General features: G+C 38.5%; 3 protein-coding genes across 4 annotated transcripts; all 3 read right to left on the bottom strand.

Annotated features, from left to right (window-relative positions):
• Positions 1–6,087: 6,087 nt before the first annotated feature.
• On the bottom strand, positions 6,088–8,436 carry LOC128265739 (uncharacterized). Of its 2 annotated transcripts, none has more exons than XM_053001939.1 (2): positions 6,286–8,436; positions 6,088–6,206 (listed from the first exon to the last, which is right to left on the bottom strand). In XM_053001939.1, the coding sequence occupies exon 1, from the start codon at positions 7,986–7,988 to the stop codon at positions 7,191–7,193; it is 798 nt and encodes a 265-aa protein (XP_052857899.1). In that variant the 5' UTR covers positions 7,989–8,436; the 3' UTR covers positions 6,088–6,206; positions 6,286–7,190. Both variants share the same exon structure in this region, with proteins under 2 accessions (XP_052857899.1, XP_052857900.1).
• Positions 8,437–21,713: 13,277 nt separating this feature from the next.
• LOC128265740 (uncharacterized) lies at positions 21,714–23,642 on the bottom strand. Its single transcript, XM_053001941.1, has 3 exons — positions 23,574–23,642; positions 21,987–23,179; positions 21,714–21,899 (listed from the first exon to the last, which is right to left on the bottom strand). Exons 1-3 carry the CDS (start codon positions 23,590–23,592, stop codon positions 21,714–21,716), a joined length of 1,398 nt encoding a protein of 465 aa, XP_052857901.1. The 5' UTR covers positions 23,593–23,642.
• Positions 23,643–74,580: 50,938 nt separating this feature from the next.
• On the bottom strand, positions 74,581–136,625 carry LOC128265738 (poly [ADP-ribose] polymerase). The gene is made up of 2 exons (XM_053001938.1): positions 136,061–136,625; positions 74,581–75,992 (listed from the first exon to the last, which is right to left on the bottom strand). The coding sequence occupies exons 1-2, from the start codon at positions 136,528–136,530 to the stop codon at positions 74,702–74,704; spliced, it is 1,761 nt and encodes a 586-aa protein (XP_052857898.1). The 5' UTR covers positions 136,531–136,625; the 3' UTR covers positions 74,581–74,701.
• Positions 136,626–144,179: the final 7,554 nt, after the last annotated feature.

The raw sequence follows: 144,179 nt of genomic DNA, 5'->3' as shown, positions 1-144,179 counted from the left end.
AATATATGTTTAATAAATGTCTTCAGCTTAAAATAAAAGTGTTAAGACCTAAACAAAAACATTTATTTAGTAACGAAATTAAATTTCTAATATACTAACGCGATTAAGCCTTTCAAATGTGGAAGCGCTATAAAACAAAATCGTATTGGATACAGTTCAAATTAAAAATGCTAAGCGCGATCACTTTAAAAATAAATTTGAAAACTCTGCCTCCGCTAAACAAACTTGGAGGGAAAAGAATAACCTTGGAATAGGAAAATGTAAACAAATGAATGACCACTACTTTGATGTTGAGGTACTTTGCCGAGCATTTTCACAACTTGAAGTACCTGAGGCTAGATGCAATAATTACCTGACATATCAACCCTACTGTTATAATACACAGAAACAAAATAATAATGAGATATGATACTCATTCTGATGAAATTCATTATCGTTTTATGCATAATACATGACGTATCAGTTTGATATCATCGAAATATAAAAAAATACATTTCGACAATATAAATTTTACACAAAAACAGTAACAATATATTTAACATATTGTTATATTAAAATGTTGAATCGACTATGTTGTAAATTTCATATTTTAATATCAAAACTTTATTATTGTATATATGATATTAAAAAAAAAAAACAAATTGATATTATTTTGCGTATTTAATATTTTATTAAAAATGTATGTAGAAGCAGTAGCGAGACTGTGTGTGAGTGTCTATGCCGGCCGGAAAAATAATGCATAAGTGCCCAGTCGGAAGTTAGAAAACGCATTCCAATAAAAAAAGATTCTTTCATGCATGCTTTGCAAGTGAAAAAAAATGTAAGATGCTATAAAGAAGCATTGTTTATGCATTCTAAAGAGTTTTTGTGAAATTGTCCCTTCTACTATAATGCATAAAAAAGCCTTCTTTTGCAATGTAAACAAATAGCTGAAACCCGAACGCTGCGGATCGTCCGATATTTTTGAGTTCGTGTTTTTCACCGAAAACCTCGCTTACGAAAGAACGCAAAAAGAAGTCTTGTTTCGGAATGGACAAAAAAATGGGAAACCAATTTAATCTATTTTTCTTAATGAACAGCAGCGTAAATATATTCACTTTTTATCTTTAAAAAAAACGATTTGTTATGTTGGTGGTATATGACTTGTTAAACTTTTCCTAAAATTAATTCTGTAAAAAATATTAATATTTCATTTTATTAACAATAATATTTAATATATTTTATATTGTATTAGAAAATTATTAATTTGAACCAGTTTTTTATATATTTTAATTTTAGGTAATAATATATACACGATTACATGATTTCTTTTCAAAGCGTGATTTTGTTTTGAATTATTATTTTACATTGCCGGCGCTATAGTGTCCTCCGCCTCTGTACTCACAAGGAGTAACCGAACAAAACGGTACTCTAAAAAGTAAACGACAAGAAAAAAAGGGAAAATGCAAGAATGCGTGAGGTCTTTTTCGTTTCTTTTGCATTTCTCGCCACTTGCATTTTGATTTTCAATTGAAATAGCTGGTGCCTCTGTGATTTGTGAAATTAATAAATTCTTTGCGGTTTTTATTTTCAAGTAAGTATAGTCATGATATAAGCAAACTAAATAGGTGTTCCAATACTGTTAATAAAATAACACGAACCAAACAATGGATTAATTAAAACAATAAGTGATGTGTACCAAAAAAATATTAAATTTATAAACACTTATTAATAGTCTTAAAAACAGTGTACGGTCAAAACAAATGTAAACAAATTGTTCCTTAAACTGTGTGTTGCTGTTAATCAAACAAATAAAAAAAATTATTTTTTTGAGCGTACACTGCAATAAGACTTGAGTTTTAATTTAATTAATGCGTTTTCAATATTATTTTCGTTTAATTTCAGAAAAACTATTTCAAAACTAAAGGTAATTTATATATATTTCATAAATTTGTGAAAAATTAATTTAAATTTTGTGAACTCGTTTTGTTTATTTGTGTGCTCTCTTTTTTCTCTCTTCCTTTTACTTCTACCTAGGGTGGACTTACATCTACATACAAGTTGTGTTTTTTAGGGTGGACCTAAGAACACAAATTAAGTGAACAAAATGTAAGAAAAATAAACATAAATTTAAATAATTAGAAATTACATAATTAAAAAAATTAATAATTTAATTGAAAAAAGATATTTTAAAAAATAAACAAAACTAATATAATTTAAAATGAGATGAATGTCGCGGTCAAATATTTACCGTTTAACGAAAAAACAAAAGGAAGAGCTTCATCAATCGGCTGCTAGAGCTCTTACTTTTAATACAGAAAATTATTCTGGAAATGAATGCCCAAATTTATGTGAACCCGAATCGGATAAAAGTGCATCAAACTTTTAAAAATTTTTGAATTCGGAAAATCTAGATCTTCAGTAGGATATTAAGTCCAAGTTTGATAATGGAGCTTAATTATGAAGGTACTAGGGACAGGGAAGGTTTTGCGTCCTACATTCATTTAAATGAAACATTATTCGGTAAGTGTTTTACAAACTTACAATCATATTTTTAAAAAATTACATATTTCCATCTTATTATTATATTTTTGACTTGATGCACTTTTAAAAATTTTTGAATTCGGAAAATCTAGATCTTCAGTAGGATATTAAGTCCAAGTTTGATAATGGAGCTTAATTATGACGGTACCAGGGACAGGGAAGGTTTTGCGTCCTACATTCATTTAAATGAAACATTATTCGGTAAGTGTTTTACAAACTTACAATCATATTTTTAAAAAATTACATATTTCCATCTCATTATTATATTTTATATTATATTTTCTCATTATTTTATCTTTAGAGACACAAAGGAGGGACGGCTACCGCTTCACCGACCACATAAAAGACCTTTGACTGGTCTTCACTAGGGCTAAGAATAAAACTTGCAAGGTTTAAAGTATAGCAGAAAGGATTATTATTATTATTAATATCGGGGTGTTCAGTGTACCGCGACCTGTAAGATCTATTGTACCCCCATTCAGAGCCTACAGCTCAAATATCAACCCACTTCCTCGAATAAAGTCGAGGAGTTTAAGTGGGTTGATTCTTCCTAGGAGGTCAGGTGTAAGAGTTCTGGTTCCTAAGATTTTACATCTTATACTTGCAAATGCCGGACAGTCTGCGATGATATGTTTAGAGGTTTCGTCCTCTATGTCGCAGAATCTGCAAGTTCTACTGCTGGTTATTCCATCTTACCTAGGTGACTTTTCAGTCTACAGTGCCCGGTTAGTAATCCGGTAACGATCCTAAGTGAATTTTTCCCTAGTTGAATAAGTTCCTTGAACCTCTTCTTGTTGTAGTTATTTATTTGAGTTTTGGCTTTCCTTAGGCCTGGGGTATTTCTCCAGTGTTCTTGTCTCATGGCGCCTTCCTCTTTCCTAAGGTATTCTTTTATAGTGTGCCTCCCTATGCCACTGTAGGGCTCTGGGCCTATCAGGGGATGTTCGGCTCCTAGTTTTACCATTTTATCGGCAAGTTCATTTCCGGATATATCCTTATGTACCGGAATCCATCTGAGGGCCAGCCTGTTTCGGCTGCCCAGTATATTTAGCTTACTCTTCACCTCTAGGACTAGCTTCAAGGTGACTTTGTTACTATGTAAAGCAGTAATTGCTGCTCGGCTGTCCAAAAGGATCGATATGTCCTTTTCCTTGTATCCACGCTGTATGTTGAGCTCTGCACAACGTCCAATGGCACATACCTCAGCCTGGAATATGCTGGTGTATTGGCCAAGGGATTCGTGGTATTTTTTGCGAGGCCCTACCACTCCAAGGCCCGTGCCTTGTTGTGTTAGGGATCCATCTGTGTACCATGCAATGGTGTGTTTAGCCATCTGGTGCACTTCAGACAATGTGGTCCAATCTTTCTTATTGCCTAGGTGTGCTGTTCTGCTCGAAGATTAGTTCGGCTGTCATTTCATCCCTAGGGTGGAGTATTAGGGGCACCTCACCTAACAGATTAGTCGCATCCCTGTTGTTTAGAATGCAACCACTACATGTGCCCTCAGTGCTTATTCTCAGGAGTGTAGCTTTGCATTGGATTTCAATCACACAGTGGAGTGGTGTTAGCTCCATCAGAATTTCTAAGGCAGTTGTAGGACAGGTCCTCATTGCCCCTGTCATGCATACGCAGGCAAGTCTTTGTAGCTTTCCTAGCTGGTTTTGCATGCTGGTGAGCTTAGCTCGTTTGCCCCATGCAAGTGCTCCGTAAGTGAGGATTGGTCTGAGGCCTGGTTCCCCAGGATTTCCCAGCAATTTTCCGACAGGTATAGGGTGCTCTGTAACACTTTTCCAATGTCTTTTGGACATGGGAAGCGAAGTTCAGCTTACTATCCAAGGTGATTCCTAGATATTTAACCTCTCGGCTAGTTTCTATAGGAGTTCCTAGCAGTGAGATTTGTCTCATTCTCTGTAGTTTGTACTTCCTTGTGAAAGGAACGATGACTGTCTTAGCAGGATTTAAGTTGAGTCCAACCTCCCTGCACCAGTCTAGCGTTGTCTTTAGTCCGAGTTGGACTATGTCGCAGAGTGTCGCTTCAAATTTGCCTCTGGCGATTATCACGATGTCATCGGCGTATCCCTGATATTGGATTCCTTTTCCAGCAAGTTTGCTGAGAAGGTCATCTACAAGCATACTCCATAGCAAAGGGGACAGTACTCGTCCTTGCGGGCAGCCTCTGCTGGTTGCAATTGTCACTCTATCCGAACACAGTGTACAAGTTGCTTGGCTGGATTCAAGTAGGTTGCCAATCCATTTGCTCGTAGTAATGTCTATGTTCCTTCTGGACAGGGCAGCTCGAACTGCATCATGGGATGTGTTGTCGAAGGCTCCCTCTATGTCTAGAAAGGCACAGATAGCTATTTCTTTGCTGTCAATTGCCCCTTCTAGGGTGCGACATAGTTGATAAAGTGCAGTGTCTGTTGAACGGCCTGCTCTGTATGCATGCTGGGTGTTTTGCAGCGGACGGCCTCTGAGAGCTGTTCTTCTGATATTGTAGTCTACCAGTTTTTCCAGCGTTTTAAGACAAAACGAAGTTAAGCTGATAGGTCTGAAGGACTTTGGGCTGGTGATGTCTTTCTTCCCGATCTTGGGGATGAAGACCACCCTAGCGCTGCACCATGCACTTGGGATGTACCCAAGGGCTAGGCTGCTCACCATTAGTCTTCTTAGGCGGGTTAGGAATAGTTCCTGCCCCTGCTGTAAGAAAGCTGGAGAGATCATGTCTAATCTTTGGAAGTTTCCAATAGCCCATTTGAGTTTCTCGGGCGTAGCTATAGACTGGGCTGCTGCCCAGTCACTGGCTACTGTCCTAGGGGTTCTATGTTGATCACGCCTTATGTTTCCCGTAGTGGGAGTACTCCCCGGGAAATGCGTGTCAAATAGCAATTCTAATTTCTTCCGATCCGTGGAGGTAAAGGTGTTATTCCCTTTCCTCAGGGCTAAATTACTATCCGTTGCACTTTTAGCCATTGCTTTGTGCAGTCTCGCGCCCTCGTTGACGTTACTTATTGCCTCACAGATCTCTTTGTTGTAGAGCGTCAGGCTTTGCCTGTATAGTTCCCAGTTCCTATCAGTTTTTGGTTTGTTGAAGAGCTTCCGAGTGGTTACTCGTAGTCGTTCAAGACTAGCATTCCACCATGGTGCGTCTGTTTCCCGCTTCTGTCTGCCTAGGGACAACTGTGTTCAAAGGCATTCACTATTTTGTGGCCTAGGTTGTCTAATTCCAAGGGATGTCTAGGGTATCCTGACGCTTCGTTGACCTGAATTTGTCCCAGTTTGTTTTTCTGGGGTTTATTTTAGGGTTGCATCTTTTTGTGTTGAAGGCTACCTGTCCTGTGTCCTGTGGTCGGACATAGATTCTTCTGGTGATACATGCCAGTTCTTAATGTGGGGTTTAAATGAATTGGTTACTAGAGTTATGTCTAGCACCTCTTCCCGTACCCTAGTAACAAACGTCGACCTGGCGCCGACATTAAAGATCTCTAGTTTATTGTTTAAAATAAATTCTAGTAATTGCTCACCTCTGTTGTTGACATCCGTGCTGCCCCAGATCACATGATGTGCGTTGGCATTACATCCTATAATGAGGGGGATCTTGTTCGTCCGGCAGTGGTCCACGAGCCCAGGTATTCCTGGCGGTGAACAGGCCTCCTACTCGGCAAAGTAGGCGGAGGCCATGAACTCTGAAAAGATACAATAATTGATATCTTTCCTTATAACGATGCATGATCTGGGAGGTGATGCTCCTGGATCGCATATTACCATAGTGTCTTTCGTGTACAGGCCTTTTATGCCATTTTGCCACCATGGCTCCTGTACAAGGGCTAGCCCGAGGTGTTGGGAGGTGAACATCCTCGCCAAGACAGCAGATGCTGCTTTGGCCCGATGGATGTTTATCTGGGCTAGCCGAGTGCTGCTTGTTGCAGCCATCACTCCAAAGTTTGGTGCTCCGTGATGTCTGGTGAAGAGAGAGAGCAAGTCTCTCCACCACCGTCTATCACGGTAACCTCGGCTTCTCCGCAGCTGTCGTCCAGGAGGAGCTCCTGGGCCAGCTCTTGGGATGACATAGGGTGTCCATCCCCTTGGTCGTCCCCAATGTCCATGCTGGTGATGGATTGTCCATCCTGCTCCCCACTCTGCAACTTCGGCTCCTCATTCAGTGGTTCGAGGGTATCCTCGACAGCCTTACAGATGCCGTCATTGGGCGTCTCTTCCGGAGCTTTCTTAGTCTTTTTCAGACCGCTCACGGTGACGTGGCCAAACCGGAAGTTGAGCTTGTGGTCACGCTCCACTATCTCATCCCTTCCGGTCTGGTCCATCCCTACGACCAGGAGTGCACCAGCTCCGTCGTTCTTTCTGGAGATGACCTTCCAGGCGTCCGTCTCGACCCGGTTTTGGAAACCAATGAAGGCCAGTATCTCCTCATTGGTCCGGTCTGAGCTCCTCGGGCAGAACAACGTGGCGTTGTAAGCTGCCGGGATGTCTGCTCCCGTGCGGGTTTCTAGGGGTACTCCTTTCCACGTCCGCAGCTGAGGTACGGCAATCTTAAGCCAATCAGCTGAGCCTTCATCCAGGAAGTCGATAATCAGGTAACCCACCCTGAAGTGGATTCCCCTGAACACGACCGGACCGCTCCACGCTGTCGTGAGCATCTCGTCCATGACCGACTACTGGAGCCCGGATAAATCGTCTGCGGTCAGGCTGGCCGCCGGAAAACCCTTCCGGAGTATGGCCACCCTGATGAGCGTGGCTTTCTTGGCAGCCTCCGCGTATGTCGGACGGGGTCCGATGACCGGTGTTGCCGAGCTAGAGGGTCGTCCTCCAGCGGTTTTCGGCTTCTGGTTTTGGTGGGGCTGGAAAGGTATCTTCCTGGCCTGCACCTTTGCCTTTTCTGCCGCTGCTGCTGCTGTGCTAGGCCCCTCTTGCCCAGGGACCCGTGAGGACGTCTCACTAGCCCCTGTGCCGTGCCTAGACCTCTTGGGAGTGTCCGTTGGTGGTGTGCGGCTGGTGTTCAGCCGTTTGCCAGCCGGTGCTGCACCCAATTCCGGCTGCTCCCTCGGCTCCTTTGCCTTCTTCAAGGCCTCCTCCGGTGTCATGCCCTGCATGAGATACCTCAGGTACCACTTTACCTTTGACCCTGGCAGGCCACGCCTGTTGGGGTCGTCCAGTCCTCCGGGCTGTCCTAGGGCTGGAAGAGCGACCTGCTTCTTCAGCTGTCTGATAGAGGTTGGTCTATCAGACGCGAGAGGTGGGCGTGCTGGCAGGGTAGCTCCTGCTGGCACACCACGCTCCCTGGCTGGGAATGACTGCGGTGCAGGTCTTCTCGCCTGGGCTGCTGGTGAAGTCCTTGGCGGGTGCGCTGCCGCCTGGGGTCTGTCGCCGTCGAGGGATCTTTCCTCGAAGTGTCTTGCGACACCGGTTGCAGGGATATCCTGCGGGATTTTTATGCTTTTGTTCTTCTTCATGGGGTCCCACGAGTTGCGGAGAAGTATATAGTCCGCCCGGGCAGAGATCCGCCGTACCTGGGTAAGGCGTAGTTAGGACAGACGGTCGCCACTTGCCTGAACCCTCCGTTTGCGACTGGGCTATTTGTTAACTCGGGCCCCCAGTCAGGCTGACTATCGGCACGGGTCGAATGACACCTTAGTCCGGCACCGAGGTGAGATGTGGGGGATAGGATGGAGGTAGGTAGTTGTGAGGGAGGGGGTGTGTAAGGCTATGGTGTTAAGACGGCCAAACAAACGTCTTGTCGGTATACCTCCATCGGTATACCCGCTGTTTGTCCGGGGTTGCTTATTTGCTTGCGCTTATTCGCAACTAACCTTCCCAGAAGGTCGTTCGCTATCCGCAACCTGCGACCCGCCTGGTGGCCTCAGCTAAGCCTCCCTTCGAACCATCCCACTAGTTCTTGAGGACCAAGAAAGCAGAAAGGATAAGAGAAGAAAAAAACGACCCGGAGTAATTATAGTAATTTTAATTAATTACAATAAATTTTAAATTAAACGTTTATAAAAAAAAAATTTTATAAATAAAAATTGGAATTGAAAAAAGAAACGGTTCCCAATAGCTTTTTTGGGAACGATAATATTTGCATTCTTGGGTAAGACTATTAGAAGGCATGTTTTGGAATCATACTAAGTGTGTTCTTGGGGAAGGTATCAATAATCATTTTTTAGATTACGCAATGCTTGCTTTGGAAGCTATCCAGGAAGGTTCCCGAGGAACGTTTCTAGGTTCATTCTAACAGTGAGTTGTAGAATGTTTCCTTCGTAAAGTACAAATGGAAGGGAAAGCCGAGCGTTTCCGAAGTTGAAACTACCTTCCGATGGAACGTATTAAGATTCGTTCTTAGATCGGTTCTAAAAGAAGGCTTGCTTCTTGTCCCATCTCGAGGGAGGAAAGGAGGCTTTCAGGGATCTGGAATGCGTTTTTCGCATGCAAAGGAAGCGTAAAAGAACACATCCTGGAAGCGTGTTTTTTCCGACTGGGTGACCTTACATTTCAAAAACGTATGTGGCTGGGATAGAGACACACACATACAGTCAACTGTTTGCCGGCATAGATATTCACATCCACAACACAAAAGAATAATGAAATTTTATATGTTAAAACAATAACTTGTTTAACTAGTTAGTTACAATCATAACTTATCATCCCCTTATCACTTATTTATAAAGATTAAAAATCCCTACTCACATTTTCTTGCGCTCCACTAGTAAAACGCACTACCGATGTCTTTTCACATAAAAGTCAAATCACCGAAAAACAAGCAATGCGAAAGCCATGTAAGCGGGACAACACGTGTAGAGTTCGGGAGTTCGAATTTAGTAACTGTCCTGCTCCCTCTAACTTATTTGATTTTCGTCGCCATTTTGCAGTATTCTCTCTTGTTCGATTTGAGAGAACTTTCAAAAAGAGAGAAATTTAAGAAATACCATTATCCAACATCAAATTAACATTTTTCAATGGTTAAAATAGAAATCTTTTGTAAATATCAAACTGAACAGTCGTTATCAAATTGAACTTAACGATTATTATTTTGTGTGTAGCAAAAAATCATTGGAAACCAGATGCTTTGAGAGTCTGGTAATTAATAACATGCCTCTAAGATATGAGAAGTATGCAACAAATCAAAGTTTCACTTTTAGCAATACCTTGAGCTGGAGTAAAGTGCTAGTATCTAAAGTAATTCTAATCCCCACACTTTTTTATGGGGATAAGATTTTTGGTCATTGTGATACGAGAGATTTCAACATGTTAAAAGTAGCTTCAAATTCTAATTGACCACTTGAATAGATTATAAGACTCTTATTTATTTCCATAATATTGTAACTTCTCAGCCACCATCGTATCTCTTCGATAAGACCATCCCTGCAACATCCACAAGGACTCATAATTTTATATGCACAAGATTTAAATCGCTAGACAATTATAGCGATACAATAGCTATACGCCTCTGGAACAGCCTATTACATAACTTGAAAACTATTAGGTACGCAACTCAGTTTAAATGTAACATAAGGGAATATTTAAAATAAAACAAAATAAGTTTTAAATCAAAAACAAAATTATTAAATTAAGCAAATAAACAACTAAACATAATTAAAATGATTTATATCAGAAAGATTATTGCAACATATTAATATTAACAATAAACTATATATATATATATATATATATATAAATTATATCAATTTTGTTAGAATAAGATAGATCTTAAGTCAACAAACAAAATTTTAATATTTTCAACCCATTTTGACTAGTGAAATAAATATAAGCTTAATTAACCTTGTCGCACTAGGATAGTAAATAAATAAATATATGGGTTTTAAACTTAAATGACTGGTCGAGGCCTGTGACGTAATCACGCTCTACTCAACCACCGCTTCTTGAATAAAACGCGCAGATTCAAAACAAAATCAAATGCGCTCCTGCAAACAGCTGAGGTCCTTAACTATCGATGTTCAGCACGGCTAAAATTTAGTCCAGTTGACGAGCGTCTTGTTTAGTAAGAATTCGGACGAAATTGTAGATGCAAGACGACTGGCGCGGAGCTTACCGGCTGGTGATCGGTTCCATCTCTCCTTGTTGAAGCTGAACAGAATAGATAAAAAATTTGATTTGAGAGATTTGTTTTTTTGTTAGAACTTAATTATTTGTGTGAATTTGTTTAGCCTTGGGTAGTTATTGGTCATTAATTATTTTACCGTTAATATTTCTTTTTTATTTATTGATTATTGGCCACTTTATATATTTTTTATGATTTATATTTTGTTATTATGTATTATTAATATTTATTTACATATCTTTTGGTGGTCGTTATTTTTTATTACTCATTTATTATTACATATTTGGTTTTTAGTTTTATATCATTAAATTCGGTAAAATTTGAGTTTAAAAAATCAAAATTTAAAAGCGACAGTGCATGAAACATGATGCCCTGCTTCGAGCAAAGGGTTTTCCAGCGAGGACGACGAAAATGTGTGGTCCACTAATGGTGAGGGCGTAGCTGGGAAAGAGTCGATGTCGGTAGCTGGAGGACTGCCAAGGTCTCCGTTGAGTCGGGTCAAAGAGGAACTGGCAAAAGCGCCATAACCACAGGAACAACCAGCGGACCGCAGAAGACTGGACTTTGACAATTTGGGGTTGAGAGCGGATAATAGGAGCAGGATACGGTACCCAGAATCCCAGAGTGGAGCGCTGTAAGCCAAGCCAGAACGGCAGTTGGCTAAAACTATTAAAAAGGGCTTGAGAGCAGGGGTTGCACGATTTGTTTACGCAATGGAGTCCACCAGATGATGGGATGCTCATAGTTTCCAGGAGGGTGCAGAAGGCCCGTGAACTCTACAGGAGTCGACGAGCTGCTTGGCGAGAAGTAGTCGCAGCAGTTAAACGAGGAGGCACCCGTGAACCCAGACCTTTCGCTACCATTAAAATCCTAAGCCAGCATTTGACAGGTCTTTCAGACTTTGGAGCGAGTGTTAGTTTGCTCGGCAAAGGAGCAGGGAACTGGTCAAGTCGTTGGGTGTGCCAGTCCAGAAGCGCTTCTCTCTGGTACGCACTGCCGCTGGCGATGATCGATCAATAATTGGACGCGTAAAGGTTTCCGAGGAGTACAAAGGAAAGGTTGAGCAAATCACACGATTACCAAGTCGAAAAGGAAGCGGAAGAGGTACAGGCCACGCAGATGGAACATTACATCGACCAGGAAAACGACGACGAGGTGAAGGAACCCGAATCCTGGACGCTGTCGTCTGTGGAAAAAGACGAATAAGAACAAGTCAATTAACGCGGCTAAGCGACTGGTGAGACTGATGGATCGCGTTATTCCGGCGGAGATACGCACCCGATTTGCAGACCCACATCTAGTACCTGCGCATTGTAGGGGAGTGTCTGAAACAAGCAGGACTAACAATCGGTCGTGCGTGGAGGACTGCTGCGAATGGATCCAGGACGAGTCGCTGCCATCCGAAGGAACCCGGAGCCAAGATCTATGAAAGAGGTGAGAGCCTTTTTTGGAACCGGCGGCTGGTACCGGCGTTTCATAAAAAACTTCGCCACTTCGCAGCGCCGCTCACTGAGGCGCTAAAGAAAACTGGGAACACCAAGTTTGTTTTGAGCCCAGGGCTAAGCTCTCTGTGGAATACCTGAAAATGGCGTTGAAGACAGCACCAGTCCTGGTACACGCGGATTTTAAGAAGCCGTTCTTTATCCAGTGCGACGCATCCCAAGATAGAGTCGGTGCCGTGTGATTCCAGCGGAAGGACGAAGTCCAGGAGCAGCATTCAGAAAAGATGAACAGTCACCAGGTGAATTTCACCGTAAGTGAAAATTATTGTCTCTTGGCTCTGCTTGCAATCCGTAAGCTCCGCCCGTAGGTGGAAGGAATGAAGTTCACCTGCATCACGGATCACGCCAGCCTAAAATGGCTGATGTCAATGAAGGATCTGTTATGTCGGTTGACCAGGTGGTAGTTATTGCTGCAAGGGTTAAATTTTACCATCGAACACCGAAAAGGTAGCGATAACGTTGTAGCAAACACCCTTTCGCAATGCGTGGCGGAGCTATCTGTAAATCAACAGAACTGTTAGGCTTTGAGACCAAGACGTGGAAAACAACAAAAACAACTGAACAGATCTCAAGGTCGAAGGCGGACGCATTTTTAAGCGCTTAGGGAACCGAAATCTGATCGAAGAGGTCAAGAGAACCGAGTGGAAGCTTTGAATTCCGCAGAGTCTTACCCACAGCCTGATTGATCGTGGCCATACGGACCCAAAGGCAGCTCACAGCGGAATGTCTAAGTCTAGCGTTCTTCGACGCCAGTTCTATAGGCCAGGCATGACAATCCAGGAGCGCGTATTCGAAGAAGGGAAGAACCCGAGGTCGAAGAGTGGTCAGGCGTTCATCTGCGTTGTAGTAGATCATTTCTTCAAATATGTTTTCCTTAAGGCCATGCGAGACTTGACGGCGTCGAATGTGGTAAAATTTCTGGTGAATGAAGTGTTGTACAAGTTTGGAGTACCTAAAATTATTTATTTAGACAATGGGCGGCAGTTTACATCAAAAATGTTTGATAAAATGGTCGACTCACCTCAGAGCAAGGCCTCGGAGAGGGTCAATCGCAACATACTAGCAGCTATCCGCAGCTTCCTGGATGAGGATCACCGCGCGTGGGATGCAAATTTGCGGGAAATTGAGGTGGCAATCAGAAATTCTGTCCAACGGAGAAGCACCACTTTTTACGGAGTTTGGACATCACATGTTCCTGAATGGTGGGTGCTACAAGCTGGCTTGCAAGCAAACAGTCTTCGGACAAGCTTCGGGTGATTCACGATAAAGTGCAAAAGCAGCTGGAAGGCGAATAAGAGAGCAGTCTGGAACGCTTCAATGCCAAATTCTTTAGGAAGTTCCTGAAGGCCAGAGTAGTGAAAGCTGTCGGCAACAACGCATACTGGCTGGAGGACCTGCCACACCGCAGTCTCGGATTTTACCATGCCATAGACATCAGGTTGTGACCTGGAAAGAGGAACAACAAAGTACACAAGCTCAGAATCGGAAAGTAACAACTTCCCGTCAAAAGTGGACCCCACTGGCTCAGGGTTTTACTTCAGTATCCGCAAGATTTCGAAAGCGAACTTTAAAAAAAAAAATGGTTCTTTATTCGTTAGTTGTGCTAAGATAAGTTAAAGTGAGTAGTTTTTTATCGGTCTTAAACTTATAAATGAAGGGCCTCGGAAATTTAGGAGACTCGTGTCCAAAAGATATTTACCCGCCGGACCTAGACTGGTCGGGAAGACCACGTCGCCAGTAGCCTCAGCAGAAGCCAGACAGCGGCAATTGGCAGCAGCAGCTCTAGACTTCAACAGCGGCATCAACGCCAGCAGTCCGCAGTAGCAGTCAGTGACGGCCACATACGGTGATTCCCTCGTTGAGTCCGTTTCGGGAAGGAAGTCGTCATCCCTGGGGCCACCGACGCACTGCATCCGGCACCCAGTGGCCTAAGGCTGCAACTCGTTCGGACCATAAGAATCTGTGCCGACTATGGGGCCAACGACCACATTTTTTGGAAAAAACCCATTTTTTAAAAGTCGTTAAATATATATTTTTTTTAATCGCGATGGATAGAAATAATCCTAATCTTAAATGTTGCAAGCACAAAATTTTAACAGAGCGCATTACTGTTAAGCTATCAGCTGTCAAAGTCAGCTGTTTGTGCAACTTGAACCGAGCGCTGTTAAGTCGTAAATTTTTCTTTCAAATTTAACACTAAAAAAGAAGAAAAAAAAACCAATTCAAGTGCAATTTTTTTGCATGCAGTCCAACATTAGTGGTTTGTAACATGTGTTTGTAAACGTGAATTGTAGTTATGATATTGATTGTGACGTCCCTGTTATTTTGTATAAGTTATAACCCCAAAAAATATAAAAGCTTGTAGTGATTTGTTATTTTTAAAAAGAGCTACAAAGTGATTCAAGCACTTTCAAACTCTAAAACTTGTTACATGCTCTAGATTATTCAATTACTTTCTAATCTGTTAGTATAAAAGTGCACTTTTGCGCTCTTTTTCTGAAATTAAACTTTTTAGGTTCTAACCTCATATTTGCAAACTCCTAGTATTTAAACATATGGAAAGCAGAGGCGACAAAGAGTGCAAAGGAGATTGCCATCTTCAATTTTTTAAAGCGTTAATACGTTGTCCTTGTTCCAAGCAAGATGAGGCAATTTGGTTAAAAAAAGTCAAAGCCTTTGCTACAATGTAACACAGAAGGGGGCAAAGTGCAAAAGAAACTCAAATCTTTTCAGCCAAAGGCATTCTTCTTGGCTATGGAAACGAAGCGACAGAAATAGCATCCCTGCAGGCGGGCAATGCTAGACAACTAATTCAAGCTGCAAGTGCAGCTTTATTAAAACGAAATTATTCTTTCTTAATTTCAGAGTTTTTTAAACTTTTTTCAATACAATTACTGCGTTTGCTCTGAAAATAACTTCTCCCAAAAGAAAAAAACCTGTTATCTTCTGAATAAAAAAAAAAATTTTTTTGTTTAGTATTTAGCAAAAAAAAAAAAACCTAAAAAAAGGGCGTAACCTTGCCCATTTTTTTTATAAAACCTTGCTTTTCGAATCATAGACTAAATTTAAAAAACAAAACCCGTGAAAATTGCTTCGTTTTTAAGTTATTAATTAATGTCACAAAAAGTAGTCGTTTGCCCCATAGTGTGCTGGTTTCCGCCGTAAGCATGTTGTGAAACTCCCTGAATAGTTTCGATGATGGGCAAAAGACTGCTCAGGGGACTTTTCTTTGTTCCAAGTAAATGAGAATCAATACAGTTGATAGTTACTGATCTTCACCAATTGTTTATTGAATTTAAAACTGAAGTAAATTTGTGCAGTAAATTTTCAATTCGAGTTATAAGATAATCGCGACCAGCTCTCAAGGAAAAAGTTAGATAGAGAGGCTGCAGGCTAACATTTCCATGCGCCGCGAAACTGCACCGCATCATACAAAACGGACCATTCCGACATTCAACCAGAATAGGACGATCGTTGCATCAGACCAAAAGAACGTGGCAGTTGACGAGTAAATGATGCGTAGTTGTGATGAGATCCATTTGGCCAGAGTAACTGCAAGCTCTGCGCCTGAGAGCTCCATCGGCTTCGTTGGTGAGTGTGGACGTTGCCATCACACTGTTCTGCTCGTTAATAAGCACAGGCAGCATTGGCTGTCGACTCGACAGTGTCGAGGATCCATCGCAGAAGTCATGAATTTGTAAGGACATGTATTTGAATGCACTCAACGTCGGGTAAAGTTGTCACAAATTGAATCCAACGGTCTAAAAGAGGTTCTGTTATCGTCTCGTCCCATTGCAGCGGCGTCGAGCTTCCGCTCTCGCGTTGTACTTGAGCCTTCCGTAAGTCCTTCAAGATGGCCTTGGCTGTGGTGATGATCGGAGCGATAAAACCAAAGGGGTCATTAAGCAGGGCTCCTGTAGGTCGAACTCCAAAAATGTCCGATTAGATGAGTGAGGGGATGGGATTCCTTTTAAAAGTGTAGTGCTATTGGTCGACCATTTCCTCACCTTCAATCCTGCTGACTGAAGAGCAGCAATTGATTGAATATGTATCAACATATATCTCGATCTTGAGGACATTTTGATGAGGCGTTGAGTGCTTGATAGGTACCGGTGAGCATCGATTTTCCACGAGCCGCTTGTTGAGGAAAGATTCCAGATGCGAGAAAGGTGGAATTGTGGACAGAGTTTCCGAGGTTTTGCTGCCATGCTTGGTCCGTTGAAGGTGAACGATCTTCTGATCGGGATATGGAGTTGGGTCAACGCGGTGATGCATACCTCTGTGATGTTGAGCATATGCTTTAGATCTGCAACCTTCTCCTTCTAGTTGCGGCAGATAATACAGGCAGATCATGTGTTACATAAACTATAGTCGTGTATTGTTATATCGTTGGACAATAAGGATCCAGGCTATTGAGTAATTTATTCCAGTAAGGGTCATCTGATGAACATCCTCGTCTTGGCCTGACGGAATGGCTTGTTTCAGAAAATTGAATTTTTGTATGTCAGACAGCGCCATGTTATCATGGATAAGTTGGGTAAACGCATCGTAAAATGTTGCGGATTGTTGTTGGTGTTGTTGGATTGGCCAGCCACAAACTTGCCGCCATACGTTGGTACTGGCACTTTGGGTAACTGCAAGGGCGATTTGGCAAACACCATTGTGATCTGGCCGTTGGTGTTGTTTGGAGAAAGGTCTGCTGCATTTGGAATTCTGGTAGGGAATTATTCTTCGAATGCGCCTGCTACGGCACATGCATTAGTTGTGTAATCTTCATCGAACTGAAACGCCGCATTATTAGAAACTTAAAAATGCTCTTTAGGGCAATTAAGCCTGATAGAGAGTTTCTAACTGCCGCAAGCGTAATTGAAAATACGTGATTTTTTTACGCTCCGCGCTATCCTTCTTAAAATTCCGCTGAAGATTTTGTGTGGCACACTTTGCAAGGCTATGAACAATTGGAGCGAAAGCACCGTTCCTTGTTGTTGTTGTCCTCCTTGTGTTCGTCGTTCGGGGTTGATTTTGGACGACTTTTGCCAGGTGCTGGTTTAGGTTAAGATGGCACACTTCGCAAAGTTATGAACAATTGGAGCTCGATCAACCTATCAACTTTTGATTGTGTTTTGAATAAGATTCCTCAAATGGGCCACCAAAAATGTTGCGAAACTCCCTGGATAGTTTCGATGATGAGCAAAAGACTGCTCAGGGGACTTTTCCTTGTTCCAAGTAAATGAGAATCAAAACGGTTGATCGTGATCTTCTCCAATTGTTTATTATATATAAAACTGAGTTTAATTTGTGCAAAACAGTCTAGCTCTCAAGGCAGTTCAATAGGGATGAGTCGTGTTATAAGAAAAAAAAAGCGAGAGAGAGGCTGCTATTCTGCATTAAATAAATTGTAAAATCATTAGTTCATTAAGTCATCCAGTCTGTCTTTTGTTTAATGCTCACTGTGAAACATAATCTGGAACTATAAGCATAAGTCCGCACGGTCTTTAATCGGCAAATTAACTTTCTAACGAAGAGAGTAGTTCATGAGTAAGAATTACCCGAAATTAAATGTAATCAAACTGCCGAAATGTTTGTATGAGTTACCTTGGGCGGGGAGATGAGCCGGTCGTGTGCCTCCATAATTATCCTTGGGGCACCCAAGGAAGGGTGGGTGCAATGTGGCAGTTACACCAAAGACACAAATTTCGTCCAAAGTTAAATTTTGTAAATGTAAATAAACCCGCGTCCTTGTTTTGACTTGCACTGGTAATGGTAATTCTCAAGTTAGTGACGTGAGACGTCCGATGAATCGGAATCGATTGTTCGGACTGCTGGGCATGGGGGTACTCCGCTCTGGGACTAGCCAACACTATCCTCCGGAAAAAATTCAGTTCCGAAACGAATTCCTTACAATGCAACAGTTTCATGACATATTTAGGGAAATGATTAATGAATCTTCACTACCCACTACACAAAAAATATGGTATTTAAAACGAATATTACGGGAGAGGCCGAACGCTTAACTCGACACTTGTCTCTTACTTAAAAGAATTGTGTAACAGCACGGAACATGTTGCAAGAGCTTTCATTAACAAAAGAGTCGTATGTTACACATCGTGTATCAGTCAAAGAACGTGCCGAGAATGGTTCGTGAAATTCAAAAATGGTGATTATGACGCGGAAGACAAAGATCGGCCGGGTCCCGTGAAAAATTTTGAAGATGCAGCTTTGAAGACTCTGTTGGATGAAGATTCTTATCAGACACAACAAGAACTCGCGGATTCTTTGGGTGTGACTCAACAATCCATTTCCCTTCGCCTAAAAAGCTTGGGAATGATTCAAAAGCAGGGAACTTGGGTACCCTACGAGTTGCGGCCGAGGGACATTGAGAGGCGTCAAAAATTGCCAAAGGAATAAAAGCCTGTGTTTAAAAAACTGCAGTAAGTTTCATTTCATATGATATTGCTTCTGCTGCTGCTCCTTGCTGCTTTGCTGTTGCTTACAATTATGGGCGTAAGTCGAAGCTGCGGTAGGCATCGAGTTTCGGAAGTCGTCGGAAGTAGCAGTCGGGAAAGTTAATGTGTTCGACTGTTGGATGACTTAGCTTTTGTCGCTTTTGTTTTGTTTTAGCATAAACTGAAAGCAAAAGCAAAGCAGCAGGTAATGAAACGAAACACAGCGACTGTTGCGCTATCCGATTTTTGTCGCTTTTTGTTTTTTTTCATTTGCTTCGACTGCGACTTCTGCTTTTTCAAGAGCAGAAGCGTAAGTAACAGCTCATTTTAAAAGCAGCATTCAGTCAAAGCAGTGAAAAGCGAAAAATTTGCGACTTCTGCTACTTCGACAGCAGTTTTTTAAACACTGGAAGGAAAGATTATCAGCGTTAAATAATATTAAAATAAAAAGGGACATGTGGTTTTTATTTCTTCTTCTTTATACAATATCTTGGCAATGAAGTTGGATCGGCAAACGCATTTGCTGTATGAACAATCAATTCTGAATACGAGAGAATTCAATCAGTTAAAGAATTTTTACAATTTTTGGAACATAGGTTTCTTATATTAGAGGCCATTTTCACTGAGAACCCCAAGCAACCGACTACATGTGCAGCAGGGGCAGAGGCGCAATTCAATTGCTTCTTTTGTAAAAAACCATATCATAGCATTTTTAAATGTAATGAATTCTTAAAAAATTTCCAACTGAACGAACTGGTCTCAGAAAAATGAATTATGTATAAAATGTCTGAGTTCAAATCACACCACAAAAGAATGCACAAAAAAAATTGTTTTAAGTGCAACAAAAAACAGAAAAGTATACTGCATTTAAAAAAAATGTCGAATAATTCAGATACCATTACTGAGGCGTCATTTAGTGGAAAACAATCCAGCTAAATACTTTTAGCCACGGCTTAAAGAGCAATTCAAAATTTAGCGTTAAGAACCACCAGTTCGTGGCTTAAAATTAACGGCATAGGTGGAAAAGCTCACACACCAAATTCTCGAGTCAATGTTGAGATAATTGGCTGATCCTCAATTTTGAAAAACTTCTTATAGCTGAGCACTATTTTGATATAATGCAATCGGAAAATTTTTGTTTCAAAAAGGGACCGCCAAGAATACAAAATAACAAACTTGGTTGAATTATAGCTGGAAAGATTTGGATCAACAATCAACTTCATCAGTGGGATGACTGGGAACTTGACAATTTTCAACAAAATCAAAAAAGTTATTCGCCTTTTGAAAAAAAATGTGAATCCCACTTTCTTGAGAACATCCAGCGCCCTCGGGACTCATGATATATGGTCCAACTTCCTTTTTTGGAGCATACATCAGCGCTGGGGGAGAGTCGTGACATTGCCACACAATGGTTCTTATTAAAAGACAAACGGTTGCAGAAAGATCAAGCAATTAATCAAGTATACATGGAGTTCATGAAGGAATACGAATTATTCGGACATGTGAAGGAAGTTCCTCTGGTGAATTTCCAAAAGTTATTATTTTATTCCTCATCATTAAGTTTTAAAGCCAAATAGTCATACAACGAAATTACGGGTTGTATTTGTCGGATCAGCATCCTCTGGCAAGTCATTGAATGACTTATTGCACAAAGGCCCAATAGTGCAAAATACTTTAGATTACACAAATATGTGTTTATGGGTAACATTGAAAAAATGTACAGGCAAATTTGGATAAACCCGAAGGATCAGCACAATCAATTGATCATATTCTATCGACTGAAAATGGTCACGTATGGCATCAACTCCGTACCTTACTTAGTCACAAACTGTTTAGAATACTTGGCATCAAACTGCTTTACGACTAGGACGTCGTAATCCTAGTAGCCACAAAAATTATCCTTTATAGTCGTAGGGCTATTTATCCAGTATAGCACTATTTCCCAATCTACCCAGTAGTTTATTAAGAAACATACATGTAACAAACATATAACGTACCATCAAAGCAGAATGCCGCGGATGTGGCTTCAAGAGGAATATGTGGTTTCAAATTTGCCAGTTTCTATATGAGCCATCTTTAAATTGGCCAGCACCATTTACTGCTGCAAAATCAGAGCGGATCTTCAAAGTGGCAGAATCATCTTTATTATAAGTTAAAGAGGATCTGTTACTTTACCGCATAAATCATAGAAATTCTTTTCCGAAAATACTAAGGATAGTAGTATATGTTTGCGAGTGAAGGAAAGCCCACGAGTCAAGGTTGCAGCAATCCATTTAGAAGAGATGGAACGAGCTAGAAAAATAATTCTTTGCATTATGCAGGAAAACCATTTCAATACGGAATTTAAGAGTTTAAAAAACACTCTTGAAGTCGAAAGAAGCAGCAGTGTAAGCACTCTCACACCATTTTTAGACCAAGATAATCTCCACAGAGCACAGTGGATCCGCTTGTATGGAAGAGCGGCCAAAAATACTAATAATGGTCATAACGTGCTGAAATTTATAACAATAATTTAGCAAATTTGTCTAAACATATAGCAACAAAAATCGGACTTATCGATCGGCTATATCCTATAGCTCCCATAGGAACAATCGATACCGAATTATAAAAACATATTTGTTTAATCTAATTTATTACGATTTTGGTATGGAAGATATTTTTCGTAGTTATACATATTCTTAAAAAACTAAAATAAAAATCAACAAACAAAATATAAATGAAACAAAAATTATAAAGCATCGTCAAGTAATTCGTAGACAGATGTAAGCAAACTCGACCTATCTTTTTTAGGAAGTTGTCTCTGTCCTGTTAAAAATGGATCTGAACGCAATAATAAATAGTTCATGACATCTGTGTTTGTTAAAGTACGAGATACTTTCCGACTGTGTTGAAGTCTACATTTTTTTAGTTCCTTGTTATTGGACTCTGCTGCTTCCTCTGAAAGCTCTCCTATCGACACTAATGCATACTCTATTACAGCTGAACCATGAATTAAGACCTTATGGACGGTAGCCGGTAAATAGTACCATGGATATGCAGCTATAAGATATTTGGCTGTATCCAGCGCGTAATTTTCAAATTTCTCCACATTAATTTTGAATCCCGATGCCATGGCTTGCAATAATGTTGCACATCTGTGAATCAAAGATGCATCGATTCCTGTTATTTCGGAGCTCAAATCTGCATTACAAAAGAATTTCCTTGCGATATTTCCGTCGTTGAAGATCCTCTACCTCCATCTCTAGGTTTGTCCACTAGTATTCCCATTTTTTCGCGAAATTCCTCCTGAATGTGTTTCTTCCTGTTCAATACTTGCATCTTCTTTTCTTCATCGCGTACTTGCCACATTTTGACCTCTAGCTTATATGAAATATGTAAAAAATATTCAAAGAAGCGTATATAAGAATGTAGTGGAGATAAGCCAAATTCGTAAAATCTTGGGCGAACTTCTTTACTCAAACATTTTTGTATATTGTTCATTTCTGTTGGCTTTGCTCCACATATATAACACGTTGCCGAGGATGATTCGCTGATTGCGTTGCACACCTTTCCATCAACCATTGTAAGATGCAAGCTATGGGTAATAACAACTTTTTTATTAAAGACGCTTAATTCTTTTGGCTTTAATTGTTTAATTTTTGCGTCAAAATATTCTGCTTCGTCTTTCGACACTTTCGCGGTCTCTTTCTTAAATTGAAATCTTATTGGTCGACAGTAACGAGTCGATGATGGCCGGGGGTTTTTCCAAATTATTGTGTTATCTATTTGAGTAACCAGTTGGAGAGGTACATAGGATGTTACAAATAAGCTTCTGTCGTCCAAATCACCGTTTGAAAACTTTTGCTTATACTCGCTATGGCCTGTACTTCCATCGAAGCCCCATTTTCCAATTAAAGTTAAATTCGTAACTATATTTTCAGGCATAGTTTCAATGATGTTGTTTTGAAGCTCTATTATACTAGATGCCGTATTGTCTAGTAAGCTTTGTAGTTCGACTTCCGCACGAGATTCGTCTATATAAATACCATCAGGGTATCTTATTTTTTTGAGACTTAGTAATCTTTGGTAACTGGGAAAAAATTCAAAGGATATTTTGGTATTTACAAAGTTTCTTATCAGCAAATATTGGTGCTTCGTCATGAAGGTCTCCATTAAAAGCGAAATAACTTCCATGGGATCTGCCGGCAGGAAATTTTGATTTCGATCATCATTACGTAGAGAAGAAACAGCGGATTCATCTATTTTAATGAGCTGACCTACACGTCGTCGCTTTGTTCTCTCTGAAGCCTCCTCAAATTCAAGTTTAGGACGGCCCCGATGAGCACTTTCCTCTATTTGATTTGATTTGCAATAGGGGCGTTTTATTGAAATTGATTCTTTTGTATTAAGCCATCCAGATTGATATTTAATAACTGCAGATTTTGTCCGTTTGTAATTTTTCCAAAAAGTTACAATTGTTTTGCAGAGGTTCTCAATTTTATTGGATATTTCGCTCAACTCTGGAATAATGTAGCCGTTGTTTTCAATATCCGCTTGCACATCGGAAATCAATTTCCTCATTTTTTCGGCGTTGGTTCCATTACCTGTGCACCACATATTAAAAATATGCAGACGTGGAAAAACACATTTTTGCGATGCACCTATCAAAATCCAAAATCAAAATTTAAATAATAATTTACAAATTAATATTTTTGCAAAAACACAAACCACTAAAGACGAAGACAAAGCAACAGCGCAAAAGCGCAACAGCACAATAAGCAAAGACTCACCTTTAACTGCTTTAGTAATATTAGTAGAAAACACACATCGGCAAATTTCGGCAGCTAATTTTAAAATATTTAGTAACCTTAAATAAGACGATCACAAAAACATACAAACCAAGTTCTGGGTTTTCTTGGAACATAACTAAAAGTCTAACTAAACATAAAATATACTTTAAAAAAATACACAAAAAAGGGTTATTCGATGAAATTAGTTTTACGAAAAAACTTTTTAGGAAAGTTAATTATTAATATCTCAATTTAAAGTAAATACCTTCAATTTCATAATTCATGTTAAATTATTCAAATCGGAGCACTGCAGCGTACGTCTGATCACTTTAAAGGGCGAATTGAAAGAGAGAAATAACTACCAAAGCGCAGCTGCGTTGCCAAAATGAACACGTGTTCACGATTGCAAATCTATTTTTAGAAAGTACCGTTAGATTTCTAGTAAAATCCGGTATGCCAAAGAGAAGTTTGGACTTTTAAGAGACAATTTTGATACATTTTGCTTAAAAAATATGTCATAAAATTTTTTGATTTTTGGCCTCTGACGGAACCACTCTGCAGAGTTAGATTGACTGGAAGCAGCTGAACTGTCATTTAATGCTAAGCCCTAATATTACTTCCACAATCGCCCGAAGTATTGTTCTCAACTGTGTAAAGTGTACTTGAGCCATTATTATTGTATTATTGGAGCAAATAATGGGAAATCTACCACCATTAAGAGTAACGCAAGCAAGATTTTTAAACTCTTGCTTTAATTATTGTGGACCATTTAAGATTCGGGGAAAAAAAACCACAACCTGCATATACTGCAATATTTTGCTGTTTGCAACTAAAGCAGTCCACCTGTAATTAGTAAGTGATCTTACTAAAAGGGCATTTCTGGCACCACTTCGTCGTTTTATAAGTCGGCGAGGAAAATGTCAATTTGTTGGAGCAAGAAATAAGTTCTGGAGCTGGAAGATGCAATTTTTTTTGGAAAAGGCAAAACAATTTATTGTGGAAAGCAAGGGAGTCAATTTTAAGTTTACTTAGCACCGCATTTTGGAAGATTGTGGGAAACTGCTGTTAAATCAGCTATGTCGTAATAGTCGAGATTAAAGAAAACTCTCGAATTTTAGTTCCCATGCCGACTGATCCAAACGATTTGACAGCAATCGCTCCAGGTAATTTTCTAATTGAAGAGCCACTCACCACCCAGGCTGACAGCAAACCTTCTCAGCAACCACAGACATTGTGTCAACGATGACAAGCAGTATCAAAACTCAAGCAAGCCTTCTGGATGCAATGGTCAACTGACTACCTTCAACAACTGCAGCAGAAGCATAAACGGAGGAGATCTTCAGCGAACATTAACGAAGGAACGTTGGTTCTAATAAAAAAAATACAACACGCCAGTAGTGGCCAATGGTACGAATTGTCGAGGTATTCCACGGAAAAGACTATTTCTTCAGAGTAGTGGAAGTCAAAACGGCAAATGGAGTCTTCAAGCGGGAAATAGCTCCATTATTCGCAGAGTAAGAGCCGATATAAGCATCCAATATCAGAGAATACGGAGAACAAGATTCAGGGCTGTCGTCATATGCAATAACATTAAACGTAATGCTTCTTATTTTACCATTAACTGTCGCTCAGTCAATCAATGTAACAAAATTTGTTTTAAGGCCAAGAATATTTTATGAAAAAATTGGAAGTGTTCAGTTTGCTACAACGGATTGGTTTATAGTTGTTTATTACAAATTAAAGCCAAATTAGAATGATTTGAACACATTTTCAATGGAAATTGCTAAAAAATTGGTCATTTATGACAACAATTTCCACAACAAAAAACCATGTACAAGTACGAACCATCAATTCAAAATATGTTACTAGCAAGATCGCGTAAGCAAAGAAGCAATACTGGATATCGTTGGAAATATAGCAAGTAGTCTTTTTGGTGTATTGGCCAAGACAATAACAAAAGATAAAGGCAATGAAAAACATCTATTTAATTTATTAAAAAATCAGACGTCATTGATAGATTCAACAATTAATGTCATGAAAAGAGTTGAGATTTCCAGCTCAAAGCGATTTAAATTAATCGAAAACTAAATCTCCGACACAGAAAGTACCAAGAGTGTATTTAAACATGGTATAATACACTATCAACTCAACTTTCTATTCTGGCATCAAATCTTTAAAGAGTACAAAGAGAAATAATACATTTATCAACAGATATTCGCAATATTACGATTAGTTCAATGCTGATATCACCACGCCAACTAGAGGAGAAACTGGAACAAATACATAGTCACTTAAAACCTGGGCAGATGCTCCCAGTTTTGCTAGAAGAAACTATTGCAAAGGTTCACAACTCAGCCGTTATCAACAACATTAATGACTGTTGAACGTCCGTCCAACGATGGCTCGCAGCTGTATCAGCATTTATGGGTTAAAAAGATAAGGGTCGTTTATTGATATCGGCCTACCTAAACAACCACAGGTCTACGTATGCCTGTGTCCACATCATAAATGACCCATTATAAGTGAAAACCCACGATCGGTCACGTCTTCAAACCATCTGCATTCAGATTTTCAGGAATAGTTTTACCAAAGACATTTGTGTCCATATTACATTGTTTTGATAGGTTAAACCATTTAACTAATAATTGTAATCTAGAGTAGACCTAACTGTACTCAACAACATCAGTACGAAAAGAACTCTTGACGTAGTTTTAACGACTTAGCTTTTTTTTTGGTAGTTTTTAAATAATTTTTAGCAACTTTTTTTCAAATCTAGCAATTTTTGCTTCAGAGCAAAAATACACTCCAGTTACAAGGAAATCGTTCACCGTGGTGGAAGATTTCCCATGATTTGGGATATAAGGCGAGGCATGTAGTAAAAGCAGTGGATGCATTTTTGTACCACCTGTTGTAGAGTTTTGTGAATCGATGCTGTTTATGTAGAATGGCTTTATATTTGTCGTTATATGTAAGATCGGACAAAGCCAATATTTCCCTACTTTCATCATGATTAGGATTGCATTGCCTGTACGCATTTTGTCAAAAAAAGGTGTGAGTCGCCACCATTTTAAAGGCATTCCTTTCAGTAACAATTCGATCTCCTTGCTATATACCGTTTGCTAAAATTGTGATATTATTCGCCAAAAAGTCTGATTTAGCTCGTTCGATGGCACGTGTACTATATTTTGAACAGTTATTTGTCTGGCTGTAGGAACCCTGTTAAATACTCGAACAATAAATACTTTGTCATTTATTACGCAGAGTAGGAAAATAAAATGATGAGCGATTGATTACTTTTTCTAAAATGCTGGGTTTCAGGAAAGAGCTAGTTGTCTTGAGTAACATTGCATTTTGTTGAGACTCGATCGGCAATTGAAGGAGTGGGTTTACTGGGGTAGGCAGACAGATCCATTTGCTCTCCGACCATTTCAGGAATTCGGGACCAGTAAGCCCCATGTTGTCTTGCAGATGTCCCATGCTGCATCCGCTGGATACGATGTCTGCAGGATTTTTGCTTGTTGATACGTAACGCCATTCGTTCTATAACCAGTGAAGCTGCTTTGGCTATACGGCAGGCCAATCATTCACATAACAAAGGAAAAAGAAAGACCAAATAATAAAACGTTTTTATTTGTTGAGTTATAATTTCAAACTGTTTTATTTCATAAGGTTTCTCAGCTAGTAACATTAGTGTGATTTGTATTCTATTCTTATCTATGGCCTACGGAGAGACCGCATCTGTTTGCCCTGAGCGGGAGAGCTATGTTTTGAGCCACGCACAAGTCATTTCTGCAGTGTGGGGAAATATTTTAAGTGATAATATTTGGAGGATATAAGTGCTAACAACTGTTTCCTTGCATGGTTAAGGTAACAGATCGTAAATTATGGCTCTGGATCGATTGACAAAGTGAAATACATAGAGCTCATAAAATCGTATAGTCGGGATTATTATATTATTCTAATATCGCACGGAGTGGCTTGCTTATCCCTTACTTGGGAAAGCATTCTTAAGTGCGATAAGGGAGGTCACAACTGATATCACTTACAGTCAAAGATATTCTATGACCGCTCGCAGGAGGTCATTTTACATGTAATGTGTATATATATGTTGTTTTTTATATTAACACGTGTTCATGTTTGATCATTCTGCCTTTTATAGTTATGGCTTGCAATTGCCTGTTTATGCTACATTTGCGTATTGCATATAATTACAACTAGAATGATTAACAAACATAGAATTAAAGAAGTATGACCAGATATGTGATGCACATTTAATCCCTTCAATTCTGTATGCGTTTCATTTAAATGTGCTAATTCCCTTGATAGTCTATCAATTTCTGCACTATGGTTAATTGTGTGGCTCTCAAATGGGCTCCAAACTATTTTCCGTATATCCGTGATATCACCTATATACGCTGATGAGACCACATCTTGCCTCTCTGTTTAATATTATATTGTGCTTCTAAAATCTTATCGTCTGTGCGAGCTGCGCAATCCGACCTTAGAGTTAAATTCTTTTGTTTTTCAAATTGACTAATTACATTTTGAATTTTCGCATTAAATTCTTATTTTTGTTTTCATACGAATCTTAAAGAGCCAAGCGCATTTGCTTCTATTACAACCCAATACGAGTTAGAATCTAACATTCGCTTATACACATAATTAGTTTACTTTCCATCATTTAATGATATGAGTCAACCTCTAAACTGGAAAGTTCCTATTCTTTTTCCCGGTAAAACTAATTTTTCAGATAGATTTTCCTTGACTTTATATATTTCCTCTTTTAGTTGGCTTGGCTTAAGAATATTAGTGTTAAGCCGGCCATTATTTATATCAATTAGTATGCTAATTATACCTGCTTGTGTCTTTTCATAATCTTCTATAAAACTAGGCAACTGTTTTGTTACCATAAAAAAGTATATAGATTTCTTGTAAACATAGAAACTTTCTTGAAGTAAAGTCGTCACATTCTCTATTCGTTTGTTTGTATATTTGAAATTGCTATTAACTGTGATGAGCCCGCCGTGTAATCTTAACGGGGGGTTTACTGGGGTCGGGTTGCTGCTCCGTTCGTCTCCGCCGCACACGGGTTCCGGTGGAGACGTCCCCCGTTTCCCGACGTATTTCGACGGCAACAGTCTATGGTTAATACTCCTGGTCGTCCACAGTCCCAACAGAAATTTCGACGCGGGGCAGTTCCGTCGGAAATGTCCGTTCTCTCCCCAGCTGTTAGAAGCCCGCTTTACGTCCACTCGAGAGGTTCCTTGCCCGATCATCTGGTGGGTCACGTGTCTTGTCTGCGTTGTATTCTCCGGTTTCCGGAATGGGTTCGGCGATCGGCGAAGTTGTGGTTCCTTTTGGTTCCTGTCCATGGTTACTATTGTCTCACGTCAAGTCGACTGAAGTTGTTTGACACTCTTATATTCTGTGGCCATTTGGGTCAACTGTGTCAAATCGCGAATTCACTGCGTTTAATGTATAGCCGGTATTCTGGAGCCATGTTTTCGTATGATCGGTACAATTCTTCCTCTTCTCGATAGCCGGCTTGCTGCATCTTGATTTTGAGCTCGATCAGGTAAGTTTTGAATGGCACTCCTCTCGCTGCACGTGGGTTCCGTATCTCATCTTCCAACCGCTCGAATTATCGAGGAGGTAGGAAGAAATCGAGGTATCCCCTCCGGAAAGTTCTTTATGAGGCCGACTGAAGGTAGCTCGTGCGAAATTACCGTGCCGCTGGACCCTCTCAGCTTTTGGAAATAGCGCGGGGGTCGTCTTCTGGATTTATCCTGTACGTCGTAAACTTTTCCCCGAGCGCGACGATGAGAGTCTACGTATCCAAGCTCCCGTCGAACCGTAAATTCCACTTATGCATCTTCTCGGGGAGCAGATGTTGAGTGGAAGCAGATGTTGAGTGGGAGCCGTGCTGTGAGGGATTCCGTGAATTGTCCCGTCTCACCGTTCCTTCCTGGAGATTTGAGCTTGGGGCCCGGCTGCTATATTGCTTTTGCAACTGAGCCAGCTATTGAAGAGGTTGGCGAACGCCTTCCTGGTTTCTTCGACGGTACCGTCCGCTTTGAATCAACTCCAAGGCGAGAGAGCTGAGTTTATCTTTCGGCGAGCGTATATCCAGCGAACTCCTATACCTGGATTTTTAATAAAATCGGCTTCTTCTTAATCACCGTCGGATTCCTTGGGGTTACTTATAGTTTATTGTCGTCTTTGATTTAATTCCTGCGTTAACTTCCTTCTCAAGTCTTCTAAGTCCTTCCTGAGGCCGGATGTGAGAGGGTCGTTTTATCTTCGAATCGACTCTTCGGGTGACTCTTCCCGATTGCAGTGGGTCCTTTAGACACTTGGATGATTCTCTAGCTAATTTCGATTGTCCCTGCTCGGCCGGGGTACAGATCTCAGTCGGTCCAGAAGTCCTTTACAAGAAATTTGTAAATCACCGACTAGAGAGTTTTATTCAAAGAGTGAATGAGTAGTTTGGGGGTCACGCCGAAGGTTCTTACGGATGTCGTGAGAGAGAGGGCGATGACGGAGTTGATCACATCGTGTCCTGTTCTGCAGTTAAAAATCCAACGGGCTGTACCTTCGGGAGTGGCCGAGCCGGGAGGAAAACTTTGCGAGCGTCTAAGTCTCGTGTTAGAGGCCGTAAAATTCACCGGGCTGGACCTTCGGGCGAGGGTGATGTCACTGATCACTTCTGTGAGTTGGGGCGCACAAGCCATTTTCCGCGTGTCGGAGGCCAAAAATCCACCGGGCTGGACCTTCGGGCGAGGCCAAGCCGGGTAGAATTTGTCGGGAATGATGTCCACACGCAGGTCGCATGCACTACGAGAAGGAAAGGTAAGGTATTAGACCAGACGGGATGGGTGTCCACGTAAGGGTCACATGGACTGCGAGGAGAAAAGCTAGGGTATTAGCCCAGACGGGATGGGAGTCCACGTGAGGGTCGCAAATACTACGAGGAGGGAAGCTAGGGTATTAGACCAGACGGGATGAGTGTCCACGTGCGGTTCACATGCACTACGAGGAGGAAAGCTAAGGTATTAGACCAGACGGGATGGGTGTCCACGTAAGGGTCACATGGACTGCGAGGAGAAAAGCTAGGGTATTAGCCCAGACGGGATGGGTGTCCACGTGAGGGTCGCAAATACTACGAGAAAGGAAGCTAGGGTATTAGACCGGACGGGATGGGTGTACACGTGCGGTTCACATGCACTACGAGGAGTGAAGCTAGGATACTAGACCAGACGGGCCGGGTGTCCGCGTACAGGTCACAAATACTACGAGGAGGAAATCTAGGATACTAGCCCAGACGGACGGGTGTCCGCGTACAGGTCACATGCACTACGAGGAGAGAAGTTACTGATCGACTACGAATAAAAAATCACAAACGAGGGATTTCACTTCTTCTCATTATTTTTTTTTCTAGATTATTTATTTATCTAATACCCTCCTACGAGTCTGCTACATCGTCTTTACTTAACGGAGAGGAATATTATGTATACTAACCTCAAAACACTGGAGACACGTCCGTCCCGTCTTACCATTCCGACACAAGAGACCGCCAACTCGACTCGTGTATAACAACCTTCCCCACGCTCCCTTTTTCTCGCGTTCGGGATTTCTGTTATATTCTTACTTTCTAGTATTTTCTATTAACTTACTAAATATAGGCTAGCGTTTCCACTCGGGTTTTGAACTTAACTACGGCTTAATATTCGCTATCAACTTAATATTTATGATCCCATAATACGTCACTTACACCTATAACCTTACATACTACTAACTTAATATTTATTAATCATGATAAGTCCCTTACACTTACACATTGTATCGTACACTGTCTAGGTGTGTACGTTACACAGTGTACAGAAATAGACAAGAAAGAATGATAATGGTGGGTACAGAAACAAGAACAGATCTAAGGAAGCCCGGAAAAATTCCCCTATTTCACCTATGAGAACGGAGAGCTATATCGTCGAATTGGGACCAGAGCTGCGTGTACCTCAACACCACCGGAGACGAGTACTGGGAAAGTGTAACGACGCCCCAAAGGCAGGACACCTTGGCATAAGGAAAACAATCCTACGCATTGCTTCGAAGTATACTGGCCAGGGATGTATCGAGATGTCAAAAGGTACGTTCAAAATTGCCAAACCTGCCAAAAGTTCAAGGTCGACCAACAGAAGCCCGCGGACAGATGCTAACTCGTCGAACGGAAGAACCCTGTTCGACATAGTGTGCCGACTTTGTTGGACCCTTGCCAAAGTCAAAGGCAGGTTACACATTTCTGTTGGTGTTCTTCAACTCAAAAAGGCAACCACAGTGACCCTGGGGTCCCACCAACGTTCGTGTGTGAATATATGACTATATGTGAGAACTCGGATGTGAGTTACAGTATACGTCAAAACCATGACCGCGCAATTCATCGAAGGCGAAGAGTCAAGTTGGGACAACCTTCTACCAAAGATGACACTGGCAGTCAATTTTTAGCATTTCAGATACTACGAACTTCAGTCCCATTTTTCTGATGCAAGGTCGCGAACCAAGGATGCCCAAGGCGCTGTACGCAGGAACACCCCAGAAGACTTCACGATCAAGGCGACCAAGATGAAGGAAATATTCAAGATCGTCAAAGTCAATGCGGAGCGGGCGAGTGCCGTCCAGATGCGCCAGTATAACCTGAGAAGTCGCGAATGGGGCCCCACTTTGGGCTCACTCGTTTTGGTAAAACAGCACCAACTGTCCAGAGGAGTGGACGGCATCGCGGCGAAGTTGGTGCCAAATATGACGGCCCGTTCCGAGTACTAAAGTTTATATCGCTGAACATGGTACGAATCCAGAACACCGGGGAATGTAAGATTAAAATGGCCAATTTTGCGGAGTTAAGAGAATTCCGAGATGACGAGCCGGTCGGAGGTGAAGAAGTAGCGTAAGGTATGTAACGATCCTGTTTCGGGAGGCGGTATAGCTCGCCGTGTCCAGGGTTCCAGACAGAAATTTATTTCCTCTTTAGATCGATTTTTCTCCCTTTCCCCAAAGAATAACACAAATCGAACGCTACAGAGTATGGTTATATATAATAGTACGGTTGGTTAGGGCTACGTTTCTAATTATAATATATCGGCGCTCTGGGAGGGCCGAGTGTGGTATTGCATGCTGGGTTGTTGTCGACGATGCTGAAGGGCCGAGTGTAGGACTGCTAGCTGGGTGATACCAACGCTGCGGAAGGGCCGAGTGCTGGCACTACTTGGTGCTGGCGCTGCGGAAGGTCCTGTTGCGCACTGCTTGGTGCTGGCGACGCGGATTGGTCGATTGCCCACTGCTTGGTGTCGGCGATCCTAGACGAGGTCAAGGGGGATAAAAGTGGACAGCGGAGACGACGTTGGAACGGTACAGGGTGTTGGAAGAATCCGAGGAAGAGGAGGACGAAGACAGCGAGTGCACTACCAGCTTCATAAGAGAACGGGAGGGCTGTCACTGGGCGACAATACCTGGGGGATATCGGGTCACCCAAGTCCGACAGGTGACGATAGACATGATTCCACCACCAGGACAGGGGCCAGCGTTTCGGTACGATTCAAATTGCGGCAGAACCTTTGTGCCTCCCCTGGCTGAGCGACCTGCATGGAAGGAAATGGACACCAGCGAAAGCACCCAGGCGACCCGGACAACCACGCCTCCACCTCAGGAGAAAGTTAACGATGCCCTTCGAAGTGACGAGAGGAATCAGAGCCCGGTATACTCTGAAGAAGAGGTGCAAGACGGCGTCGAAGGATCCGGAACCACCCGATGCCAGCTTCTACAAAGTAGGTACCCTGAATCGTCCGGGGTCGTTGATGCACTATGGTTAGTACAAACAAGTGGCTAGTACGACACCAAGCAATGCTTGTTACGCGAACCCCTACGGGTTGTTCAAAACGAGAAAAGGAACGGACGGACAAGTTCAAAATACATACGAAGCAAAATACTACATACTAATTTCGTGCTAGGTAAGATAAGATTAGAGCTTTCAAAATTGGTAAAGAGTCGGTAGTAAGATGATGTGATAGAGTTTGTTATAGTCATAACATAGTACTCTAAAAGGCTCATGAATATTAGAGTCTGATCGACAATGGCTGGAATAGTAATTTTAGTAGGTACAGAAAACCCAGTAACTCGGGACTCCTCTCTTTTCTACGCTAAACTAAAGTTGGTAAACTAATTAGAAGAAGTGTACTAGGGTAAGATGGTAAGATAAGGTTTGCATCCCAATTAAGGCCTCGTAGATCATATAGTTAAAAGTTCTTTTGCACAGATTCTATCCTATATATTGGGGACTCCAAACTGGTGAGTAATACTCCAGAATTAGACGAACTAATGCAATGAACAAAGTTTTTGTGAGATATGGATCATAAAATTCCTTAGACCAGCATTTTATAAATCCACGCATTCTCCTGGCTTTATTCACCATGGATGGAATATGGTCAGAAAATTTAAGTTTTGGGTCCAAAAGGATGCCAAGGTCATCAATATGACTAATTCAAGTCAAGTCACAACCACCTAACGTACACGTAGCTTATTGTGGGTTGACCAGATACAATGTCATTACCTTGCATTTAGGGCTATTTAAGTGGAATAGAATTACAGAACATCATGTATGAAAAGCATTAAGGTCCGTTTGTAAATTTGAACGCAGGGCAGGTATAACTTGACGTCATCTGCGTACATAAGGACACGCGACTTTGTTTAAACTAAAAGCAGATCGTTAGTAAATAGTGTAAAAAGATGCGGGCCTAGGTTTCCCCTTTGTGGGACAGTAACTTGGATTATTTTAGAGACGGAGCTTTTAAAAAGGACTCGCTGGGTCCTACCATTTCGATAAAACAAAATCCATTTTAGAAGATCATTTGAAATCCCTAATAAGTCTAACTTCCGTACAAGATGAGAGTGATTTACAAAATCAAACGCTTTGTAAACAACGCCATTCTGAAGGTTATTTCTGGAGCCTTACGACGTGTTGGCACGAGGATATAATCGATTTATAGAGATGTTGCAAGTGGGGAAAAATAATGTTTTCGAAAAGCTTGGGGATAGCGGACAATTTGGAATACCTCTATAATGCTTGTATTCGTTTTATTTTCCTTTAATGAAGGGGAATAACAAATGACTCCTTCCAACTAGGTGAGAAGTCAGAAGTTTCAAGGGATAGGGTAATCAAATTATGTAGTGGTCTGCACAGGGTCTCTGCGCAGTATCTAAGCAGACAGCCTGAAACACCGTCAGGACCCGGTGCGTAAACTGGCTTTACCCTTTGCAGATTAACGAGAACAGAGTTTTCACTTAAATTCGGAAAAAAAATTAAGTTCGACTTTGTCATGGCATATGAATAAGATTGATGTGTACAGGACGAAGCTGAATATGTGGTTTGGAAACACTGCGCAAAGAGATCGCCAATTGCCCGATCAGTGTTTGCCGTGGAATTTTTAAACAATAGTGATGCTGGGTAAGAGGCGGATTAACGCTTAGAGTTAACAAAATTATAAAACTGTTTTGGATCTTGTGAAAACTGGATAAAATTTGATCGAACACTTAAATATCTGGAAAAGCCAGCTTGCGAACCACACGCTTTATTTTTATTATAAGGTCTGGACTTAACATATTTTAGACGTGTCAACTCCTTATTAAACCTTGGAGGCTTATTGTTGTTAAAAGGTTAGTGTAACGGAACACACTTTTGGAAGAAGGTGTTTATTGCAGAAAAAATTATAATTTGCCTCAGCCATGTTAGTGCATGAATAAAGTTCGGACCAGTCAAAGTTAGATATACAAATATTTAAGCGACCAAAGTTTGTCTTACGAAAGCAGTGGATTCGTTTAACAGCCTTTACAAAAATTCCTTTAAGTCTGTTCCTGCATCTATAGTCAGCTCTAATGCTGGGTGATAGGGATCTTCAGGTTGCGTAAGTGGCAACGTTCTTAAAACACAAACTCCTTCTGGATGTGACACAAAACACAAATCCAGTAAACGTCCTAAAGAATTTTGAATATGGTTTACTTGAGATAGCGCTATGTCAAGTAAGCCTTCAGTAAAGTCATGCTGCGCTAAAGGAAGTAAAAACATTTTTTTACCGCCTGCACACCTGTTTGTTGGACGTCCGTACACATTGGCTGCGTGCTTGACCTGTGGCATGCAAAACACTCAAATATACGGCGAAAGCCTTTTTTAGGCAACACCAAAAGCCCCTCACCTTCGTCAAACATGTTGGCAAACTCACTCCTAATCAATATTGTACCCACTACTCAAATGGAAAAGAGTATTTTGCATTATGAAAAGTGTGTAACAGGTAGGCACGGTATACGGCACGGTTGCCCAAACTTTGCTAAGCAAAATACCAATACCAATGCAATAAGACACAAATCATTGGTGCGAGAGTTTTTTTCATTTCAAGCCGTTACACGTTACAAATTTATTAAAACGAATAAAATTACAAAGAAAATTTTTCTGCGAAGAAGAAATTCATCGATGCGAGCTCGACCATTCTACCACCAACGAATATAAGAAGTGATTTCTGGCAGTGCAGAGTTTTAGGCAATTCAAAATCAAAATGCTACGATATTTTGTAGGTATGATCGTCGACAGAGGCAGCGGCACTTAAAGGCGTTCTGGTATCTAAAATTATTCTTGTTCCCCACGGTGGGGAGGCGGAAACAGATGTCACCAACTTAATTTTTGATTTTTATTTGTGTTGTTATTTCATTTTTGTTACTAGTGTTAAGAGAAACAATGAGTTTGATATAAAATAATGAGATCGAAAGGCCAAGGGTACGAGAGAGAAGATGCGAAGGAATTCGAGGCACTCAAGCGCGAGCATCGGAGTCGAGTAAAAATACGTGGGACATAAGAGAGGCCACTCGGTTCTAGTCGGTAAGCAAATGATACAGTCGATCAGAGTTTTTACTGGTGCAGTGAGGAACATAAAAAGATATAATAAAAACGAAGAATTTTGTGAAGTTATGTGAAAGAAACGAGAAGGACAAAAGAAGCCAACTGTGAATAAAAGACGAAATACTGAATAATAACTTTGATAGCGAGTGTGTTTTTTTCCTCGACCTTCGACCCGTCATAATCAATGAAAACCTATAACAAACGATAATGATCCTAACCCAAAAAATTTATCAAAACGTAACGGAACCGTAATCCCGACACGCAATTTCAATTAATATACCGGTCGTCAATCAGCTTATCGTAGATAGTAATCAAGCCCAGCTTTATCGTAGTTATAACAAAACTCCGGGCTCGCCCGAGTTGATTGCAATCAGTATTAAACCCAGGGTTCGCCCGGGTCTCACCGTAATTAGTAGTTAAACCCAGGGCTCGCACGAGTTTTTATCGTAGTTAATAGTAAAACCCGGGGCTCGCCCGAGTTTATCGTTACTAGTAATATAACCCAGGGGTCGCCCGAGTTACACCGTAGTTATTAATACACCCAGAGCCGACCGAGTAATTAGTAGTACAACCCAGGGACTCGCCCGAGTTTATTGTAATTAAACCATGCCTTGACCGAATTTTGTCGTATTTACTGATAAAGCCTCTAACCAACATAGATTTTTAACATAACGGGTTACCAGGTCCAGGGTCCTTCCAAGCTTGGTAACAGATCCGGGATCTGAACTCGTATTTTCCGGTTTGGTATTCCCTCCTTAGTCTAAAGAACTTGCCCAAAAACTCACTCAGTTAACCCACACCGTCCACTGTAAATTTATAAATATTTTGTTGAGGCCCTAGCCAACACCTGAACATATCTTGGCTGGAAAAGCATCCTTACAAACGCTATAGAATAATTCAGTGCCACTTTCCATATCCATGCAATTGTATAAGTTTGTCCAATCGGAAACAGTAGTTTAGCTTGTTAAAGTCGAATATACGGCAGCATTTCGTTTTAGTTTAACAAACTAAATGGGAATAGGTGTCAGGGCAGGGCAGGGAAATTGTAAATTAAAAAATAGATAAGGCATGTAAGGAAACGTTTACACTAACAAATTCCATTTTATTGGGGTAATCAGTCTGAATTATCTTCGATGTAAGCTCCAGTCTTAACAGCAATAAGTACCATCCCTCCCCTATGAGAAACGCGATCAGTGCTATAAGTGTTAAAGTTGTTTGGAAAAATCCGGTTTCAGTCAAGTTTCGGTGAACACTTAAATATGTTCATTAAAGGCAGAGGAGTCAGCGAACAGCCTAGGTAACTTTATATTAAGTTCCCTTACATTTTAATAGGCTAGAAATATAGAAGTGTCTAATTTTTTGGAACAGACTCTAAAATCGGAGGCCGATTATTATTGCTTTGTGTTTTAGGAACACAGTCTTTTATTATTAGTTCATAAACTTATATTATTTAGAACGTTAAAAGATTCTGGAGGAACACATATTTTAAAAGAGGAAATCTTACGGGCGTATGAAAATGTAAATTGTTCAACTGTATGGTTTGGATGTGGGTATTTTTCTTGAATAAACTCCATAAAATCATCAGATGCGGTTTCGGAGGTAAATCTAGATATAATAAATTGTTTCCTATGGGGAACAACAGAAAGATTGTTTTAGCACCCCCAACACCTTGAACACTTTAAACATTTTTACTCCGATTTTCTGATGAAGGTAATAATTCAGAGCACGCAGTACCATTAGGGACAGCTGGCTGTAAAGCTTTTGATCCACCGGGCTGCTCTACAACTTCACCAGTGTCAGGGGCTGATGAGCTAGGTACAGGTAAAGATGGAATTGGGGCATTTAAAGAAGCGCCCGTTCTAATGGGCTCGTTTTTTTTGCTTAGGTGACTCACTTCAACCCTACAGTGAATTGTTTTAATACTCAAAAAAGATTATTAAAACCTACGATTTAAAGATTCGACATTCAAAGAATAAAGAGCCACTGCTTATTACTAAATAACTGTCTGAGTCCCTAGGCCAGAAGGTAAAGAAGGGCAGTCACCCCTCCAACATAAACTTCCTAATTTATCTTTGGGAACTCTTCGGCCTGCCGGCCAGCAGCCAGCAGTGGACCTGTCGTCCATCCCCATCGAGTTATCTTCATCTGAGAGGGTCAAAGCGAGATGACAAGAGAAACCGCCGTTTAGCGACGGCAATTCGCTTATTCGCTTGACCTCAATATTCTATAAATTGGCGCACAGACGTAAAATACCCGTAAATATACAATCGGGGAACCATGTAAGTAAGCAACTCAGTCCTTATACTCCCCGGCATCTGCATGGGTTTAACTTCAAATAAACAAACCAAATAAATCGCTGCCGGAATATTTTTTGCAGCTCCGCTTCCATAATTTCGTGTTAATTAAAAAAAAAAACAAAAAAACAAAAATTAATTGACATACGCATTATTTGTTTGTCGATTTAAATTGTGGAATTTTATGTGATTCTGTGTGTTGTTTGCATTTTTAATTGCTAAAAATAAAAATATATCAGCCAAATAGATTTCTCAGTGCTGAATATCTCATACATTACGACAATAAATAAAATACAAAAATTAAATATCTCGAATTAAGCGCAAGGGCGCCGCTGGGAAATTAATTAATTGTGAATTTATTTAAATAATTTTATTGCCGAATGAACTGTCTCGCTAAATTATGGGAATTTAATTCAGCCCTATTGTGTCGTCGTAAATTTTGAGTATGCCTAAAATTCGTTGTATTACCTCGCAACAATTTATGGTTTTTTTGTTGCTTCCCCACTCCACGCCGGTAGTCGAACCCGACACCGCGAGTTTATTTTCCAATTCTATTTAGCTTCACTTCTTTGTATACCAAAGCGGCAGCTCAGCCGCCACTTTGTTTATATAGGGCTGCTTAGGCATGCATCTCTTTGTTGGTGGAGTTTAGCATAGCTATCCATGAGCTCCCCATTCCTAACTTATAGGGATATTATACAAGATAGCGACTCAGAGTCGGACAGTGAGAGGCTTCATATTGCTTCCAATACGAGCAGCCACTAGCGCCCATACAAATAATCGCAGAACAGCTCAATGCTGTCATTCAGGCTGCCATTAACAATGCATTAATAGAAAGAGCTGGCGAAGACCTGCGCAGGGAAAACGAATTGCGCAAAACTATAGAAAGTCTGGCCGGCCAATGCCGAAGCCCCTCAGATACAGATCTACGAGCCCGCAGATATTGCAGGCAACATAGAGTGCAACGAGCCGCTGTACGCGGTCAAGTGTCTGCCCCGAGCTCAGGGGGGCAAAAGAAACATATGTTTTGTAAGGAGTTGAATAACTCCCCACAAGTTAAAAAGCAAGCAGAGTAAGCGCATGCAAGCAGTGGCCTACCAGTAGTAGTAGTGCGGTAGTGCGGCGAGAGAGAGTGGTGCACTGAGCACCAGACAAGGACAAGGAGAGTCCGAGAGGGACAGCAATAGAAGAGAACGGCGAAGGGCCGTGGGCAGAAGGAAGTAACGGGACGGCACCGGACTTTGGATCCTGATATTGGTGCCGTGCGCAGAGGGCGAAAGGTCGAACGGTAAAATCATGGACTTTGGACCAGGAGGCAAGGAGACGCCGATAAGTAGCGGTAAACGGAGGCCTATAAAAACCGGCCGAGCGCAGGAAGCTGGATCAGTCGATTTCTACCAAGTCAACAAGTTACAGGCATCAAGTGCACCAGTAACCATTGAAACAACGTGAAGGAGCAAGTAAAGCCGTGCGGAGTCATCAAGGAAACAAGACCGCTACGTCGAGACGTTCGGGTCTAAGAGCTAAAGTCTCCGAATTGAGACACAGGTAGCTTAGGTCCTTACGGCATCACACGGCTAAGTCCAGGCGCTTTGTCACAGCTTCTGTCGCGATTTGAGCTTGGCATCCCACCCGGCAGACTTGAACAAATAGAGTCCTTCGACGAAGAACCGTGGGCTCAGAAGGAAAGTTGTCTAGAACTAGCTGCCTGCCTACAAGGACTGCATTGGCGAACTCCGGCGTATGCCTGATTGTCCTGCAGGAACTGTACAAGGTCCTGGTGCGACTAGCCCGGAAGGACGCGCGTTTGTTCAGCTGGTGTCTCGAAAGGCGTATGCGTTGAGAGCACAGCGGTCCACCGCTAGAGTCCCAGAACGGCAGCTTACCGAGGCGCCAACAAGGAGCAGAGCCGGTCGAGATACCTGGAGGCAGAACAAGGACAACGAGGACCCCAGGACGACGAACACCGAGCGTCGGGCGAGCAGCGTATACTTCGAATTCTTAAGCCTGCGGCAGAGAGGGTAGGGTGGAAGCGTTCGTCTAGAACCTGGCGTTTGACCCAGGGACTGCGTTGGCGGCTTCCGGCGTACGCCTGAGCCGTCAGGTAGAAACTGAGCCGACGTCCGGTGCGACCGGCCGGGACAGAACAAGGGACAGGAGGCTGCGGCTGCGAGTCTGGGAACGGTGACGCATCCCTAATCCCTGTAACCCCGCCGAGCCAAGGGCAGCAGAAGGCATCGCAAGCGAAACCGGCGAGGGAGACACCACTTCCGGCGAGGGAGACACCACTTCGCAGCCAGCACGATCCAGCGAGACGTTCAACGTGGGAAGGAGACGACGGCAGAACATAGTTCTACATTATCAATACACCACCCCGGGCGAATAAAAGATCACTGTATACTCCCAGTTTTTCTGTGCGTTTTCACTGGTCAACAGGGCGATCACGTATATATAAATTTGGTGGGACGAACACTTACATCTTCTGAGCTAGCCGCACGACATTCGTAGCGAGCAGATAACAAAGAAAATCAGTTCGTTACATCTGGCGCCCAACGTGATTGTCCTGACAGTAAAAAACAGCATTAAACAGAAATGGGGAAAAATTGGATTTATCTCCTCAAGAAAGAGGATTTCCCAAAGGTGGCAGCCAAGCTTGGCATCATCCTGGAGGGCAGGTCGGACGACATGCGAAAAGCCCAGGAATGGCGGAAATTTGGGCTGAGCTGGAGGAAATATACGACAAACCAGGCTAAAGCGGCAAGTCGCAAGTCCCAGACGCCGAACAGCTCATAGCTAGCCTGGGCTTGGAGAACATGAAGGAGGCAGGAAGATCCAGGGGCTCAAGTCAGGAAAGAAGACCAGAACAGCAAAGGCCTAGCGCACCAGACTATGCAAAAGTCGCAAAGCAAGTCAGGGAATGGCCGTTCAAGTTTGACGGCACGGAGAAACCACTGGAATTTCTGGAGCAAGTGGAATGTTCAGCAAACACATACGGTTTGAGCCTGAACCTCATTCCCGGAGCCATGCCAGAATTGCTGCAAGGCAAGGCCCTAAAGTGGGTTATATCAAACAATAAACACTGGAGGACATGGGGAGAGTTCAGCGACAGTCTTCAAACGTATTTCCTGCCAAGGGGTTTCTTCTCAAAGCTCGCAGATCAGGTCAAACAAAGGAAACAGGGCTTCAGAAAGTCGTTCAAGGACTATATGGTTGACATGCAGACCATGATGAGACCACTCGGCTACTCCCCAAAGGAAACACTCGAGCTGATAAAGGAAAACTGCACGCCTGATCTGAGGATTTCCCTGAGGACGTATAAGATAGACGATCTAGAGTCTCTAATGGTGCTGCTATGAAGAACTCGAGAAAAAGCGAGAAGCATTTATTCAAGAAAACAAATTCTCGCGAAGCAAAGCAACAGCACCACAACAAGTCACGTGTAGAAGGTGCGAAGAAGAAGGCGGACACCAAGCACCCATCGACGGACCAAGCCAATGGACTCCAAACACCTACAACCACCAGAGCACGTTATGGAGTTCACCGAATACCAATCAGAGACCACCCAGCGCAGCACCAAGAGCCCACAGGTCACAGACACACATCGTGAACCCACACGAAGCATGTATTCGGTGTGGCGGTCACGGACATTGGGCAAGAGGATGCCAAAACAGCGGCTGCTTTTCTGCTGGACTTGCGGCAAGGTGGGTGTTAGGAGTGTAGAGTGCTGCCAGAGATCGGGAAATGGCCCGCGATCCCAGCCGCAGAGAGGCGAGCAAGGGTCGCAAGGTGTTGTCTCTCCAAACTAACTGGAAAATTAATCGAAGAAGAGCAGCAGTTATCCGCAGCGGTAAAGATTGGTGGAACCTCACACAAAGCCACAATCGACACCGGAGCAACAGCGAGCTTTATAAGCGAGGAGATGGCGGATATACTGGCTGCTTATTGAAAGATTACAAGGACGAGAAGGCAAGTTAGGTTGGCAGATGGCAGGTGCAGCGGGATAAACACGCAGCTCGAGGTGGAGATCGAATTCGGCAACAAGCGATTGCCCATGAGCCTGCTCATCCTACCAGGAGTGGTAGACTCGCTGGAGCTAGGATGGAATTTCCTCACAGGAGTCGGCGCTGAAATAAGGTGTGCCGGACATACAGTGGTGATCCCAGAAAGAAGAAGGCACAACGGGTGGTTAGAGGAAAAATTGTCCGTGGCAGTGGTGCAAACCACCTCTGAGGAATGCGATGTTAAAAAATTCCTGGAGCAGGAGCTCGCGGAATTTCGAACAATGACTGGAACATCCAACATAGCCGAGCACCGAATCACCATGAAGGACGACAAACCAATCAAACAGAGATACTACCCGAAAAATCCAAAGGTTCAAGGGGAAATCAGTGCGAAAGTCGACGAGTTGCTGGAGAAGGGATGCATAGAAAACTCGAGAAGTCCGTACAGCTCCCCGATAGTCATGGTGAAGAAAAAGACAGGTCAGTGGAGGCTTTGTGTCGACTTTAGATAGATCAAATTAGATAAATTACATATTGGACCAGTTGAGGGAGGCGAGATACATAAGCAGTCAGGATTTGAAAGATGGAAACTGGCAAATTCCTCTGGAAGAAAGTAGCAGGCCATTCACGTGTAAAGTTGGTTGTATGTATATTAGACTTTATTTTATAAACACAAGAAAAGAGTGCACTGTAATGTTATAATTTATATTGGGCTTTATTATTCCGTCCGTTTAGATCGGGACTCATTTTTAGAATGCTCACTTACGACTAATGTTGGCTTGGCTTACAATTCATATATCTGTACGAACAGCGCCGCGGCCAACGCTTATGTATCTGAATATATATGTTAATGTATACGTAAGTGTATTTAGGCGGCGCAAGCAGCGGCCGCGCATGAGAGGGAGAGTGTTATGCTCACATGGTAACCGAATGGTCGGCCGCGCATGCAGACATGCCGACTCAGCATTTAGGATGTGCATGACATTGTTGTGTGGGTCGAATTGCTTTGCACTTGAAGTGCTGGGACTATTCGGACATAAACAAATGCTACTATGTTACAGTGATATAAGCGGTACAATGTGTACCCTCCTTTTGAAAAATAACGTAATTTATGAAGTTTTTTTGTTAATTATTGTGTTAAGTATATATATATATATATGTTTATAAAAATTAGTAAATTAGTAAAACCTTTTTTTTTTTTTTTGTTATTATAGTTATTTTTTTTGTTTAATATAGTAAATATTGGAAAACTTAGTGAAGTTGAAACTTTAAAAATTTATGCGAATATTTCCTATTATTTATTATAAAAATTTTGTGTATTTGTATTCCTATATTTTTATTATAGTAAAGTAACAAAAAAAATTTTTTTTTTTTGTTTTTTTTTTTTTTTTTGAAGAGAAAATTTTGATGTTATTTTATTTCTTTTTTTTTTATGAATGGCCATCCTACAAAATCTATTCTATAAAAATTTTTAATCTATCTTTATGAACTATCTGTGTTTTGTTTTTTGCATTTAAAATAGTTATATTATTATTGGATTCTATCTTCTTTACTATATATGGTCCTGAATATTTAAAGTCTAGCTTATGGCCAGTTTCATTTTTTAATAAAACCTGGTCTCCTATTTTTAATTCAAAGTCTAAGCTATTTTTGTCGTATCTATCTTTTTGTTTTGTTTATTAGTTTCTAGCATTATTCTGGCTCAGATCAGGTCAAACAAAGGAAACAGGGCTTCAGAAAGTCGTTCAAGGACTAAATGGTTAACATGCAGACCATGATGAGACCACTCGGCTACTCCCCAAAGGAAACACTCGAGCTGATAAAGGAAAACTGCACGCCTGATCTGAGGATTTCCCTGAGGACGTATAAGATAGACGATCTAGATTCTCTAATGGTGCTGCTATGAAGAACTCGAGAAAGAGCGAGAAGCATTTATTCAAGAAAACAAATTCTCGCGAAGCAAAGCAACAGCACCACAACAAGTCACGTGTAGAAGGTGCGAAGAAGAAGGCGGACACCAAGCACCCATCGACGGACCAAGCCAATGGACTCCAAACACCTACAACCACCAGAGCACGTTATGGAGTTCACCGAATACCAATCAGAGACCACCCAGCGCAGCACCAAGAGCCCACAGGTCACAGACACACATCGTGAACCCACACGAAGCATGTATTCGGTGTGGCGGTCACGGACATTGGGCAAGAGGATGCCAAAACAGCGGCTGCTTTCTGCTGGACTTGCGGCAAGGTGGGTGTTAGGAGTGTAGAGTGCTGCCAGAGATCGGGAAATGGCCCGCGATCCCAGCCGCAGAGAGGCGAGCAGGGGTCGCAAGGTGTTGTCTCTCCAAACTAACTGGAAAATTAATCGAAGAAGAGCAGCAGTTATCCGCAGCGGTAAAGATTGGTGGAACCTCACACAAAGCCACAATCGACACCGGAGCAACAGCGAGCTTTATAAGCGAGGAGATGGCGGATATACTGGCTGCTTATGGAAAGATTACAAGGACGAGAAGGCAAGTTAGGTTGGCAGATGGCAGGTGCAGCGGGATAAACACGCAGCTCGAGGTGGAGATCGAATTCGGCAACAAGCGATTGCCCATGAGCCTGCTCATCCTACCAGGAGTGGTAGACTCGCTGGAGCTAGGATGGAATTTCCTCACAGGAGTCGGCGCTGAAATAAGGTGTGCCGGACATACAGTGGTGATCCCAGAAAGAAGAAGGCACAACGGGTGGTTAGAGGAAAAATTGTCCGTGGCAGTGGTGCAAACCACCTCTGAGGAATGCGATGTTAAAAAATTCCTAGAGCAGGAGCTCGCGGAATTTCGAACAATGACTGGAACATCCAACATAGCCGAGCACCGAATCACCATGAAGGACGACAAACCAATCAAACAGAGATACTACCCGAAAAATCCAAAGGTTCAAGGGGAAATCAGTGCAAAAGTCGACGAGTTGCTGGAGAAGGGATGCATAGAAAACTCGAGAAGTCCGTACAGCTCCCCGATAGTCATGGTGAAGAAAAAGACAGGTCAGTGGAGGCTTTGTGTCGACTTTAGATAGATCAAATTAGATAAATTACATATTGGACCAGTTGAGGGAGGCGAGATACATAAGCAGTCAGGATTTGAAAGATGGAAACTGGCAAATTCCTCTGGAAGAAAGTAGCAGGCCATTCACGTGTAAAGTTGGTTGTATGTATATTAGACTTTATTTTATAAACACAAGAAAAGAGTGCACTGTAATGTTATAATTTATATTGGGCTTTATTATTCCGTCCGTTTAGATCGGGACTCATTTTTAGAATGCTCACTTACGACTAATGTTGGCTTGGCTTACAATTCATATATCTGTACGAACAGCGCCGCGGCCAACGCTTATGTATCTGAATATATATGTTAATGTATACGTAAGTGTATTTAGGCGGCGCAAGCAGCGGCCGCGCATGAGAGGGAGAGTGTTATGCTCACATGGTAACCGAATGGTCGGCCGCGCATGCAGACATGCCGACTCAGCATTTAGGATGTGCATGACATTGTTGTGTGGGTCGAATTGCTTTGCACTTGAAGTGCTGGGACTATTCGGACATAAACAAATGCTACTATGTTACAGTGATATAAGCGGTACAATGTGTACCCTCCTTTTGAAAAATAACGTAATTTATGAAGTTTTTTTGTTAATTATTGTGTTAAGTATATATATATATATATGTTTATAAAAATTAGTAAATTAGTAAAACCTTTTTTTTTTTTTTGTTATTATAGTTATTTTTTTTGTTTAATATAGTAAATATTGGAAAACTTAGTGAAGTTGAAACTTTAAAAATTTATGCGAATATTTCCTATTATTTATTATAAAAATTTTGTGTATTTGTATTCCTATATTTTTATTATAGTAAAGTAACAAAAAAAATTTTTTTTTTTTGTTTTTTTTTTTTTTTTGAAGAGAAAATTTTGATGTTATTTTATTTCTTTTTTTTTATGAATGGCCATCCTACAAAATCTATTCTATAAAAATTTTTAATCTATCTTTATGAACTATCTGTGTTTTGTTTTTTGCATTTAAAATAGTTATATTATTATTGGATTCTATCTTCTTTACTATATATGGTCCTGAATATTTAAAGTCTAGCTTATGGCCAGTTTCATTTTTTAATAAAACCTGGTCTCCTATTTTTAATTCAAAGTCTAAGCTATTTTTGTCGTATCTATCTTTTTGTTTTTGTTTATTAGTTTCTAGCATTATTCTGGCTCAGATCAGGTCAAACAAAGGAAACAGGGCTTCAGAAAGTCGTTCAAGGACTAAATGGTTAACATGCAGACCATGATGAGACCACTCGGCTACTCCCCAAAGGAAACACTCGAGCTGATAAAGGAAAACTGCACGCCTGATCTGAGGATTTCCCTGAGGACGTATAAGATAGACGATCTAGATTCTCTAATGGTGCTGCTATGAAGAACTCGAGAAAGAGCGAGAAGCATTTATTCAAGAAAACAAATTCTCGCGAAGCAAAGCAACAGCACCACAACAAGTCACGTGTAGAAGGTGCGAAGAAGAAGGCGGACACCAAGCACCCATCGACGGACCAAGCCAATGGACTCCAAACACCTACAACCACCAGAGCACGTTATGGAGTTCACCGAATACCAATCAGAGACCACCCAGCGCAGCACCAAGAGCCCACAGGTCACAGACACACATCGTGAACCCACACGAAGCATGTATTCGGTGTGGCGGTCACGGACATTGGGCAAGAGGATGCCAAAACAGCGGCTGCTTTTCTGCTGGACTTGCGGCAAGGTGGGTGTTAGGAGTGTAGAGTGCTGCCAGAGATCGGGAAATGGCCCGCGATCCCAGCCGCAGAGAGGCGAGCAGGGGTCGCAAGGTGTTGTCTCTCCAAACTAACTGGAAAATTAATCGAAGAAGAGCAGCAGTTATCCGCAGCGGTAAAGATTGGTGGAACCTCACACAAAGCCACAATCGACACCGGAGCAACAGCGAGCTTTATAAGCGAGGAGATGGCGGATATACTGGCTGCTTATGGAAAGATTACAAGGACGAGAAGGCAAGTTAGGTTGGCAGATGGCAGGTGCAGCGGGATAAACACGCAGCTCGAGGTGGAGATCGAATTCGGCAACAAGCGATTGCCCATGAGCCTGCTCATCCTACCAGGAGTGGTAGACTCGCTGGAGCTAGGATGGAATTTCCTCACAGGAGTCGGCGCTGAAATAAGGTGTGCCGGACATACAGTGGTGATCCCAGAAAGAAGAAGGCACAACGGGTGGTTAGAGGAAAAATTGTCCGTGGCAGTGGTGCAAACCACCTCTGAGGAATGCGATGTTAAAAAATTCCTAGAGCAGGAGCTCGCGGAATTTCGAACAATGACTGGAACATCCAACATAGCCGAGCACCGAATCACCATGAAGGACGACAAACCAATCAAACAGAGATACTACCCGAAAAATCCAAAGGTTCAAGGGGAAATCAGTGCAAAAGTCGACGAGTTGCTGGAGAAGGGATGCATAGAAAACTCGAGAAGTCCGTACAGCTCCCCGATAGTCATGGTGAAGAAAAAGACAGGTCAGTGGAGGCTTTGTGTCGACTTTAGATAGATCAAATTAGATAAATTACATATTGGACCAGTTGAGGGAGGCGAGATACATAAGCAGTCAGGATTTGAAAGATGGAAACTGGCAAATTCCTCTGGAAGAAAGTAGCAGGCCATTCACGTGTAAAGTTGGTTGTATGTATATTAGACTTTATTTTATAAACACAAGAAAAGAGTGCACTGTAATGTTATAATTTATATTGGGCTTTATTATTCCGTCCGTTTAGATCGGGACTCATTTTTAGAATGCTCACTTACGACTAATGTTGGCTTGGCTTACAATTCATATATCTGTACGAACAGCGCCGCGGCCAACGCTTATGTATCTGAATATATATGTTAATGTATACGTAAGTGTATTTAGGCGGCGCAAGCAGCGGCCGCGCATGAGAGGGAGAGTGTTATGCTCACATGGTAACCGAATGGTCGGCCGCGCATGCAGACATGCCGACTCAGCATTTAGGATGTGCATGACATTGTTGTGTGGGTCGAATTGCTTTGCACTTGAAGTGCTGGGACTATTCGGACATAAACAAATGCTACAATGTTACAGTGATATAAGCGGTACAATGTGTACCCTCCTTTTGAAAAATAACGTAATTTATGAAGTTTTTTTGTTAATTATTGTGTTAAGTATATATATATATATATGTTTATAAAAATTAGTAAATTAGTAAAACCTTTTTTTTTTTTTTGTTATTATAGTTATTTTTTTGTTTAATATAGTAAATATTGGAAAACTTAGTGAAGTTGAAACTTTAAAAATTTATGCGAATATTTCCTATTATTTATTATAAAAATTTTGTGTATTTGTATTCCTATATTTTTATTATAGTAAAGTAACAAAAAAAAATTTTTTGTTTTTTTTTTGTTTTTTTTTTTTTTTTTGTTTGAAGAGAAAATTTTGATGTTATTTTATTTCTTTTTTTTTATGAATGGCCATCCTACAAAATCTATTCTATAAAAATTTTTAATCTATCTTTATGAACTGTCTGTGTTTTGTTTTTTGCATTTAAAATAGTTATATTATTATTGGATTCTATCCTCTTTACTATATATGTAGGAATCAGGAATAAACCAGAAGAGCAAGAACAGAGAAACACACGGAGTGGACGTCAGTTCTGACAACACAGAGAGAGATCGCTAATGTATGCGTGCGTTTAACAGATCAAGAGAGAAAAACTCTAATAAAGTCAGTTGATGCCGAAATCTCACGCTAAGCAGTCCACAGAGACACACTCCACTTTGTAAACTCGTTAAAGTTTAAAACACCACACAACACTCAGTTTGTAATTAACTCAAATATATAATAATAAATAAAGCATTAAAATAATAAAACTACGTCGTCCTGGAAGTAATTCGCACTAACGGAACTCCCGGGGCCACAAATTTGGGGGCTCAACCGGGATATTTGGAACTATTACAAATCTAAGTCACTAAACTTAGTTGAGTGTTAAAAACCTAAGTCTCTAAACTTAGTCGTGTGGTAAAAAAGTGGAAAAAAACTCTGTGAATTGTCGTTGCAGACAGTTATAAACTAAAGCAAGTGTGCTGCGCAAAAAAAAAAAAAAAGAAAGACAACAAATTTGCAAAGCAGGGCAGCGTGAGTGAAAACGAGACAGCAAGTTTGCGCATCATTCGAGCAGTTGTGAAATTCGTTTTTGGCGCAACGAATGAAAGAGGCAAGAAACTGACAAAGAAGGCGATTGAACAGCGAGTACCATTCTGGAGGCAGCGTAAAGACTTTATGGTGAACGTCAACAAGCAAGAGGCAGGATCGTTGGCGGTGGTCATCTGGACAAAGTGGAAGGCGTGGAGCAGAAACAGTAGCAAGCGGATCGCAGAAGTTGTGCGTCAGGAGAAGGCGAAGACACGGGCGTCAGGAGGCTGGTCAAAGCGAAAGAAGGAAGAACATTCTGGAAAAGTGTTTGGAAGCGACGGGAAGAACATTCTGGAAGAGAAGTGGTGACGCCGAGAATATTCTAAATCAGTATTGGTGACGCCGAGAATATTTTAAATCAGTATTGGTGACACGGCGAGAAGACATATCTGGTGAGGCAGCGAGAAGAATCCAAAGCTGTATTGGTGACACGGCGAGAAGACATTTCTGGTGAGGCAACTGTACAAATCCAAAGCTGTATTGTTGGGCTGGTGAAAGAAAACGGTTGAAGAAATTTGGTGAGTGACAGAGATAAAATCGAGAGGCGAGACAAGTTTTTTGCAACTTGGCTGGCAGAAGGCGCTGTGCCAGAAAAGAGAAGTGGAGAGCAACACTGACCAATTTTGTTTTAAAGACCTCTTGTTGGTCTAGTTGGAGAGTAGGAAATAATTTGAAATTTAACAGATTGCGTGCCTGCAGTCGGACTGTTGTGTCAACAGCTTAAGTTAACATAGTGTTAAGTTTGACATTCATTTCACATTAACTTAGAGTAAAGTAAAGTACAGTTTACAGTTTGAAAGTCCAGTATATATATAAAAAACTTAACTTTGCCGTGCAGGCAGATTTGATAAACATTTTTGTATTTTATAAGCACTATATTTTATATCCTTATATTCTATAATTATATTTAAGTAAAAATGAACAAGCAAGAGATTTTGGCACTGCTTGTGGCAGAATTGCGCGCTAAGTTGTCAGAGCTAGGTCTTAGTACAACCGGAAGAAAAGGCGAATTGCAAAACAAACTACTTGCTCACTATGGTTTGCAAACTGATGAAAACGATGAAGTTGCGATTGAAGTGGATGATAATGAGGATGGATCTTTTACATCAGTGAATTCAGACAATTACCAGGCAGGTGCAGGTGCAGGAAATGGTGCGCCCAGGGAAAATCGAATTGTAAGCGAACAGAACAGTCGAATTGGAAATGCGAACACAGGTAGATCGTGGTTTACATTAAAGGATGTAGAGGGGAGTGTGTCACAGTTTTCGGGAACTGGTTCACCTGACATTAATCAGTGGATCGAGGAACTTGAAGAGTGTGCACTTACGGTTGAATGGAGTCAGTTGCAGGTGTTTATATATGCAAAACAATTACTCAGCGGAGCGGCTAAGCTTTACGTTCGTAGTCAGCGTAAAATTGGCGATTGGGGCTTACTGAAAGCTGCATTGCTAGAAGAATTTGGGGTTAAAGTTACATCGGCAGAGGTTCATCGTAGACTTGGCAAGCGACAACAAAAGAAAACCGAATCGTTACAAGAGTACCTGTACGCGTTAATGGAATTGGCGAAGCAAATTGATTTAGATGATGAAAGCTTGATCGAATACTTTGTCGACGGTATTCCAGACTCGAAAGGAAACAAGGCTTTACTTTATCAAGCCAAGAAGCTAAAGGAGCTGAAAGTTCAAATCGAGGCATATCAGAAAATGCGAGGATCGGTGAAGCACGTCAAGTATGACTCTCACTTTTATAAAGGTGAAAAGGAGACAGTGAAAGCAGTTGAGAAGGTTAGGAAATGTTTTAACTGTGGTGATGAGTCTCACATCAAGAAGGATTGTCCAAAGAGAGACAACAAGTGCTTTAGGTGCAACCAGCCAGGACATAGAGCAGCCCAGTGCAAGGTCGAGCTAGAAACTAAACAGGAAAAGGCAACTAATCTAGTGCAGATGGAAGGCAGGGTGAAGCCAACAAGCACGTTCACGTCTTCGGGATTGGAGTTGAAGCATGTTTCGTTTGGGAAAGTAACCTTCAAAGGATTAGTAGATACAGGAGCAGACTTGTGTTTATTGCGACGCAACGTTTTTATAAGGCTCGGAGTAGAAAACCTAACAGGAGGTGAAAAATGTTTGACAGGAATTGGGGAAAGCCAAATTGTGACTTTTGGAAGCCTGACAATACCAGTGCAGATTGATGGCATCAATCTCAACGTTGAGTTCCACATTATATCGGACGAAGACGTGGCATTTGATGCAATTTTAGGTAGAACTCTTCTAGATAGTGTCGATATGAAAGTGACAAAGGACGGAACCGAGTTGGTTCGAAGATCAGACAGTCGAGTCGGTAAAGGACAAAAGTTTGAAGTTCGTGAGAAAGAGAAAAACGGAAGTTCATGCTCAGAGCTGCTGAATGAATTTCAGAGTTTGTGTATGATGACCATGGAGCAGGCAGAAAGCAAGCTAGAGGTAGACGTTTTACATTTGCCGCACTCGCAGAGAGGTGTTGTGAAACGCATGATAGACGAATACAAACCAATTAGGAATGTTCATTGTCCAGTCGAGATGAAGATTTTATTAAGCGATGATTTGCCAGTTTTTCAGCATCCTCGACGTATCGCTTTTAGTGAACAAAAGGTAGTTGATGAGCAGGTTCAGGAGTGGCTTGAACAAAAGATAATCAAGCCCAGTACTTCAGAGTACGCTTCTCCGATCGTACTCGTGGCAAAAAAGAATGGCCAGAAGCGATTGTGTTGTGACTATCGCAAATTGAATGAGAAAATAGTGAGGGACAATTTTCCTATGATACAGATGGACAACGTGATTGAGAAGTTACAGGGAGCGACAATTTTTACGACACTGGATTTGACCAACGGTTATTTTCATGTTCCGGTAGAAGTAGGCTCCCAAAAGTATACCTCATTTGTTACACAGAACGGACAGTACGAGTTCTTGTATGTGCCGTTTGGCATTTCAAACTCGCCGGCAGTTTTTACGCGTTTTATAATGGCAGTTCTCAGGGAGCTCATCAAAAACGGTGACGCAGTGGTTTACATGGATGACATTATCATCCCAAGCAGTGATGTCGTAGAGGGAATACAAAAGCTGCAAAGAGTTCTTGAGGTCGCAGAACAGAACGGGCTGAAAATCAATTGGACCAAGTGTCAAATTTTGCAGAGCAGGGTAGATTTTCTAGGATATATCATCGAAAATGGTTCGATCACACCCAGCGATGAGAAAACACAGGCCGTAGCAAACTTTCCAGTGCCGTCTAATCAAAAAGCCATACATCGATTTCTTGGTTTGACATCATATTTTAGGAAGTTTGTGGATGGATACGCAGTAATAGCTAAGCCATTGTCAGATTTGCTGAGAAAGGATGTAAAGTTTGAGTTCAAGGAGTTACAGCAGGTAGCATTCGAGCAATTAAAGACAACGTTGACTAGCAAACCAGTTTTAAAACTGTACAATCCTAGATTGGCTACAGAAATACACACGGATGCGTCGAAGTTTGGTTTTGGGGCAGTTCTTCTACAAAAGGATCCAGAGGATGGACATTTACACCCTGTCCTGTACATGAGTAGAAAAACTAAGCCTTGTGAAGAAAAATATCACTCATACGAGTTGGAGGTCCTAGCAGTCATAGGAGCGTTGACAAAATGGCGAATTTATGTTTTGGGAACGAAGTTCAAAATCATCACGGATTGTAACGCGTTCGCCATGACGATGAAAAAGAAAGAAGTTCCGTTGCGAGTGGCTAGGTGGGCAATGTATCTGCAAGACTACGATTACGAGATAGAACATCGATCAGGTACAAGGCATGTAGACGCACTGAGTCGAGTAGCTTGTTTTGTGTTGACTGACAGTGTAATGCACAAGTTGAAGGAAGCTCAGGTGGCAGACGAGTGGACAAAGGTAATCAGGAATCAAAGGTAAGGAAAGGTAATTATTACATCGTCAATCAAATATTGTTTAAAAACCCAGACAGAGAGTTGATTGTAATTCCATCTCAAATGGAGACTGAGATTATACAGATTGCTCATAAGCAAGGTCATTTTTCGGCAAAGAAAACACAGGAGCTGGTGGAGAAATCCTATTTCATTCCAAAGTTGAGGGATAAAGTAGCTAAAGTTGTTGGCAGCTGTGTGGAGTGCATCTTGGTTAACGCAAAATCCGGAAAACAGGAAGGATATCTAAATCCTATCGATAAGGGGGACAAACCTTTAGTCACTTATCACATAGATCACGTAGGGCCGATGGAGATCACCAAGAAAAGATATAATCATATCTTAGTAGTTGTCGATGCATTTTCGAAATACGTTTGGTTGTATCCGACGCGTAGTACTGGAGTTGAGGAGGTGCTAAACTGTTTAGACAGGCAGGCCATAATATTTGGAAATCCCTTCAGGATCGTGTCAGATCGTGGTGCAGCTTTCACATCGCACTTATTCAAGGAATACTGCGAGAAAGAGAAGATCCAGCATTTATTGATCGCTACAGGTGTACCTCGAGGTAACGGGCAGGTTGAGAGAATGCATAAGATCGTGGTGCCAATGTTGTCAAAGATGAGCCTAGAAAATCCAGGAAATTGGTACAAACATGTGGGTAGAGTACAGCAGCTAATAAACAATATCGAGCCTAGGAGCACAAAGGTAACCCCGTTCAAGTTGCTAACAGGTGTGGACATGCGTGTAGTTGACATTGCAGAACTCAAAGAACAGGTGCAGCAGTCTTTGATAGAAGAGTTGGACGAAGAGCGTGAACAGATACGCAAACAAGCCAGGGAAAACATTCAAGCTTTACAGGAGGAGAACAGAAGAGCTTTTGATTCAAAAAGGAAAGAGGAAAAGCAATACAAAGTCAATGACTTAGTTGCGATTAAACGTACTCAGTATGGGGTGGGTTTAAAGTTGAAAGGAAAGTATCTTGGTCCCTATAAGGTCGTCAAAGTTCACAAGTATGGCAGGTATGATGTGGAGAAAGTGGGAGATAGCGAAGGACCTTTGAAAACTTCCACAGTATCTGAGTTTATGAAGGAGTTCGGGACGAACACCACGTCAGGAGGGCCGAATGTAGGAATCAGGAATAAACCAGAAGAGCAAGAACAGAGAAACACACGGAGTGGACGTCAGTTCTGATAACACAGAGAGAGATCGCTAATGTATGCGTGCGTTTAACAGATCAAGAGAGAAAAACTCTAATAAAGTCAGTTGATGCCGAAATCTCACGCTAAGCAGTCCACAGAGACACACTCCACTTTGTAACTCGTTAATGTATAAACACCACACAACACTCAGTTTGTAATTAACTCAAATATATAATAATAAATAAGCATTAAAATAATAAAACTACGTCGTCCTGGAAGTAATTCGCACTAACGGAACTCCCGGGGCCACATATATGGTCCTGAATATTTAAAGTCTAGCTTATGGCCAGTTTCATTTTTTAATTAAACCTGGTCTCCTATTTTTAATTCAAAGTCTAAGCTATTTTTGTCGTATCTATCTTTTTGTTTTTGTTTATTAGTTTCTAGCATTATTCTGGCTCAGATCAGGTCAAACAAAGGAAACAGGGTTTCAGAAAGTCGTTCAAGGACTATATGGTTAACATGCAGACCATGATGAGACCACTCGGCTACTCCCCAAAGGAAACACTCGAGCTGATAAAGGAAAACTGCACGCCTGATCTGAGGATTTCCCTGAGGACGTATAAGATAGACGATCTAGAGTCTCTAATGGTGCTGCTATGAAGAACTCGAGAAAGAGCGAGAAGCATTTATTCAAGAAAACAAATTCTCGCGAAGCAAAGCAACAGCACCACAACAATTCACGTGTAGAAGGTGCGAAGAAGAAGGCGGACACCAAGCACCCATCGACGGACCAAGCCAATGGACTCCAAACACCTACAACCACCAGAGCACGTTATGGAGTTCACCGAATACCAATCAGAGACCACAGACCGCAGAGAGGCGAGCAGGGGTCGCAAGGTGTTGTCTCTCCAAACTAACTGGAAAATTAATCGAAGAAGAGCAGCAGTTATCCGCAGCGGTAAAGATTGGTGGAACCTCACACAAAGCCACAATCGACACCGGAGCAACAGCGAGCTTTATAAGCGAGGAGATGGCGGATATACTGGCTGCTTATGGAAAGATTACAAGGACGAGAAGGCAAGTTAGGTTGGCAGATGGCAGGTGCAGCGGGATAAACACGCAGCTCGAGGTGGAGATCGAATTCGGCAACAAGCGATTGCCCATGAGCCTGCTCATCCTACCAGGAGTGGTAGACTCGCTGGAGCTAGGATGGAATTTCCTCACAGGAGTCGGCGCTGAAATAAGGTGTGCCGGACATACAGTGGTGATCCCAGAAAGAAGAAGGCACAACGGGTGGTTAGAGGAAATATTGTCCGTGGCAGTGGTGCAAACCACCTCTGAGGAATGCGATGTTAAAAAATTCCTAGAGCAGGAGCTCGCGGAATTTCGAACAATGACTGGAACATCCAACATAGCCGAGCACCGAATCACCATGAAGGACGACAAACCAATCAAACAGAGATACTACCCGAAAAATCCAAAGGTTCAAGGGGAAATCAGTGCGAAAGTCGACGAGTTGCTGGAGAAGGGATGCATAGAAAACTCGAGAAGTCCGTACAGCTCCCCGATAGTCATGGTGAAGAAAAAGACAGGTCAGTGGAGGCTTTGTGTCGACTTTAGATAGATCAAATTAGATAAATTACATATTGGACCAGTTGAGGGAGGCAAGATACATAAGCAGTCAGGATTTGAAAGATGGAAACTGGAAAATTCCTCTGGAAGAAAGTAGCAGGCCATTCACGTGTAAAGTTGGTTGTATGTATATTAGACTTTATTTTATAAACACAAGAAAAGAGTGCACTGTAATGTTATAATTTATATTGGGCTTTATTATTCCGTCCGTTTAGATCGGGACTCATTTTTAGAATGCTCACTTACGACTAATGTTGGCTTGGCTTACAATTCATATATCTGTACGAACAGCGCCGCGGCCAACGCTTATGTATCTGAATATATATGTTAATGTATACGTAAGTGTATTTAGGCGGCGCAAGCAGCGGCCGCGCATGAGCATTTCTAGCATTATTCTGGCTCTTTTATATGCCTGTTCTAATCTAAATTTAGATTCCTTAGCATAATCTTCTATATTATATAATGGTTCTATTCTATCTATGCTATTGAAATGTTTTGATAAGTTTGGAGTATGAACTCGTTAAGTGTTCTTTGGTTTCGCTCCACTGTTCCGACGGTCTGGTGATGGTGTGCAGTAGAATTTATGTTTTTGATATTTAAATTTTTACATAAATCCTTAATTATTGAATTTTTATATTCTGTTCCCATGTCCGTAATGAACGTCTTCATTGGACCGTACTTCAGAATAAAATCTTCGAATATAGCTTTTGCTATTGTTTTTGCACTTTTATTTTGAATTGGTATTGCTACAAGGTATTTTGTTAAATCGCAGATTAAAGTAACTGCGTATTCATTCCCTTGTTCAGACTTAGGTAGTGGACCGATCGTGTCCACGATTACCCTGTCGAAAGCTGTTTGTGGTGTTTCCGTAATTGTTAATGGGGTCTTCGTATGCGTGATTATTTTCGCTTTTTGACATTTTAGACATTTTCGTACGTACTCTGTAATGTATCGAGTCATTCCTTTCCAAAAGTAATGTCTTTTGACCTTGGCCAAGGTTTTAGAAATGCCAGTATGACCTCCTTGAATTGGTTCATCATGGTATGTAGACATAATTGCTTCTTTTTCTTTTTCAGAATTTATTAGGGTCACCGGGTTGAGTAGCGCTACTCTCAATGATTTTAATGTTTTATTGCCCATTTCCTTGAAATTATCTATTGAAACGTATTCAAAGATATTTTCCCACGGTGCCACTTTGAGTTGGCTGATTTGATGTATACCGGCTTGCTTCTCAAGCCTTTGGAAAAACTGACCTAAGTCAAGAACTCCATTGGTATATAAATCGCTAACATCATATCTTGCAGTAACTTTTTTCCATGTTTAAATAAACATAGCATATTTTTAGGTGCAAGGTCACTACTTTACGTACTTCGTCATTGTTTATGACTCCGTATACGTTGGGCTTTGAAGCTTTTTCTATAGATTGCCTAGGCAAGTCTATTTCTTTTTCTCCTGCGCAGGATTTCTGTCTACTTTGATTTCTTGTAGTGACTTTATGTATATTTCCGGTTATATTTTGTAGTTCTTTGATGGTTATTCTTGATAACGCATCAGCTACGTAATTGTCTTTTCCCTTTAAATATTCAACGGTGAAGTTGTATTCTTCTAATTCTAGCCTCATACGTGTCAGTTTGGCACTTGGGTTAGTCATTGAGAATAAGTATGTTAACGGTCTGTGATCGGTTTTGATAATGAAATGTTTGCCATAAATGTATGGTCGAAAATGTAATATTGCCCAATGTATTGCAGCTAGTTCCTGCTCGGTAGTACACTTATTACTTTCTCCCTTGGTAAAAGCTCTTGATGCATATGCAATGGGGAGTTGGAGTCCGTTATGGTTTTGAGTTAAAACCGCTCCACATGCTTGCTTACTTGCATCAGTAATTATACAAAATTCTTTACTAAAATCTGGATATTGTAGCAAAGTAGGTTCCATAAGTTTTGTTTTTAAATTTTCGAATGCGTTTTGGCATTCAGATGTCCATTCAAAAGGAACATTCTTTTTACATAACCGTGAATAATCGGCGAAATTTTTTATGAATCTTCTGTAGTAATTGCAGAATGCTACAAAACGTCTTGCGCTGTCTGCATCGTGTGGGACTGGATAATTCAGTATGACGTCATATTTGTTGTCATCTGGAAGTATTCCTTTATCTGTGCACTTATGACCTAGAAAAGTCACCTCATGCATAAAGAATGAACATTTTTGTGGATGTAACTTTAGGTTGTATTTCCTACATTTCTCAAAAACGTCTGTTAAGTTTTTAAGCATATGTTTTTCGGAGCAACCTATAACTATTAAGTCATCCATATAAAGGAATGCTTGTGAAGGTTCAAGTCCAGAGAATGCAATAGTCATCATTCTCTGAAATGAATTTGGCGCTATTTTTAAGCCAAAAGGTAATCGTGTGAATCGATACGAGCCATTGCTCGTTGAAAAGGAAGTTATGTCCCTTGAGCTTTTTTCAAGTTCTATTTGATGAAATCCTGACATTAAATCAAGACATGAAAAGTATTTTGCTCGACCTGGTTGGTCTAAAATATCATCAATTCTAGGGAGTGGAAATTTATCGGACAGTAATTTTTTATTAATCTGACGATAGTCAATTACTAATCACCACTTTTTTTCTTGGGAACCTGGAGCTGATTTTTTAGGGACAAGCAATAATGGGCTATTGTATTCCGATACTGAAGGTTCGACTATCCCGTCGGTGATTAATTTTCCGACTTGATTTTGAATTTCGTTCACCTGACCATGCGGGCTTCTATAGTTTTTATGTAAACGGGTTCATCATCTTTCAATCTCAGTTTTTGTTTGTAGAAATTATTTGTGCTATTTGGTTCGGATTCTAATCCGATATGTCATTATATTTTTACATAAATTTGTGAGTTGGAATTTGAATTGTGGGGGAAAATTTTCTGACAATTGGGATAATACAGACTTTTCTCTATTTTCTTTGTTTCCTTCGACTACTTCATAGTTCAACAGTGATTCATATTTTAAATTGTCTGCACTGACCACTTTATCTTCGTTTGTTGTATTCAGTAGTCTTATGAAGGCATTTTGTGTTGTAGCTATTGTACTTGCTATATAACTTCCCTGCTCAATTTCTTTAGTTGGAATTAATACACTGTCCTCTTTTGAATTTAATTTTATTTTTCTAATGACTTGTGATCTTGCTGGCAGAAGAATTGAGTTATTGCCAGAACTGTATTCTATTGGAACATAAATTGGAAATTTTAAATTGTTTGGTCTTATTATAAGCCAATCTTCAGATGGCTGAAAATCTAATTGACAGTTGTATTTTTAATAAAATCAATTCCCTAAAATGCCATCACAAGGGACGGCTAAGTGTAAGTCTACGATATGAAAATCGTGTGGAATTATGTACTTGGTAGTCTGTATTTCAATTGATGTTAAGCCTTTGGATTTAGTAATTTCTTGGCTTATTCCCCGTATATCTATTATGTTATTGTTTTGTACGTTTTGAAATATATCTGAATTTTCTTTTACTATAGAGATTTCGGCACCTGTGTCTACCAAAAAGACAAGTTCTTTTCCGGTAGCCACATGGGTGAATGAGGCGAATATATTCTGACTGAGATTAATAGTATGGACCGTTACTTTTTCTACTGTTGAACATTTAAAGGGGGTTCGGAGTTTCCCGACGTGTCATTGGCTACTCTTACATTGCTTGTATTGTTGTTATTGTAGCCTCCGCTCGAGTTGCCACGGCCCCTTGAGTTTCCTCTGTAGTTGCAGCGACGATTGTTTTGGTTGGTATTATTGTAGTAACCATAATTGTTACCACGACCACGAAAATTACCTCTATAACTTCCACGTCCGCGGTTTCCGCCGCGCTGTGTATAATTGTTGTAGTAGAGGACCGAATTTGGTTGTCCAGTTGCTACTGTGCAACTGTTTACGAATTTTGAAACTGCTTCGTTCATTGTGTTGAAGTTGCCGGCTTGTATGATAAGTTTTACCTTATCAATCGTGCAGTTTTTAGTCATTGCTTTTACTGCGTGCTGTGTGGAATAACTTCTTGCTAGTTCTAGTGTTAAACCGTCTGTTATGTATGCACTTTCTAAAGCCTTCGTCATCTGCTCAATTTCTGATGTGTATTGATTAGCTGTAGATTCATAAGCTTTGCTGACAATACCTCTATAGTTTCGCCTTTGACGTTGCTTTTTAACTTGGCAATCACTTCACCTACCGTTGTTTCGTTTCCAATTAGATTTCTTGCTACGCCCTTTAGTTTTGTCTTTATTATAGAGACAGCTAGGCTTTCGTGTTCGCCTTTTATTGACTCTATAATATGCAATGCATCAATGAAACTGGTTAAGTTTTCTGCTTTACCATCGAAAACTGGTATAAGCTTTGATGCAGTGTTAATGAAGTCGATATTTGTTTGCGCCATTTCGAAGTTATTGTTCTTAGTTATGTTTGCGCTTGAATCTGATTCTGAATCTGTTTTATTATCTGCGTTTGATAATAAAACGGCTGGGATAGTAAGATTATTTAAATCTTCTTCCTTAATTTCCGCGTTAAAATGTTCTTGTTCCGTTTGATCTAAACCAGTTGACTCTTCCAATGTTGATTCTTCATCGGTTTCAACTGTTATTGCGGTATTAAGAATGGTAGGTACAGAGATATCCAAATTGAATTTTTCTTTTATCAATATTAGGTTTTCTCTGAGTCTTTGCAAAAATTTTGATACCCTTGACCAATGGTCGTCATTTAATTTTCCCCGTTGCCCATGTATTAATATGCGCGCCTCGTTAAACAATTTATTACTATTTCTGCGTGTTTTTTATTGTGCTCCCTTGAATTGGTCTGTTTTGATTAAGGGATTTGTAGGATTTATCGAACTCTGTTTTTATTTTGTTCAATTTCGCATACAAATCGTTCCATTCCATGGCAATATTATCTATGTAATTTTACCATGAGGATCGTGGTTTCACCGAGTATAGAATGGTAATCCACGATCTCTTTTACTGAGACGTATGGCAAAGTATTTAGGATTAAACCTTTTATTTTTTTGTTGTAAGCAAACAAAAGGCTAAATTCCAAATTGTACTTTTCCATATAGTTATATTCGAATTCAGTGATTGTAATGAAGTTTTTATGACAATGGAGATTATGTAATGCACGCATTCTAAATTCTGGATCTTTAGTAATTATTTCCTCAAGACAGCTATCCAATTCTATCGTGTTAAATGCCATAATTTAAACAAAAAAAATTAAAAAAAAATATTAAATTGAACACTCTAATCTAAAAAAATTTTTTTTTTATATCTTATCTAGATTGTGTGCTCTACTTAAATACTTCTTCTTTAAACATTTATTGTGCAATTTGTATATTTTGGTAATAAAATTTGCACTCAAGATGACAATGATTATTATTAAGAGTAAATGTACCCAATATAGGTCAATATTGTTTGGTTCTACTTTATTAATAACGTTAGCAGTGGAGTCCACTGACTTAACGTCTACGATTCCCATTTTGGGTAGATGTACTTCCAATATATCGGTATTATTATAATTAATATGATATTCATCAGAGAATTTATCTATTCTATTGTTATTCATTCATATGAAGAGATGTTATATGAATATACGTAAATATTCCTGTCTAGCTTTTAAAGTCTGAGGAGCACTCAGCAAAATAACGTCATCAAACAAAAATGTAGGAATTTAGTTGTTCAAATCTGATTGATTAAATTATTGTCTTGTGGCATAATCGCATAAATTTCATTTTATTAATATTGAAAATTGGAAGAAAAAAAAAATTTTGTGTTAATATTCATATAACTGATTTACAATATTTTGCTCTATATAAACCAATATCAGTTATATGTTGTTAGTATATAGCCTAACAGTGGTTAGTGTTTTTCGAGCAGCGCTTTCGCGCATCGGCTCGGGTTGAGAAGTTTATAATTAAAGACAACTTAGGCATTGGCATAAATGCAGCCCTTGTTGCGTTACTTTGCTCGTTTACAAAGTATTCTGTCCAGTTCTTTGATATTTTGTTCATGTGTTTCCTTCTCCTGTGGGGTTGTTGCTATTTTCCTGTAGTCCTTCAATAATCGTCTCTGTTGCAGGAGTTTTACCCTTTTTTCACTCCTTTTTCTTTTGTGGATGGGTTTGCTGGACTCCTGTCGTGCCCTGTACTCAGCTATTGTGAGGGGGCGAGGTCCATCGTTGGGACACAATTCGAGGGCCTCTTGTAATGTTGGTGCGTCCCTTTGCTCAGCAGGAGCAGGTGCCTCCCACGACGGTGCAGAGGACGGACTGCCTTCCGCACTCATATGCTTCCTTCGTTGGTGTAGTCGGCGGTCTGCCTACCACACTTCAGTTTCCATCGTTGGTGCAGAAGGATTTGCCATTCCTTCCACACATGTCCTGGTCAATTTTTTCCGTTTCTTTTTTTTTTTTTGTGTTGATTTGTTTTTTGTTGTTTTTTTTTTTTTTTTTATTGTAGTCCGGGCTTTTTGGGCTCAGGCGGCGCCGGTGCTGGTCATCGCACAGGCTAATTACTGTTATATTTTTTTTTTAATTTGGCTAGAGATTTCGATTGACGATTTTCGAGGGCGGCTCTGGAGAACCTAATTTTGGACAGCCGAGGATTAGGGATCGGCTTGCATCGTCCACATTGGACGGCCACACTTGTTAAGCACTGGCTTTAATTAGCCAAACTCGCCGATTTACGCATTTTGGGCCAAAATAACGAAAATTACACAGCGCGCAAAGACAAAAATTAAACCGTCTCACCTTTCTACTCGCGCACATGTCACGTCGCCATGTAAAGTTATAAACACAAGAAAAGAGTGCACTGTAATGTTATAATTTATATTGGGCTTTATTATTCCGTCCGTTTAGATCGGGACTCATTTTTAGAATGCTCACTTAAGACTAATGTTGACTTGGCTTACAATTCATATATCTGTATGAGCAGCGCCGCGGCCAACGCTTATTTATCTGAATATATATGTTAATGACATGCCGACTCAGCATTTAGGATGTGCATGACATTGTTGTGTGGGTCGAATTGCTTTGCACTTGAAGTGCTGGGACTATTCGGACATAAACAAATGCTACAATGTTACAGTGATATAAGCGGTACAATGTGTACCCTATATATGAGCATACTACACACGGCATTCACAGTGCCAGGAAAGGGGCTTTTGGAAAGTAATGCCATTTGGCTTACACTCCGCCTCGGCGACTTTCCAGAGAGCACGCGTTTGCATACCAAGACAACATCATTGTGATCGGACGCACACTGGAAGAACACAGAAGGAACCTGAGAGAAGTTTTCCAACGCCTTAAACAGGCAAACCTCAGAATAAATCCCGAAAAATGTCACTTATTCAAAAGCGAACTGCTTTACCTGGGACACCGCGTTACGAACCAAGGAATCGGCACTGAGCTGGAACCACCCACAACCATCCGGGAACTGCGCCAATACTTGGGCGTAGCATCATGGTACAGGCGATTCGTGCCTGCCTTTGCGCGAATAGTGAAACCACTAAATGAACTATTGCGGAAAGGCACGAAATGAACATGGACTGCAGAGCACCAGCAAGCATTCGAGGAGGTGAAGGCAAGGCTAGATCGGCATCCCCAGATTTCGATCAAACATTCGTACTGCAGACGGACGCAAGCGATTATGCCATAGGGGCAGTCCTGACGCAGGAAACTGAAAGCGGCGAAAAGGTCATTTGATATTCAAGCCGGACCCTGAATGGCGCGGAAAAGAACTACTCAACCAGCGAAAAGGAATGCCTGGCAATAGTGTGGGCAATCCGGAAGCTCAAACCATACTTGGAAGGATATCACTTCAAAATGGTGACGGACCATATGGCGCTTAAATGGTTGAACAGCATCGAAAGTCCCTCAGGAAGAATAGCGAGGTGGGCCCTGGAGCTGCAACAGTATGATTTTGAAATATCATACAGTAAGGGGCAGCGTGACGTGGTCGCTGATGCACTCTCAAGACAGCCTCTGCCAGAAGCCTTTAGGCCAGCCAAGGAAGCTCCGGAGGACACGCAGGGAACATGCAGCTGGATCAAGGATATGTGTGAGAAGATTAACACACAGCCACAGAAGTTTCCGGACTACCTCATGGAGGGAGGCGCATTATACAGGCATATCCCGCACAGAGCAGGCAGCGAAGACGTGGCAGCATGGAAGCTCTGTGTTCCACGGGGGCTGAGGGAAACAGTCCTGAAGGAGAATCACGACTCACCAGCCGCTGGACACGTGGGAAGTCGGAAAACGATTGCAAGGCTGGCGGCTCGATATTACTGGCCAGGAATGCATAGGGACGCCCGAGCCCACGTACGGAAATGCGAGACATGCCTCAAATACAAGCCAAACCAGATGCAGGCAGCTGGGAAAATGCTGACGCAGATACCCGAAGAACCATGGGCAACTGTATGTGCAGACTTTGTCGGACCATTGCCCAGATCGAAGCATGGCAACCAGATGCTGCTGTTGGTGCCACTGCGAGCAGCAACGGCAGAAACACTTCAAAAGGCGTTCCGAAAAAGAGTCATCGAACGTGGTAATAACCGACAATGGAGTTCAGTTTGCCAGCCGCGCATTCAAAAAATTTCTCAACGAAATGGGCATTAAGCAACAATTCACAGCACCATATAAACCGCAGGAGAATCCAACGGAAAGAGCAAACCGAACAGTTAAAGCCATGATAGCGCAGTTTGCGGTACAGAACCAGGGGAATTGGGACGAGTAGTGGCCAGAGATTATGCTAGCGGTAAACTCAAGAACGTCGGAATCAACAGGGTACTAACCGTGTTTCCTGACGCAGGCTCGAGAGCTTCGACTGCCCAGCGCCCTGTACGTCAGGGAAACCATCGGCACAGGAAAGCAAACGGAAACAACTGAAGACAAGGCCAGTAGGATGAAGGAGATCTTCGAAATTGTGCGACGGAACATGGAGAAAGCTGATCAGGACCAAGCCATGCATTACAATCTACGAAGGAGGCAATGGAATCCAACAATAGGGGACACAGTCTGGGCGAAGGAGCACCATTTGTCAAAGGCAGCTGAGGGTTTCGCGGCAAAGCTAGCGCCGAGATATGACGGACCGTACACGGTAATAGACTTCGTCTCATCAGTCATTTGTAGAATCCGCCACAAGAATACACAAAAAGAACGAACCGTCCACGTCAGTGAGCTAAAGCAACAAACGCAAGAACTCGGTACAGACAAGCAAGGACAACACGAGCATGCAACGACAAAAAGTGCGGACTATAGCGTCGGGCATAGGCCAGAGTCTTTATAGACCGCAGGATAACACGAGCTTGCAACGACAAAAAGTACAAACCATATCGTCGGGCATAAGCCAGAGTCTATAGAGATCGCAGGATAACACGAGCATTCAACGACAAAAAGTACGGACTATATCGTCGGGCATAAGTACCAGAGTCTGTATAGAACGCAGGAAACAAGGAGGTACAGTGACCCAGACAACGAGACAAACAGATTCTGCGTCGGGCATGAAGCCAGAGTCATCCGTTAATACGCCGCGAAGAAAAAGGTGATACACAGGACAAGAAACCGAAAAGACCGCAGGCCAACAACAATCCGTAGCGTCGGCAGACTCTGTACGAATCGAGGAAGACCACGACCAGATCTTTGTTTCCCGAGGAAAGAGGGGAGACGGTACAGCTCGAGAGCTTTACCGTAGCATGCCAAGCCAGAAAAACACGAAAATAACGCACTCACATAAACGGCACAGTTAAATTAATTAGCATGCCAAGCCGGAAAACACGAAAATGACGCGCACACACATAAACGGCCACAATAAAAAAATAAAAAAAAAGGAAAATACACACACATAGAATGCACTACAGCTGACCCGGCAATCTGAAATGAGAGATATACATGAAAACCGGGGTCGCAGGGAAACAAACCACTTGCCAACTAAACGCAGAACGACGCAAGAAAGTGGTGAACCTAGCAGGGTCATTGACCCCGACCCCAAGGGCGGGAAAAGTCAACTCTGCAGTCCTGGGCCAAGCTTTGAAGGAAAGAGACAATAAGTAAACAAGAAATAGATAGGAAATTGCGCTTACCATATCATTGTGCGAAGTCACTATAAACAAGGGATGGGGGCACTTCGATTCATGGCGGCCGATTGGCACTAGACGATAGTGTCGATCGGTTGGCACAAAATACTGGAAATATCGGCATATGGAGTCACACTGTGGAACATCGATACATCGGTTGGCAACGCCACGTTGAGTCACGGAACCGATAACAACTGGAGACCGATCGATTTGGCGGAGAGTGACCATACAACGGAGAATCACACGGGAGAATATCAATAACACCGATAACGACTGGAGACCGATCGGCACGACGTAGAGAGAAAGTCATCGGGGGAAACGTCTGGGGCGGGAATTCGAAAGTCTACGGGGGAAACGTTTGGGCGGGAATTTAAAGTCTACGGGGGAAACGTCTGGGGCGGGAAATTCAAAATCTGGAAGGAGGATCGGCGCTGTGGAACTCAAGAAGGAGCTGTGAGCATCGTGGGAACCGTCTGGAGGAGCGAGTCGACTAAAAGACTACAAGCAAACGAGGACAAGTGCGAGGAGAAGAATGTGGAGTATACCAAGGCAGAGAGAACAGCGAGTCTCTTTTTCATTCCGAAGTAAGGGGAGAATGTGAGGAGTTGAATAACTCCCACAAGGTAGAAAGCAAACAGAGTAAGCGCATGCAAGCAGTGGCCTACCAGTTACCAGTTACGCGGCGAATTCGCCCGTAGTAACGGTAGTGCGGCGAGAGAGAGTGGTGCACTGAGCACCAGACAAGGACAAGGAGAGTCCGAGAGGGACAGCAATAGAAGAGAACGGCGAAGGGCCGTGGGCAGAAGAAAGTAACGGGACGGCACCGGACTTTGGAGCCTGATATTGGTGCCGTGCGCAGAGGGCGAAAGGTCGAACGGTAAAATAATGGACTTTGGACCAGGAGACAAGGAGACGCTACGTCGAGACGTTCGGGACTTAGAGCTAAAGTCTCCGAATTGAGACACAGGTAGCTGAGGTCCTTACGGCATCACACGGCTAAGTCCAGGCGCTTTGTCACAGCTTCTGTCGCGATTTGAGCTTGGCATCCCACCCGGCGTGTCCGGCAGAGTTGAACAAATAGAGTCCTTCGACAAAGAACCGTGGGCTCAGAAGGAAAGTTGTCTAGAACTAGCTGCCTGCCTACAAGGACTGCATTGGCAAACTCCGGCGTATGCCTGATCGTCCTGCAGGAACTGTACGAGGTCCTTGTGCGACTAGCCCGGAAGGACGCGCGTTTGTTCAGCTGCGGTCCACCGCTAGAGTCCCAGAACGGCAGCTTACCGAGTCGCCAACAAGGAGCGGAGCCTGCCTACAAGGGCTGCAGTGGCGAACTCCGGCGTATGCCTGATCGTCCTGCAGGAACTGTACAAGGTCCTGGTGCAACTAGCCCGGAAGGACGCGCGTTTTTTCAGCTGGTGTCTCGAAAGGCGTATGCGTTGAGAGCACAGCAGTCCACCGCTAGAGTCCCAGAACGGCAGCTTACCGAGGCGCCAACAAGGAGCAGAGCCGGTTGAGATACCTGGAGGCAGAACAAGGACAACGAGGACCCCAGGACGAAGAACAACGAGCGTCGGGCGAGCAGCGTATACTTCGAATTCTTAAGCCTGCGGCATAGAGGGTAGGGTGGAAGCGTTCGTCTAGAACCTGGCGTTTGACCCAGGGACTGCGTACGCCTGAACCGTCAGGTAGAAACTGAGCCGACGTCCGGTGCGACCGGCCGGGACAGAGCGAGGGACAGGAGGCTGCGGCTGCGAGAGGCGTACGCCTTGAGAGCACAGTGCCTGTTCACCCTAGTCTGGGAACGGTGACGCAACCCTAATCCCTGTAACCCCGCCGAGCCAAGGGCAGCAGAAGGCATTGCAAGCGAAACCGGCGAGGGAGACACCACCTCCGGCATCACTTCGCAGCCAGCACGATCCAGCGAGACGTTCAACGTGGGAAGGAGACGACGGCAGAACATAGTTCTACATTATCAATACACCACCCCGGCCGAGGGTCAAGTCGGCGAATAAAAGATCACTGTATACTCCCAGTCTTTCTGTGCGTTTTCACTGGTCAACAGGGCGGTCACGTATATATAAATTTGGTGGGAGCTAGCCGCACGACATTCGTAGCGAGCAGATAACAAAGAAAATCAGTTCGTTACAGTTTCCTGGCGGCAAGCGGTAAAAGCGGCATACCGCATGTTTTAGCTCGCGCCATTATCAGGCGGCTGTTATCATTAGGAGTAAAATAACGGGCCCTGCCGATACCATGCTGTCCTTGTTTGAAACTGAGTTGAATTTGCGATTATAAATCGGTTGGATTTCACTTACAGTGACAACCGACCGATGCATGCTATTGAGCAGGAGATGGGCACCCTTTGGAAGAGAAATCTCACCCTTCTGCAGTTTTACAATAAGGTTGAGAAAAAGCTCACCCTACTCACTATGTCATACGACGCTTAGACGGCAAAGGTCTAATGCGAAAAATACCGGAATGATGCCCTCCGAGTATTTATCTCGGGATTAAGACGCAATCTCACAGACGTCCTCTTCTCAGTAAAGCCGAGGGACATTCCATCAACACTTGTTTTGGCACAAGAGGTGGAATCGAACCGCAATAGGTTCTCATTCTCTGCTTCATTTGCGAAGAGCCAGGAAGATAGGGATAGGAAAAGCAAACAGGCTTCCGCGTATACTAATTCCCAGACAGGTGCTGGCTAAAATCCAAACTACACAAAGCAGCACTAAGTTCAAGTACACTTTGCTCCACGCAGTGATAGGCTTCGTCAAAGTACTCCCGAGCCCATGGATATCGACCCATCGTTGTCCAAGCCATCTCAGGCCCCGGCATATCAAAACAGGAAGCCGGCCGTTTCCGATCGATCGGGCCCGCACAAAACGCAGAGGGTTAACCACGTCACGCAGAGCGCAGGCGTAACCGACGAGAAGTACACCGCGCAGTCTCGAGCGCGGCTCAGGAAATCAATGACGACGCCATTCATGAATATGATTCGGACGTTATTAATTTTTTAGGGAAATTTCCCTGCTACCCGTCATCAGACGAAGAGTACGGGAATAGATATGAAGCATTTGGTAGATACGGGCGCGTCAATTTCATCCGTCCATACAAAGGATTGAAAGGCATCAGCCCAGTAGAATCGCCATTTACGATACATTCTATCCATGGCGTCATTACCATCACTAAGAAATGCTTTATTTCTCTATTCAACTTGAAGGCCACGTTCTTCATTTTAAAAGATTTGTCCTCCAAATGCCATCATCGGTCCTGACCAGTTAAGAAAAAAGTCAAAATTTTAATCGTGCCCCGATTGATTGCTCGGACTCACTACCTCTAGCTAGGGATGCCTTTATACAAATGCTCGGCGAAAGGAAAAAGCCTTCGCAAAATCCAAATGAGGCTCTACCTTACAACCCGTCGGTGGTAGCAACCATCAGAACTGTTAGTGAGGAGCCCATTTATGCCAAGCTTTACCCATACCCAATGGGAGCATCAAAAAAAATGGCATAATCCAAAAGTCTAAGACCTCAATAACCCAATATGGGTAGTAGACAAAAAAGGGCTCTGGTATTGGACTTTCGCAAATAGAACGAAAGGACAATACCTGATTGCTATCCTATGCCAAATATCTCTATGATACTAGGGAATTTAGGCAAAGCCAAGTACTTCCCAACGCTCGATATGAAGTCTGGCTACCACCAGATCACTCTGGTAGAGCGTGACCATGAAAAAACTTCCTTTTCCGTTAATGGAGGAAAGTACGAGTTTCGTCGTCTGCCATTCGGATTGATTGCTGCCAGCATCTTCCAAAGAACATTGACGACGTACTGCGGGAGCAGATTGGCAAATTTTGACATGTCTATGTTGATGATGTCATCGATTTCTCAGAAGACGGGTTCCTGGGAGCATGCTCGACACTAACATGAGGGCGTCAACGCAAAAATCGAGGTTTTAAAAAAAAAACGTTAGCTTTTTGGGCTTTATTTTCACTAACAACGATGCCACTACCAACCCAGAAAAATCAAGGCCATTCAGGAATTCCCGAACCCAAAAATATATTTGACATTAAATGGTTCCTTGGAATGGCCAGCTATTACCGATGCCTTATTTGAGATTTTGCTAGGTAGCTAGGCCCGTCTCCGACATTCTAAAAGGGGAGCATGGAAGTGTCAGTAGGCACAGATCCAAAAATATTCATTATTGCCCATTTTAGTGAGCAGCAACGACTTGCAGAGGATGTCATCCTCAGATACCCCGATTACAAAAAGGCATTCGATCTAACTGCCTAGGCATTAGGCATTGGCCCGGTACTTTCCCAAGAGGGAAGACCCATTACGATGAATCAAATGGTAGAAAGCTCGCATCGACGAGTCCGGCGCTAAAATGTTTTATAGGCCCGTCGGGGATGCTCCTTCCAGGCAGCAACTTAATGTTGTGAAGCAGGAGGAAGCTTTTTCGTGCGCGTCGGAAACCATTAAATTGCTTTCAGAAGCACGCTTTTCGTCTAAATGCAGCTTCTTGCTTTTTGGAAACAAGAGACGGCACAACATTGACTTCACATGCAAGGAGTCGCTGCTTGAGGTGCTAGCGGACACCATAGTCTCCAAAGGCGTAAACGCCATTCGTTGCGGTTTGCACACGCTAGCGATGATACAGGATGATTTGATCCGGCAGTTCCCAGCCACCACAAAAAATGTTGGCTTAAAATCGAAAAAGGCATCAGCGACACCGTAGAGTTGATCTTACTGGCCACGGCCAAATACAACAAGTCTATCCATTCGGTCATTGAAATAAGGCCAGCTGACGTGGTAGTCACACAATCGAGTGACACACAATGCGAAATACAGGATAGGATAAAACTTGCCCAAAATAAGCTGAGAAGCAGGGACGGAGTTGATCGCATCGTGTCCTGTTCCGGAGTTAAAAATCCAACGGGCTGGACCTTCGGGCGAGGCCGAGCCGGGAGGAAAACTTTGCTGGCGTCTAAGTCCCGTGTTAGAGGCGTAAAATTCGCCGGGCTGCACCTTCGGGCGAGGCCAAGCCAGGAAAACTATTTCGCGAGAGTGGGAACGATGGGTGATGTCACTGATCACTTCTGTGATTAAGGCGCACAAGCCGTTTTCCACGAGTTGGAGGCCAAAAATCCACCAGGCTGGACCTTCGGGCGAGGCCAAGCCGTGGAAAACTATTTCGCAAGAGTGGGAACGGTGGGTGATGTCATCACTTCTGTGATTGGGGCGCACAAGCCGTTTTCCGCGTGTCGGAGGCCAAAAATCCACCGGGCTGGACCTTCGGGCGAGGCCAAGCCGAATAGAATTTGTCGGGCGGAGGCATATTGAAGGGAAAAGGGTGGTGACACGATCGACCGGTCGGGAATGATGTCCACGCACATCTAGCTAGGGTAGAAGACCAGTCGGGACGGGTGTCCACATACAGGTCGCATACACTACGAGGGGGAAAGCTAGGGTATTAGCCCAGTGCTAATTGCACTCACTTATTGGCGTGTCGCCCAAGCCAGGAGATCGACGGCCTAACTAAGGGGGGTGATTGCCCAAATAGGGTAGGACGAGGGCGGCCTTAATCCTGAGGGAGAAGTAGCTAACTAAGTTAGCCGGGCGACGGCAATGCCCGATCGTCCGACAGCTCGCTCCGGCCAAATTGCTGACACAGCGTCTGGCTGGAAGCCCGGGCATAGCAAGCACTACCCATTAGAATGGCCGCTATGAGTTTCATTTATGTTAGCTTTAAGTTCAGTTGTGATTTGACATTCAAAGAATAAAGAGCCGACAATCTGTCGTCAAAACCTTATTACTGAATAACTGTCTGAGTCCCTAGGCCAGCAGGTGAAGAAGGGCAGTCACCCCTCCAACATAAACTTCTTAATTCATCTTTGGGAACGCTTCGGCTAGCCGCCCAGCATCCATCAGTGGACCTGTCGTCCACCCCCATCGAATTATCTTTAATTGCGAGGGACCACCCGAGAAGACAAGAAAAGCTTCCGTTTACCGACGGCAATTCGCTTATTTGCTTGACCTCATTACTCTATTAATTTGTACTTCAATTAGGAAGGACAAGAAAAGTAAATAATAATTTTGTTGTTAAGGATCGTCAAATTCTTTTGACCATCGCTTATTAAATCCAAGAACACTCATAGCCTTGTTAACAGTCAAGAAGAACTAAATCGTTTACAGAATATATTCGGTCCAGTAACATATTATGAAGAGAATAGCTTATAAATAAAGGCGTCCCCCTATAAAAAGTCATTACGCTACATATAAGGCAATTCAGATTTAAGAGGTTGACACCAATATCAGACTGTAAACCGAAAACCGATTGCAAATTATTATAGGACAAACAAAGTTTAACATCATCGGCATACATTAATACTCGTTAATATGTTAAGACAAAAGGAAGATCATTGATGGTACATTTTTTGCCTCATTCATTGACGGATTCATTGGTCCTTGGATTCAGAGACAACTATATGGATACTGCTTGACACTTGTTGTTTCCTTTAACTGGTCAAAAATATTTCGTATATATTGAAGCCCTGATTTTTCATTCCGTTATAACATCAACTCCAATCGACCCCGGTGGTATTTCATCGAATGGCATTTTTTTACGAAAATCCGGTTCATATATTTTACTATCGGGTATCGGTTCTGACAATTTTCTTCATTCATTGCTCATTGGAATCGTCATAGGTTGTCTTCCTCGCACTTACGTAATATCGATAGTTAAAACAAAAAATGAGCAATGAATGAGGCCAACAATGTAGTATCCTAACCCCACTAATAAAGTAAATAGCAATAAGTCCAAATGTCTACCCTGAGGCACTCCAGATGTTACGTTAATCATATTGGAACTGCGTTTTTAAAAATAACCCTCCGAGTTCTTACATTCAAAAAACTTGAAATCTAAGTTAAAAGATTATTCGAAAACCCGAGCTGATCTAATTTAAATAAAAGAAGAGAATGGTTAACAGAATCAAAAGCTGTTTATCTGTAAATATAACATCAGTCTGCATATTATTATTAAATCCTTTAGCTATAATAGATGTGAATTCAAAAATGATCGTGGTAGTAGACCTTCGACTTACAAAACCATGTTGATAAGGAGATATGAGTGAGGAACACAAATGTTACAAATGAGAAGTAATAATGCGATCAAATGCCTTAGGTATTGCAGACAATTTAGAAATACCTCTATTATTTTGTACATCTGACTTTCCTCCCTTTTTATGGAGCGGAATAATAAAATAATCTTTTCAGATAGTTGCAAAAACTGATCTTGAGGTAAACAATTGAAACAGTTTAAGAATCGGTTTATAAATAGTTGAGGCACAAAACTTAAGCACGCACCCTGGAAGCCCATATGGCATGGAGAGTATGTTGGTGTTGTTGTTTTTAATTCCTTTAGATGATAACTTTATATTATTACCGCGGAAAAAAATTCAATTTGACCTGTTTAAACTGTAAGGGTACTCTGAATTAAGACAAGAATCCTCACTATAAATCAGCTATTTTAGAGTCAGTAGACGCCTCAGTTTAACTAAATCGTACTAATGAAGGCAACGCAGACATTTATAAAAGTTATAAAATTGCTTTGGATTATTTGAAAATTCGGTTTTTCACCGGTTTAAATACATAGAACAGCATTGACTGTTAAGAACATTAAAATCCGATCGAGCAACCACATATTTCGAAGAATCAGTCCGTTTGTACTTTTTGTAAACACAACCGATCACAAGCGACGCTAAACGCACGCTAAATGCTCGAAACGTTCGTATTTTGGCGCACCTACCCGCAGAATTTGCGTTACTTTAAATATACAACATCAGTATTCCCAATTTTTTACAACTCAATTCCTATTAAGCCTGAAAATTTACAATTCAAAACCGACCGGAAGGCCTCAGTTTGAAAAAACAAACAATTGTAAAAATTAAATGACAAAAAAAACAATTATTTTGATTGAATTTTTAAATACTTTAATTCATGTAAGCACAAACCAGCGCCAATATATTTGTAAATATAAAAAGTAGATACATTTTTTGTTTCGATAGAAGATATACCTTAAACTTTTTTAGTACTTATACTTAAATTCCATTCTAAACAAATATTGCAAGTTAACTTGAGCAATATCATACACTATGTACTCATTGTATAATAACGATGATTGAAATTTCTCATTGGTGACTGCTTTCCCCAACGGTATTTCGACTCCATCATTTCTTACATAGCTCATCTTCGGGTCTGGCATTGTGCGACCATGACCAAAGCAACTGTGTTTGTCCTTTGGTAGTTTTGTAATATATTTTGCTGCAGTGCATTCCATCATGTCCCCCAAAGCAACTTCGGACAGAAGCATTAATCCAGTTGAGTTTTGTTGACTTGTGCAACAATAATTTGCTGATTTCGACACCATATCTGCAAAATAAATGCCTTTGCCAAACATATAGCCAGCTGAAGGTGCTTCTGGAGGAGCAATTTTCAATCCATGCGATAATATACCAATAAAATTGGTAAGCCGAGATCCGTGCCACAACAATTTTCTATTATGTAGCTTCTTAAAGGGTTTATAACGCCTTGCTTCCCCTTGGCGAGCAACTTTGAACACATCTACAACGTCAAGATCATAGCTGCTATGGGTAGAAGCATGAGTGTTTTTTACATACTTGCTTAGAATTGAGAATTCTTCACTACTTTTATCTAGTGGGACTAATTCCGTTTTTAATTGCATGTAATGTTTATCCAAAGGATTAATATTATCAGTTGCGTCTTCGGTTTTGATAAGCCTGTAGGCAACCTCGATCTCAGTTAATGAATCAAGCATTTGTCGCAAGTCTTCGATTTGTTTATGTGTTTCAATTAATGTTGGAGATTTAACTCCAAAGTTATGAGGAATCAATGTATAAAACCTGTTAGTAGCATCAATTAAATTTGCATTACTTGTTCCGGATTCTATTAATTTAAAAATTTCTGTTATAACACTATAAGCGGATTGAATCTGATTTACACTAAGCTTCCCCAACGGCATTTTATTCATATCAATTTGAAACTCTGTCAAAGTTCTATTCATAGATTCTACATCAAACATGAGCCTTATTAAATTTTGCAATGAAATTTCTAACTTAGACTCAACAGACCGACCGCTATGAGTTAACCACTTTGGGTCATCATCATACTGCATTTCTATTGGGTACATGCGACCGGTAATTTTAACAAATTGGTCTCGTTGTTCGAATTCATTTCCAGTTTTGTCAGCATATATTTCTTTAAACTTTTTTTTAGCAGAATCACTTGTGTTAAACTCCTCAACCTTAGAGCTTCCAATACTAGTTCCAATTCGGCCCCATGAACGAAAAATCCAATACCTGAAATTTGGAGTTTGTATAAGATTAATAAAATTATTAAAATCGTGTTTTGTTAATAATTAGTAAAATAGTTTCTTATGGTACAGTATATACTCAGAAAATTTGTAGACTAATTTGATTTTTAGGTAATGCATTACTTAAAAATACCAAAATGTGTCTTTTTTCTTACAATTTAGATAGACCAATTTTGAAGGCGATTGTTTCCTTAAGTTATAGTCTATTATAGAATTACCAATATATAGACAATTTTCATATTTTTTAGGCCATTTACATTTAAAGGCCATTGTTTTTATAAGACTATTCAGACCTTTAAATTCAAGACTATATTCAAGCATAAGGCATGGTGTATGATGTAAAAAAAAATGTTTTAAAACTTATTCTTGGGCCGCTACATCCTGCTTTTTGTTTTCGAAGTAGGCTAACTCTCGCGCGGAAGGCATGTGTTCGATTTTTAACATAGGACAAACAAAAAATGCAATTTTTTATCATAACTTTAGGTTACAAGTGAACTAAAATTGTAAGGCCATTAATGCTTCGGCGCCATTTTTTAGGTCACGTTTCCTAAAATTAGTTGTAATTTTAAGATAATAAGCTGTATTAAGCTGAAAATCATCATAGCTTTAATTTTTTTAACACATACGCATTTAATTTATGTTTTAAAATAATAAACAATTTTTGCTTCCATTATTGAAGTCTATAATAACCTTGCTTAATATACGAAGGCAGTACATGTGACGATGAGCACCGAGACGTGAACTACTATATAGCCGCAATATTCGAAATCGGGAAAGAATAATCCGATCTTAATAAATGATATATCAATCAAAAGGTATAACTTTTACAACAGTTTGTGCATACTAAGAGGTTTAGAGAGTCAATTGGTTTCGGAGAAATGGGGGTGAAAATGCGAACAAATTATGTCTACATTTGGAGCTATTGGGGCCGGTAGAGCATGAAGTCTTACTTTTATAGCATTAAATACGTGTCCAACGACACCAAAATTATATCGATCCGATACTCCGTTAAAAAGAAATTCAATCAACAAGATAAAAACAGCATTTTTGAAATGGGAGTTGCAATCCAATTCATATTTTCTTAGTTATCATTTAATGCTTATTTGAATGAGCAGAAATCTATGCAAGTCCAATTCGATTATGAAAAATTCGAAATGCAATTAACAGTTGTATCATATTATTAGTAATAATGTGTTCTTCGGTTTTTTAATATACAGCTCATGGAAACAACTCCTTGTCATGGTGCTGACCTATTTTAATAAAAACAAATGGGTTCTAGTCTTGTACAAATTAAAAACGAGAATTGAAGCGAAAGTTTAAATACACTTGCAGCTTTTTCAAAAATAAAATTCGATATATATTTGTATATGTATAAAAACTCTAGAACATGATTTTCGGCTCAACTTTTCGTTCTTTTTAAAACCCTGATTGTTCCCATTGGAGCTATATGATACATTCGTCCGACTTTTATCAAATTTAACAAGAAATAAAAAAAAAAACTCTGTAACTTTTTTTTATTTTTTTTTTTTTTGATTGTTTCAATGGAAGTTATTCGATATAGTCGACCAAACAGTCTAGTTCAGACTTTTATTATACAATTACAGAGGGTATTATAATTTCAGTAAATCTTCTGCAACGCAGTGAAGGAGACATTTCCGACCCTATAAAATATGTATAAGTTAAAAGATTAATTAGGATTTTGTTATAAAAAAACAAATCAAACTTCTCTTTATTGGGTTGGATTAAGAACTAATTTACTTAAGTTAAACAATTATTGATTATAGCTACGCGTCGCTCCATCGTTCTGACGTTCTTAGATATTATTGGTTGCTGCTCTTGGTTGCCGTTGCCTTTGGCCAAACTAAAGTGTAGTTCGCCGGTGCATTTTATTGTAAGCACTTAGTTGAGTTCGATCTACTTTGGAAATTGGCTGTTCTGCATTATCAAGATCGCTGACCACAAGGTGCAAGCTCAGCGCACTCGTGTAAGTTCGTTTGAACTTTATTGAGGGCATTGCTTTGCTGTTTGTTGTGCAATCAATGCTTACTCTTTTTTTTCTGTCTGGGTGTTTGTATTATTTTGGGTGTTAACTCTTCCCTCCTTAAACGCGACTTTCCTCGGTCGCAACGTAGTAGAGTACAGGTCCGGAACGTGTGGGTTTATGTTGCGTTTCTGGCACGGAAGCTGATGCACATTCCGTTGGCCTACGCTTTCGTAGGAGTTCCGTGATTGATCATATTATAAGTAGTAGTAGGATGATGGCGGATCCGTAGCTAACGGAAGATTCTATGGTTGCCTTGCTTCTTAATTTTTCCAGCGCTTTTGTCCTGTTAATGCTGACTTCCTTGACCATTTATAGTGAGAAACTTACTGTAACTTAGTCTTCTGGTTCGACTACGTTGATTTCCCTTGACTTGAAAGTGGTTTCGCCAATAGTTACAGTCGAATTACGGTATTATATTATGAAAGAGCCTTGCAGTTGTAGAAGTTTTCCAACTAGCGAGACTGGTGCCTGGTAGTATTTCTTTGAAATCCGGTATATGTTGATTGTTGATCGTCTTACATTCTGGTTCTCGAATGTTAAAGAGACCGTTTACGCAAGTATCATTGCTTAAATCTAACAAATTTTCTGAATTACAAATTGTCTTATCATTATAGGATTCACAAGGTTTAATTATTGCAAATTATTATCTGTTACATTCTAAAAAATGTTCACATTTAATATAATTGTAAATGTAAATAAGGTCGTTGCCAACTTGACTCGAGCAAATTCCAATAATTCTTCTATGTTTAAAAATAAGTTATTTTCCTTTTTAAAAAATTTGCTCCACTACTTTGGTTTCTGTGTTCGTAAGTACAAATGAATTTATTATGTTAGATTTAACCCATGTAATTGCGTATATTATGTGGGTTATTTCTTCTTTTATTATTTGAATTTTATACTTTAAAATATTCGCTTTCTGATTTACAATTTCTTCCGAGCTCTGGCTAACTTTCAACATTGCATTAGTAGCATTAGTAAGTTGGTTAATTTTTTGATTAATTAATCTGTTAATTACTGCTTGTCTATTGTTGTTTTCTAGCTGCTCATTTATCTTATCTTCTAAGATCTAATAGTATGCGTTTTAGTTCATAGGAAAGATATGGGTGTGATTAATGAGGTGAGTGAATGAAATGATTCTTCTAATTTCGCCAGAGTTTCTTCATAGCTTTGTAGGTTGAAGATGTGGATGATTTTAAATAATCCGTCTTGTTAAGCCGCTAATCCGGTTTCGAGTGAGATGATTTGTGAATTGGAATCACCAAGCGTGTTGGTAAAAATAATCCGTCTGTTTGTTTATTTTTAATTTTCTGTTTTATTTCTTCTCGTTTTTTTTTATGTCTTCTGCTGAACTGGAGATTGTGCTTCTAAAAAACATGTCTATGGGTCTTTCTTTTTCTTTTTTTTGAGATACCACATGATTTCGGATAGGGTTGAATGAAACCTTTCTATTTGTCCGTTACTTGTCGATGCGTACGGAGCAGTGGTGTGTACTGATATTTTGAGTTCATCTTCTAACATAAACTTTATTGCGAATTTCAAGAGAAAAATGTGTTATATATAAAAAACTGAATTCTGAGTAATCTAAAAAATAATAAGGACTCGAAATAAATAGAAATCGTTACTGGCTTTACTTATTAATTATTAATTGGTTCAAAATAGCTTTCTAACGATATACAGCACACACCCACAGCTTTAGAAGTTGTGGGGCGAGAAATCTAGCTTTTCTATCTGTTTTCCCGCTAAAAATGGCTGGTTTTTCCAAAAGTGTTAGAACAAAAGTTTTTTTTAACAAACAGACGGGAGAACCATAGTTCTAATTTTAAAAATGCAGTCTACAATGTAGACTCTATGTCTAATTTATAGAACATCTTTTGTAAATATCGGCTTGATTGGTGTCGTTAGACGCGTATTCAAATCCAAAATACAACCATGCTTTAAGTCAGACTTTTTACTTCACCGGCCCCTACAACTCCATTATGGCAGAACCAATTTTCAGTAGTACTTTCACCCCCATTTCTCCTGAACCAATTGACTTTCTAAAAGTCTTAGTATGCACAAACTCTTAGCAATATTTTTTGATAACTTTGCAACTTTTTAGGATCTGACTTTTTATACCCTTGCAGAAAGTGTTATAATTTCAATCAGAAGTTTGCAACGCAGTGAAGGAGACATTTCCGACCCTATAAAGTGTATATATTTTTGATCGGCATCACTAGGAAAGTCGATCCAGCCATGTCCGTCCGTTCTACGCTAACTAGTCTCTCAGTTTTAAAGCTGCATGAAACTTTCCCAAAAGTTGTTTTTCTATTTCAGGTAGTAAATAAGTCGGAACGAGCCGGATTGGACGACTGTAGCATATAGCTCCCATTAGAACAATCGGAAAAATAAATGAAAACAAGAAAGGAAGCCGAATATCATATACCCTTAAATTATATTAAATGTTTTTAATTGAAATTGATGATTCGTTCGGACGCAATTGGTTTCATTTACCATTTTAATTTTAATCGGTTTCCACGTTAATTATTTCTGAGTCCAAATAAGGTAATTAACCAGAAGAAAACGATCACTTAGCTTATTTGGACTCAGTAATAATTAGACGTGGAAACCAATTAAAATTAAAATGGTACAAGAAAACAATTACGTCCGGACGAATCATCAATTTCTACTCCAAACACCCAAAACAAATGATAATAAATACAGCTAGAAGCTGTATACCACGAAGAGCCGACTCAGGAGATTGTAGTATGCACATATATCGAGCACCCACTGTATTAAGAGTACTAAAAGGGAACACACTGTAACACTTTGTTGCAGTGTTTACATAATTCAAAGTCCCGGTCATAAACCCAAGTGGCCGAAATACGAACCGATCGCTATGCCTTGGCCCGCACATAGAAAGTGCAAGTGTCAGCATAACTGTATCACGAGCGGACTTCATGTATGTACGTATACTTGCGCGCTCCAGACTAAGTGGGCATAGCTATATATTTAAGAATACATAACCGTCTCTCCGCTGCCTCTGTTAGCAGCGCAGCTACGAGACTCATAGCTCTTAGCTTCTAAGTAAATTTGTAAAACAAGAGAAACTCCTGAGAGCTGGAAGCGCCAACTACAGCCGATAATGGTTTAAACTTTAATAATGGTATTTTTCTTGAATTGATTGAAATTGGAATTGGAAAAACAAGAATAAAAACAATAGAAGATAAAATCAATGTTGACAGACAACGATTTCCCAAAACACAAAATAAAAAGGAAGCAAACTTAGGCAAGCCGAAGTTCATATACCCTTGCAGCTATTTCAAAAACTAAATACTCTTGAAAACGTTAAAATTTTGAGTGTATGCTTAAAAACATTGAAGCTATTATGATTTGCAGCTTAATTTTGATAGTTCCTATGGCAGCTTACCGATTGTTCCTATGGGAGCTATATGCTATAGTCGTCCGATTTTGTTGAAATTTAAACCGTAATTCTGAAATATTTAACCATTACTATATCTCGAAGAACTAAAAAAAAATAAAAAAACACCAAAGTTATAATTTTTTTTTATTTATTTTTCCAATTGTTCCTATGGGAGCTATATGCTATAGTCGTCCGATTTTGATGAAATTTTAACCGTAATTCTGAAATATTTAATATCTCGAAGAACTAAAAAAAAAATAAAAAAACAGCAAAGTTATAATTTTTTTTATTATTTTTATGATTGTTCCTATGGGAGCTATAAGCTATAGTCGTCCGATTTAGATGAAATTTAAACCGTAATTCTAAAATATTTAACCATTATCTCGAAGAACTAAAAAAAAATTATAAAACACCAAAGTTATAATATTTTTTTATTTATTTTTCCGATTGTTCCAATGGGAGCCTATATGCTATAGTCGTCCGATCCGGCTCGTTCCGACTTATATACTACCTGCAATAGGAAGACAACTAGTTTGCGTAGAAACGGACGGACAGACGGGCGGACAGACGGACAGACGGACATGGCTAGATCGACTCTCCTAGTGATGCTGATCAAGAATATATATACTTTATAGGGTCGGGGATGTCTCCTTCACTGCGTTGCAAACTTCTGACTGAAATTATAATACCCTCTGCAAGGGTATAAAAATGTATGTCAATTACATACGTCCCGGCATTATCCGAAGAAAACAAAAGCATCGCACATAAACCGGACCACACATTAAAATCTATATACAACCGAACAAAATCAATGATAAATGAAATTAACAAAAATACGTGATATATAAAATACCGTGCAACGGCAACAACAACGAAATAGGCAACAAGATATATAGGAACAACAAATTCGAAACTAAAAACCAGACTAGCACAGCATAATTCGGACTTCAAAGCTAGACACCATACGAACGCGTAAAAAACAGCACTCATGTCCCAATGTACCAATAATCATTAATCATAAAAACACCTACAGACATTCGGATGAACTACAAAACGGACACTGACAATTGCGCTCATTTATATAGACATTTACTAGGAAAAGAAAAAGAAAAATTAGTTAAAAACTCACGTCACCGGACGCAGACGTGTAAATTAAATGTATGTTAAATGTAAATTGTTCTTGTTTTACTTTTATAGTTGTTGAAGACGGTTTGCCGAAGAGCATCCGAAATATATCGACAGAATAACCCAAAATTAAAACTGTGTTATTTTTTCAACATCCTGACCTCGAGCCGGCTAACAATCTATTTTCTTGAAAACATTAAAATTATGATTTACTTACGTATATGGTTAAAAACATTAAAGCTACGATGACTTGCAGCTTAATTATTCGATAGTTCCTATGGCAGCTATATGATATCGTGTTCCGATTTTAATAAAATTAAAAGCGTAATTCTGAACTTTCAAATTATTAATAAATCAAAAAAAAACTTAAAAAAAAAAATTGAAAAGTTACATTAAACATTTTTTTTTTTTTAATATTTGAATTGTTTTTATGGGAGCTATATGATATAGCCGTCCGATTTTGATGAAATTTAAACCGTAATTTTGAAATATTTGACCATTACTGTATGTCAAAGAAAACTAAAAAACAGCAAAGATATATATTTTTTATTTTTTCCTTCTGTTCCTAGGGGAGCTATATGCTATAGTCGTCCGATCCGGCTCGTTCCGACTTATATACTACCTGCAATAGGAAGACAACTAGTTTGCGTAGAAACGGACGGACAGACGGACAGTTACTAAAAATTGTCGAGCATTCAACTTAATAAATACACATTTTACTATTTTTTGAACACGCTCCTGCATATCTAATATCATTTCTTGTCGGCTGCTTCCTAATTGGCGTCGTGGTGTAGTGGTCAAAGTACACGTCTATGAGGCAGGACGGCGCCATATAATTTTTTTAATAATAGCATTTTTTTTATATTTACTTTTTTTATTTACTTTCTTTTTAATTTTGTTTGCCTTGCGATTTTTTGATTGTATTTATAATTTTTTTTGTTTTATTTATATACTTTATTGATCAGCTAACAAAAATAAAAACAATATAAAAATATATTAAATGCCCACCTGATTTCTTAGGACATATATAAAAATGTCTTCTAGAAAAAGTAAAAAAAAAAGTAAAACAAGAAAGGGAGCAAACTTCGGCAAGCCGAAGTTCATATACCCTTGCAGCTATTTGCAAAAATAAATATTCTTAAAACAAGAAAGGAAGCAAACTTCGGCAAGCCGAAGTTCATATACCCTTGCAGCTATTAAATATTCTTGAAGACATTAAAACTACGATTTACTTGCGTGTAAGTTTAAAAGCATTGAAGCTATGATGATTTGCAGCTCAATTATTTGAGTTCCTATGGCAGCTATATGATATCAATTTCCGATTTTAATAAAATTAAAAGCGTAATTCTGAGCTGTCAAAGAATTAAATAATCAAAAAATTTTCTAAAAAAAATACAAATTAAAAAGGTTAAATTTTTGTTTTAATATTTTTATTGTTCTCATGGTAGATAGCTTTATGTTATAGTCGTCCGAATTTGATGAAATTTAAACCGTAGTTCTAAAATATTTAACCATTACTATATGTCGAAGAATTAAAAAAATAAATTAGAACACAACAAAGTTATAATTTTTTAAAAAATTTTCTGATTGTTCCTATGGGAGCTATATGCTATACTAATCTGATCCGGCTCGTTACGACTCATATACAACCTGTAATAGAAAGACAACTTTTGGGAAAGTTTCATGCCGATAGCTTTACGAACAAATAGATAGACAGACAAATTAAGATCAAGAAAGCAAGAAAACTTCAACAAGCCAAAGTTGATACACCCTTGCAGCTTTTGCAAAAAAAAAACGATTTATTTTCGTATATGCTTAAAAACATTGGAGCTATAATGATTTTCAGCTCAATTTTTCGATCTTTTTTTTAAACCCATATTGTTTCCATGGGAGCTATACTTTCCCAAAAGTTGTCTTTCTATTGCAGGTAGTATATAAGTCGGAGCGAACGACTATAGCATATATAGCTCCCATAGGAACAATCATAAAAGTAAATAAAAAAAAATTATAACTTTGGTGTTTTTAAATTTTTCTATAAGTTCTTCGACATATAGTAATGGATAATATTTCAGAATTAGGATTTAAATTTTATCAAAATCGGACGACTATAGCATATAGCTCCCATAGGAACAATCGGAAAAATAAATGAAAAAAAAATTATAACTTTTCTGTTTTTTAATTTTTTTTTAGTTCTTCGAGATATAGTAATGGTTAAATATTTCAGAATTACGGTTTAAATTTCATCAAAATCGGACGACTATAGCATATAGCGCCCATAGGAACAATCATAAAAATAAATGAAAAAAAATTATAGCTTTTCTGTTTTTTAATTTTTTTTTAGTTCTTCGAGATATAGTAATGGATAAATATTTCAGAATTACGGTTTAAATTTCATCAAAATTGGACGACTATAGCATATAGCTCCCATAGGAACAATCATAAAAGTAAATAAAAAAAAATTATAACTTTGGTGTTTTTAAATTTTTCTATAAGTTTCTCGACATATAGTAATGGATAAATATTTCAGAACTACGGTTAAAATTTCATCAAAATAGGACGACTATATCATATAGCTCCAATAGAAATAATAAAATTATATAAAATAACTACCTAATAATGAGCTGCAAATCATAATTGCTTCAATGTTTTTAGACATATACGCAAGTAAATCATAATTTTAATGTTTTCAAAAATATTTAATTCTTGCAATAGCCTGCAAGGGTATATAAACTTCGGCTTGCCGAAGTTTGCTTCCTTTCTTGTTTTTTTTTTTTTGAGCTGAAAATCATTATAGCTCCAATGTTTTTAAGCATATACGAAAATAAATCGTTTTTTTTTTGCAAAAGCTGCAAGGGTGTATCAACTTTGGCTTGTTGAAGTTTTCTTGCTTTCTTGATCTTAATTTGTCTGTCTATCTATTTGTTCGTAAAGCTATCGGCATGAAACTTTCCCAAAAGTTGTCTTTCTATTACAGGTTGTATATGAGTCGTAACGAGCCGGATCAGATTAGTATAGCATATAGCTCCCATAGGAACAATCAGAAAATTTTTTAAAAAATTATAACTTTGTTGTGTTCTAATTTATTTTTTTAATTCTTCGACATATAGTAATGGTTAAATATTTTAGAACTACGGTTTAAATTTCATCAAATTCGGACGACTATAACATAAAGCTATCTACCATGAGAACAATAAAAATATTAAAACAAAAATTTAACTTTTTTAATTTGTATTTTTTTTTAGAAAATTTTTTGATTATTTAATTCTTTGACAGCTCAGAATTACGCTTTTAATTTTATTAAAATCGGAAATTGATATCATATAGCTGCCATAGGAACTCAAATAATTGAGCTGGAAATCATCATCATCATCTTCAATGCTTTTAAACATACACGCAAGTAAATCGTAATTTTAATGTCTTCAAGAATATTTAATAACTGCAAGGGTATATGAACTTCGGCTTGCCGAAGTTTGCTTCCTTTCTTGTTTTAAGAATATTTATTTTTGCAAATAGCTGCAAGGGTATATGAACTTCGGCTTGCCGAAGTTTGCTCCCTTTCTTGTTTTACTTTTTTTTTTACTTTTTCTAGAAGACATTTTTATATATGTCCTAAGAAATCAGGTGGGCATTTTAATATATTTTTATATTGTTTTTATTTTTGCTTTGTTAGCTGATCAATAAAGTATATAAATAAAACAAAAAAAATTATAAATACAATAAAAAAATCGCAAGGCAAACAAAATTAAAAAGAAAGTAAATAAAAAAAGTAAATATACAAAAAAATGCTATTATTAAAAAAATTATATGGCGCCGTCCTGCCTCATAGACGTGTACTTTGACCACTACACCACGACGCCAATTAGGAAGCAGCCGACAAGAAATGATATTAGATATGCAGGAGCGTGTTCAAAAAATAGTAAAATGTGTATTTATTAAGTTGAATGCTCGACAATTTTTAGTAACCAAATTTAATATCAGAAATTTTGTGAGAAGATGCGATCATCACTTTGTTTTACCTCGTTAAGAGGTGTTTTTGTTTGGTATTTGGTAAAATCGCGTTGTTCACTTCAAAGTGCTCAAAAAAGTATAAAATTCGAAAAATGTATCAGATCGAAAAATTCATACACTTATTTTTTTGATTTCTCCAAGGATTCACGCTCACCGGCTTGTTTTTCATTATTTTTCTTTAAAAATTTGTTCTTACATTCTTTAAAAGTTGTATAATAATATTTAATAAAATTAAAAAGAAATATATTTTAGATGTATCCGCAAAAAAAAACATAAAAATATGGGTTTTTTCGACTTCAAATCCCTAAATTTATATTTTCGAATTGTTTTGGACGATTGGGATAATGCACATCGACCCAATTTGGGAAATATATTTCTGTATCTTCGTCTTCCATAGGGTGTGTCTATCATTCTTATCACCGTATTTTTTCGGTACCGAATAGAGAAATTTGAAGTAATGGGTCAGCCGCTTCAAGCGCTAAAATCATCGGTTGCAAATGTTTTTTCTGCTTTAGTTTGTTGGTGTTTCCACACCAAGCTAGTCAAATTGGAGCATTGTAATCGTTTATCTGATTTTCCGATTCATTTCTTGGCAAATCATATAATCTAGTTTTCGTAAATTTTCGACGACCAAGAAAATGTTTTGCTACGCTATTCATAACCAAACGACTGCCCACTTTTCTTGGAAAGCCAAGTCTGAATACTTTTGAAGATTTTCCTTTCTTGCTTTTTTGCCGCATGCAGTAATTATTGTATTTACTAATGAAGCAGACAAATCGGTGAATCTTTTATCCATAAAAGTATGTGAAAACGTTGCAAGCTTCGTCATTGATACTCAAGTCGCCATGCATAATGATCTATTTCTCCAAGTGGCATTTCTTTTGATATTAGTAATTGTAACATTACTTTGAACTTTAAATTCATAAACATTGAAACACTAAGAGGATCTTCAGATACAAGACTATTTAACGTTCATAAATTTTTATTAAAGAAAATGGGGGAAAGTCTTCCAAACGATACTGGCTCGGACTTAGTGTTAAGAAAAATGTGGCAGGACCGTATTGATCAACCATACAATTAAAACATTTTTACGAATTTTTCAGAATTGTTCAGTATTATTAGTTGCCAAATTTATGTTTAACACATGAAATATTCCAGCAAGAACAATGTTGCATAACAGATTTTGACATTTTAAAAATTTTTTTGCGATGGCACCTCAGAATCGCTGCGATTCTAACCTGTCCCCGTCCTGTTTCCGAACGAATTTGATAGAAACAAAGCAAGGGTTTTCTTGGTACGAAAAATAATAATTATTTTCTTGGGACTTACTTTTAGCAAGCGCTTTTCGGTTTGTTTATATAGGGTTAGAAGTGTAAATTATCTAAGTTTCGTTTAAAAGTGTTTTTGTTCTTATTACCCCTTAATTTAATGTACTTACTGTACAAAGCGTGTTGTATTGGGACCTTTTTTATTGTCTTTGGCAACTTTGGTCCCGAACACAACTTGATTCACATGAGTTATTCAACACTTTTGTTGGTCAGTTTCCATCACCGTCTTTAAAATCAGTATTTTATTTTTGGCTACCAATGATTTTTTGTCTGATTATAGGCATTAAATGTGTGCACCAATAATGCACAAAGATTATGAATAGCAGCGGGCCAAATATTGATCAAAGATTTGCCTGGAAAACTTAGGCAAATCATAGGCATTTGTTAATAACAGTAGCGGCAGTCAGTTGATTATGTTAAAGGGAAATTCGCCAATGTTAACGAATTCACTTCCGAGAGAAAACTGGACATGCCTGATTGTCAACAGTGGCTGGGAATTTAGATTTCTGGGCTTCGACGTTAGCAGAGCTCTGTTGTCTTTCACGTGTTTCATATCCATATGAATGTGATAAATTTTGTTTGTTATTGCTTTAAAAAATATAAAAAAAAAGAGCGGAAAATTTGATTCTTTTATGAATAATTAACGGCAAATTCTTTGATATCAAGTTAGCAGAACACAAGGTCTGTAAAAAAAAAAACAAGAAAGGAAGCAAACTTCGGCAAGCCGAAGTTTATATACCCTTGCAGCTATTGCAAGAATTAAATATTTTTGAAAACATTAAAATTATGATTTACTTGCGTATATGTCTAAAAACATTGAAGCAATGATGATTTGCAGTTCATTATTAGGTAGTTATTTTATATAATTTTATTATTTCTATTGGAGCTATATGATATAGTCGTCCTATTTTGATGAAATTTTAACCGTAATTCTGAAATATTTATCCATTACTATATGTCGAAGAACTTATAGAAAAATGTAAAAACACCAAAGTTATAATTTTTTTTTATTTACTTTTATGATTGTTCCTATGGGAGCTATATGCTATAGTCGTCCAATTTTGATGAAATTTAAACCGTAATTCTGAAATATTTATCCATTACTATATCTCGAAGAACTAAAAAAAAATTAAAAAACAGAAAAGCTATAATTTTTTTTCATTTATTTTTATGATTGTTCCTATGGGCGCTATATGCTATAGTCGTCCGATTTTGATGAAATTTAAACCGTAATTCTGAAATATTTAACCATTACTATATCTCGAAGAACTAAAAAAAAAATAAAAAACAGAAAAGTTATAATTTTTTTCATTTATTTTTCCGATTGTTCCTATGGGAGCTATATGCTATAGTCGTCCGATTTTGATAAAATTTAAATCATAATTCTGAAATATTAAACCATTACTAAATGTCGAAGAACTAAAAAAAAATTAAAAAACAGCAAAGTTATAATTTTTTTTCATTTATTTTCCGATTGTTCCTATGGGAGCTATATATGCTATAGTCGTTCGCTCCGACTTATATACTACCTGCAATAGAAAGACAACTTTTGGGAAAGTATAGCTCCCATGGAAACAATATGGGTTTAAAAAAAAGATCGAAAAATTGAGCTGAAAATCATTATAGCTCCAATGTTTTTAAGCATATACGAAAATAAATCGTTTTTTTTTTGCAAAAGCTGCAAGGGTGTATCAACTTTGGCTTGTTGAAGTTTTCTTGCTTTCTTGATCTTAATTTGTCTGTCTATCTATTTGTTCGTAAAGCTATCGGCATGAAACTTTCCCAAAAGTTGTCTTTCTATTAGGGTTGTATATGAGTCGTAACGAGCCGGATCAGATTAGTATAGCATATAGCTCCCATAGGAACAATCAGAAAATTTTTTAAAAAATTATAACTTTGTTGTGTTCTAATTTATTTTTTTAATTCTTCGACATATAGTAATGGTTAAATATTTTAGAACTACGGTTTAAATTTCATCAAATTCGGACGACTATAACATAAAGCTATCTACCATGAGAACAATAAAAATATTAAAACAAAAATTTAACTTTTTTAATTTGTATTTTTTTTTAGAAAATTTTTTGATTATTTAATTCTTTGACAGCTCAGAATTACGCTTTTAATTTTATTAAAATCGGAAATTGATATCATATAGCTGCCATAGGAACTCAAATAATTGAGCTGGAAATCATCATCATCATCTTCAATGCTTTTAAACATACACGCAAGTAAATCGTAATTTTAATGTCTTCAAGAATATTTAATAACTGCAAGGGTATATGAACTTCGGCTTGCCGAAGTTTGCTTCCTTTCTTGTTTTAAGAATATTTATTTTTGCAAATAGCTGCAAGGGTATATGAACTTCGGCTTGCCGAAGTTTGCTCCCTTTCTTGTTTTACTTTTTTTTTTACTTTTTCTAGAAGACATTTTTATATATGTCCTAAGAAATCAGGTGGGCATTTTAGTATATTTTTATATTGTTTTTATTTTTGCTTTGTTAGCTGATTCAATAAAGTATATAAATAAAACAAAAAAATTATAAATACAATAAAAAAATCGCAAGGCAAACAAAATTAAAAAGAAAGTAAATAAAAAAAGTAAATATAAAAAAAAATGCTATTATTAAAAAAATTATATGGCGCCGTCCTGCCTCATAGACGTGTACTTTGACCACTACACCACGACGCCAATTAGGAAGCAGCCGACAAGAAATGATATTAGATATGCAGGAGCGTGTTCAAAAAATAGTAAAATGTGTATTTATTAAGTTGAATGCTCGACAATTTTTAGTAACCAAATTTAATATCAGAAATTTTGTGAGAAGATGCGATCATCACTTTGTTTTACCTCGTTAAGAGGTGTTTTTGTTTGGTATTTGGTAAAATCGCGTTGTTCACTTCAAAGTGCTCAAAAAAGTATAAAATTCGAAAAATGTATCAGATCGAAAAATTCATACACTTATTTTTTTGATTTCTCCAAGGATTCACGCTCACCGGCTTGTTTTTCATTATTTTTCTTTAAAAATTTGTTCTTACATTCTTTAAAAGTTGTATAATAATATTTAATAAAATTAAAAAGAAATATATTTTAGATGTATCCGCAAAAAAAAACATAAAAATATGGGTTTTTTCGACTTCAAATCCCTAAATTTATATTTTCGAATTGTTTTGGACGATTGGGATAATGCACATCGACCCAATTTGGGAAATATATTTCTGTATCTTCGTCTTCCATAGGGTGTGTCTATCATTCTTATCACCGTATTTTTTCGGTACCGAATAGAGAAATTTGAAGTAATGGGTCAGCCGCTTCAAGCGCTAAAATCATCGGTTGCAAATGTTTTTTCTGCTTTAGTTTGTTGGTGTTTCCACACCAAGCTAGTCAAATTGGAGCATTGTAATCGTTTATCTGATTTTCCGATTCATTTCTTGGCAAATCATATAATCTAGTTTTCGTAAATTTTCGACGACCAAGAAAATGTTTTGCTACGCTATTCATAACCAAACGACTGCCCACTTTTCTTGGAAAGCCAAGTCTGAATACTTTTGAAGATTTTCCTTTCTTGCTTTTTTGCCGCATGCAGTAATTATTGTATTTACTAATGAAGCAGACAAATCGGTGAATCTTTTATCCATAAAAGTATGTGAAAACGTTGCAAGCTTCGTCATTGATACTCAAGTCGCCATGCATAATGATCTATTTCTCCAAGTGGCATTTCTTTTGATATTAGTAATTGTAACATTACTTTGAACTTTAAATTCATAAACATTGAAACACTAAGAGGATCTTCAGATACAAGACTATTTAACGTTCATAAATTTTTATTAAAGAAAATGGGGGAAAGTCTTCCAAACGATACTGGCTCGGACTTAGTGTTAAGAAAAATGTGGCAGGACCGTATTGATCAACCATACAATTAAAACATTTTTACGAATTTTTCAGAATTGTTCAGTATTATTAGTTGCCAAATTTATGTTTAACACATGAAATATTCCAGCAAGAACAATGTTGCATAACAGATTTTGACATTTTAAAAATTTTTTTGCGATGGCACCTCAGAATCGCTGCGATTCTAACCTGTCCCCGTCCTGTTTCCGAACGAATTTGATAGAAACAAAGCAAGGGTTTTCTTGGTACGAAAAATAATAATTATTTTCTTGGGACTTACTTTTAGCAAGCGCTTTTCGGTTTGTTTTTATAGGGTTAGAAGTGTAAATTATCTAAGTTTCGTTTAAAAGTGTTTTTGTTCTTATTACCCCTTAATTTAATGTACTTACTGTACAAAGCGTGTTGTATTGGGACCTTTTTTATTGTCTTTGGCAACTTTGGTCCCGAACACAACTTGATTCACATGAGTTATTCAACACTTTTGTTGGTCAGTTTCCATCACCGTCTTTAAAATAAGTATTTTATTTTTGGCTACCAATGATTTTTTGTCTGATTATAGGCATTAAATGTGTGCACCAATAATGCACAAAGATTATGAATAGCAGCGGGCCAAATATTGATCAAAGATTTGCCTGGAAAACTTAGGCAAATCATAGGCATTTGTTAATAACAGTAGCGGCAGTCAGTTGATTATGTTAAAGGGAAATTCGCCAATGTTAACGAATTCACTTCCGAGAGAAAACTGGAACATGCCTGATTGTCAACAGTGGCTGGGAATTTAGATTTCTGGGCTTCGACGTTAGCAGAGCTCTGTTGTCTTTCACGTGTTTCATATCCATATGAATGTGATAAATTTTGTTTGTTATTGCTTTAAAAAATATAAAAAAAAAGAGCGGAAAATTTGATTCTTTTATGAATAATTAACGGCAAATTCTTTGATATCAAGTTAGCAGAACACAAGGTCTGTAAAAAAAAAAAACAAGAAAGGAAGCAAACTTCGGCAAGCCGAAGTTTATATACCCTTGCAGCTATTGCAAGAATTAAATATTTTTGAAAACATTAAAATTATGATTTACTTGCGTATATGTCTAAAAACATTGAAGCAATGATGATTTGCAGCTCATTATTAGGTAGTTATTTTATATAATTTTATTATTTCTATTGGAGCTATATGATATAGTCGTCCTATTTTGATGAAATTTTAACCGTAATTCTGAAATATTTATCCATTACTATATGTCGAGAAACTTATAGAAAAATTTAAAAACACCAAAGTTATAATTTTTTTTATTTACTTTTATGATTGTTCCTATGGGAGCTATATGCTATAGTCGTCCAATTTTGATGAAATTTAAACCGTAATTCTGAAATATTTATCCATTACTATATCTCGAAGAACTAAAAAAAAATTAAAAAACAGAAAAGCTATAATTTTTTTTCATTTATTTTTATGATTGTTCCTATGGGCGCTATATGCTATAGTCGTCCGATTTTGATGAAATTTAAACCGTAATTCTGAAATATTTAACCATTACTATATCTCGAAGAACTAAAAAAAAAATTAAAAAACAGAAAAGCTATAATATTTTTTCATTTATTTTTATGATTGTTCCTATGGGCGCTATATGCTATAGTCGTCCGATTTTGATGAAATTTAAATCATAATTCTGAAATATTAAACCATTACTAAATGTCGAAGAACTAAAAAAAAATTAAAAAACAGCAAAGTTATAATTTTTTTTCATTTATTTTTCCGATTGTTCCTATGGGAGCTATATATGCTATAGTCGTTCGCTCCGACTTATATACTACCTGCAATAGAAAGACAACTTTTGGGAAAGTATAGCTCCCATGGAAACAATATGGGTTTAAAAAAAAGATCGAAAAATTGAGCTGAAAATCATTATAGCTCCAATGTTTTTAAGCATATACGAAAATAAATCGTTTTTTTTTTGCAAAAGCTGCAAGGGTGTATCAACTTTGGCTTGTTGAAGTTTTCTTGCTTTCTTGATCTTAATTTGTCTGTCTATCTATTTGTTCGTAAAGCTATCGGCATGAAACTTTCCCAAAAGTTGTCTTTCTATTACAGGTTGTATATGAGTCGTAACGAGCCGGATCAGATTAGTATAGCATATAGCTCCCATAGGAACAATCAGAAAATTTTTTAAAAAATTATAACTTTGTTGTGTTCTAATTTATTTTTTTAATTCTTCGACATATAGTAATGGTTAAATATTTTAGAACTACGGTTTAAATTTCATCAAATTCGGACGACTATAACATAAAGCTATCTACCATGAGAACAATAAAAATATTAAAACAAAAATTTAACTTTTTTAATTTGTATTTTTTTTTAGAAAATTTTTTGATTATTTAATTCTTTGACAGCTCAGAATTACGCTTTTAATTTTATTAAAATCGGAAATTGATATCATATAGCTGCCATAGGAACTCAAATAATTGAGCTGCAAATCATCATCATCATCTTCAATGCTTTTAAACATACACGCAAGTAAATCGTAATTTTAATGTCTTCAAGAATATTTAATAACTGCAAGGGTATATGAACTTCGGCTTGCCGAAGTTAGCTTCCTTTCTTGTTTTAAGAATATTTATTTTTGCAAATAGCTGCAAGGGTATATGAACTTCGGCTTGCCGAAGTTTGCTCCCTTTCTTGTTTTACTTTTTTTTTTACTTTTTCTAGAAGACATTTTTATATATGTCCTAAGAAATCAGGTGGGCATTTTAATATATTTTTATATTGTTTTTATTTTTGCTTTGTTAGCTGATCAATAAAGTATATAAATAAAACAAAAAAAATTATAAATACAATAAAAAAATCGCAAGGCAAACAAAATTAAAAAGAAAGTAAATAAAAAAAGTAAATATACAAAAAAATGCTATTATTAAAAAAATTATATGGCGCCGTCCTGCCTCATAGACGTGTACTTTGACCACTACACCACGACGCCAATTAGGAAGCAGCCGACAAGAAATGATATTAGATATGCAGGAGCGTGTTCAAAAAATAGTAAAATGTGTATTTATTAAGTTGAATGCTCGACAATTTTTAGTAACCAAATTTAATATCAGAAATTTTGTGAGAAGATGCGATCATCACTTTGTTTTACCTCGTTAAGAGGTGTTTTTGTTTGGTATTTGGTAAAATCGCGTTGTTCACTTCAAAGTGCTCAAAAAAGTATAAAATTCGAAAAATGTATCAGATCGAAAAATTCATACACTTATTTTTTTGATTTCTCCAAGGATTCACGCTCACCGGCTTGTTTTTCATTATTTTTCTTTAAAAATTTGTTCTTACATTCTTTAAAAGTTGTATAATAATATTTAATAAAATTAAAAAGAAATATATTTTAGATGTATCCGCAAAAAAAAACATAAAAATATGGGTTTTTTCGACTTCAAATCCCTAAATTTATATTTTCGAATTGTTTTGGACGATTGGGATAATGCACATCGACCCAATTTGGGAAATATATTTCTGTATCTTCGTCTTCCATAGGGTGTGTCTATCATTCTTATCACCGTATTTTTTCGGTACCGAATAGAGAAATTTGAAGTAATGGGTCAGCCGCTTCAAGCGCTAAAATCATCGGTTGCAAATGTTTTTTCTGCTTTAGTTTGTTGGTGTTTTCACACCAAGCTAGTCAAATTGGAGCATTGTAATCGTTTATCTGATTTTCCGATTCATTTCTTGGCAAATCATATAATCTAGTTTTCGTAAATTTTCGACGACCAAGAAAATGTTTTGCTACGCTATTCATAACCAAACGACTGCCCACTTTTCTTGGAAAGCCAAGTCTGAATACTTTTGAAGATTTTCCTTTCTTGCTTTTTTGCCGCATGCAGTAATTATTGTATTTACTAATGAAGCAGACAAATCGGTGAATCTTTTATCCATAAAAGTATGTGAAAACGTTGCAAGCTTCGTCATTGATACTCAAGTCGCCATGCATAATGATCTATTTCTCCAAGTGGCATTTCTTTTGATATTAGTAATTGTAACATTACTTTGAACTTTAAATTCATAAACATTGAAACACTAAGAGGATCTTCAGATACAAGACTATTTAACGTTCATAAATTTTTATTAAAGAAAATGGGGGAAAGTCTTCCAAACGATACTGGCTCGGACTTAGTGTTAAGAAAAATGTGGCAGGACCGTATTGATCAACCATACAATTAAAACATTTTTACGAATTTTTCAGAATTGTTCAGTATTATTAGTTGCCAAATTTATGTTTAACACATGAAATATTCCAGCAAGAACAATGTTGCATAACAGATTTTGACATTTTAAAAATTTTTTTGCGATGGCACCTCAGAATCGCTGCGATTCTAACCTGTGCCCGTCCTGTTTCCGAACGAATTTGATAGAAACAAAGCAAGGGTTTTCTTGGTACGAAAAATAATAATTATTTTCTTGGGACTTACTTTTAGCAAGCGCTTTTCGGTTTGTTTTTATAGTGTTAGAAGTGTAAATTATCTAAGTTTCGTTTAAAAGTGTTTTTGTTCTTATTACCCCTTAATTTAATGTACTTACTGTACAAAGCGTGTTGTATTGGGACCTTTTTTATTGTCTTTGGCAACTTTGGTCCCGAACACAACTTGATTCACATGAGTTATTCAACACTTTTGTTGGTCAGTTTCCATCACCGTCTTTAAAATAAGTATTTTATTTTTGGCTACCAATGATTTTTTGTCTGATTATAGGCATTAAATGTGTGCACCAATAATGCACAAAGATTATGAATAGCAGCGGGCCAAATATTGATCAAAGATTTGCCTGGAAAACTTAGGCAAATCATAGGCATTTGTTAATAACAGTAGCGGCAGTCAGTTGATTATGTTAAAGGGAAATTCGCCAATGTTAACGAATTCACTTCCGAGAGAAAACTGGAACATGCCTGATTGTCAACAGTGGCTGGGAATTTAGATTTCTGGGCTTCGACGTTAGCAGAGCTCTGTTGTCTTTCACGTGTTTCATATCCATATGAATGTGATAAATTTTGTTTGTTATTGCTTTAAAAAATATAAAAAAAAAGAGCGGAAAATTTGATTCTTTTATGAATAATTAACGGCAAATTCTTTGATATCAAGTTAGCAGAACACAAGGTCTGTAAAAAAAAAAAACAAGAAAGGAAGCAAACTTCGGCAAGCCGAAGTTTATATACCCTTGCAGCTATTGCAAGAATTAAATATTTTTGAAAACATTAAAATTATGATTTACTTGCGTATATGTCTAAAAACATTGAAGCAATTATGATTTGCAGCTCATTATTAGGTAGTTATTTTATATAATTTTATTATTTCTATTGGAGCTATATGATATAGTCGTCCTATTTTGATGAAATTTTAACCGTAATTCTGAAATATTTATCCATTACTATATGTCGAGAAACTTATAGAAAAATTTAAAAACACCAAAGTTATAATTTTTTTTATTTACTTTTATGATTGTTCCTATGGGAGCTATATGCTATAGTCGTCCAATTTTGATGAAATTTAAACCGTAATTCTGAAATATTTATCCATTACTATATCTCGAAGAACTAAAAAAAAATTAAAAAACAGAAAAGCTATAATTTTTTTTCATTTATTTTTATGATTGTTCCTATGGGCGCTATATGCTATAGTCGTCCGATTTTGATGAAATTTAAACCGTAATTCTGAAATATTATATATATATTATTATAATATATATCTCGAAGAACTAAAAAAAAAATTAAAAAACAGAAAAGTTATAATTTTTTTTCATTTATTTTTCCGATTGTTCCTATGGGAGCTATATGCTATAGTCGTCCGATTTTGATAAAATTTAAATCATAATTCTGAAATATTAAACCATTACTAAATGTCGAAGAACTAAAAAAAAATTAAAAAACAGCAAAGTTATAATTTTTTTTCATTTATTTTTCCGATTGTTCCTATGGGAGCTATATATGCTATAGTCGTTCGCTCCGACTTATATACTACCTGCAATAGAAAGACAACTTTTGGGAAAGTTTCATAAAAACTGAGAGACTAGTTTGCATATAAACGGACGGACAGACGGACGGACAGACGGACATTGCTAGATCGACTCTACTAGTGATGCTGATCAAGAATATATGTACTTTATAGGGTCGGAAACGTCTCCTTCACTGCGTTGCAAACTTCTGACTGAAATTATAATACCCTCTGCAAGGGTATAATTAAAACCCAAGCGGCAAATTTGATTCTTTTACGAAAAATGTACGAATACTTAATAGCTAATTCCTGCAAAAAAAAATTATGAAAAATTTAATGTTTAGTTAGTGTACTGCTAGCTTGTTATCAAGTTAAATTTAATTATTTCACGAATAATTTACGAATAATTTGGAGGAATTCTCCAAAAGAAAATTTAGAAAAAGTTAAAGTTTTGAGTACTGCTAACTTGATATCAAGTTAGTTCTTTACATCAAGTTAGCAGAACACAAGGTCTGTTTTAAAATAGTAATTACTTATAATTAACTGCAAATTCCTGCAGACGAAAATATTCGAAAAGTTAAAATTTAGTTTTGTGTACTACTAACTTGATATCAAGTTGATAATTTTTTCTAGAAGACATTTTTAATTATGTCTTAAGAAATCAGGTGGGCATTTTAATATATTTTTATATTATTTTTATTTTCGCTTTGTTAGCTGATCATTAAAGTATATAAATAAAACAAAAAAAAAATATAAATACAAACAAAAAATCGCAAGGCTAACAAAATTATAATCATTTTACTGGCATATATCAATTCCTTTAATAAATTTATTTTATACCTAAAATAAATGTTGCGAAATTTCTTAGTTTCATATAAACAATATCATGCCACTTTTCATTTGGACGTTTTATTTCTATTTAAGTTTGATATTTTTTGCATTTTATTGAATTACACCAAAAGCTGGAACTGTTCAAGAATGAATTACATCAGTAGCCGTCACTAAAATTTGAATTTGAGAATTTATAGGGAGAACAATTCGATTATCAACATCTAATCGTAATTCGACTATCAACATCTAATAATCGGAATTCGACTGTTCGTTATTCATTTGTTGGAAATATATATAATTCAAATACAATATTATTAAAATCAGAATATTCATAACTTTAATATCATTATAAATGACCTTTTTAAAGTAACTTAAGGTTCATTAATTTAATTAATAATTATAACATACGATAAGAAGGTAAAGCAATAAATAATATATTTATTTAAATTTATTGTCCGTGTAAAATAATTATAACTAAAATGAATAATACGAGATCATTAAATAAAATTTATTGTTGCATTAAAGGAGAAGCCCTATCTTGTATACCTAAATTAGGTCACATAGACATTAATAATTTTCTAATTTTTTTTTTTTTTTTTTGTTTATACGTTTTATTTGTTTATTGAATCTTCTCTAGAAGAGGCTCACAATAAGTATTCAAATCTTAACCTATACTGTATTATAATTGTTAATTGGTTAATGGCCCTCAGTTAGGCGGGAGTTGTCGGTCGTTGCGCTGTAACCGAGAGTGGTTACTGAGCCGCCTGAGCTGCCTGGCTGTAGTGATAGCTTAGCTTGGTACTTCGAAACTTTACTATCAATTTCTTCTTTAACGGGTTTTATATATAGTTCCCTATGGATATTTGCGATGCCAATATACCAGGGGCCCAGTTATTGTTCGCAGTATCTTCGACTGTATTCGTTGGATGATTTCTATGTTGCTACTGCTTGCGTTTCCCCAGAGTTCAGACCCGTACATCCAGGTTGGCTTTAAACAAGAGTTGTAAATAAGTACTTTGAGTTCCAGTGGCAGGGGTGAGCAGGAATTGATGGGCCAGTGGAAACTGTTGGCCTTGAGTTTTAGGGCAATCGTCTTCGCTTCAATGTGCTTTGTTTTTTAAATCTGTTGCTGTTTTTGGACATTTTGAACGACTGGTTATAGCTGTGTCATCAGCAAAGGTGGAAAGAGTTGTCTGACTGCTTGTGGGAATGTCGGCCGTGTATAGGACATACAAGATCGGTCCGAGCACACTTTCTTGGGGTACTCCAGCTTTGATTTTGTGGTTGGCGGAGAAGAAATTTTTGCATCTTCAAGGTAAGATTCAAGTAATTTGTGGGTGTTTTGTGGTAGGACAGTCTTGATTTAATGATCCAGACCGTAATTCCAAACGCGATCGAAGGATCGCTCTGTCGTTTTGGAGGTGTGTTCTGAGGTGGCACAAAAGCAGTTTTTTAAATAGCTTTGATAGGCACGGAAGGAGGCTAATGGGCCTGTAGGACAAAGGTTGGGATTTGTCTTTGCCTGGTTTTGGTATCATTGTAATAACAGACGTTTTTAATTGTGTGGGAAAATAACCCCAGTTAAGAATTGAGTTGAATATGGTGGTTATGCTTTTGACTGCGCATAGAGGCAATTCAATTATCATTTTAGACGAAATTAAATCGTGGCCAAGGGCTTTTTTTTGAATTCATCTGTTCTGCAATGGCTTTATGATTGTGCTTGTTTCAAGAATTATTGTGGAGGAAGCCTCCGCTGGTGAGATGTTTGGTAAAGTGAATTGGTTTGTCGGCGAGGTGAGGTTGGAAGACATTTTTGAAGTAAGAGGCGAATATGTTGTCATTTTCCTCGTCACTACGGGCCCTCCCACCTGTTGGTGATCGAATTGGAAAATCGGGTTCTATTGGTGGATGAATATTTGGGTGCGCTATCCAGAGTGGATATTTGTTGCTGGTGGGCGAAAGTTGCGCTATATAGGCACGTTGAGTCTGATTCTTTTCAGTTAGTAAAGCTAAAGACAACTTCCGACAAGCTTCTTTAAACCTTTGTTTAGTGGCTGAGGAGCGGTGTGCCTGCCAGTCTCGCTTATCTTGAAGGAGCGACTGGATCTGTGTAGTTGTAGGTGTAGTTTTTGGGGGGATGAGGCTGAAAGTTCGGGTGTAGAGTGTTTGGCAGCAGATGAGATTACATCCGTTATATGTTTAAGTGAGTCTTCAATATCAGCTTCACAGGAGAATTTAGGTTCGATTTCAAAGTGTGAGCTTATATCTTTTTTATACTTTAGCCAGTTTGTTGTATTGGATGTCAGAAATTGTGGTCGTTCTACAAACTGTGGATGTTCAGATAGACAGAGTAAAACAGGCGAGTGGTCAGATGACAGTTCCGCCAGGGTTTCAACATGTATCAGCCTGGACGGCACTCTCCTAGCTACAGCAAAATCGATAATGTCTGGTTTTTTGTTCGGATCTGCTGGCCAGTATGTGGAAGTACCTGGTGAAACAAATTCTAGCCTGTTACCGGTCTTGATAATAGCGTTATATAATTGGCGTCCTTTGGGGTTAATAAGGCGAGAGCCCCAGTATTGGTGTTTCGCATTATAGTCACCGGCAGCTATAAAACAGTTACCCAATGAGTTGTAAAAGCCTAAAAATTCACTCTCTGAAATATTAAATCGTCGGGACAATACACAGCCGATAGGGTGACTGGACCGCTGGTTATGTTGATTCGTAGGGATGTGGCCTGTTTGTGACTGTAAGCAAACGCCTCCAGAGGGTGATGCCTAATGTGCTGTTTGATAAGGATTCCGGTGCCTCCGTGAGCTTTGCCGTCTAGGTGGTTGCTCGCATAGATGATGCAGCCAGTGAGATAGAAATGGTTTTTATTGGTTAGGTGCGTTTCTGAGAGAAGCATGATATCGATGTTCAGTTTAAGAACTATAGAAGTTCAAGTCTGTGCTGCGAAGCACCGTTAGCTTTCCAAAAGCATATTCTTAAGGGATCCATTTAAGTTGACTTTTGTTTGATTAGAAGTTCCAGAACGTTGTTCTGGTTTTGCACTAGTTCCTGGAGGATACCTTGCATTGAAAGCATGATGTTCGTGAGTGTAGCTTAAGTAGCTTCGATGCTGTTTTGTATTTGTGGAGTGTAAGTCTGGTTTTGTCGGTTATAAGGTTGAGTTGGTCATTGAACATTTTGCTCTGGAAGCGCAGTAGATTTTGGTTTTGGTATAGGCGGGTGGGGCTGAGTGGTTCTTGTAGGCGATAATCCAGGGTATTGAAGTGCAGCCGCAAAAGTAACTCTAGGAGTGGTTTGCGAAGGAATGTAAAGATTTGGCTGCTGGGTCTTCTTTGTTACCCGTGCAAGCTTCTATACAGTGCAGGTCGCCACAGGCAACACAGACTGGTCGCAAAGTGCAATAACTTTTTGTGTGCCCAACCTCCTGGCAGTTTGTACACTGTACCGGGCCGTTTCGTTTATGCGGCTCCTCTACGGTTATTCTTCGATGGAGTAGGAATTGCAGTTTGTATGATATATGGGGCTCACTGCGTTTTTCTTCAGAGTAGTCGCGTCTGGTTTAATTCAATCTTGAAGAGTGGCTGAGAAATTTTTGCCCTGTTGGTTATGTTCATTACGTTTTTAACGTCAAAACCATTTTCTTTAAGTTCTTCAGCTATATCAGCTGCCGGGACGGTTGACTCGATACCCTTTATTACAATTTGAAGTCCTTTGTTATTTTTGAGTTGGTAGGTGTAATAATTAACACGCGCACTGTCCAGGAAGTTTGTTACAGAACGGTAGTTGGCTTCATTGGTGATCTGGAGCTTGGTTTCAAATATATTAGCTCTTGTTAAAATAGTAATATAAAAGTTGTTTTGCCAATTTTTTGCTTAAGTTTATTAATTAGATCTGAACAATTTTGATGTCTAGTGTACATAGGTGGTGGCTTTACAATTTAATTGGCTTGGGGTGGTTGACCGTCATCTTTTTCGAGCTCGCCAAGTATGGTAAATTTGTTTTCAGAAGTTGCCTTTGTGGTGTTTTTTGAAGTTATCGTAAGTTTAGGCAATTTGCTTATTTAGCTTTTTGCGGTTCTTTTTTTTGTACAAACCGATCGATCCCAGTCTGTACAAGCGTAGATTGTGAGAGCTCTGCAGCAGAAGCGAGTATTGCTCGCGAATGAACTACAAAACGGACACTGACAATTGCGCTCATTTACATAGACATTTACTAGGGAAAGAACAAAAAAATTAGTAAACAACTCCACGTAACTGAACGAAGACTTGTAAATTAAAATGTATGTTAAATGTAAATTGATCTTGTTTATTAAGAATATTAAAATCGTTGGTATACTTTTATAGTTGTCCTGAAGACGGTTGGCCGAAGAGCATCCGAAATATATCGACAGAATAACAACATCCTGAGCTCGAGCCGGCTAATAATCAATATAATTTGGAAAGGTCCCCAAAACTAACTACGTCAAGCATATTTAATTTTTGTAATAGCTTCAAGGGTATATGAGCTTCGGCTTGCCTAAGTTTGCTTCTTTTCTTGTTTTTGCTGTATTTTAATATTGCGGCTATAGTAGTATCCTTGCGCATACTTTCCAGTGTTCATTGTCACTAAATGGACGGCCGTCCACAGTGATCATTGTACTTTTTGTAAAAACTCGTTAATATCAAAAACCGGCCTGCGTGAAAAGAATTTATTTAACTTTTACATAGCGATATACGCGTTAAGGGGCTTTTCCAACTATATAAAGATAAGTTACTAAGAAACCAAGATGAGCAGGCTAGGAAACAATTCAATTCATTCAATTTCTAGCATCAATTAACAGGGCAGTACTTTGCGTGTCAATTTTTACTATAATTGCCACAAGTTCTAGATGTAGTAATCAAGTAACGCGTCAAAAAATTGTCTCTAGCTACAGTATTGAATTGTTTCAATAAATTAAAGCTTAAAATTGAATGTGTCATTCCAGCCTTAGTGGAGTAAAATTTCATATGGAATTTGTAAAGGAAAAGCAGTATCAGCATCCCTCCTCCTGATAAGAATTATCAACATTTTTAATAAAAAAGTAATCTATTTTCCAATGAAGAGGAAAATATGATTGAAATTTTAATACTTGCTTGTATTAACGAACGCGAAACTTGTGAATGCAGTAGGACTCGGCTGATTAATTTGCAATAACTTATGTAAAAGTTTAAATAAAAGCGCCAAGTGCGCAAAAACCGCCCTCCTATGAAGGGACGACGTCCTTCAGCCCAGAACGGGCAACAGGTGCTTTGCAGACTTCACACCTGCCTCCCATAGTCCGCCGAAGTGCGGTGCTCTGGGCGGTATGAACGCAAACTCGCATCCTTTTTTTGATGCGAATGTTTCGATACCGCCCCCCTGCTCCTCCAGACGGGCTCGGAACTCTCTCATGTGGCGATCTGCGCCGACGAAATTGGTGGCGTTGTCGCACCACACCTTCTCCGGAATCCCGCGACGACTCACGAACCTTTGAAATGCCAACAAGAAAGCATCAGTGGTTAGGTCAGACACTAATTCTAAGTGGACCGCTTTGGACGCAAAACAGACGAACAAGGCCACGTACGACTTGTACGGTGGCTTACCACGGATACGATACGTTGTGCTGAAGGGACCACAAAAATCAACGCCACAAATATTGAACGGGCGGAGAGCTCGAAGTCTATCTGCTGGCAAGTTTCCCATAATTTGCGTCAAAAGTTGCGGCTTACAGCGAAAGCAGCGCATGCACGACCGAACTGTTCGTCGGCAGACTTCTTGAGCATTAACTAGCCAGATTTTCTCGCGCAGACGACTTACGAGAGCTCGTGGGCCAGCGTGACAGTTCGTAACGTGCAGGTATGACACATAGGATCTGACGAACTGTGAGCTTTTAGACAGCAACAACGGGAATTTGGCTTCGTACGGGATAGGAGCATTCAATAACCGACCCCCAACTCGTAGCAATGTCGAGGAGCACCAATCTAATTTATTTTCCTGAAGAAAAGGGTTTAACTTTTGAATATTCGTTGCTACCGGGTTATTCTTCCGAATTTTACTTATGTCGTCCCTGAACTCGTGAAATTGGACAACTTCGACAATTTTATCAAAAGCGAAATCCAGTTCTCTTGGCGAAATACTTTTTTCAAAGGGCTTCGACACCTTTCTGCACCTTTGAATAAAACGAAAAACCCACACGAAAACTCTCAGAAGCTTCAGGTGCGACGAAAAGGACTCTATTTTCTGAAGCACATAATTTGGCTCTGGGCTGACTACGAGAGCTATTGCCGATTTGCGTAGCTCCATCGACATTACATCAGCCGGCAGTTCGAAATGTTTATTTACAGGCCAATTATTTTCTGAGTCTAGCAAGAACGAAGGCCCACTAAACCAAATGGACGTTGTAAGCTCCTCTACGTCACATCCTCGGGACACTTTATCTGCTGGGTTGACTTTCGTGGGAACGTGTCTCCAAATTGCTTTCTCCGACCACTCCTGAATTTCTGCAACCCGGTTCGAAACAAAAATCGACAACGACGAGGGATGGGTTTTAATCCAGTGTAAAGTGATCTCGGAGTCTGTCCACAGGAAAACATTCTCAATGGGAGAATTTAGCAATGGCCTGACACGATTATAGAGATCTGCTAAAAGGTGAGCTGCACACAGCTCAAGGCGAGGCAAAGTTTTCGTCTTGAGGGGAGCTACTTTCGATTTGGCGGTCAATAAAGACACTTTCAAACCTTCAGCAGTTTGAGTCCGAACGTAGATGCACGCTCCATATGCTCGCATGGAAGCGTCAGCGAAACCATGTATTTAAATCGGGACTTGTGGATCTGTGTTGACGAATCGCGATACCTTAATTTTGGGCAGCTGCAGAAGCGTCGCTTTAAACGTCTCCCACGACGTGAGCAACTGCATCGGTAGCGACTCGTCCCAATCCAATTTTCGAAGCCACAGTTCCTGCAACAACATCTTTGCCTTTGTGACCAAAGGACACAAGAGGCCAAGTGGGTCGAAAAGTCGAGCAGTCACCGACAAAATATTTCGTTTTGTCGCGCGAAGATCCAGGAAAGAGTCATCCAACCGAAATTGAAAGTTATCTTTAACCGGTAACCAAACCACGCCAAGGGTCTTGGTTACGTCTGAGTCTGCCATAAGTGGCATTGCAGCGCTATCAGATGCGGATAACTCTGGCCAGTCTGAAAACCACTTTGCCAATTCAAAGCCTGCCTCTTGCAAGACCTGAGAAACTTCGTCTCGAAGGCTTTGCAGGTCCTCAACGCATCCGGCGCCAGTCAACAAATCGTCAACATAAAAATCATTCTGAATAACCTTTGCGGCTTTTGGATGAGTTGCTTGCGCCATCTCTCCTAGCCGCATTACACACCGAATCGCCAAAAAGGGGGCTGGCGAAGTTCCATATGTAACGGTGTTCAACTTAAAGATTTTCAGGGACTCAGAAGGATCTCGTCTCCATACTATGAGCTGGAAGTTACGATCAGCTTCGTCCACCATCACTTGGCGATACATCTTTTTGACGTCGGCCGCAAGGGCAAACTTATGCAATCTAAACCGAAGCAGAGTCGAGTACAGCTCCTCTTGAATAGTTGGGCCTACCATCAAGATGTCATTCAACGCTACCTGCGTAGAAGTACGGCTCGATGCATCGAAAACTACTCTCAACTTAGTTGAAGTACTTTGTGGCCGTAAAACGCATTGGTGCGGAATGAAAAAGTGCGGAGTATGCGGAATTTTGTCATTGGTGGAGGACATGTGGCCCAGTGAAACATATTCCTCCATGAATTCAATATACATCTTCTTCAGCGAAGGGTCCTTTGACAATTTCCTTTCTAGCGACAAAAATCTACGTTTCGCAACTTCGTATGACGAACCAAGAGTATTTGGGTCAGATTTAAACGGCAAACGAACCGAAAATCTACCGGACGACAATCTTTGAGTATTTTTCTCAAAGTGTTGTTGACAGAGTTGTTGCTCAGGAGTATGGACTTTAGCCTTGGGCGGCAAGTCCTCCACAGACCAAAATTTCTGCAGGCTTGTGTCGATTGACTCCAACGCTTCTTCCTGCCAGCTAAGATATACCATTTTTTCAGCCTTTACTTTATTTTCAGAGGCACATTTCCCTGACACTTTCCAGCCGAGAACTGTCTTTTGGTAGATGGGGTGTTCAGGCAGTTCGGACGACAACTAGCTGTTCCCTACTCGCGACTTCACAATCGTGTGTATTTTTTTTTTTTGTGGCTTGCACACGTCCTCTCTTGTAATTTTGAGCCTCTGAGCGAGCTAATACAAACTCGCCACTTTTGGTTTGAACGCTCACAACAGCAGTTGCAAGAATGACTCGATGCGATGCATTCATGCGAAGTGGATGAAGTCTCCTGCATGAGCGTGGGAAACGCGAGATATGTGTTTGGAAAATATATGTTTAGCAACGTGCGATGTGAGAAATTGCACACTCTTCATCTGTTCGATTTGCATTTTTTTACCGTGTGACCCTTTCTTAAGCAGTTAATGCATAAGGGTGCTCGTTCAGCGTAATCGAATCTTTGCTGAACTGTTAGTGCTGCGAAGGAAGCGCAGCGACAATCGAAAAACTCCTATTTACATTCTTCTTATGGTTATACTGGGTCTGTTGAACAGTTTTAGGCTTGAAAGCCTCTTCCGCTACCTTATGTTGGTGTCGCCTGTTGAGGGCAGCCTCACATTCACTCTATTCGTTATTTTACAAGTTTATTATTTCATTAATTGTTATAAGAAAACAGAAAATGTTGTATTGAAAAAATCCGTCGATAGACCCAAGAGGGTCAGATTGTTAGTGTATTTGCATATAAAAATTATTGGAATCGGTTGAAATTTGTAGGAAATATGTGGTGTAACGCTTTCAAAAACCGTATTTCGATAAACTGTGTATTATTTGTCAATACATGGTGATGAGTGTTCAAAGTAATGCTACTGTTTATTACCATTATACTCTCCGTATCCTTGGGACTATCTGGAAGCATTTTAGATAATAAAAAAAATTGATTTAAAAAAAAACAAGGTTGCGTTACTCCACACAATTACAACAATCGGAAGAAAATATTTTTTAGCTCAGATGTGCCGGCTAAGTCGAATCTTTATAAAAAATTGTTTGTCAGGCCATCATTGTCGTTATTGAATGTCTTCGTCCTTTAAACGCGTATATCTCAAAACAAAATTTTTAAATTGCGTACAATCTCAAGTTAAAGACTTAATCTTTTGACCTCTAAATCCTAGTTTATTGTATTACATTTTTTTTTATATTTTGTTTAAATTTACCTTTCTAGTGAAAGCTTAAGCTTGTCATTCGTTCCTTGGACTTTGCTCTAATAAAATTAGTTTACTTTACCGCCTTACTATTATATTTTTGTTCAGATCGATCCTGAGGCAGCAGGATGTACGCATACAACGCGCACCTTACCTTAGGCAAAACATCACCAATGTTTGTAAATAAAGACAAAAAATTCAAAGTTTTCCTTACTTTTTTTCATTTAAATGTGAACCTCCCTTTGAGAATTTTAAAAATTGTTTATAGAAAAAACAATATTTACGCATTGATTGCCAAAAATTATATATCCTATTAAGCAGAAATTATTAAACACAGAGTAGCTTCAAATAAGTTCGGCAATATTTGACTTTTTGAACACTTGTTGTTGTTGAATATCGGACCTTCGAAAAAAAGGCTGCCTATTTACGAAATTAATTATAGTGTGCGTTGTCTTTGTTGACGCTTTGTTTGTGTTACTATTTTTTGAACACGCTCCTGCATATCTAATATCATTTCTTGTCGGCTGCCTCCTAATTGCCGTCGTGGTGTAGTGGTCAAAGTACACGTCTATGAAGCAGGACGGCGCCATATAATTTTTTTAATATAGCATTTTTTTATATTTACTTTTTTTATTTACTTTCTTTTTAATTTTGTTAGCCTTGCGATTTTTTGTTTGTATTTATATTTTTTTTTGTTTTATTTATATACTTTAATGATCAGCTAACAAAGCGAAAATAAAAATAATATAAAAATATATTAAAATGCCCACCTGATTTCTTACGACATAATTAAAAATGTCTTCTAGAAAAAGTTAAAAAAAGTAAAACAAGAAAGGGAGCAAACTTCGGCAAGCCGAAGTTCATATACCCTTGCAGCTATTTGCAAAAATAAATATTCTTAAAACAAGAAAAGAAGCAAACTTCGGCAAGCCAGAAGTTCATATACCCTTGCAGCTATTAAATATTCTTGAAGACGATTGATTACGATTTACTTGCGTGTATGTTTAAAAGCATTGAAGCTATGATGATTTGCAGCTCAAGTATTTGAGTTCCTATGGCAGCTATATGATGTCAATTTCCGATTTTAATAAAATTAAAAGCGTAATTCTGAGCTGCCAAAGAATTAAATAATCAAAAAAAAAATTTCTAAAAATAATTACAAATTAAAAAAGTTAAATTTTTTGTTTAATATTTTTATTGTTCTCATGGGATTTTGATGACGTTTAAACCGTAGTTCTAAAATATTTAACCATTACTATATGTCGAAGAATAAAAAAATAATTTAGAAAACAACAAAGTTATAATTTTTAAAAATTTATTTTTCCGATTGTTCCTATGGGAGCTACATGCTACAGTCGTCCGATCCGGATCGTTCCGACTTATATACTACCTGCAATAGAAAGACAACTTTTGGGAAAGTTTCATGCCGATAGCTTTAAAACTGAGGGACTAGTTTGCCTAGAAACGGACGGACAGACGACGGACATGGCTAGGTCGACTCTCCTAGTGATGCTGATCAAGAATATATATACTTTATAGGGTCGGTAACGTCTCCTTCACTGCGTTGCAAACTTCTGACTGAAATTATAATACCCTCTTCAAGGGTGTAAACATTAAAATTATTTACTTGCGTATATGTCTAAAATCATTGAATCTATGATGTTTTGCAGCTCAATTATTTGATAGTTCCTATGAGAGCTATTTGATATCGTTTTTTGGGATTTTAAGAAAATGCAAAGCTTAATTCTAAACTGTCAGTTTATGAATAAGTCAAAAAGAATATTAAACAAATTACAAAATTTTTTGTTATTTGTTATTGTTCTTATGGGAGCTTTAAATTTAATCCGCAATTCTAAAATATTTAACCACCTAAATAAAAGTTAACAAGAAAGGAAGCAAACTTCGGCAAGCCGAAGTTTATATACCCTTGCAGCTATTGCAAGAATTAAATATTTTTGAAAACATTTAAATTATGATTTACTTGCGTATATGTCTAAAAACATTGAAGCAATGATGATTTGCAGCTCATTATTATTATTGATCATTATTATCATTATTTTATATAATTTTATTATTTCTATTGGAGCTATATGATATAGTCGTCCTATTTTGATGAAATTTTAACCGTAATTCTGAAATATTTATCCATTACTATATGTCGAAGAACTTATAGAAAAATTTAAAAACACCAAAGTTATAATTTTTTTTATTTACTTTTATGATTGTTCCTATGGGAGCTATATGCTATAGTCGTCCAATTTTGATGAAATTTAAACCGTAATTCTGAAATATTTATCCATTACTATATCTCGAAGAACTAAAAAAAAATTAAAAAACAGAAAAGCTATAATTTTTTTTCATTTATTTTTATGATTGTTCCTATGGGCGCTATATGCTATAGTCGTCCGATTTTGATGAAATTTAAACCGTAATTCTGAAATATTTAACCATTACTATATCTCGAAGAACTAAAAAAAAAATTAAAAAACAGAAAAGTTATAATTTTTTTTCATTTATTTTTCCGATTGTTCCTATGGGAGCTATATGCTATAGTCGTCCGATTTTGATAAAATTTAAATCATAATTCTGAAATATTAAACCATTACTAAATGTCGAAGAACTAAAAAAAAAAATTAAAAAACAGCAAAGTTATAATTTTTTTTCATTTCTTTTTCCGATTGTTCCTATGGGAGCTATATGCTATAGTCGTCCGATCCGGCTCGCTCCGACTTATATACTACCTGCAATAGAAAGACAACTTTTGGGAAAGTTTCATGCAGATAGCTTAAAAACTGAGAGACTAGTTTGCATATAAACGGACGGACAGACGGACAGACAGACGGACATGGCTAAATCGACTCTACTAGTGATGCTGATCAAGAATATATATACTTTATAGGGTCGGAAACGTCTCCTTCACTGCGTTGCAAACTTCTGACTGAAATTATAATACCCTCTGCAAGGGTATAAAAACAGCTAAGTTATAATTTTTTTAAATTTTTTTTCCGATTGTTCCTATGGGAGCTATATGCTATAGTCCGATCCGGCTCGTTCCGACTTATGTACTACCTGCAATAGAAATACAACTTTTGGAAGAGCTTCATGCAGATAGCTTTAAAACTGAGAGACTAGTTTGCGTAGAAACGGACGGACGGACAGACAGACATGGCTAAATCGACTCTCCTAGTAATGGTGATCAAGAATATATATAATTTATAGGGTCGAAAATGTCTACTTCACTGCGTTGCAAACTTCTGACTGAAATTAAAATACCCTCTGCAAGGGAATCAACAAACTTATAATCTTTTTTCATTTATTTTTTATTATTGTAGTCGTCCGATTTACTACCTGCAATAGAAAGAAAACTTTTGCGAAAGTTACATGCAAATAGCTTTAAAACTGAGAGACTAGTTTCCGTAGAAACGGACGGACGGACAGACGGGAATGGCTAGATTGGCTCTCCTAGTGATGCTGATCCAGAATATACATACATTATAGGGTCAGAAATGTCTCTTCACTGAAATTATAATACCGTCTGCAACAGTTTACTAATATACGTAAATATAGAATAAATATAGAGCAATTTATTGCAGGTGTCGAGCTCGGGCCGTTCTCGCCCAACACCCAACCATCTAACGCGATGCGCCACTAACCACTCGATTTCTATGTGAATAATGCGCCGGTAGTTTTGTTCCAGGTTGACAAATATGAAGGGAAGTGTGAAGTTTGTTTTGTTTTCGGCTTCACAAAAAAGCCGCTGCATACAGAAAAATTTTTGTTCCCCGTTACTCGTTTTCGTAATAGAGTCTTTGAAAGTAACTTATCTGTTCGGACACGTTTCTTTGGAGCTCTGCATTTCATTTTTTTTTAACATATGTAAGCATCTAAGTTTATGGCCAGTGTTAAGGGCGCGGGGTATGGCCGATAAGAAATGTCCGCATTGGAGTGCAGTGATCAACAAAAAAGTGTAAAATATCGTAATCCACTAGAACAAATATCAGAAACAGGGGCAATAAGCAATGAATAGTTACGCATACTATAAAATCATAAATATATTTATAACTTTACACTTTTTGTTTTATGTTTACACCCGTAACTCGTAGGGTATTTCCGACCCTATAAAGTATGTGCATAAATTTAGCAAAACAACTTTCAAAATCTAAACTTTTTTTTTAATTATCCGTAAATTATTCGTGAAACAAAAAAATTTGTTGCTGAATTTTTTAAAAGTTATCCAATGTTCTGCTAATTTGATAGCAATTTAACAATACACAAAACTGAACTTTAACTTTTTCAAAAGTTTTTTTTTTCATGTATTTGCCGTTAATTGTCCGTAAATTATTCGTGAAAAATAAAATTTGCCTCTTTTGTTTCTATGTTTTTTTTTTATACCCTTGCAGAGGGTATTATAATTTCAGTCAGAAGTTTGCAACGCAGTGAAGGAGACGTTTCCGACCCTATAAAGTATATATATTCTTGATCAGCATCACTAGTAGAGTCGATCTAGCCATGTCCGTCTGTCCGTCTGTCCGTCCGTTTATATGCAAACTAGTCTCTCAGTTTTAAAGCTATCTGCATGAAACTTTCCCAAAAGTTGTCTTTCTATTGCAGGTAGTATATAAGTCGGAACGAGCCGGATCGGACGACTATAGCATATAGCTCCCATAGGAACAATCGGAAAAATAAATGAAAAAAAATTATAACTTTTCTGTTTTTTATTTTTTTGTTTAGTTCTTCGACATTTAGTAATGGTTAAATATTTCCGATTTACGGATTAAATTTCATCAAAGTCGGACGACTATATCATATAGCTCTCATAGGAACAATCGGAAAAATAAATGAAAAAAATTATAACTTTTCTGTTTTTTAATTTTTTGTTTAGTTCTTCGACATATAGCAATGGTTAAATATTTCAGAATTATGGTTTAAATTTTATCAAAATCGGACGTCTATATCATATAGCTCCCTTAGAAATAATAAAAATATATAAAATAACTATCAAATAATTGAGCTGCAAATCATCATAGCTTCAATGTTTTTAAACATATACGAAAGTAAATCATAATTTTAATGTTTTCAAAAATGTTTAATTCTTGCAATAGCTGCAAGGGTATATGAACTTCGGCTTGCCGAAGTTTGCTTTCTTTCTTGTTTTAAATCATTTGTTTTGCTAACTTGATATCAAGTTAGCACTACACCCCCACTAAACTTTAACTTTTCGAAAATGTTCTTTTACAGGTATTTGCCGTTAATTATCAATAAAAAAAGAATCAAATTTGCCGCCTGTGATTTAATATATTTTTTTTCAACAGACCTTGTTTTCTGATATCAACTTGATATCAATGTTAGTAGTACACAAAACTAAATTTTAACTTTTCGAATATTTTCGTCTGCAGGAATTTGCCGTTAAGTATATGTAATTATTATTTTAAAACAGACCTTGTGTTCTGCTAACTTGATGTAAAGAACTAACTTGAGGGTGTTCGTTCAGCGTAATCGAATTTTGCTGAACTGTTAGTGCTGCGATGGAAGCGCAGCGACAATCGAAAAACTCCTATTTACATTCTTCTTATGGTTATACTGGGTCTGTTAAACAGTTTCAGGCTTGGAAGCCTCTTCCGCTACCTTATGTTGGTATCGCCTGTTGAGGGCAGCCTCACATTCACTCTATTCGCTATTTTACAAGTTTTTTATTTCATTAATTGTTATAAGAAAACAGAAAATGTTGTATTGCAAAAATCCGTCGATAGACCCAAGAGGGTCAGATTGTTAGTGTATTTGCATATAAAAATTATTGGAATCGGTTGAAATTTGTAGGAAATATGTGGTGTAACGCTTTTAAAAACCGTATTTCGATAAACTGTGTTTTATTTGTCAATACATGGTGATGAGTGTTCAAAGTAATGCTACTGTTTATTACCATTATACTCTCCGTATCCTTGGGACTATCTGGAAGCATTTTAGCTAATAAAAAAAATTCGATTTAAAAAAAAAAACAAGGTTGCGTTACTCCTAACACAATTACAACAATCGGAAGAAAATATTTTTTAGCTCCGATGTGCCGGCCAAGTCGAATGGAACTGTAAATCTCATATTCTATTTTTCGAGCACCTTTATAAAAAATTGTTTGTCAGGCCATCATGGTCGTTATTGAATGTCTTCGTCCTTTAAACGCGTATATCTCAAAACAAAATTTTTAAATTGCGTACAATCTCAAGTTAAAGACTTAATCTTTTGACCTCTAGATCCTAGTTTATTGTATTACATTTTTTTTATATTTTGTTTAAATTTACTATTTTAGTGAAAGCTTAAGCTTGTCATTCGTTCCTTGGACTTTGCTCTAATTAAATTAGTTAACTTTACCGCCTTACTATTATATTTTTGTTCTGATCGATCCTGAGGCAGCAGGATGTACGCATACAACGCGCACCTTACCTTAGGCAAAACATCACCAATGTTTGTAAATAAAGACAAAATAATAAGACTTTTTTTCTATGTTCTCTACGTTTTCTATGTTGGCCCGCAAAAAATTCGAAGTTTTCCTTACTTTTTTCATTTAAATGTGAACCTCCCTTTGAGAATTTTAAAAATTGTTTATAGAAAAAACAATATTTACGCATTGATTGCCAAAAAATTATATATCCTATTAAGCTGAAGTTATTAAACACAGAGTAGGTTCAAATAAGTTCGGCAATATTTGACTTTTTGAACACTTGTTGTTGTTGAATATCGGACAGACCTTGTGTTCTGCTAACTTGATATCAAGGAATTTGCCGTTAATTATTCATGAAAGAATCAAATTTTCCGCTCTTGTTTTTATATTTTTTAAAGCAATAACAAACAAAATTTATCACATGCATATGGATATGAAACACGTGAAAGACAACAGAGCTCTGCTAACGTCGAAGCCCAGAAATCTAAATTCCCAGCCACTGTTGACAATCAGGCATGTTCCAGTTTTCTCTCGGAAGTAAAATCGTTAACATTGGCGAATTTCCCTTTAACATAATCAACTGACTGCCGCTACTGTTATTAACAAATGCCTATGATTTGCCTAAGTTTTCCAGGCAAATCTCTGATCAATATTTGGCCCGCTGCTATTCCTAATCTTTGTGCATTATTGGTGCACACATTTAATGCCTAAAAACAGACAAAAAATCATTGGTAGCCAAAAATAAAATACTTATTTTAAAGACGGTGATGGAAACTGACCAGCAAAAGTGTTGAATAACTCATGTGAATCAACTGCTTGGCACCAGTTTTGAAAACTTTTCACAAGTTGTGTTTGGGACCAAAGTTGCCAAAGACAATAAAAAAGGTCCCAACACAACACGCTTTGTACAGTAAGTACATTAAATTAAGGGGTAATAAGAACAAAAACACTTTTAAACGAAACTTAGATAATTTACACTTCTAACCCTATAAAAACAAACCGAAAAGCGCTTGCTAAAAGTAAGTCCCAAGAAAAAAATTATTATTTTTCGTACCAAGAAAACCCTTGCTTTGTTTCTATCAAATTCGTTCGGAAACAGGACGGGGACAGGTTAGAATCGCAGCGATTCTGAGGTGCCATCACAAAAAAATTTTTAAAATGTCAAAATCTGTTATGCAACATTGTTCTTGCTGGAATATTTCACGTATTAAAAATAAATTTGGCAACTAGTAATACTGAACAATTCTGAAAAATTCGTAAAAATGTTTTAATTGTATGGTTGATCAATACGGTCCTGCCACATTTTTCTTAACACTAAGTCCGAGCAAGTATCGTTTTGAAGACTTTCCCCCATTTTCTTTAATAAAAATTTATGAACGTTAAATAGTCTTGTATCTGAAGATCCTCTTAGTGTTTCAATGTTTATGAATTTAAAGTTCAAAGTAATGTTACAATTACTAATATCAAAAGAAATGCCACTTGGAGAAATAGATCATTATGCATGGCGACTTGAGTATCAATGACGAATACATACAATAATTACTGCATGCGGCAAAAAAGCAAGAAAGGAAAATCTTCAAAAGTATTCAGACTTGGCTTTCCAAGAAAAGTGGGCAGCCGTTTGGTTATGAATAGCGTAGCAAAACATTTTCTTGGTCGTCGAAAATTTACGAAAACTAGATTATATGATTTGCCAAGAAATGAATCGGAAAATCAGATAAACGATTACAATGCTCCAATTTTACTAGCTTGGTGTGGAAACACCAACAAACTAAAGCAGAAAAAACATTTGCAACCGATGATTTTAGCGCTTAAAGCGGCTGACCCATTACTTCAAATTTCTCTATTCGGTACCGAAAAAATACGGTGATAAGAATGATAGACACACCCTATGGAAGACGAACATACAGAAATATATTTCCCAAATTGGGTCGATGTGCATTATCCCAATCGTCCAAAACAATTCGAAAATATAAATTTAGGGATTTGAAGTCGAAAAAAACCCATATTTTTATGTTTTTTTTTTGCGGATACATCTAAAATATATTTCTTTTTAATTTAATTAAATATTATTATACAACTTTTAAAGAATGTAAGAACAAATTTTCAAAGAAAAATAATGAAAAACAAGCCGGTGAGCGTGAATCCTTGGAGAAATCCAAAAAATAAGTGTATGAATTTTTCGACCTGATAAATTTTTCGAGTTTTATACTTTTTTGAGCACTTTGAAGTGAACAACGCGATTTTACCAAATACCAAAAAAAAAAACACCTCTTAACGAGGTAAAACAAAGTGATGATCGCACCTTCGCACAAAATTTCTGATATTAAATTTGGTCACTAAAAATTGTCGAGCATTCAACTTAATAAATACACATTTCAAAATTCCCTATTCGGCACCCTGCAACAAAAATATGCCTGCGTAGATAAAAAGATTTTGTAAGAGCGCGATCTATAAAAAAAATTTAAAAGAAAAGATAAAAGATTGACAGCTCAGAAAGTCTATCTTGCGAAAACAATGTAATTTCTAAGTAGACTTTTCCAATTTTTCTTTTGTAAGGGATCCTTGAAATGGATCTTCAGGTTGCGTAAGTGGTGCTTCTCTGGACAGAAACACGCCTAACTTCAGGTAAATTAATATCACCTATCCCCCAGATGTTCCATATCGGAAAGTTTATTAAAAACTGACTTGATAGCGGAAAGGTGATTTAAATAATCCGAAAGTTCAGACGATGACGGACCAGGGAACGATAGCTTTATGCAAATAAATGCAATATTATTAAATTCCTCTAATTCCTAAACGGCAATTAGTACTCCACCGCCCCGCCTAGAAGGACGGCACGATGTCACACTGGTCTGGCCACGACCACAAACTCTTTTACCACCATATTTTCCGGCCAAAAGTCGCAGGAGCATATGACTGCAAGGAGCTCGTTTGGGACAGTAATCTTGAAAGTTGAAATGTCCCTAACGTAATAAAAGTTGAATTTTTCCACCTTCACAGTAATGTGGATCGGCTTTGGTTTTATCTTATAGACATCAAGAGACGTTTGAGTAGGGGAAAGCTGGAAAACAAATATTTGTTTCATCAGTGGAACCACAGAAAGGTGTTTTGAAAGTGCAGACTGATTTTCTGCGGACCCATCCTGGGCCAGTAGTCCGGACACAGTATTCCCTTGTGGCGGTATAGGTATTATACTTGTGCTTGGTGGGTCTAGTGGTTGTGAACCCATAGCGGACAAATCAGAATTTTTGGATATCCCTGGCTGCGCACACTCCGCTCCGGATTGTTCGTGTTCAAAGTCTGTTTTTGCTGCCGATCTTAACTGCCTTGGAGGGTCTGCTGTGACCGGCTGCTGTTCGCGTGAAATGGGCTTCAGGGTGTTCCGCTTAGGTCGCCTACCACCACCAATGGCCTTTTTGAGCTTAGAGGATTTGAGTTAATATGGCTCATGAAAGCTTTCATCTCGTTCACAACCAACCTCAATACAGGCGTCGCAACATAATTGCAGGTTGGGCCCCTTGGAAAGGTCATCACTTGTCCGGCCTATAAACCAGCGCACTTAGAGTGGACCATATTTTCAAACAGCCAGCTATTTTATGCAGAAGCAAATTTTTTCATAATTTAATCTTATCAGACTGTTTAAGAGAAATACTACAAATTTAATTGCAAGCAGTTAAAAGTACCGCAAGAGCGCAGAAACTGCACGTTTAGAACTTTTGATAGAGAGAGAGAATGTGAGAGCATGTGCATGCAAGCCCACCACCAAACAACAACACTACAGCGTTAGCGGACAAATCACAAAGCAAAAAAAAATAAAAAAAATAAGAGGAAAAGCGGTTTAAAACGTAGCATTTAAATTTAATTAACGTTTATTAAGTTCACGAAGTTCCTCCATGATTACATTGGTTTTTAGTTTCAATTAATTGCCTCTTTTGGCAATTCGACAATTCGAAAATGAATGTAACAGATAAAAGGAATCGGTTTCGTCGCTATAAAGTATAAATTTTCTTGATCGGGATCAATAGCCGAGTCGATATAAATTGTCCTTCTATTATTCTGTCCGTATGAACGTTAAGATTGAAAAATTTATAAAAGCTAGAGATTTGGAAATTGACATTCAGATTATTTCGAAACTGAGCGACGCTTACTCTAACGCCGTTGCTCGGACGCTGGACGATGCTCTGCCTTCAAAACATTATCCAACGCTGATCGCTGATGTAGACAGACAAACGAAAGAACTTTAAGCGGGCGGGGGTGCTGCATTAGTTTGAAATTTGTTTGCTGAGTAACGGGTATCTAATAGTCGGGGAACTTGACTATATTTCTTTCTTTCGTATTTCAATTGTTTTCATAGGAGCTATATAATATAGTCGTCCGATTTTATATTTATTATATTTTTGTTGCTCTAGATCAAGGGTACTCAAAACAGTTTTCATTGAATTTAAACCACATCGACGGTTTGACAACCTTAACATCCGGAACACTGCAGCGGCTTCCAAGCGGAAGTATATGCGATAACGCATAGCACTTACACATCTAAAATATGCCAACTCTAAAAAAAAAATGTATCTCTTACAGTTATAGCCAAGAAACTATAAGGTCGATCTACGCGACCAGTAAAAACTCTTAAAGGATATCAAAATGCTGCCGATCTCTACATGAGATGGCTATATACTTTAGTATTTACATGATATATGTCCTCAGGCACCGGGACATCGACGTACTACTATTCCACTCCTTTCGGGTAAGGAGAACATTGGTATTAAACTGTCGCTGATTTCTACATGACATACTTGTGCAATGACCCGTTAATTGACTAAGGACCACGCTAAGGATAATAAATAAACGAAGAATTAGTTGTACGTCTTTTTTCGATTGATCTCAGCTTTATTTATTTAATGATTTATAGTTAACAATGAACTGCTAACTTACACATATATGCTAAAATTAAATATAACTTAAACTAACTAAATATTATATGATTCAAGAAAAGCATAAATGTTTGATGATATCCGATCAATAGAATTTTCCAAAGATTTTGCAGGATATACTGCATTATAATTTGAACAAAGCACCCGAAAGGGCTCATGAAGGGCAAAGTTGGATCTACAAATTGGCAAGTGAATAGGGCGAAAAGTACGAGTAAATCTTGAGGGAACAGCGATGTTAATATAGCTTAGGAGGAGGCCAGAATTCACCTCACCTATGAGAAGCTTATGCAAAAAAATTACTCCGCTGCACATTCTACGAGGTTTTAAAGACTTTAGATCAATTAAAATTAACCTTGAAGAGTAAGGTGGCAAACGCCTCAACGAGTCCCAATTCAGCTGTCGGAGAGCAAATAATAAAAATTGCTTTTGGACAGACTCGATTAATTTTTGTTGATCAATATATTGAGGACTCCAAACACATGCGCAGTATTCCAAAATGGGGCGAACCATGGAAATGTAAAGAGTTTTTGTTGTATACGGGTCGTCAAACTCCTTGGCCCAACGTTTTATGAAGGCTAAAACACACTTAGCTTTACCAATGATGACAGAAATATGAAACATAACTTGCTATCAAATAGGAAACCTAGATCAGTTACTTGCGTAATACGTTCTAAAGTAGATTTTCCAAGATGGTAAGAGTGTATGTGGGCTGTAGTCCGGTAAAAGGTCATACATTTGCATTTAGTGTGATTAAGATGCAACAAATTGTTGGAACACCATAATTGTAATTGATCAATGTCCGACTGTAGGCGAAGGCATTTGGTTAGAGAATGATAGGCAAATTTTTACGTCGTCCGCATACATTAGAGTAGAGGCAAATGACACTACTTTTGGAAGATCATTAATAAAAAGAACGAAAAGTAGTGGCCCCAGATGACTTCCTTGGGGGACACCAGAAAAAACATTTACGACGGAGGAAAGTTGACTATTGAAGAGAACGCGTTGAGTTCTGTTTGAAAGATAGGCAAAAATCCAGTTAAGTAAATTAGCTGGAAAACCAAGAAGAGAGTTTATGAAGGAGAAGGCTATGGCTTACTGAATCAAATGTCTTGCTGAAGTCAGTAAAAATAACGCCAGTTTGGCATTTATTTAGAAAACTACGGTGGATGAGAGTAGAAAATTCGAGAAGATTAGTAGTGGTCGACCGTTGTTTTACAAAGCCATGCTGTGCAGGAGAGATGATGGAGGCACACATATGTTGAAGTTGACAAGTGACTAGCTGTTGAAAAAGCTTAGGTATGGCAGAAAGTTTGGCTATACCACGATAATTTTCGACATCGGACCTTGAGCCTTTTTTATGAATTGGAATAATAAAATTTCATTCCAAATTCTCGGGAACTCTTTAGCCAAGACAGAGCTTCGACACAGTTTCTTAGAACACAGCTAGGGATGTTATCAGGGCCCGCGGAATAGGACGTTACAGAAGTGCTTTAAGAACATCGCTAACTTCAAATTGAGAACAAAAATATTATTGATGCAGGGCAGATCATAATGGTAAGGGGTGGAGAAGTTATAGGATTGTAGAGAGTAGTTTGACTGAAAAAAGTTTGCAAAAAGATTAGAAATGTCTAAAGATGATGATTCAGTTCGGTTTTGAAAATACATAGTTGGGGGATACGCATTTGATTTTCTTTTGGAGTTTACAAAGGAGTAAAATCTTTTCGGATCATTACGAATGTTATCTCTACATTGAGCGATGTAGCTTTCATAACAAAGTTTAGAGGCATTAAAAAACAGCACGCGGGTCGTGACATAATTAGAAAAATCCACCGTAGAATTGGATTTTAAGTATTTTTTATATAACCTCGATTTTTTATACCCTTGCAGAGGGTATTATAATTTCAGTCAGAAGTTTGCAACGCAGTGAAGGAGACGTTTCCGACCCTATAAAGTATATATATTCTTGATCAGCATCACTAGTAGAGTCGATCTAGCCATGTCCGTCTGTCCGTCCGTCTGTCCGTCCGTCCCTCTGTCCGTCCGTTTATATGCAAACTAGTCTCTCAGTTTTTAAGCTATCTGCATGAAACTTTCCCAAAAGTTGTCTTTCTATTGCAGGTAGTATATAAGTCGGAACGAGCCGGATCGGACCACTATAGCATATAGCTCCCATAGGAACAATCGGAAAAATAAATGAAAAAAAATTATAACTTTGCTGTTTTTTAATTTTTTGTTTAGTTCTTCGAGATATAGTAATGGTTTAATATTTCAGAATTACGGTTTAAATTTCATCAAAATCGAACGACTATAGCATATAGCTCCCATAGGAACAATCGGAAAAATAAATGAAAAAAAATTATAACTTTTCTGTTTTTTTAATTTTTGGTTTAGTTCTTCGACATATAGCAATGTTTAATTATTTCAGAATTGTGGTATAAATTTTATCAAAATCGGACGTCTATAGCATATAGCTCCCATAGAAATAATAAAAATATATAAAATAACTATCTAATAATTGGGCTGTAAATCATCATAGTTTCAATGTTTTTTTTTAGCACATACTCAAGTAAATCATAATTTAAATGTTTTCAAAAGTATTTAATTAATGCAATAGCTGCAAGGGTATATGACTTCGGCTTGCCGAAGTTTGCTTTCCTTCTTGTTATTTTTGAGGTAAGACAAGTTGAACCATGGGGGCTTAAAAGAGTCACTTACCGATACCTCAGGAACGAAATGATTTATCGACGACTGCAATGTCAAATTAAAGGATGACACTGCAGTTTCTAGGTCATTACATGATTTTAAGAAGGACCAATCGATAGCACTCAAATGCTGGTGTAAACCAACAAAATTGGCATTGCGGAAACATTTTACGCATAAGGCCGCCTTAGTCTGAATTTCTGCAACGATCTCAACATTCAACAACAGGGTTGGATGATAGGGGTCTTCAGGCAGAGAAAAGGGAGGGCTTCTGAGGACATTAGCGAGAGTGTAGTTATTAACAAATATTAAGTCAAGAAGTCTATCCATATGGTTCTTTACAAAGTTTATCTGGCCCAGAGACAAGTCCGTCAGGTCGTCGATAAAGTCGTGCTGGCTTTCGGCAAAAAGGAGATTGTAGTCCAATGAAGAGATCCAAGACACGTTAGATATGTTAAAATCTCCCATTATAATTAGGTGGTCCTCATCGGCAATAGAAGAGGATACCAATTGAATGGCAGACAGGTGCATTAAATAGAGAGAAGTATCAGGTCTAGTTGGAATCTAAGAGCAAGTTATATAAATATTAATGTTGTTGATATTAATTTTAACTGCAACGAATTCAATGGAAAGTGGGTTTTCAAAAGGAAAAATTTCCGATAAAAGTGAATGGTGAACTGCTATTAATACGGCACCGCCCAAGGAGATGCGGTCAGTTCTATAGATAACAAACTTATCAACGAATATTTCTTGATCGGAAACCGAAGAGTTTAGCCATGTTTCAGATAAAGCAATGACGTCGGCGTCGGTGGAAAGACTATTAACATACACCTTACTCAGTTTACCCAGTAGGCTTCGCACATTTTGGTATAAAACTGACATATTTGTTTTTCTTAGTTTTTTGAAACAGCTGAATTTGAGCCACGAGGCTGGTTTTTCTGAAGATACTCATATACTAAAGTATTAACTGGCCAAAGTGTAGAATCAAGTGCCTTAGAGAAATCGCAATCAGTGAATTTTAAAAGAAGAGATATTGCGCTTTTGCTTAAAAATGAACTTATGTACAGAAATAGCGTTGTCCGGGGCATGCAGTTTCTCACAGAGGGAGATCCTAAAATCCTCGGCAGTGGCTTCGGGAATAAGTCTCGTCACGAATAAGGATTTTTGAATAACCCCTCTCAGAGGAATCCCAGAGACATCATAAGTCGCCTCGCTATTCGTTGGACGGTTACTTCTCGGAACACCACTTAAAGGGACATTAGTGCGTCTAGGAGCCGCAAGGCTTGAGCCAGGCATATCGTTGGGGAAGGAAACAGCACCAGATGTAGGAGCGGATGTAGGAGCAGAGTTGGTAGCAACAGGAACCATTTGTAATCCAATAGAGGCCATGTTTTCTTTGGGTAGAACATTACCAAGTGATTCCGAAGCCAATGAGGCACGCGAGGGAACAGAAGAAGGTCCAGAAGGGGTAGTGTGAGCCAGTGGCAGAGACGGTGTTAAGAAGTTCGGCGAAAGGTCCATATTATTAGCATTAGTTGGCGTCGAGATGGATGGTAAATCATAAACAGGAAGTTGAAGATTATTATTTGGGATTTTTCTTTTCGGTGACTCGCTAAGAATCCTAAGTCCAAGAAACTGAGATTCCACTGCCAGGAATTTGTCATTCATAGCATTGAAGAGTTTACGAACTTCAACAAATCCATTCCTGGTTTGCCTCATGAGCGTACGCATTTCATCCGTCATCCCGCGGCAAGACGTGCAGGACCAGGTAAAACCAACTTGTTTGGAGATTATATCCAGCTCCAGCACACTGAACATGCGAACAGTTATCACATAACCAGCAGATGAGGTAGGTATCGCCACTAATAATGCCATTATACTCGCATTTATTAGCATTCATTTTGGTTAATTTTCAGATCACTGTGCACAGAAGAAGAGGGGAGCGAGGGTGTAGTATGTGAGCATCCGTATCAGCTTCGAGCGTAAGCGAGAAATGTTGGACTATTCTTGTGACAAAAATTTTACTTGTGCTGCCCTTAGGTTTACATAAGTTTGGGAACGAAGACGCCCGCTTGGAATATTGATTGTACATAGTTTGGGAGTAAGACTGTCACTCAGGGAGCGGCACTTAGTGATTGCAAGAATGGTTAATGTTATTTAAGATTACAGGATTATTACATTGGTTCAGCGTGGGATCACGTACACTGCATATTCTTATTTCTTGGTAAATAACTGAATATGTGAATGTATCACTAAACCCCCCCTTAACGTATTTTCGCTTAAAATAACATTTTTAATTTTAACTCTGTTTTAAACTTATCATTTTGCTTCCATTTATTTTTATATCGCTATTTAATTATTGACAAATTTGTGCGATTGTTGTTTCAGTTAGATTCCATGTAAGTATAATATCTGGTTCAACGTATTGAATCATTTCTTTTCAGAGAGTTGGTATAATCTTATAATTGGATTCTTGCACCTAATTATATTTCATAAGCATTCATTACTAACTTCTTTATTGTATTGCTTTATTCTCATCTTTCAAAAGATATTGCTGATCTAGATAGTCTAACTGATACCCAATATAGTCGGGATAAGGAATTATTTTGATGGTGTTAACGATATTGTGGGTAATAGGGATATGTAAAATCACTAGTAATTTGTTATTTTTGTGGTCAAACCATGATATTTTGATTAAAAGTATATTTTGGTTGCTAATGCTTTCTTGTTTGTCGTCAATACTATTTTGTTATTTTCGTATTTTTTTTAGTAAGTTTCTGCAGTCTTTCATTCATAAACCATACGACATAATTTTATTTATGAGGTTGAATTGAATTTTCTGCATTTAGGTCTATTTTTTTGTTAATTTTTACTCAATCATTTTCATTAGGTGTGCCAAAAAGAAATTTAAAAGATAAATCTTTTATGGCAAAAAGTCCACGTTTTAGGCTATTTTGCTGATGAATAGTTTACCATTTAATTCTTTCAGTAGTTTATTGCACAAATATTTCATTCTGGGCGAGTCTGTGATTTTTTTCCCAAAAGATTAAGTGATGATGTCAATTTCCGTTGAACTATGTAGTTCTTAGACAGTGATGTTCATACACTACCGGTATTTGAATTGGAACGCTTTATACAAGTAAACAACCAAGTTCGGAAACTGGATTGGTTATTTTAATTTGTTGAGTGTCGACCGTGGTGAATACTAGAAACAACATCATTGTACAGAAGGTTACTGGGCAAGTTTAACGGCATTAGTTATCTTTTGTTTCTTAAATTTTTTTTGTAGTATTGGGTTTTCCTATTTCAATTAGTAATTTTGTCATGGACTTAGTCTCTTTTTTCTACATTTTTATTAGCTTTAAATGGATTTTTTAATTTTAATTTTTGAATTGGACCTTTTCTGTATCTAGTGTCTAATATTGGATGCCCAGAATATTTGAGAAGGTGTTTGTCCATGGGTTTCATTTAATGGTTGTATGTGTAAAGGATTGCTTAATTTTACTTCTTCATTATTGGCTGAATTGATTTTACGGAAGTTTCCATTTATTTTCTAATGTAGTTTTTCGACGTCTGCTACACCGTTTTGTTAAGTTTTAATTGAATTTCTTCTGCTTCGGGCTGTCGCTTTAGAGTAAGTTGGAAAAATCTTTGTCTATCTACTTTTAGTAATTTAGGTTTAGCTAACTGATTAAAAATGCTCATTAGCGAGTTCCTGCATTCTATCCAGTCCTTTCGTGAAAACTTGAACATTACTTCTTAGCAGCAGCAGGTAATGACGAAGGTTTTTTTTTTCTATTTTTTAATCATAAGTAAAGCGGATTTTTGAATAAATAAAAACAAAATTGAAAAAAATACCAACAAAAAAAAGAACTCTTCGTCATAACCTCGAAAAATTCAACAGCTTTAAAATGCATGTACATTTTTTTTCAAATGATCCGGTCACGAGTTATTGTTCACCGCAAAACCAACTTTTTTCAAGGCGCCTCCGAAGATTCACGATTACCGGCTTATTTCTCATTATTTTTCTTTAAAATTGTTTTCTAATATTCTTAAAAAGTTGTACAATAATATGAAATTAAGCTTAAAAAAATAATATTATAGGTTACGCCGCAAAAGAATAATTAAAATATGCGTTTTTGCCTTAAAAACCAACCATCACCTTAAGGGGGTTTGGTTTTATGCCATTAGGGGTTACGATGTGACCAATAAACCTAAGTTCTTTTTTATGATTTTAATACCTGACTAAGCATTTCCTCAATTTGGTTTCCGACTTCAATTTCGTGCGCTTGAGCAAGTGGGTACTGTTTTGAAAAAATTGGGGAGTTATGTGTTGTATTTGGTACGTGTTTAATGGTATTTCTAAATTTTAGATTGTCTGCTTCATATTGAAGATTTTTGAATTTATTTAATAAGCCTATCAACCTTAAAGTTTCCTCCTGATTCAGGTGATCTAATCGAAACAATTTAAAATCTATTTTTATAATGGATTCCTGTGCTGTTTTTTCTGATATTGAAGTAATTAATTTGTATATTTAATCAAATAGGGTCACTGTGCAATTTTTGTAATTTATAATCTATTGTGCACTTTTCAACAATTTTGCCCCAATCAGTAAATCCTAATTATTAGAAAAACTGTGTACATAAAAAGGTTCATTTGTTTTAAAAATCCTATTGCTGGATAACATAATCAAGTCGTTCAACGTAATAATTTGATGTCAAAACTTTTTTTTTATCATATTTACTGTGGGTTCTGTGTCTATAAGGCATTTGTATGTGCAACCTGTTAGTCGAAAATTTTCGTTTGGTTTTGAGATATTATGTTCATCTGTATTTTGGATGGATTGTACCTGTTGATGCCCTTCATTAATCGACCTATGGTATTGATTGTGGTCATAATACTGTTCTTCATAATTATAAGATTGTAATTCTTTGTATTTGTAATTCAAGTTAGATCACTGATAGATCAGTAACCAGTGATCAAGTTTATTCTGTTGAATACGCCCAATTACTCATAAAAATCTTTTCCCACAACATTCCAATAAAATTCAAAATCCTCAAACAGCATATTTTAAAGGAAATACAGCAGAACAACATGATGGATATTTTAAAGGAAATACAGCAGAACAACATGATCACTGATCACTGATGGATCAGTAATCAGTGATCACGCTTATGATACATTACGCATTAATTAATTAGTTTTTGCTTGTTTTTTATTTTTGTTTTGCTTACATTCTGATTTTTCTGTTTATTCTTATTAATAATTGGTATAGGCAGGCTAGCAGATACGTATCATGTATCAAGAAAAGGTAGCGTACTATTTTTACGCTCTTGATCACGATGAAAGAATTTTTGCAATATGATCAGTGATCATTCCCATTCAGCAGAACTATCATAAGAAATCCATCAGTGATCAGTGATCATGTTGTTCTGCTGAATACGACCATTGAACAGTGGTCGGGCTTGTATGGGAGCTGCGGCCATAAATACTTCTATAGGGGCTATCGCTTTGAAACTTGTACCAAAAATCTAGAAAAATTTTTATAAATATACAGGACAAGAATTGACCAGATAGTACTACTATATCATATAGATAGGAACAATTGGGGAAAAAAATGAAAAAAAATTATAATTTTTTTGTTTATAAATTTTTGTTTAGTTCTTTAAGATTTTCTAATAGTTTAATATTTCCGAGTTTCGGTTTTAATATTATTGAAATCGGAAAACTGAATCATATAGCTTTCATTGATACGAAACAGAACAGAACGCAATCGCGAAAATTGGCACTCTTAAGGAAATAATAAGCTATTATTTAAAAAAAAGTATATAAACACAATACACAACACAAAAAAAAACAAGAAATGACAACAAACGGCAACAAACTACAATACACAGCAGCAACATGTCTTTTTTTTTAAATTGAGGTTAGGTTACCTTTTCGTATAATTGCAAGCATATTATACTAAAAGATTTTATTGTGCCCAAGAATGCCATCACAACTAAAACTCTAACCAAACACAAAAAAAGACAAGAAAGCTCAAAATTATGTACTAAATAAAATATTGATTTACACAAAACACAACGCATTCTACATATACTTTTTGTTGTAAATTGGAAATAAATACCTTTATTTAAAATATTAAGCACTTTTATTGCACAAAAACTTGTTTTTAATAAGCTTAAAAAAATTTTTAAGGAGAGCTTCCCTTGCACGTTTGCTTACGCTGAAATACCCAATAAATATCATGCTTTCTCTTTTGATACTATTCTTGAAGAGGACAGACCACTGTGCATTGGTTGTGTGTTCATATATTGGTTGGGTCCAAAATGATTTCGTACGTGCCAAATAATTGCATGTATTGATAAAAATTAATTTGGGATGGTTGAGAATATTGTGGGTAACCCCTGGTCGCTATGGGGTTTGTATTGAATTGGTGAGAATTATAATTTTGATTAGGGTTTGCGTTTTTATTACGGTTTGGTGGATTTTTATTCATTTCAAAATTAATATGTTCTTCATATTTTCCTTAATTTTGTGCAATGGTAATTAAAAATCTTAAGTCTGTAATATCATGATGAACCAAAATAGTGAATGATTGTGTGGGTAATTTTCTGAGCAGTATTTTAATGGAATCTGTAATCGCCTGTACATAAATAAGAAAATCTAGTTGGTTACCTTCCAGAAGCAAATTTCAAAATCAAAATCGTTCCCTCTGTTGATTCTCTGTTAGCTTCCGCAAAAAACTAACGAAATCTTTTCGCAAACATTTGGCTGATGAATTCAGATCCGCAGGAACCGAAATGAATTATTTTAAAATACTTTGCGATAACTTAAAGTTCAAATGAAATTTTAATCTTGTTCTTTGATGTTTTAAGATTTGTGATGGCATCTCAGAATGGCTTCGATTCTAACCTATTGGAGTTTTAATAGAAACAAAGGAAAGGTTTTCAAGGTATGAAAAAACTAAATTATTTTCTTGGGACTTATTTTAAGCAAGCGCTGTTCTTATTACCCCTTAATTTAATGTACTTATTTTGCAAAGCGTAATGTGTTGGGACCTTTTTCATCGTCTTTGGCAACTTTGGTCACGAACGCTACTGGTGAAAAGTTTGCAACACTGGTGTCAAGCATCTGATTTACGCACAAAATTTAAAATACAAAATGTAAGTAATTTAAACGAATATTTTCTCTATTTAAAATTAATTTTATTAGGAGGAAACAAGAACAACAAACAAGACGTCCTATTTATGACGTTTATGGAGGAGAACGTGGACATTGCCCGGGGGTTGTGAAAGGTTACAGATCTGCTAAATGGAACCCATTAGTATTGCATTTTAAATTTCGGTTATTGCGCTTAATGTCCAACAGTTGCTGTCTTCTCAACTTTTTATTTGCCAAAAGTTGCAAAAACAATCAAACCAACAACCTTTGAATTATTTCGGGCAACACAACTGATATCCACACGAGTTGTTCAACACTTTTGTTGATCAGTTTCCATCACTGCATTTAAAATAAGTAGAATTTGTTATTTTTGGCTACCAATGATTTTATGACTGATTTTAAACATTAAAGGTGTGCACCAATAATGCACAAAGATTAGGAACAACAGCGGACCAGCTGTAATTTCCCTAGGAATTTGCTAGCAAGCAAGGGAACTTTGATTATGTTAAAGGGAAATCCGCCAATGTTAACGAATTCACTTCTGAGTGAAAACTAGAACAGGCCTGTGTGTGTTGTTTTTAACTGTTAGTTGCCTTTTGACTTATTGTATTTATTATTTTATTATAATGTTAGTCAGAATTTTGAAACGCCTTATAAAGTATATATATTCTTGAACAGCCATCTAGGAGAGTCGATCTAGTCATGTCCGACTGTCCGTCAGTTGCTACGCTGTTTTTAAATTTTTTAGTTAGTTTTTCGATATTTAGCTATGGTTTCCTTTTTAAGAATTACGGCTTAAATTTGATTCAAATCGGGACGACTTTGTCATATAGGAAAAAAACCGGAATATTATTCAACTCAAAATCTTTTTACCGTAGAAAGTTTGAAAGGTTGGTTTATTCGGTATTTACAGATGTTGAACGAATAAATATATACCAACAAAAAATTTGTTTTTTTTTTTTTTTTAAATTATAAAAACATTATGACTTTTATTGAGAGTGTAAAAAAACAGTAAGCAAAGTAACGCCATAAGAGCGTGGAAGTGATTAAGTGATATATTCTACAATTGATTTGGTAAGTCTGCATTAAGTACAAATCAGAGTATGAATAAATATATAAAATAATTGTTTTAACTGCAAGGGTATTTAAACTTCGGCTTGTCGAAGTTTTTTTTTTTTCCTTTTGTTTTAAATTTTTTTTTAAAAAAGTTGAAGCGTTTTGAAATGTGTCGCGTAATCATTAGTCGAAAACTGGGTTTTATATTGGGTGTACAAGTAGAAAACCGCCGTTTTTTTCATAGTTTGAGGTTTTATTGCGTAAAAATAGCTACATACTGATTATTCAAAATATTTTCCATCGCTGGCTACAACTTTCTCCCATCTTTCTGGCAGCATGTGAATTCCGCGTCGAAAAAATTGTTCGACTTTGGACGCGATCCATGTATCCAGCCAATTTTGACCTCAGCTTGACCATGAGTCATCGATCGAAACAAGTGAAAATCGGAAGGAGCGATGTCTGGAGAGTAGGGCGGGGGGGTAGGATGTCCCATTTCTGTGTTTCCAGGTAACTTTTTACGACCTTGGAAACATGAGGCCGGGCGTTGTCGTGTAGGATTATCTCTTTATCGTGCCTTTCCTGGTATTGTGGCCGTTTTTCCTTCAGCGCTCGGCTCATGCGCATAAGCTGGGTCCGGTAGAGAGCTCCTGTGATGGATTCGCCTGGTTTCAAAGCTGCATCCTCAAACTTTTTCACGGGACCCGGCCGATCCTTGTCTTCCACGTCATAATCACCATTTTTGAATTTCACGAACCATTCTCGGCACGTTCTTTCACTGATACACGACTCACTATATGTTGCTACAATCATTCAATGCGCTTCAGCAGCAGATTTTTTCGAATGAAACGCGAAAAGCAAAATCTCCCGCAAACGACGCTTATTCGGTTCAAATTTCAACATCTTCGCGCACCAACAAAAAAATGGACAATGAGAATAGACTTGCGAGATGATGTGGAGTTGTTGACCGATACCTAAGCTTGCCATGTGATGCTTCTGATCGGATTTCCCTCACCGATTTCCAAAGGTGGCGCCACCCAGTGGAAAACGGCGGTTTTCTACTTGTACACCTGATAATTTAATTTTTTTCACTCGAGGTTCCTTTTTTTTTGATACTTTTTGTATCACACCGAGTCAAACTAATGCCCCGCCAATTAACTAGGGACAACGTTAAGGATAATAAATAAACGAACAATTAAATATTACTGCTTGACGGGCTATCAAGGATAAGCGTTCGTTCTACGACTATGGCTGTTGTGACGAGCCCGCCTAGAAGGTCACACTTGGTTATTATAAGTTTGTAAATTTTAAGAGAAAAGCTAATAAAGTTTAATAAATATTAAGGTTTAATATACAGTTAAAAGGTCGAAAAAAGCGAATTTTTGAACATTTTTTCTGAGAAAACTATTCAATTTAATTATCTGATAGTAGGTACACATATTATATTATATTTTAATTGTATTTTAAGACTAAGTATTGGAAAAAATATTTATTTAGAAAGGAGCTAAGACCCTTAAGAAAAACGAAGTCCATCCCAACTACAATCTCCAGTATCTACTACATCGCAGAATCACGGTTGAAGAGCCGCATAAACGCAATGGCCCAGTCTAGTGCGCAAATTGCCAGGAATACGAACACATCAAATCTTACTGCACACTTCACTCTGTATGCGTGGCTTGCGGAGGGCTGCATACCTCTGCTACGTCTGAATTAAAAAACGAGCCAAATAGAAAAAGTGAATTAACTGGAGGAGTAACAGCAAACTACAGAGGCTGTCCAGTATACAAGGAGCTAAAAAGTCGGATCAACCAACAAGTGTCAACCCTCCAAATTCATACCTGAAGTTTTCTTTTCGTCAGCAGTCCGATCTTCACTCGGCAGTTCCACTATAACTAAAAACGTAAGCTTTGCAAGCGTTTTAAAATCGGATCATGAGAGCCCTGCCCACAATGTCCAATCACCACCTACAGTCTCTTACCAACCTGCAAAGCACACAGAAAATAAAATGGAAACAATGATACTCAGATTGCAACAAAGTATGGATGAATTCTTTTCTTTTACGCGAACAACCATGCAAAGTAAGTTGACAAATCGAAATATTTTGATTCAGGTGCTCCAAAACACCTTATCAAAATAATCAATGGCTCGCCTGCGCATTGCACTGTGGAATGCCAACGGCGTTTCACGGCACTAACCTTAACTAGCACAATTTATGCATGACAATGAAATCGACGTAATGTTACTTGCAGAAACCCACCTTACCAAAAAATACAACTTCCAAATCCGAGGGTATATGATTTATAATACTAATCATCCTGATGGAAAGGCCATGGAGGCACTGTAATCCTGATTAAAAACCGCACCACATCTATCAATATACAGTTGGCTTGTCACAATCTAGCTCTAGCAGCGGTATACTGTCCTCCTCGATTCACGATATCCGAAGCGCAATTTATCGACTACTTCAACTCACTAGACAATCACCTGGTTTACCTAAACACTGGCCTAGTGACCACAGAAAACTGCCAGACTTGATTGACTTTGCAGTTACAAATAACATCCCACGAAATCTGATTAGCGACAGTTCTCTATCGGATCTATTATCAGAACACTAGCCTGTACTCTTTAGCCTAAACCAAAAGCCAGTTGGCGAAGATGACATTAACAAAAGCGTAAGCATGCCAGAGTCAGTCAAAACATAACTCTTAACACAAAGCACACGAATGCAGAAATAGAGCAGCTAGTTCTGGCAAAGCGTCGTTCCCGGCGGGAATGCAAATTACTTACATCGCCATCTGCAAAGCAACAGTTGAAAGAAGCACTACGACAAGAAGAGAGATCACAACAGCGCTATATAGAGTAACTATCTCCATCCAGCTCAAAATTCCGATTATGGAAACACCACTCAACACTGAGTCCTCAAACAGTAACGGTTACGCCAATGATGACCCCTGCAAATTGCTGGGGCCGAAGCGACAAAGACAGAGTCGACACATTCGCTACCCACCTCCAAAAACTCCAAAAATGCTTATTAAACTCCCACTATGCGCTGTTAATACCATATGCGAGCTGCTCAACGCAATGACAAGACTGGGTTGCTTCCCAAAGAGGTGGAAAAGGGCAATGATACCAAAACCCGGAACACACCACCTCCTGATACAGGCAATAAGTTTACTTCTGTGTTTATCGTGTTTTTGAAAAATGCCTTCTAGCCCATATCATACCATATTTCAGCACATCAAATCGTCTTTCGCAAAAACCTGAAACTATCGAACAGGTGAACCGAAAACATCAGAAATTCGAAGTTCATTCAAAAACAGGGAATTCTGCACTGCGGTATTTTTGGACGTCGCTCATGCATTCGACAGAGTATAAATAAATTATGCTCCCTAATAACATACATAAGCTCTTGAAGTCATATCTTTACAACAGGATATTCGTTGTGATACACTTCTGATATCAATACGAGCAGACAACTGACCATGTCCACGTCCACCGACATCACTGCGATCCTCAGCCGATCTAATATCCACAACAAGCACCAGCGCAACTTGCGACCCATCTAGATGCAGTAGGGAAATGGCTCTCAGACTGGCGTATAAAAGTAAATGAACAAAAATGTAAACACGTTACCTTTACCTTAAATAGACGAAATTGCCCAAAACTTACACTAAACAACATCGTGCACGTATATTGAAACGAACTCACCTAAGGCTGAAGGCAAGCAATCTGCATTGGCTTATAAGCTCTACAACTCCGTTTCGAAACCAATCTGAACTTATAGCTCCCAGTTGTGTGGGAGCGCCAGCAACAGAAACTTAGAAATCGTGCAGAGAGCCTAAGCAAAGATCCTGAGAACTATCAACGGGGCACCGTGGTACGTGGAAATATTCAGAGAGACTTGAAATGTAATAGCGCAACGCATGGAAAATTACTACACAAAGCTGTCAACCCATCCAAACCACCTCGGTAGAGGACTAACGTTGGTATGAAGCCGTTCCCGCCTTCGCGTTCGTCCCATCCAGTGATAATTATTAGAACCGTGTAACATAAATACAGTTTAACAAACTGTTAGAATAATGTAGTACTTTAAGATTTTATCGGAACAAAAATTTTTGATAATTACTACAAAATATATATAATCGGTGTAGCAGCTGTCGAGTAATGTTGGCACCGACTTCAAAAACACCATTTTGGATAAAACGGGTTTAAAGTTTGTATTCCTACTTGCAAATACTCTGAAACTACTTTTAAAATTCGAAAATATTCACCGGAACGATATGAAATTTTCAGTGTGTATTCTCAAATATATTTACTTATTTTGAATTTCTATGTTTAGATTTTAAATCGGACGATTAAATTATACAGTTCCCGTGAGAACAAACGGAATAAAAAAAAAATTATATTTAAACAAATTAAAAAAAAAAAGTTTAGTAATTGGTTTAAAATATCTCAAAAGCTAAGTAAAGTAGAACAACAATGGTTAAAAAAAAAATCTGCAAAAAAGTGTCAAAATAAAATTTTAAATAAAAGATTTTGTTATAATTTAAAAACAAAGACCTTTTAACAATACCTCTTAAACGATATATAGCACTTGACTGTTTTACTAGTTTAAAAGCTGTTGGATCAGTGAGCTTTTTTATTAACGCTAACCTTTGTGATCCGTAAATAAAATAAAACCGCATAAATTTCCAATTAATTATGCACTAAGTTTAATTAAATGGCACCAAGACCTTATTTACAAAGTTTAATGTATGTGTTTGAGATTAGTTGGTTGGGCAGGCAGACCGATTTCTCTGTGCCCTGTATCTATCGAAAGTAAACGAATAGAAGAGGCAGGCGATCTGCGACCGTACCTTTAGCGAGCGAGTACAAAACCGAACTTAAACTAAAAAGATTTTTGATGTGGACAAAGGGCCAGGCGGCGATTGGCAAAAGGAATTCAAAAAGGAGTAGCAATTACAGCAATTGAAAGAGAGCCACGCAGGGCAAATAGCAAAGGCAAAAGCAAACATCGAGAACTTCATTTACGTTAAGGTTCGAAGTTATACGAATTTATTTAGACTGCGGCTTTACCAAACAGAAGCTGTGGATGTACAAAATTGAGCTTTTTTTACGACACATCAGAAAATTTTCGATAGTCCTCAAAAAGCTCTTAAAATTTTTTAAAACCTACAATTTTTATTTCGAACTAACCAAAAATAAAATTGGACGCACCTAAATTATTCTAAATGGTCGATTTTTAGCATAAAGGATTTTTCAAGTCAAATTAGATTTAAGTATCATAACTTTTCTTAAAAAAATATGGATGTTACAAAGTTTCGTTATTAGTTGGGTTAGATGCGGGTGTGTCGAGCCTCAATCCGCCAGGGCCTAAAACACTTCCTGTTTACTATATTGTACCTTATTTTAAGAAATGCAATTTAAAATACTAAGAACATGCTAAAGGGAATTGTCATGTTTATATGTAAAATTAATAATTCCGTCCCATTCTGACAAGCAAGTGAATAGGGTACTCTGTGACGAAGCATGGACGAACAGCTGTTTAGCACTTATGCTCTGGCATTTAATTTTTTTTTAAATAAAGTCCTTACATCATTAGATTTTTTTTAAAATTAATTTTAACAAAAAAGTTCTTAAAAGTGTCTTCATATTAAATGTAAAAATACATTTCCTTGAATAGGAATAGATTTTAGTGTAAAAATTGCATTCATTTAAAAAATAAACAATTTTAAGGTTATTAATTTTTAAAAAAGAGGTGCGTTAAACATTAAACGACTGTACAAAATTATCAGAGAAAATTTTTTAAAAAATTGACATAGATGTCTAAATAGTTTCATACTGATGTCCACAATTTTCGTTTACTTACTTTGCCGTTTTATCTGATTCCAAAAGCTGCAACTTGTAAAATGAATTTTTATTTTGCTGAATGTCAGTCAAACCGAGCACAATACTGTATTTGTCTTTACTCTCTACGTAAACATGGGCGATGTCCTCAAGCCCACTGTCAGGATCAACAGCCAGACCATCTTTTACCTTAAACGCTCTTGATATGGGCACGGATTTTGTATATATACTTTTAAGCTTTGAGGTTTTTGTTGTATCTTGTGAAACTCTTAGAGTTGGATCTGTTCCCCAATTGCAGATACTCATGCTATTTATATAAATAATAGCTCCTTCTGCGTTAGCTTCCACAAAATCTAAATATTCCATGGGCACAATATGTATCCCAAGCAACTGTGCAGATTTCATCCGACTAGATACCTTTTTGACTTCTGATTCAGTTGATATAATTGCAATTGTGCTTTCCGTTATTTTGGTTTCACATTTGCCACCCATATTTTCTATTCGCTTTTTTAACTCATTCTCTTGGTTTTTTAAGCCTATAATTGAAAACTTCAGGTTGTATAAAGCAGGCTTTTTACGTACAATTTTTGGTCTGGAATCAAAAAAAAAACAGAAAATATTATTAAAAAAGGATTTAGCTTATTTTAATAATATTATAAATATAAAAAAATCAGAAGAAATGTAAAAAAAGGGGAATCACATGCCACCTGAAGTAATTGTGTGCACCCTGCACCCTGGCAGTGCGATTATATACTTGCTTAGTGAGGAAGATTGATATCAATCTCATCGGTTTGGTCATGTCTTGCCATGTGGATTGGGTAATCGTAGCTCGAGCGAAGAAATTGCAAATCCCTTATTCAAGGTCTAACAAAATATGTCAGATGGACCATCATTTGGAACATCAAAATTAATAAACAACAAGCCAAAGAGCTCCACTGTCACATTTTTCCGGAACGTAATAATAAACGACGCAGCTGGGTTAAATTGGGCCCTACCCATCTTCAAACCCGCGTTTCTTAGAGCTGGTGTGGCCAAGAACATAGCATGGGTAGCCGCCCAAAAGACATTCTTCCCAAGGCGAGAAAAGACAGCCTGTTAGGGCAGGTCACAAAGAGCCCTGCTTTTTATGTTTCTGCTCGCTGAATTCTGAATTCCCATAACTGAAGCATAAGGATTTGTGGGAACTCTTTTTTTTTTGTACATATGCATTTATTTGTTGAATCTTCTCTGAATTGAGACTAACAATAAGTATATAAAATCTTAAATTAAAAAGCTATATCTGACAGTCAAGTTGACTGACGCGGGATGTAAGGGCTCTAATAACTATTGTTGAGCTGGAAGGTCATTTCGTTGCAATCGGGTCCGGTTGGAAACCCTGGCTAGGCCCCTGGCGAGCTGGTTTGGATGAGAAGTTAGCTTGGTGTGGTAGGGCGCCTTTTGTTTTGAAATTTCATCTTTTACGGGTAGATTGCCAAGATCTCTGTGGATGTTGTCGTTCCGAACATACCAAGGTGCTCCAGTGATAGTTCTCAGGATTTTTGATTGTGCTCGCTGGATAATGTCGATGTTACTGCTGCTCGCGTTTCCCCACAATTGGGAGCCGTAAGTCCAGACTGGCTTAAGCGTTGAATTGTAGAGCAGAACCTTGAAGTCCAGGCAGAGGGGGGAGCGAGCGTTTATGAGCCAATGGAGGTTATTGGATTTTAGTTTTAGATGAATTTTCTTAGCTTCGATATGTCTCCGCCATGTAAGTCTTCTGTCAAGGTGGACGCCAAGGTACGTTACATCGTCAGCTTGTGGAAGTGGCGTGTTATTCAGAGTTAGCGGGGGACACGTTTGTCTGTTAAGAGTAAACGTTATGTGTTTACACTTTTGCGCATTTATTTTTATACGCCAGTCTGATAACCACCTCTCCACTACCACGAGATGATCAGCTAGTAGTGCTGTTGCCTGAATTGGGCATTTGGACCGACTTAAGATCGCGGTATCGTCTGCGAATGTAGAAGTAGTTAGCCGCTCGTTCGTGGGAATATCTGCGGTGTAAAGGAGAAATAGAGTTGGACCAAGGGACTCCAGCCTCTATCGTGTAATCGTCGAATATTGTAGTGTTGCATCTCACGGCGAAGGCTCTGTTGTAAAGGTACGATTCAAGTATCCTGTGAGTGTTTTCCGGTTACGTTCTGATTTTGTGCATAAGGCCATCGAGCCAGACTCGGTCGAAAGCCTCCGCAACGTCAAGGAATACCGCACTGCATTATTTCCGAGACTCGAATGCAGTTCGTATTTCTGTTGTTAATCTATTAACTTGCTCTATTGTTCCATGGCTTTCTCGAAAGCCAAATCGATGCGCCGGAATAATGTTGTGCTCTTTCAGATGTGGGATTATGCGCGTCAAAAGGAATTTTTCGAGCAGTTTTGACAGACACGAGAGTAAACTTATCGGTCTATATGAGGCTGGTATTGTGGTATCTTTTCCTGGCTTTGGGATCATTATGATTACCGACTTTTTCCATTTTTTGGGAAGTAGCCAAGTCGTGTAATCCCGTTAAAGAGTTTACAAATTACCTCAACTGCACAGTTTGGGAGTTCAATTAGCATCTTAGGAGTTATTAGATCACCGCCTGGGGCCTTTTTTGTTTTTAATTGCTCGCTGATGACTTTTGCAACTTCGTTTGTTTGGAACAGAATTGGCGCCGTCTCAGTTCCACCTCGAATCGACGGCGACGGTAGTGTGAATGAATTATTTGCAGGGCTTGGCTGAAAAACATTTCGAAGGTGTAAAGCAAATGTACAGTCTCTGTCTTTGTCGCTTCTGGCCCAGCTGCCTGAAGAGTCTCTTACGGGAATTACTGTTTCGGCCGGCGCACTTAGATTTGGGTGGGCCCTCTACAGGGGATGCTTGGTGCTGGTGGGTGAAAGTTTCTCAATGTACTGGCGTTGTGCTTTTTCTTCTTCGTGCCTTAGAGCCCTGGTAAGTCTGCGACCAGCTTCCTTAAGACTATGTTTTGAGGATGGCGATCTGCTGGTTTGCCAAGCACGCCTCAAATGTCTTTTCTCCAAAACAAGCTGTTCGATTTCAAGGTTAGTTTTGTGTTGGTGCGTGTGCCCATCCCTCCCTTGCGGTGTAGAGACTTTGGCTGCTGCGACGAGTACAGACTCCAGTGCATTGGCATAGCAGTCGATGTCCTCCTTGAAGTTTAGCTGTGGAGTTAGTTCGATGTGGGAAATTACGTTCTTTTTGAATTTCAGCCAGTTGGTTCGATGCGACGTCAGCCTGCAAGGGTGCTCGATTAATTCCGGGCTTTGAAGAAGAGTTATTAGCACTGGTGAGTGGACCGATGATAGATCCAAAAGCGATTTTGCAGATATTAGATTGCGAGAAATATTTTTTGTCACAGCAAAATCAATTAAATCAGGTAAATCTGTTGGCAATGGCAAGGTTGCTGGTGCCCAACTGTAATTTTATCGATGTAGCTTGCAGATAATTTTTTGCAAACCGTTGGTGAAAGTGGTTTGATACGGTCTCTTATTAAGATGCCGGTTCCGCCATGTGCTTTACCATCTGGATGATCGGTGCCGTAGAACGTGTATCCTCGTATTTGAAAGTTATATTTGCTGGTGAGATGCGTTTCTGCCAGCAACATAACGTCGATGTGATTTTCGTTCAGAAATTGAGTTATTTCAGGTATATGCCGTGAAACACGGTCGGCGTTCCACAGAGTTATTCGAAGGCTAGGCATAATTTATTTGGACTGCTGAGCTGCAAGCATTTGTAACAAGATATTTTGGTTTTGCATTAGAGTTGGCATGGTGGTTTTCATGAAGGACATAAATTCCATCATATTTTGTTGCAAGTTATCATCATAGTTTCCATGTTACTTTGTGGCTGTCCCATGGCCTGCTGTATGTTATCAGTTTTCGGCTCTATGTGAGCTGTGCCTGATTTTAGAGCACTGGCGGAGGAAATGCTGTTGGTGGTAATTGAAGGGCCAAATGATGACCTGGCTGCTTTTACGAAGAAATCTTCGGGTGTCGCTCTTTGCATCCGACTTTTTATCTCCTTGTAGACTGGACAGCCTCTGTAGTTTTCTGTGTGGTTTCCTTGGCAGTTTACACACTTTTTAGTGAGAGAGTCTCCCTTGTTGGCAGGGCAGGGTTCGGAGCCGTGGCAGTTTCCACAAGCTACACAAACTGACCTGAGGGTGCAGTAAGCCCTGGTGTGTCCGTATTCCTGGAAGTTTGTACATTGCACTGGCCCGTTCCGTTTGTGCGGCTCTTCTACTGTGATCCAACGGTGCAGAAGGTACTGCAACTTGTAGATCGGGTGCAATGCGTTTTTTTTTCAAAGTTCTGCTGTCTGGCTCCAGCTCGACCTTGAAAAGTGGTTGCGGCTTCTTGTTTTTGTTCATAATGTTTATAACATTTTTGGCGCAAAAACCGTTTTCTTTTAAAGCCTCTATAATTTCAGAGGGGGTCACATCGGGTTCTATTCCCTTGAGGACAACTTGTAAGCCCTTGCAACTTTTTCTTTTTGGCATCATTTAGGTACTTCGACACTGCTCGGAAATCATCTTCGGTTTTGGTTTGAAGTTTGGTTTCGCTTATATTCCCTTTCATAAGCGGAATAACTTGAAAGTTATCCTTCCCGACAAGCTCAACTATTTTATTGATTAGGACGTTGGAGATCTTCTCCCGAATAAAGATAGGTGGGGGCTTAAGTTTCTTTGGGGCTAGTTCTTCGTACTCTGTTTCAGGCTCCGCCAGAATGGAAAATCTATTTTCATTTAATGGCCCGAGATTTTCAGGGCCTTTGTTGGTACGGCATATTTTGGGCATATTGCCGTCAGATTTTTTTGGGGGGGTTAGCTTGCGCTTGGAAATATTAATATAGCGATCCATGCCTGTCTGCATGGCCGAACCCGCGTGCGGAATTGTAATTTTTTCTACCGTAGCTTTGTTTTTGCCGTTTGACCCGATTTTTGCACTTGGTTGTGTTGTTGCTTTACCCGCTGCAGAAGAAGAGAGTGGAGTCGTTATTGCATTGTTGGCGACAGAAACCGTTGTAGTTGACGTAGTAGTTGCTCTTGTTGTTGCACTAGGTGGCAGAAGCTCGGTTGGAGTTTTGCATTGCTCACTCCATGGTGTTTGAGCAGTGAAAAGCAGGGCGGAGAGCAAGAACTAGCTCTCTGGTTTTCGGCGGTCAGTAAACTTGCACTTTCTTGCACTTTCGGTTTTAGAGTATTACTCGTGAACGAGAAATAAGCATTGTTACGGGCCAAAGAGAGACGACGTTTGTCTTGCTCTCTCTGAATTTTTCACGGGCTTCGTCTTGTTGTTTTTGGCGTTGAGTGCGCTGATCCACGTTCTTACTCATTTATTGATAGAGCGTAATATTAATTAATTAATTAACTAAAACTTTAGTTTACGATATGCGAATTGACATCGAGAATCGCAAAACCTCGCATTTATAAATTTTTTCGAACGTTTTCGACTTAGTGGCTTATTGTTTTTCCGGAGCGTTAAGAAAACACGTCTACACGCGACCGAAGTTGACTTGAAACTTGACTTGGGAACTCTATCCGTTTGTTTGTCTCTTTTTATACAGCATTATCGGTGTTCTGCTGTTACTGTCGGTCGTTGTTGTTTTTTGCAGCGACGCTCTGCGTTTGCTGCTGCGGTGTCGCTCTTGGCTGGCTGGCTCTCGCGAGCTTGATTTGCTTACTGCATTGGCGATGATCCAAGCTCCACTTGCGTACAGTTAATTCACGGCGCGTCCTCATTGGAAGGGTCCGAAGTCCGCTTACTAACCGTTCGACCTCGTTGCCTATCAGTGTTAGGGCCCAAGATCCAGCGCAATATCGATAGTTCGCGATCTCTCTGCTTTGCCAGGATCCAAGATCCATTTTCGTTCGGATTTGTGGGTAGTTTTAAGACTTCTTTATAATCATATATCTTTGTGGCAGCTATGTATTAGTTAAGATGGCGCCATATTTCCCTATCAATTCTGAATTAGGAAGTCCTGATTACAGGAACTGTAAGAACTGGAACTGGAGGACTTTGTCGATTTAAATTTGTAAGCTAGTGTAATATAAAGTAATGTTTAATTTTTAAATAATAATAATTTAATACAGCAGCCTTGGAAGTCGTTGCTGTGATTTTGTCCAGCTGCACCAGAAAGTTCCGCTGCCACTTGACATCAACTGGCTTAAGAATCCGTTACCGTCTTCAGATTAAAGCGAACAGGCGCTGTGCCTTTAAAGCTTAAGCAGACGCCTGCTCCGACAGTCGGTCGTCAGAGCGTCCTTTCTGGGAAGTTGGGATAGGCCAATGCAGTTCTATACATTTTTGTATTACGAAGGTAGCAGCAAAATGTCGTTCGGCAATAAAGTGTTGCTCTACAGGTCGATTGTGGTGCCTTTCATGACATATTGTATTCAGATATTGGGCACAGCTTTTGGCTCTAGTGTCATGAGGGTGCAAAGAGTTCACAACCGGGCGTTGCGTACAATTGCAAATGCATATTGGTATGTAAGAAATGTTGCCTAATAACCTTCAAAACTCTACGGCCATTCTTGGCAAAGATAAGGCATGCAGGAGACCTTAGGATAACAGACAGAGAACGCGTTGGACAATTTTAATCGTTCATCCTTTGGTCAATAAGTTTCTCATACATCCGACATACTTCGACCCCGTGCATTCGGAATGCCGAAATTTCCGAGTATTAAAAAAATAAAGTGCAAAACGGAGTGGAACGAAATTTATGGCACATTAAATTAAAAAAAAAATTTTATTATTCTGCGAAAGTGCTTGTTCCATGTCATTATTTGGAAACTAATAATGGAATTTTAACAATATTTATATAATATCAAAATCACGTGCCTTCATAAATTCTTAAGAATACTAACTGTGGGCAAAAAGAAAGGTGAATTTGAATTTTAACTTGAAAATTCAACTTACTCTTTTCTTGTAGTGTTTTGTGAAATTTGAAAACTTTGTTGAAGAGAGCAGAAAGCTTAATTTGTTGCTAATCAATCGTTACAACCAATCGCTTAGCACCACCCCTGTTTTTCTGTTCCAATTACAGGAAATAAAAAAACACCTCTTGAAGAGGTAAAAATAAAGTGACAAACGCACTATTTTTTATTTTACGTAAAAAAATTACTTTTGTTTTTATTTTATTTTATATAGTAACAAGGCTGATTGTATTGTGTAACTTTGTGTCGATTAGGAAACAAATTAAATAAATATAAAATATTTTTTTTTGGTAAAATAAAAAATAGTCGTCATAAAATGTGATATAAGAAGTTTTTGATTTGAAGGTGCGTCAGGCTAATTTTACCTCGTCAAGAGGTGTTTTTGTTTGTAATCAGAAGTGTTTGTTTAAAACAACAGTCATATTACTGCAAATCTCCAAAACCTGGTTACAGTAAAAAATTTCCTTAATATCATGGTCACGAGTCATCCCTTTATGACTTCGGTATTGTAAAAACCAAAGCACACAGTTTTTAGTCTTGATCGTAGCTTAACGCCACCTGACATTGCACAGGCACTGTAAGGTCATTTCCAGTCGGCACCATCGGCTTTAAAAAAGACTCCCTCTTTTCGTAAAATGGATGTATAACGAATGTCCTTCCTCAAAACCCAAAAGCTCTCTTTTTAATGAAAGTTGAATGAAATGAATGATCGACTAAACTAAGTGCAGTTTACGGTCACACTGGTTAAACAGAAAAAAAAATGTAATTCTCAACATGTATATTTGACTATTAAAACGAATAAAAACTAATGCTTATGGCTGCTGTTGCTACAAAATAAGTGGTCAGTTGCCAGTTTGCTCCAAAGTGTGGGCTATGGACTTCGCAATCCTCTCTGATAGCTGTTTTTTTCTCTTTGTTTTGAACTTGTGAGGTCCCGAACTGTGCCATGACTTTTAACGCAAAATATTAATTAAATGTCATCTGTTACGAAAGATAAAGTGCGCTTTTGAGACTCGCACAGAGAGTGGATAGCTCAATAAAATATTTCTTGAACAGTGTTTTTAGTATTTTGTCTTTGGTAGCCTGAGTACAAAGGTCAAAACTAAAATTTGCCTTTCAAAATATTGTGTGCCATTTTATTAATGAAGTTTTTGTTTTGGGAGCAAT

Source organism: Drosophila gunungcola, unplaced genomic scaffold, assembly GCF_025200985.1.
Source record: "Drosophila gunungcola strain Sukarami unplaced genomic scaffold, Dgunungcola_SK_2 000151F, whole genome shotgun sequence".
NCBI lineage: Eukaryota > Metazoa > Arthropoda > Insecta > Diptera > Drosophilidae > Drosophila > Drosophila gunungcola.
This window is presented reverse-complemented; position numbering and strand designations above follow the sequence as displayed.

Excerpts from the sequence above, each read along its gene's own strand:
- LOC128265739 (XM_053001939.1), bottom strand. The coding sequence starts at position 7,988 with ATGAAGAAGAACAAAAGCATAAAAATCCCGCAGGATATCCCTGCAACC.
- LOC128265740 (XM_053001941.1), bottom strand. Across the intron at positions 21,900-21,986 it reads AAAAATGTTTGAGTAAAGAA|CTAGAGGTCAAAATGTGGCA; the intron begins GTTCGCCCAAGA and ends ATTTCATATAAG.
- LOC128265738 (XM_053001938.1), bottom strand. The coding sequence starts at position 136,530 with ATGGGTGGCAAATGTGAAACCAAAATAACGGAAAGCACAATTGCAATT. Across the intron at positions 75,993-136,060 it reads GAATCAGATAAAACGGCAAA|GTATTGGATTTTTCGTTCAT; the intron begins GTAAGTAAACGA and ends TCCAAATTTCAG.